Source organism: Pecten maximus, chromosome 16 (assembly GCF_902652985.1).
Source record: "Pecten maximus chromosome 16, xPecMax1.1, whole genome shotgun sequence".
In the NCBI taxonomy this organism is placed as follows: Eukaryota; Metazoa; Mollusca; class Bivalvia; order Pectinida; family Pectinidae; genus Pecten; species Pecten maximus.
The window spans coordinates 30,870,600-30,994,005 of NC_047030.1; the positions used below are offsets into that span (position 1 = coordinate 30,870,600).

At 36.3% G+C, this 123,406-nt stretch overlaps 4 protein-coding genes and 1 long non-coding RNA gene across 5 annotated transcripts; 2 read left to right on the top strand and 3 right to left on the bottom strand.

Moving 5' to 3' along the window:
- Positions 1 to 7,072: 7,072 nt before the first annotated feature.
- On the top strand, positions 7,073 to 10,017 carry LOC117314668. Its single transcript, XR_004529562.1, has 4 exons — positions 7,073 to 7,417; positions 8,051 to 8,222; positions 8,564 to 8,695; positions 9,419 to 10,017. It is a non-coding gene; the product is annotated as an uncharacterized LOC117314668 (long non-coding RNA).
- A 20,165-nt stretch (positions 10,018 to 30,182) lies between these two features.
- On the bottom strand, positions 30,183 to 33,822 carry LOC117314624 (probable GPI-anchored adhesin-like protein PGA18). The gene is made up of 4 exons (XM_033868692.1): positions 33,511 to 33,822; positions 32,162 to 32,372; positions 31,564 to 31,772; positions 30,183 to 30,884 (listed from the first exon to the last, which is right to left on the bottom strand). Exons 1-4 carry the CDS (start codon positions 33,542 to 33,544, stop codon positions 30,304 to 30,306), a joined length of 1,035 nt encoding a protein of 344 aa, XP_033724583.1. The 5' UTR covers positions 33,545 to 33,822; the 3' UTR covers positions 30,183 to 30,303.
- A 10,438-nt stretch (positions 33,823 to 44,260) lies between these two features.
- LOC117345283 lies at positions 44,261 to 52,627 on the bottom strand. The gene is made up of 8 exons (XM_033908335.1): positions 52,530 to 52,627; positions 50,768 to 50,918; positions 50,271 to 50,364; positions 49,780 to 49,907; positions 49,139 to 49,281; positions 48,324 to 48,369; positions 47,436 to 47,581; positions 44,261 to 46,754 (listed from the first exon to the last, which is right to left on the bottom strand). Exons 1-8 carry the CDS (start codon positions 52,538 to 52,540, stop codon positions 46,631 to 46,633), a joined length of 843 nt encoding a protein of 280 aa, XP_033764226.1. The 5' UTR covers positions 52,541 to 52,627; the 3' UTR covers positions 44,261 to 46,630.
- A 10,465-nt stretch (positions 52,628 to 63,092) lies between these two features.
- On the top strand, positions 63,093 to 89,036 carry LOC117345175. Its single transcript, XM_033908179.1, has 17 exons — positions 63,093 to 63,279; positions 66,346 to 68,125; positions 68,770 to 68,985; positions 75,452 to 75,657; positions 76,203 to 76,293; positions 76,757 to 76,847; positions 77,328 to 77,680; positions 78,510 to 78,695; positions 80,582 to 80,675; positions 81,714 to 81,812; positions 81,986 to 82,166; positions 82,508 to 82,587; positions 83,723 to 83,821; positions 85,077 to 85,215; positions 86,339 to 86,531; positions 86,875 to 87,020; positions 87,700 to 89,036. Exons 2-17 carry the CDS (start codon positions 66,364 to 66,366, stop codon positions 87,811 to 87,813), a joined length of 4,050 nt encoding a protein of 1,349 aa, XP_033764070.1. The 5' UTR covers positions 63,093 to 63,279; positions 66,346 to 66,363; the 3' UTR covers positions 87,814 to 89,036.
- Positions 89,037 to 91,791: 2,755 nt separating this feature from the next.
- Positions 91,792 to 111,719, bottom strand: LOC117345230 (glutathione S-transferase kappa 1-like). The gene is made up of 8 exons (XM_033908255.1): positions 111,628 to 111,719; positions 110,469 to 110,550; positions 109,174 to 109,277; positions 107,863 to 107,991; positions 106,421 to 106,456; positions 106,090 to 106,206; positions 94,583 to 94,676; positions 91,792 to 93,020 (listed from the first exon to the last, which is right to left on the bottom strand). The coding sequence occupies exons 1-8, from the start codon at positions 111,700 to 111,702 to the stop codon at positions 92,971 to 92,973; spliced, it is 687 nt and encodes a 228-aa protein (XP_033764146.1). The 5' UTR covers positions 111,703 to 111,719; the 3' UTR covers positions 91,792 to 92,970.
- Between the last annotated feature and the right edge of the window lie 11,687 nt (positions 111,720 to 123,406).

Genomic DNA, 123,406 nt, shown 5'->3' on the forward strand with positions numbered 1-123,406 from the left:
GGTGACCAGAACTCAATCATTGGACTTGCTTAATTAGAAAGTTAGATTTCTATCAGTAGACATTGTATTTATGGGAATACTTATTCATGTGTAAAAAGTATTAAAACTGATTTATGATAAATTACTGATAAATGCTTATAGTTCTCCATTTTTAACTTCAGGGACATTTAGGTTCCGCTGTCGTTTTACATGTTGTCAGGTATTTTGTGTGGGGAAGGGTGAATATATATACTATCTAACAGGATGTAAACAAATTGAAATTTACCGAGTTAGACATTGTCCTGTTTCAACGGCAACTGTTGGCATATGGTATATCCGTTCAATATGGTAAAGAATGTTGGCAATCCGAAAAAAACTTTTTTACTTAAAGTTCCAATCTTTAATATTTAATTCCATTATCAGTACATCACTAATTCCCCTTGGCAGCCAGACTTATTTCTACAATATCAATTCCTTTTTCACCATATAACACTCTAGACCGAATTCCTTGTTGAACCCAGACAAAAATCGAAATGATTTACCCTAGTTTTTTATGTAAGATTGCCTCACTCGTCTGTGCCGGTGGGGCCACATACTCAGTATATATAAAATTAAGCCTATATTTCACCTTAAAAAGCAACAAAATACTAAGACAGTAAACAGATAAAAGAGGATATATCATGACTGTTTTTTTCTTGTTGAAATTATCACATAAGTTCAATAACGGGGTGTGACAGTGGGTGTCATATCGAAGTATTGAAGAAATTCAATGAATTCTATATGACATTGCCACGATTGCAATTCTCTACGTGTCATATCATATGGTAATTGCGACATAATGAAATATTTATTAGGTATCACACTACAGTAGGACAGCTAGGCCATGGGCGATTTTTTTTGTTAAGCAATTATCTCCTGTATTATGATATATCACGCCTGACGACAACAACACCATTCTGAGTGGGTGTTTTCGGTTGTGATTACAACCGAAAACACCCACTCAGAATGGTGTTGTTATCTAATGATAATACAATTAAAAACTGTTCTATATAACGCAGCAAAATAACCTCTTATTTTACTCTCGCATCCAATTTGATCAGCACAGAAACTGGGAAGGTTCAGACTTTGGCAACCAATGAAAGATCTCAAGCCATTCAAATTCGCAAAATACATTTACCGACAAAGCTTACCTCGTCGGCCAAAAGAAAAATAGAAATAGTAACTTTTAAAGGAATCAGGCCTTTGTAATGGGTTGTGCGGATATTTTAAAAATTAAGTAATTAGAACTTACTTTCATTTATTTGTTTCGTCGAGAGAGAAATCATTCAGGTCTCGTCGTGTAGGGAACGAGATTTCAAACATGGCTGCCTCTACTGGAAGCGCGCGACTTTTCCCGAGGGACACGATTTCAAAGTTGAAGGGGTATAGAATTGATTGGAAATATAGCTTATACACGTGTTGTCTTAAAGAGAGCTTCGCTCTCGCGCCCTTCGGGTGCGATGAGCTGCGCTTTTATGAATGAAGGCAAAGCCTTAGAAGAGCGCAGCTATAATCACCTGATTCAATCACCGTTGATGAAGAAACACAGGAACCTCAGAATAACAGTCTAAGAATATGTACCACTTTTCCAGATTTTTAGATTTTTTGCCATTATTTTAAATCATGAAAGAACGCGTCAGCAAAATATGCTACAAAGTAGGCCAATAATAGGTCATAATCCAATACATATAGACTGTATATCATACATCCCCCATTCTAACCCCCCCCCCCCCCATCCCTCCCCCCCCCCACCCCCAAAAACAAACCCAACAACAACAACAACAAAAAAACAGGTAAACACCTTGTAAAATTAACAATGTATTACATCTATACGTATATCGGCTGAAATTCTTATTGATTGTCCTGATGTGACTATCATTGTCTTCACTTTGCATTGTCGGATTCCAGATGATCGCACATATCATATCCGTGATGACATGGGCACTGCATAATGACATCATTATTCTACTGCCACATTTCACATGCTAATGACAACGTAAAAGTGCAGAAGATGCAAGATTGTTATGATATATATAACAGGAAAGCGAATATAGTGTGTCTCCACATGGGATCGAACCCGCGACCCTTGCATACTGGCCCGCCACTCTACCGACTGAACTAAAGGGGAAATCCCCCAACACCGACTCTAGAAGCAAGGCGGCCGTATTACTATGTACACTATTGGCAATTAAAACCCGCCACACTATTTCTCACTTTTCAAACGTGTTCACCCCGTTAACACATTAACCCAGGTTTTAACCCCAACGAAGCCTCTCATTTTCCAATAGTTTGCACTTGGAGATTTTCAACGGCACCAAATGTAACAGAAAAGCAAGTAGGATGCCTCCACCGTGATCGAACCTGCGTCGCCCGGTTTTACTAACCAGCCGCTTTACAGACTGAGCAAAAGGGCTACAAGGCAACCGTATCAATATTTAAACGATCTGACTGAGAAAACCCCATTTCATGTTTGTCACTATTCGGGAAGGCCGTCCATAATTATAAATGACCCTTGTTGAGAAGTTGTACATTAAACAATACATAACCAAACATGAAATGGAGAACATGTGTGTCGGAGAAACAAAGTCCAAGGAGCAGGGACGTGTATATCATATGCACCAGAAGGTAGAAAATTGAAGTAATCCAGACGAATCTGCCGTGGATACAGACATTTACTATGAAGTGTTTATAAAAGGATACGATAGTAACGTTGCCCTGTGGTCAGGGTCAGCTGAGGGTAGTCAGATCAGACCTGCAGACCAGTCAATTTTAAACAAAGATGAACTGTACATGAGAAGTAGAAATAATCTTAATAGAAAAATCCTGCGGATAAGTAATTAGATCGACTATGGCTGAGAAGATGAATTATTAATATGACCATATCCGTAAACTGTTAAACGAAAGTAAGTCTAGACTAACTAAGTGAAGCAAATACTGCTATGTTTGTAATAACTATTCCCTTAACTTGATACGATAGCTATGAACTAAATCAGTGTTACCTTCCGTTGTATTTGTAGCACATTGGTGTCTCAATAAATGCGAAAATAATCCGGTAATTTTCAATATGATCTTCTGTTTTTATTATCGTCATGTAAAAAATGGATATTTCAATCCTTAACAAATCATCGACAAACATAATTAACGAAAGTAATAACGTTGGTCAGATGTCAACAAAAATATATAGCCTAAATATGACACAATCAAAAGATTTAGATTGTAATAAATTTGGAGGTATCTTCACAGTTCGTATCATACATCGTTTTTTATACACATTTATTTCGAAACTCCGCCTATCCTCTTAACATTACACCAACTAATTGACAAATTATGATAATGAACAACTCTATCTTTCTATAAAATGTCTGTGGACCTACCTGTTTAGGAGAATAAACACAGAGAAATTCACATTTTTGATGATCTGCCTGAATAATAGAACATTTTCCTTATTTCCCTCTTGTTCCTATGCCGTCATAAAAATGGCGGCGTAATTGCAATCTACAACTACGTATATATATACTATACCTGCATGCAGAAAATGGGGTTTAATATTACACGGTCACGCAACATGGCCTTGAGTCAAATGGGTATGTCATTGTTCTTGCTGTGTCCTTACTATAGTTCCAGTTGTGTGTAGACGCAATACAAACCAGACGGGTTGTGAAATATCACATTAGTGGTTTTTTTCTTTATTGTTGAATACAAGCAGAGGCTAACATAGCTATGATATGTTAAATAGCTATGGGCGGATTAACACAGCTGTTACCTGTAGTATAGCTCAGTCTGTAGAATTTCAATCTCACTAAACGAGTGAAGATAGGCCATTGAGTAAAGATTTGTGTGAAAGTAATTAAAATTAATATCCGAGTAAGTAACCGTGTCATCAGTAAGGATTTGTTTCTCGATTTAGAATTTTGGTCTCTAGTAAGGATAAATGTCTCGAGTAAGGATTTGTGTCTCGATTTAGAATTTTGGTCTCTAGTAAGGATAAATGTCTCGAGTAAGGATTTGTGTCTTGAGTAAGGATTCGTGTCTCGAGTAAGGATTCGTGTCTCGAGTAAGGATTTGTGTCTCGAGTAAGGATTTGTGTCTCGAGAAAGGATTCGTGTCTCGAGTAAGGATTGGTGTCTCGAGTAAGGATTTGTGTCTCGAGTAAGGATTGGTGTCTCGAGTAAGGATTGGTGTCTCGAGTAAGGATTTGTGTCTCGAGTAAGGATTTGTGTCTCGAGTAAGGATTGGTGTCTCGAGTAAGGATTCGTGTCTCGAGTAAGGATTCGTGTCTCGAGTAAGGATTTGTGTCTCGAGTAAGGATTGGTGTCTCGAGTAAGGATTGGTGTCTCGAGTAAGGATTTGTGTCTCGAGTAAGGATTGGTGTCTCGAGTAAGGATGTGTGTCTCGAGTAAGGATTTGTGTCTCGGGTAAGGATTGGTGTCTCGAGTAAGGATTGGTGTCTCGGGTAAGGATTCGTGTCTCGAGTAAGGATTTGTGTCTCAAGTAAGGATTGGTGTCTCGGGTAAGGATTGGTGTCTCAAGTAAGGATTTGTGTCTCGGGTAAGGATTGGTGTCTCGAGTAAGGATTGGTGTCTCGAGTAAAGATGTGTGTCTCGAGTAAGGATTTGTATCTAGGGTTAGGATTCGTGTCACGAGAAAGGATTGGTGTCTCGAGTAAGGATTTGTGTCTCGAGTAAGGATTTGTGTCTCGAGTAAGGATTGGTGTCTCGAGTAAGGATTCGTGTCTCGAGTAAAGATGTGTGTCTCGAGTAAGGATTTGTGTCTAGGGTTAGGATTCGTGTCACGAGAAAGGATTGGTGTCTCGAGTAAGGATTTGTGTCTCGAGTAAGGATTTGTGTCTCGAGTAAGGATTGGTGTCTCGGGTTAGGATTTGTGTCTCGAGTAAGGATTTGTGTCTCAAGTAAGTATTTGTGTCTTGAGTAAGGATTGGTGTCTCGAGTAAGGATTGGTGTCTCGAGTAAGGATAAATATCTCAAGTAAGGATTTGTGTCTCGAGTTTGGATTCGTGTCTCAGGTTAGGTTTGTGTCTCGGGTTAGGATTTGTTTCTCAAGTAAGTTTTTTTTTTATATCGAGTAAGGATTTGTGTCTCGAGTTAGGATTTGTGTCTCGAGTTAGGATTTGTGTCTCGATTAAGGATTTGTGTCTTGGGTTAGGATTCGTGTCTCGGGTTAGGATTTGTGTCTCGATTAAGGATTTGTGTCTCGAGTAAGGATTGGTGTCTCAAGTAAGGATTGGTGTCTCGAGTAAAGATTGGTGTCTCGAGTAAGGATTTGTGTCTCAAATAAGGATTGATGTCTCGAGTTTGCATTCGTGTCTCGAGTAAGGGTTTATGCATCGATTAAGGATTTGTGTTTAGAGTTAGGATTTGTGTCTCGGGTTAGAATTCGTTTCTCAAGTAAGGATTCGTGTCTCGAGTAAATATTTGAGTCCTGTGTTAGAATTTTTGTCTCGAGTTAGAATGAGTGTCCGGGGTTAAGATTTGTGTCATGAGTAAGGATTTGTGTCTCGAGTAAGGATTTGTGTCTCGAGTAAGGATTCGTGTCTCGAGTAAGGATTGGTGTCTCGAGTAAGGATTTGTGTCTCGAGTAAGGATGTGTGTCTCGAGTAAGGATTCGTGTCACGAGAAAGGATTTGTGTCTCGAGTAAGGATTTGTGTCTCGAGTAAGGATTGGTGTCTCGAGTAAGGATTGGTGTCTCGAGTAAAGATGTGTGTCTCGAGTAAGGATTTGTATCTAGGGTTAGGATTCGTGTCACGAGAAAGGATTGGTGTCTCGAGTAAGGATTCTCGAGTAAGGATTTGTGTCTCGAGTAAGGATTGGTGTCTCGAGTAAGGATTCGTGTCTCGAGTAAAGATGTGTGTCTCGAGTAAGGATTTGTGTCTAGGGTTAGGATTCGTGTCACGAGAAAGGATTGGTGTCTCGAGTAAGGATTTGTGTCTCGAGTAAGGATTTGTGTCTCGAGTAAGGGTTTATGCATCGATTAAGGATTTGTGTTTAGAGTTAGGATTTGTGTCTCGGGTTAGAATTCGTTTCTCAAGTAAGGATTCGTGTCTCGAGTAAATATTTGAGTCCTGTGTTAGAATTTTTGTCTCGAGTTAGAATGAGTGTCCGGGGTTAAGATTTGTGTCATGAGTAAGGATTTGTGTCTCGAGTTAGGATTTGTGTCTCGAGCTGTGTCATGGGTATAGCGTTTTTTCTCTTGAGTATAAAGATATGTGTTATGAGTAAAAAGTTTTGTGTCCTAAGTATAAAGATTTCAGTCAAAAGTATATAGGTTTCCTATGCGTTGCGTCAATTCGCATGTGGGTTAATGTTGCGTCCCATTCTGTTGCTCATTAGTGTATTTTTGTAAAATACTTGTACATTCCGATGACGTCACATCGTTTACGGATCTCGCGTTGTGTCTGTACTGCCTGATACGAAGGCTTCATTTTGTATTTTTTAGTGTTTTTGTTAGTTTTCTTATATTTCAATTGATCAGGTATGGTTAAACAACCTCAATCAATATGAGGTGTGAGTGTACTTTTAAGAAAAAGCGGCATGGTGCGCATAAGACTTTAACTTTCACTTTGTCAATGCATTCGTGATCGCGGCTTAGATCGGCTGTCATGGCAGCGCGAGGACGGTGGTTAAATCACTACAGTGTTGAATCTACAAACTTGCATGACCGATGTACAAACGAAAACTTGTAACTATACCTTATTCTTTGGAAATCATCTGTAAATAATTAATTGAATTGATAACGATCCATTGCATTCGTCTATCAACGTTTGTTCGTTTCTATATGCCGATTTCGATACTTAAAACACTGAAGAGTTCCAATATTGAAGTATGAACTTTAACACTTGCTCTATAAATCGTCTTAGAGCACCCGACTACCGAAAATCCCTACTAATGAAACAGATTAGAGCGTGAAGGTATTTGTAGGTGAACAACGAAAAGTGCTGTACATTCTTAAAGCGACTATTCGGGGAAGAAATAGGTCAAAGTTGAAAAAACGGCAAATCCATAAAGAAAATACTCTCTTATGAAAAATTCTTATTGAAGTTTTGGCGATATAAAACCCCTAGAATCAAAAAATAATAATTTTCTGGGGAATCCTCTCACTGTCGAATGACGAGATAAAATGCAAATTTCCCGCTTTGGGCGCATGCGCAAGAATCTAGGTTAGTAGAACGTAAACATATATCGGCAGAAACATGGCTTCCGAAGCCAAGAGATGTCGGCCTAGAATTGAAACGAGTTCGGCAACAAAGCGACGTAAACAGAAATGGTCACAGGACAACCCGGTTATATGACTGGGGAAGCAACACACTAGTTGGAAGACATTCAATGAAGAAAATAGTTTCTCTACAAACGAGCATGCAGCACGGATTCTTCTGGATAAGTGGTAAGCCCGGCCCGTAGCCTGCGTAGGGTCAGTTCTATTCTATTGCCGTACATTTTATATCGTTATCAGAATGTAACTCGTAAATGTCCTTAATTTTGTTGACAAACAATGCATAAAGTATGTTGCTTGCGTGTAATGGTTATTAGTTTCAAGCAACATAAATGTAAATGATGTGTAGAATGAAGAGATAGACACATTCCACCTCCGTTTTATGGGGCCCCGTAAGGGGTAATTTATACGGCTTTTTTATTGTTCGCATATCACAGCTATAGGCTATATTTATACCACTATTATTTTAATTATGAAAAATTATAAATTGATGTACGACTGATGATTAATTTCAGACCTATCAAGCTTACTGTTTTCTTTATTAAATACAAAATGGTATATGTGTAAAGTTCAGTGGGACTTTCCTGACAACTATCATATTACATGTAGGCATATAGGCCTATATGTTTCAGATGTACAGTTGACTCATAATATAAAATATTTGCAAATAATATTGGTGTATGGCTTCAAATACAAGTGCTGTTCTGTTCCATTCTTTGTAATGTGGTAACAATTACGATTTGTGGGAAAAGATTATCATTATAACTTAGCATGCAGTACAAAATTATTTTTATATTTTTCAAGTGCACTTCAGTGACACAAAAAGTTCATGCAGGTGAAGACATCCCCACACCAGCTGGAACTTCTATGGGACCGCCATCACATGTGTGCACCCCTACACCAGTAACATCTACGCCTACACATGCCGATAAAGAACCTATAGCTATAGATAGACCTCCGATGTCTCAGATATAGAGTAAGTTCTTGGATCTAACTATGTTGGATTTATAACCCCTCAAAATATACATTGATGTATCTCCGTGTTGAAGTAAACTGTAGCAGGTCACACATAAATGACATTGTAATTCCATAAATGTTTTTACTATTTTGTTTTTTACAACATATTTTACATATTTTAACTGTTAGACCCAGCACCATACTGTTTGGTAGGGTGAGCAGTCAAACATACTAAATTTATATTCTGTAATTATAAACATGCTCTGCTACTGCATGTCATGAATAAATAATACACCATTTCGGGCATATCTATTTGTTTTTAAAAGAATTGTGTAATTTTTCATAATTTTAATATTTCAGAGCTCAGTCATCACACTCGTCTGATTTATCTTGTGTGGAAGCATTACAATCAGACTCCGAGAGTAACATTAATGTCAGTTTGCTTTCCCATTACCAACAGAAGGCTAAAGAGGATGACACCTCATTTATTGAGTAAGTATGTTGTGTTATTTTTTATGGTGTGTTCTTGACTTCTTGTTGCTATAATAATACATTACTTGTATATAGTAAAGAGGTATCGGTACGCCCAATTTCCCTGCAGGACATTATGTTCTGTCACCTGTCATCCTGCACACAGTCTGTAAATGGATGACCTTGCTGTCAATGTCATTCAAGGTCACAAAGGTCTAACATCCTCAATTGTAAACTAAAAGGACATTTTTATCAATAACCAAGAAACATATAATTATAACTGTAATATGCTGCTGTGTAGGAGTACTGGTGCGGCATCCGACGTCTGTCCTGCTGTCTTTCTGTCTGGCCATCCGGTGTCCACGTTTTACTTAAAACAACTTTTACTCAATGACCAAGAGGCACAGGGACTTGATATTAGGCCTGTAGCATGCTGGTGTAAAAGGCTACCAAGTTTGTTCAAAATGAATGACATTCATTCTATGTAATTTGGGTTAAATAGGCTTAATCTTAAAATATAATGGTTTCTCACTAGCAGAAACTCTGAAACCTAGTTGTATGCTGGAAGTTAATTGATATTGATAATCCTAGCCTACTGTGATTTTGATAAAGCGGTAATCTTCATAGTATCTTCAGAAATAACCGAGATAACTTCAAAGTTGCTGTATAGCCAAGTGAGCGATACAGGTTCATTGGGCCTCTTGTTTAAATGAATTACATTGTACATTGTCTTTTACTTTCCAGTATACCTCAGACACATCAACCTGAACACTTGCCAATGGCTGAAGATCCCATAGAAATGGAAGAGGTTGATGTTGATGATGAGCTTACAGAGGATGAAGGAGACATTGTGGAAACAGACACTCAAAAGGATAGTGTTGAAGAAAGGAAATCAATATGCTTCCAAAGTGCCTTGTTGTAACTCACGTCAGTTCAAATACCCACAACTTGTCAAAGAAAAGCATGTGGTGCAAATATCATTGTCCAGTGCAGATATGTTGGATGTGCAGTACAGTTGAAATGAATTGGAGGAGCAGCATTTGGTACTAGTCCTGGATCCTCTGGATCTTGTGGATCCTCTGGTTCACCTGCATTTTCGCAAAGGTCAAAAACTAGGCCTGGCTGACGATACACTAGCTGAAGAACTAAATTTATCAGTGGCTTTAGGTCCATCCTTCTGATTATATCCTAACACATAAAACAATTATTATAGAACAAATCCATGTGGGTGGGTGTACTGTAGTATTCTAATGTATAACAATAACTGTTTTTCCTTATTTTTGGTTTTGGAGTTGATAAATTATAATGCACTTATATAACTTTTCCCCTCAAATTTCATCCCAAATTTTTCTACTAAGGTTTTATTATGGAGGCGTTTACGCCTGCCATATTACAATCACCTACGAGTTGTGACGTCACAATCTCTCACTTTCATTTTCGTTATATTTCCTTTCACAGTTCATTTTGTAGTTTCTTTCGATTCATATATGATGTAGTTGAACTATATATACATTTATGAAAACTATCAAGACTACAAATAAAGTGCTATTACATGAAAAAAGGTATATTCAGTATAAATTTCTCTTCGGCGGAAGCCCGGAATTTCGGTCTCACTAGTTACCGACAAGAGCCGACAAGAAACTAGATTTACCGACAAGAGCCGACAAGAAGTTAGAATTACCGACAAGAAGCCGACAAGAAGTTAGAATTACCGACAAGAAGCCGACAAGAAAGAAAATGAGAAATAAAAAAGCTTTTATTTATCAATACAATGTATGATTTGATTATTTTTTCTATTTTTGAATATTTTGTGGTCTGATATAATGGTTTTGACAGGTAATATTGAGCCGACAAGAACATAGATTTACCGACAAGAGGATGGAATTACCGACAAGAAGCCGATAAGAAAGAAAATAAACACATTTTATTTATTAATACTATCTTTGATTTGCTCATTTATTAGTTAGTTATTATCTCTTTGGATTATTTTGTGGTTTTATGTAATGTTGGCGACAGGGAATATTGAGCCGACAAGAAAAATAGATCTACAGACAAGAGGCTGCAATTACCGACAAGAAAGAAAATAAAATATAAAATACATTTTATTTATCAATACCATGTTTGATTTGTTCATTTATCAGTTATTCATTATCTATTTGGATTGTTTTCTTGTTAATTAAGCCGACAAGAAAAAATGATTTGCCGACAAGAGGTTATAATTAGTCTACCGACAAGAAGCCGACAAGAAAATTAACAATACGATCGATTTATTTCTCGATTTATACTTATTTAATTACACGTACAATGTAGTAATATATGTGACAATGATTGCATTAATAGAAAATGATTGATACAATTGTTTCCGTATCTTAGTTTCTGCATTGAACGGGAACCGACAAGAAGTTAGAATTACCGACAAGAAGCCGACATATATATATAGTATGTATACTAATTAAATAATATGGACTGGACAAATTGAACAATTAACAATTTAATTATATGTATATATTTGAAAGATTAAATGATATGATAATGGAATTACTTCAATGTTTATTTTGTATTGATTATAATAACTACCAAAATATTTCAAATTTCGTACTAAAAAAGAGTAAATCACGATATATATTTTTATTTTATATAAGTTAGTGTAGATTGATTATTAGAAATTGTTGCAATGAATTAATTCAAACCCCAACTACCTGATAATGAAAAATAATAATTGGCGATGTGGGCGGGCCCATATTTAGAAATTATAAGTTGAGCGAAAGTACGAAGACCTTGTTGGCCCATACCTTACAGAAAAGGTCATTCCTACCATAAAGGAATATGTTTACGGTGCACGAAAAAATGACCGAAGAATCCCTTTGCAGTGGAAAAATAATAATTGCGAATCGATCAATCATATCTTGAAACTAAATCAAGATTGGAAGCCTGAGAAACTGCCAGAGCTGATCACAAAAATATTGCGAGAAGCACAGCTACAAGAAAGTTTGATACATGGTGCATTATATGGCCATGGGGACTTCGAGTTAAGTCCATCACTAAGCAGTCTCCAATGTTCTAAATCGCTCTGGCAGATTAAGAATGAAAAAGAGAAAGCTTATCTACTGCAAAGATTCCTAAGTCATGGGATCAGACGTGAAAGACAATAAGAGTCCACTACATCAACGGATGGTGGTCTCACAATCCCACAAACTCAATCTTTGGCACGTAAACCTGGGCAAAGAAAACGCACAAAAAATGCAAAAACTCTATCGCTTAAAAAACAAAAACTTCAGTGAGTCTGGTGGGACCGTTAGTGGTGGAATATTTGACTGTTGAAACCAAAAACATTCACCAACAGAATATGTTTATCTTCGAATGCTTTTGATTGGTGGGACCGTTTGTATATATGTACATATTTGAAAAAAAAAAACAAAAAAAAACAAAAAAAACAAAAAACAAACAAAAAACAAAAACAAAAAATCATTAGGACCTCGAAGTAGAACCACGTCCACGTCGTGAGGTCTGGTAACATGTATTTATAGTTGACAAAATGCATGGCTAGGAGTTCTACAAAACAAATACATGAAAACAAAACAAAACAAAGAAATAAAGAATAATATATACATACTTTGTCTCTTATCGTCATCTTGTCGGTAATTCCAGCCTCTTGTCGGTAGATCTATTTTTTCTTGTCGGCTCAATATTACATTAGACCCCAAAACAATCCAAATACATAATAAATAACTAATAAATGAACAAATCAAACATAGTATTAATAAATGAAATGTGTTTCATCTTTTATTTACTTTCTTGTCGGTAATTCCAGCCTCTTGTCGGTAGATCTATTTTTTCTTGTCGGCTCAATATTACTTGTCGCCAACATTACATTAGACAACAAAACAATCCAAAATAATATACATGTATATAAACAAATCAAACACTCTGATAATAAAAACAAAATAGAAAGTAACTATTTTGTATTTCATTTTCTTTCCTATCGGCTTCTTGTCGGTAATTGCACCCTCTTGTCGGTAAATCTATGTTCTTGTCGGCTCAATATTACCTGTCAAAACCATTATATCAGACCACAAAATATTCAAAAATAGAAAAAATTAACAAATCATACATTGTATTAATAAATAAAAGCTATTTTATCTCTCATTTCCTTTCTTGTCGGCTTCTTGTCGGTAATTCTAACTTCTTGTCGGCTCTTGTCGGTAAATCTAGTTTCTTGTCGGCTCTTGTCGGCTCTTGTCGGTAACTAGTGAGACCCCGGAATTTGAGACCTCTGGTGGTAATTTCTATAACTAGGGGTAATGATTCGCTTATACTATTAGTTCCTAGTATGAGGCACGTCATTGTAGTCCGTCATTCAAAGTAGATGTGCACAGAAATGTATTAACTATGCTTATAATGTTGTGAACATTTCAGGAACTATTTTGAATAAACAATAAGAATAATGTCTTGTAAATATCTACACCTGCATCGATTTTTGCAAATCTATATCGAAAATACTGTTTGAAGGGAGATAACTGCGAGATTCTGACGTTAGGCCTACCTTACAGAGGACACTTGTTTAACTACTAGGAGTAAAGACGGCATAACAACCAAGCGCAAACAAATTCCCGATTTTCATAATACCCTCCAGGTTTTGGCTAATAACATTTCTTTTGTTTACAACTTGGTAGTTTGTTCACGAGATTTTATGAGATTTGGTCCGATATTTAGCGATCACGTGTTCCGTCTGTTTTCGTGAGCGAGCACTATGTCAAAATGGAGGCACGTGGACACGGGCTTCACACGAAGCATCAAAGTGTGATGTTTGTCGCTAGAAATTAATATCTATCAACATGAATTAAAGGCAAGTTGCTTACAAAGTTTAAATCTGTTTGTTGACCCACTGAAATAAGCGTTTGTTTATTTAGGACGAAACTGTTTACGATAAGTTGTTAAGCCTGGCCAGACCACAAAATCACAATATCTACTGCGATTATAGTCCGAATTTTCTGACGATCTTCCTATATACTATATGCAGACTTTAATCAGCGATATCAACACCAGAACCCTTCGGATTACTGCGATAACTGATCGAAGTCCCTGTGTTTCAAATCTATGAATCGGTAGACCTAACGTGATCGGTGATGGCGTGATGGAATTCGATCGTTTATTTTTTTAAACTAAGAAAACTGGCACATATCTGTCGTGGTGGTCATTTGTGCTGTACCTTCCCCGACAGAGACAATATACATAATCTGGGCTTTTGTGATAAGGTTTACTGCAGTAGCTACTCGCACTCGTAATATATATGAAAATGCTAAATTATTATTGAACCAGCTTGTCTTATTTATATATTATTCAGCTCACGATTCAACCTTTTCAAATGTTTTCATGTAGTATAACTTTTTGTTGTTTTCATGTAAAATGATAAATACATGTATATCTATTGGCAATCGATATATCAAATCCATATAATATAAGACTTTCTAAAATATCAATATTCCTCATAACTTTCAAAATAAATCTATATTTGCTTTTGAAATTTAATTAAAAATGTTTGATTTTCATGTCACGAACAAATCACTTAAAATGATCATCAATCTCCTTATTGGTCTCCAGAAAGTGTGAAAATAAATGAAACTTTTTGTCAATAATTCTATTTATTATGAATTCATGTATAACCATTTAGGTTTTTAGCTCACCTGGACCGAAGGTCCGGTGAGCTTATGTCATGGCCCGTCGTCCGTCGTCCGTCAACATTTGCTTCAAATCGTTACTAGTCAAAAAGTTCTTATTGGATTTTGACCAAATTTAGTCAGAAACATCCTTGGCAGAAGGGGATCAGATTTTGCATAAATGGTGACTCTGACCCCCAAGGGGCCCGAGGGGCGGGGCCCAATAGGGGAAATTGAGGCAATTCCTTTAAATCGCTACTAGTCATAAAGTTATGAATGGATTTCAACCCAATTTAATCAGAAACATTCTTGGGGGAAGGGGAACAGATTTTGCATAAATGGTTACTCTGACCCCCAAGGGGCCAAAGGGGCGGGGCCTAATGGGGAAATAGAGGTAATTCCTTCAAATCGCTACTAGTCATAAAGTTATGAATGGATTTGAACCCAATTTGGTCAGAAACATTCTTGGGGGAAGGGGAACAGATTTTGCATAAATGGTGACTCTGACCCCCAAGGGGCCTGAGGGGCGGGGCCCAATAGGGGAAATTGAGGCAATTCCTTAAAATCGCTACTTGTCATAAAGTTATGAATGGATTTGAACCCAATTTGGTCAGAAACATCCTTCAGGCAAGGGGAACAGATTTTGCATAAATGGTTACTCTGACCCCCAAGGGGCCAAAGGGGCGGGGCCTAATGGGGAAATAGAGGTAATTCCTTCAAATCGCTACTAGTCATAAAGTTATGAATGGATTTCAACCCAATTTGGTCAGAAACATTCTTGGGGGAAGGGGAACAGATTTTGCATAAATGGTGACTCTGACCCCCGAGGAGCCAAAGGGGCGGGTCCCAATAGGGGAAGTAATTCCTTTAAATCGCTACTAGTCATAAAGTTATGAATGGATTTGAACCCAATTTGGTCAGAAACATTCTTGGGGGAAGGGGAACAGATTTTGCATAAATGGTGACTCTGACCCCCAAGGGGCCTGAGGGGCTGGGCCCAATAGGGGAAATTGAGGCAATTCCTTAAAATCGCTACTTGTCATAAAGTTATGAATGGATTTGAACCCAATTTAGTCAGAAACATCCTCCAGGGAAGGGGAACAGATTTTGGATAAATGGTTACTCTGACCCCCAAGGGGCCAAAGGGGCAGCGCCCCATATGGGAAATAGAGGTAATTCCTTTAAATCGCTACTAGTCATACATTTATGAATGGATTTGAACCCAATTTAGTAAGAAACATTCTTGGGGGAAGGGGAACAGATTTTGCATAAATGGTGACTCTGACCCCCAAGGGGCCAAAGGGGCGGGGCCTAATGGGGAAATAGAGGTAATTCCTTTAAATCGCTACTAGTCGTAAAGTTATGAATGGATTTTAATCCAATTTGGTCAGAAACATTCTTGGGGGAAGGGGAACAGATTTTGCATAAATGGTGACTCTGACCCCCAAGGGGCCTGAGGGGCGGGGCCCAATAGGGGAAATTGAGGCAATTCCTTAAAATCGCTACTTGTCATAAAGTTATGAATGGATTTGAACCAAATTTGGTCAGAAACATCCTTCAGGGAAGGGGAACAGATTTTGCATAAATGGTTACTCTGACCCCCAAGGGGCCAAAGGGGCGGGGCCTAATTGGGAAATAGAGGTAATTCCTTCAAATCGCTACTAGTCATAAAGTTATGAATGGATTTCAACCCAATTTGGTCAGAAACATTCTTGGGGGAAGGGGAAAGATTTTGCATAAATGGTGACTCTGACCCCCGAGGAGCCAAAGGGGCGGATTCCAATAGGGGAAATAGAAGTAATTCCTTTAAATCGCTACTAGTCATAAAGTTATGAATGGATTTGAACCCAATTTCGTCAGTAACATTCTTGGGGAAAGGGGAACAGATTTTGCATAAATGGTGACTCTGACCCCCAAGGGGCCTGAGGGGCGGGGCCCAATAGGGGAAATTGAGGCAATTCCTTAAAATCGCTACTTGTCATAAAGTTATGAATTGATTTGAACCCAATTTAGTCAGAAACATCCTCAGGGGAACAGATTTTGGATAAATGGTTACTCTGACCCCCAAGGGGCCAAAGGGGCGGCGCCCCATATGGGAAATAGAGGTAATTCCTATAAATCGCTACTAGTCATACATTTATGGATGGATTTGAACCCAATTTAGTAAGAAACATTCTTGGGGGAAGGGGAACAGATTTTGCATAAATGGTGACTCTGACCCCCAAGGGGCCAAAGGGGCGGGGCCTAATGGGGAAATAGAGGTAATTCCTTTAAATCGCTACTAGTCGTAAAGTTATGAATGGATTTTAATCCAATTTGGTCAGAAACATTCTTGGGGGAAGGGGAACAGATTTTGCATAAATGGTGACTCTGACCCCCAAGGGGCCTGAGGGGCGGGGCCCAATAGGGGAAATTGAGGCAATTCCTTAAAATCGCTACTTGTCATAAAGTTATGAATGGATTTGAACCAAATTTGGTCAGAAACATCCTTCAGGGAAGGGGAACAGATTTTGCATAAATGGTTACTCTGACCCCCAAGGGGCCAAAGGGGCGGGGCCTAATTGGGAAATAGAGGTAATTCCTTCAAATCGCTACTAGTCATAAAGTTATGAATGGATTTCAACCCAATTTGGTCAGAAACATTCTAGGGGGAAGGGGAAAGATTTTGCATAAATGGTGACTCTGACCCCCGAGGAGCCAAAGGGGCGGATTCCAATAGGGGAAATAGAAGTAATTCCTTTAAATCGCTACTAGTCATAAAGTTATGAATGGATTTGAACCCAATTTCGTCTGTAACATTCTTGGGGAAAGGGGAACAGATTTTGCATAAATGGTGACTCTGACCCCCAAGGGGCCTGAGGGGCGGGGCCCAATAGGGGAAATTGAGGCAATTCCTTAAAATCGCTACTTGTCATAAAGTTATGAATTGATTTGAACCCAATTTAGTCAGAAACATCCTCAGGGGAACAGATTTTGGATAAATGGTTACTCTGACCCCCAAGGGGCCAAAGGGGCGGCGCCCCATATGGGAAATAGAGGTAATTCCTATAAATCGCTACTAGTCATACATTTATGGATGGATTTGAACCCAATTTAGTAAGAAACATTCTTGGGGGAAGGGGAACAGATTTTGCATAAATGGTGAGTCTACCCCCCCCCCCCCCCCCCCCCCCCCCCCTCCTCAATTTGGCTGTATTGATATAAGCGACTTCTTCTCTGAAACCGAGCAAAGGATATTGCTCCTATTTGCCTGGAAGCAATCACTATGGGGTGGGGATTCAAAATTGTACAAATGGTGGTGCTGACCCCCTAGGGGCCTGAGAGGCGGGGCAAAAATGGGTCAATATAGCTATATTGATATTAACGACTTCTTCTCTGAAACTGAGCAATAGATATCACTCATATTTGCCTGGTAGCAACCCCCTAGGGTAGGGATTCAAAATTGTACAAATGACAGGGCTGACCCCAGGGGACCTGAGAGGCAGGGCCAAAAGGGGTTATTTTGGCAAAATTGATATAAACAACTTTTTCTCTTAAAATAAGCAATGGATATCTTTAATATGTGACTGGTAGCATTCACTTTGGTTAAGGATTCAAAATTGTACAAATGATGGGGCCGACCCCCTGGAGGCTGAGGGGCTGGGCCAAAAGGGGTCAATTTGGCTAAATTGATATGAACAACTTCTCTGAAACAGCTCATATTTGACTACTAGCATCCTATTGGGGTAGGGATTCAAAATTGTATAAAGGAAGGAGCTGACCCCCAGGGGACAGAGGGCAGGGTCAAAAGGGGCCAATTGGTCTAAACAAGATCTTCTCTGAAACTAAGCAATGGATATCACTCACATTTGTGTGGTAGCATCCCTATGGGGTCGCGCCAAAAGTCAATTTCATTTCATGGATTAATGTACCTTTTGGCATTTTTAGTATTAAAATAAAACCAATGTACATGTACCCATATAAAATGCTTATGATATATATTGACATAGCAATACCAGCGACAAATATGCTTAAGCATCATTCTTGTTTCATATCTCATGAAACCAGGTGAGCGATACAGGCCCTCTGGGCCTCTTGTTTCCAATGTTGACCTTTAAAACTATATTTATACAAGCAACAATCTGTGGGATGTCAAATATGGAAGGCTATATAGCTGTTTCAGGATAAATTGCCAAAAATGCTTATAAGTACTGTTTCTTATCACTGATCACATATATTGGGTTTTTGACTATTATGTGTTATTGCTACTTAAGTGTGAATTTTTTCGGCTTAAATGATAATGTATTTCTTTGTACTTGTGTGCAACAGACATCGCAAGAGTTTAATTCTCCTACATATAATATTGACTCCTACAAAAAGAAGTTGAGTGATCATGAGTGGTTGACTACGAGAGGCATTTTATCAAATCTCATATTGACCATACTGATTGCTCATGATCATATTTCATCCGGCCTAGTAAACTCTAGAAAAAACATCTTAATTTATGAAAGTAGCTAACTCCTTTAATGTATGTGTAAAAATTAAGTATATATATATATCGTACAAAACATCAAACTTCTAATATGGTAGATATGAAACATACATTTAGGCTGACTGCCTGATAATATGATACAATTTGTACAGAGTTTACAATCCTTTGACATTCAGCTCATAATATACACCATTATAATTTGATCTGTCGTCATGCGTCGGTCTTCTTCTTAAGACCAAGATATCGCAGAATGGTGTACAAAAGGTTCTTAAGCTATTTTATCAAAATTGTTAATTTCATGGCCCCCTATGTGTCGCATTCCCCCTGGGGAGAGGATACATTTTACTATAGTTTATATAGGAAACTCATCACACATATTTTAGCATAATTTGTTTCATTTTCATTGGAAATTGGTTAGCACGTGGTTAGGGCAAACTTTTCTCAATGATATATTGTCAGAGAATGTCAAGGCCAACGACTTGTTATGGGTTCGAATGTCAAAAATAAAAATCTTATATTGATTATTTTTTTCATTTCATATGAAAGAACATAGTCCACTGAAACAGAATGTGCATATTTTATTGTCATCAGATAAAAATATGGCAGAAAGATATGGCACTTGGAAAAGAATCATAAAGCTATTTTCTCCAGCCAAAATTAAAAGATAATCCAAAATTGCAGAATAAAGGTTTCTGCTCTTTTATCTATAATATACACATGAAGGCTTGATGTTTGGCGCATCGATAACGTATGGCTGGCTACAAATGTTATACTTATATTTGACCTTGACCTTCATTTAAGGTCACGGGGGTCAAATGATGAAGAAAATTCAAAGTTCTTTCAAAATTATTAATTTGGGTCACATTTTAAAGAATCAGCCCTTTTAAAGGTGTGTGCAATGTATCAAGGTCAAATAATCAAAATGACGCAGATATGGCACTTTTAAAAAAAATTCCTACCAAAATGAAAAAATGACCCAAAACTGCACATACACATGAAGGCTGGATATTTGGCAAACAGATACATGTAACATGTGTAACTGGCTACAAATATTGAGTTTATCTCTCTGACCTTGACCTTCATTCACATTTTAAAGAACCGGCTCTTATGAAGGTGTGTGCGAAGTTTCAAGGGCAAATTATTAAAAATGATGCAGACATGCCCTTTAAAGAATGTTTTCTTGCCAAAATCAAAAATTATCCTTAAACTGCAATTCAATTGTTGGCTCAAAAGGGGTCAATTTGGCTCAATTGACATAAATAACTTCTTCTTTGAAACTAAGCAATCGATATAGCTCATACTTGACTGGTAGCATCCTTTTGGGTAGGGATTCAAAATTGTAAAAATGGTGGGGTTGATCCCCGGGGGGCAGGGTCAAAAGGGGTCAATTGGTTTCTCTGAAACTAAGTTATGGATATAACTCGCATTGGTGTGGTAGCAATCCCTATGGGGTTGTACCCAAAGTCAATTTCATTTCATGTATTAATTGCACAATTTGGTATAAAACCTACATTTGTATGGTAGCATGGTTATGGGGTGAGTATTCAAAATTGTACGAATGTTGGGGTTAACCTCCCGGGGGCTGAAGGATGGGACCAAAATAGGTCAATTTCGCTAAATTGACATTTTTACACAATCCTGATGTAAAAATAGGCCCAGGGTTCTTTCCCCACCCCAAGGGACTTATACAATCATATTGAATTGATATCAAATATGAAAGTTTTCTTCAATATTTTGCATGTAAAACGCTGTATATTTATATACAGTACCTATAGCTACTAGGCTATTATCTACATCTTGGTGGTAAATTAAAAAGCAACAAATCACAGTTTATTGTTAATATTGACATTGGATCTATTAAAATAGATGGAATTGATATCTAATTTTGAAATAATTGTCCTTAAAAATGAGGTCTTTGTTAAAAAAAAGTGTAATAACTTTTAAAAGCTGTCAATCTAATTTTGATATTATTCTAAGATCAAAATAGAAAGGAATAAACAATTTTGTTTACAAGATATTGAAAGACATTGTACACTTTCAACAAAAAAGTAGCAGACACTCCCTGTATTTTCAATACATATCGTGTATTGCTATAACTTATCGAAATGCATATCTTATTGTTTCGTCATTTCTAATACCCAGGCCTATAAAATATAAGTTTGTTTTAAACACATAAATGCAAATTTTGAACTACTTAAGTATAAAAGATGGTTTAAAGTATGAATGTTAATGACATGTACCTAAGTAGACGTTGATTTGAAAAAATTTAAAATGTTTTGACTTTTTAAGTAAAGGTTTGATTGAAATAAGAAATGTTTAACTTCTTTTAGAAGTAGGTTTGCAACTTTTCAGATGGTTAAAACCATTATGTACATCGGAACAGTCTAAACCATTACATTCATCAGGACTGTGAAAACCATTATGTCCGGTTGGTTTGACACATTTAAGTGGAAATGTTTAGTCATGTTGATATCAGTTTAATTTGTATTCTTGCTTTATTTCAAATATCTCCTTCTACATCTGACTAACGCCTCCTACAGTACTTTCAGTACTTTGATTTAAGGTATGTATGCGTTTTGTGATAATTGTTTGTGGAAGAAAGTATGGTGTAAATGTGGTGTTCAATTTCAGAGCATGTAGGAGGTAGGTGTTCACTTAATGGTGTATTGCAGGTGTTTACATTTCAGTACTAGTGTGTGTTTGAGAGTGTTCACTTGACAGTATGTGCAGGTGTTCTTTCAACATTGTGTATAGGAAGTGTTCAATTATCAGTTTGCAGGAAGTGTTCACTAATCAGTGTGTGTAGGAAGTGTTCACTATCAGTATGTATAGGAAGTGTTCACTATCAGTGTGTGTAGGAAGTGTTCACTTATCAGTGTGTGTAGGAAGTGTTCAATTATCAGTGTGTGTAGGAATTGTTCACTATCAGTTTGTAGGAAGTGTTCACTTATCAGTGTGTGTAGGAAGTGTTCACTATCAGTGTGTGTAGGAAGTGTTCACTATCAGTGTGTGTAGGAAGTGTTCACTATCAGTTCGTAGGAAGTGTTCAATTATCAGTGTGTATACGAAGTGTTCACTTGTGAGAATGTGTTTGAGGTGCACGTGTGTACTAACACTGTGTGTAGTTGTTATTAACTTATAATAACACTGTGTTCATAGATGGTTCATTCTGATAAATGTGCTAATCAAGTGTCTAGTTGCATTACAAAAAATGGAGTGCATATTTTTTCAATATTCTGTGATCTAAAATTAAATACCCCCATGTGTAATGTAAATACCAACTTAGAGAAACAGGTCTTATAACCATACCATTCACTTGTTGAGGTTGTTCGGCTGAAACTTAGGTGTTCATACACATATGGGAAGTATGTTTGATGTGTGAGAGGGTCTGTGCATTTTTGGTAAAATTTAACATTTTCAGTGAGAAATAGTATAAATTGTCTCCTGAATGCTTTGGTAAATTGTCTACTGTTCTTTTTGTCTGTGTACATGCCAAAGAAATATCAAAATAAAAAAGATATGAAAAGAACTAATACGGTACTTTGTAATTGATTATCAACTAGTCAAAATAATTTGAATGATGAAGTAAATTGTGGATAACATTCATAAAACAGTAAAGTGGCATACAAAAAGTCACACTACTAATATTACAAAAATATGATTATTAGCTTTGTATGATAGGAGCGCAAGGTTCATGTAGATCCCTTCTCCTTTGCTGTTGCAATGTCAATACCCTGGCCCGATCCTCCTGCTGCAGCATAGCAACTGTACCACGTGCACCCCTTGGTCCCCTTCCTCTACCTCTTCCCCTTCCTCGCCCTCTCTCCATCCTTGGACTGGTGTCTGCCCCGAGACCCCTTCCTTGACCCCTTGGCCGTCCACGGGTTCCTCCCCTCCTCCTTGATCCCCTCCCCCTCATCGGGGATGTATGGACTTGTGCATATTCATAATCTATCTGATGAGAAAGCAAAAAATTATTGTAAGAGTAAACTGAAGGAAATATTTTACAATGCAATGCAACAGAAAAGTTCATTGATGAATTTTATATTGCTATGAATATCGAAGACAAAATATCAATATACTTGTACATATATTTGTATACATGTACATACTAATTCATGTATATATGTGTAACAATAGAAAACTAAAGAAACTTGCATGTTCAGCAACCAAAAGTAGGTATTCTCATACACTTCAGTTAACAAGATCACATAAGCCTGGTATGAAAGTACAATGTATGATTAGTCTATAGCTACATTTTGTATATACGTATGCTCTATTTGGTATATTGATTATGTTTGGTGATCAATGACAGCAGCATTCCTTTAAATGGTAATGATGGGGGTAAGACTTTCGTATCAAAAGAATTCTTCAAGTGCAAAATTTAAATAATGTTATACATACAGCAGTACTATGCAAACTATTACAACTTTCCATGGGGGAACTCATTATTCAAAATTAAACATAATTGAAATGTATTCAACATATAGAGACAAATAAAATAACAATATAAAATGGCATATTTTGAGGGGTTTTTTTCATAAAGAATCAATAGATCTTTAAATATACAAATAGATTAGCTTATTAATTGATAATAGTAAATTGAGCTGTCCAAAATTGGAAACTCCGTCCTAAACAGAGAGCTCGAGGGTTGAATTGGCAATTCATTACATGAAGTTCTTCAAACTGATGAGAAAACAAAACACATATCGTCATGGAAGTAAGAATCGTGGAGCTAAGAGGCTTTGTCAATAGCCGTTATGTGCATGTATACATGTATAACATATTTGTAATTGAAACGTTTCCCGAAGCTTCACTTCTGTCGAGAAATACATGTAGGTCTACATGCATATGATATTTGATTGTTTAAATTACTGTAAGCATTCACCTCATCTACTCATATCCTGTTAAATCAATAACACTATGTCTTGATTGCTTTTCTAATATATATATATATATATATGCCTACACAACTATTGATTTAGCGTAAATGAATTGATCGCGATATCACCGGTGACGATGACATAAATTAGATTACCCCACATTGGGCCCCATCTCTGCATCGGATGCCGATTCACACCGATTTCAGTTTTTATTGTTGTTATTGCATGTTTTAAGTCATATGAAAACAATCTTTAGGTATAAATCCCACACATGCATCATATATGACATGTTCATTAAGTATTTACGTACCGTGTTACTGCTTTGACTGCTTGATGAATCGGACATCTCTAAAAATTCACGTGTTTCTGTTGATGTTTTCTCACTGCCTCGTTTTCGAAATACCACATGACTTATAAAAATAGATATATGTTATATTAGGACAGGGCTTTTCCCGAATTAAAGTGGTCAAAACTGGACAATGCAAGCAGAACTTGACCATCGCATTGCTGTGACAGAACTTTTGGAAGACCAGATAATGCATCTAGACTAAGTTTGTTTCCCCGAATAGTCGCTTTAACTAGTCATGTAGTGGTCCTTTCTTTTTTAAATTGAAGAGAGGCATAACCCTAAATAGATGGCATGTTCATTAAAAAACAAAATATCAAACAACTATCAGCCATTACCCCATCCAAATTTTAACTTCGAAAAATTCCAACTGATACTGCTCGTTCATTTGATCACCTTACACATTTTAAAGGTGTGTGCAATGTATCAAGGTCAAATAATCAAAATGACGCAGATATGGCACTTTTAAAAAAAATTCCTACCAAAATGAAAAAATGACCCAAAACTGCACATACACATGAAGGCTGGATATTTGGCAAACAGATACATGTAACATGTGTAACTGGCTACAAATATTGAGTTTATCTCTCTGACCTTGACCTTCATTCACATTTTAAAGAACCGGCTCTTATGAAGGTGTGTGCGAAGTTTCAAGGGCAAATTATTAAAAATGATGCAGACATGCCCTTTAAAGAATGTTTTCTTGCCAAAATCAAAAATTATCCTTAAACTGCAATTCAATTGTTGGCTCAAAAGGGGTCAATTTGGCTCAATTGACATAAATAACTTCTTCTTTGAAACTAAGCAATCGATATAGCTCATACTTGACTGGTAGCATCCTTTTGGGTAGGGATTCAAAATTGTAAAAATGGTGGGGTTGATCCCCGGGGGGCAGGGTCAAAAGGGGTCAATTGGTTTCTCTGAAACTAAGTTATGGATATAACTCGCATTGGTGTGGTAGCAATCCCTATGGGGTTGTACCCAAAGTCAATTTCATTTCATGTATTAATTGCACAATTTGGTATAAAACCTACATTTGTATGGTAGCATGGTTATGGGGTGAGTATTCAAAATTGTACGAATGTTGGGGTTAACCTCCCGGGGGCTGAAGGATGGGACCAAAATAGGTCAATTTCGCTAAATTGACATTTTTACACAATCCTGATGTAAAAATAGGCCCAGGGTTCTTTCCCCACCCCAAGGGACTTATACAATCATATTGAATTGATATCAAATATGAAAGTTTTCTTCAATATTTTGCATGTAAAACGCTGTATATTTATATACAGTACCTATAGCTACTAGGCTATTATCTACATCTTGGTGGTAAATTAAAAAGCAACAAATCACAGTTTATTGTTAATATTGACATTGGATCTATTAAAATAGATGGAATTGATATCTAATTTTGAAATAATTGTCCTTAAAAATGAGGTCTTTGTTAAAAAAAAGTGTAATAACTTTTAAAAGCTGTCAATCTAATTTTGATATTATTCTAAGATCAAAATAGAAAGGAATAAACAATTTTGTTTACAAGATATTGAAAGACATTGTACACTTTCAACAAAAAAGTAGCAGACACTCCCTGTATTTTCAATACATATCGTGTATTGCTATAACTTATCGAAATGCATATCTTATTGTTTCGTCATTTCTAATACCCAGGCCTATAAAATATAAGTTTGTTTTAAACACATAAATGCAAATTTTGAACTACTTAAGTATAAAAGATGGTTTAAAGTATGAATGTTAATGACATGTACCTAAGTAGACGTTGATTTGAAAAAATTTAAAATGTTTTGACTTTTTAAGTAAAGGTTTGATTGAAATAAGAAATGTTTAACTTCTTTTAGAAGTAGGTTTGCAACTTTTCAGATGGTTAAAACCATTATGTACATCGGAACAGTCTAAACCATTACATTCATCAGGACTGTGAAAACCATTATGTCCGGTTGGTTTGACACATTTAAGTGGAAATGTTTAGTCATGTTGATATCAGTTTAATTTGTATTCTTGCTTTATTTCAAATATCTCCTTCTACATCTGACTAACGCCTCCTACAGTACTTTCAGTACTTTGATTTAAGGTATGTATGCGTTTTGTGATAATTGTTTGTGGAAGTAAGTATGGTGTAAATGTGGTGTTCAATTTCAGAGCATGTAGGAGGTAGGTGTTCACTTAATGGTGTATTGCAGGTGTTTACATTTCAGTACTAGTGTGTGTTTGAGAGTGTTCACTTGACAGTATGTGCAGGTGTTCTTTCAACATTGTGTATAGGAAGTGTTCAATTATCAGTTTGCAGGAAGTGTTCACTAATCAGTGTGTGTAGGAAGTGTTCACTATCAGTATGTATAGGAAGTGTTCACTATCAGTGTGTGTAGGAAGTGTTCACTTATCAGTGTGTGTAGGAAGTGTTCAATTATCAGTGTGTGTAGGAATTGTTCACTATCAGTTTGTAGGAAGTGTTCACTTATCAGTGTGTGTAGGAAGTGTTCACTATCAGTGTGTGTAGGAAGTGTTCACTATCAGTGTGTGTAGGAAGTGTTCACTATCAGTTCGTAGGAAGTGTTCAATTATCAGTGTGTATACGAAGTGTTCACTTGTGAGAATGTGTTTGAGGTGCACGTGTGTACTAACACTGTGTGTAGTTGTTATTAACTTATAATAACACTGTGTTCATAGATGGTTCATTCTGATAAATGTGCTAATCAAGTGTCTAGTTGCATTACAAAAAATGGAGTGCATATTTTTTCAATATTCTGTGATCTAAAATTAAATACCCCCATGTGTAATGTAAATACCAACTTAGAGAAACAGGTCTTATAACCATACCATTCACTTGTTGAGGTTGTTCGGCTGAAACTTAGGTGTTCATACACATATGGGAAGTATGTTTGATGTGTGAGAGGGTCTGTGCATTTTTGGTAAAATTTAACATTTTCAGTGAGAAATAGTATAAATTGTCTCCTGAATGCTTTGGTAAATTGTCTACTGTTCTTTTTGTCTGTGTACATGCCAAAGAAATATCAAAATAAAAAAGATATGAAAAGAACTAATACGGTACTTTGTAATTGATTATCAACTAGTCAAAATAATTTGAATGATGAAGTAAATTGTGGATAACATTCATAAAACAGTAAAGTGGCATACAAAAAGTCACACTACTAATATTACAAAAATATGATTATTAGCTTTGTATGATAGGAGCGCAAGGTTCATGTAGATCCCTTCTCCTTTGCTGTTGCAATGTCAATACCCTGGCCCGATCCTCCTGCTGCAGCATAGCAACTGTACCACGTGCACCCCTTGGTCCCCTTCCTCTACCTCTTCCCCTTCCTCGCCCTCTCTCCATCCTTGGACTGGTGTCTGCCCCGAGACCCCTTCCTTGACCCCTTGGCCGTCCACGGGTTCCTCCCCTCCTCCTTGATCCCCTCCCCCTCATCGGGGATGTATGGACTTGTGCATATTCATAATCTATCTGATGAGAAAGCAAAAAATTATTGTAAGAGTAAAACTGAAGGAAATATTTTACAATGCAATGCAACAGAAAAGTTCATTGATGAATTTTATATTGCTATGAATATCGAAGACAAAATATCAATATACTTGTACATATATTTGTATACATGTACATACTAATTCATGTATATATGTGTAACAATAGAAAACTAAAGAAACTTGCATGTTCAGCAACCAAAAGTAGGTATTCTCATACACTTCAGTTAACAAGATCACATAAGCCTGGTATGAAAGTACAATGTATGATTAGTCTATAGCTACATTTTGTATATACGTATGCTCTATTTGGTATATTGATTATGTTTGGTGATCAATGACAGCAGCATTCCTTTAAATGGTAATGATGGGGGTAAGACTTTCGTATCAAAAGAATTCTTCAAGTGCAAAATTTAAATAATGTTATACATACAGCAGTACTATGCAAACTATTACAACTTTCCATGGGGGAACTCATTATTCAAAATTAAACATAATTGAAATGTATTCAACATATAGAGACAAATAAAATAACAATATAAAATGGCATATTTTGAGGGGTTTTTTTCATAAAGAATCAATAGATCTTTAAATATACAAATAGATTAGCTTTATTAATTGATAATAGTAAATTGAGCTGTCCAAAATTGGAAACTCCGTCCTAAACAGAGAGCTCGAGGGTTGAATTGGCAATTCATTACATGAAGTTCTTCAAACTGATGAGAAAACAAAACACATATCGTCATGGAAGTAAGAATCGTGGAGCTAAGAGGCTTTGTCAATAGCCGTTATGTGCATGTATACATGTATAACATATTTGTAATTGAAACGTTTCCCGAAGCTTCACTTCTGTCGAGAAATACATGTAGGTCTACATGCATATGATATTTGATTGTTTAAATTACTGTAAGCATTCACCTCATCTACTCATATCCTGTTAAATCAATAACACTATGTCTTGATTGCTTTTCTAATATATATATATATATATGCCTACACAACTATTGATTTAGCGTAAATGAATTGATCGCGATATCACCGGTGACGATGACATAAATTAGATTACCCCACATTGGGCCCCATCTCTGCATCGGATGCCGATTCACACCGATTTCAGTTTTTATTGTTGTTATTGCATGTTTTAAGTCATATGAAAACAATCTTTAGGTATAAATCCCACACATGCATCATATATGACATGTTCATTAAGTATTTACGTACCGTGTTACTGCTTTGACTGCTTGATGAATCGGACATCTCTAAAAATTCACGTGTTTCTGTTGATGTTTTCTCACTGCCTCGTTTTCGAAATACCACATGACTTATAAAAATAGATATATGTTATATTAGGACAGGGCTTTTCCCGAATTAAAGTGGTCAAAACTGGACAATGCAAGCAGAACTTGACCATCGCATTGCTGTGACAGAACTTTTGGAAGACCAGATAATGCATCTAGACTAAGTTTGTTTCCCCGAATAGTCGCTTTAACTAGTCATGTAGTGGTCCTTTCTTTTTTAAATTGAAGAGAGGCATAACCCTAAATAGATGGCATGTTCATTAAAAAACAAAATATCAAACAACTATCAGCCATTACCCCATCCAAATTTTAACTTCGAAAAATTCCAACTGATACTGCTAGTTCATGGTATACGTATAATGCCCCGGCCCTGTCTTGAACAAGTTATTGAGCACCGTTACATGCAATCTTTCGATTTCAAAACGAAGTTCAACAACTACCGAAATGATGCAGTTGAAGAAAAGGAAAGGACGATCTCATCACTGGCATTAAAACATGCTATCTTATTAGTCCGTGATCTCGCAAACGACGTCCTGTATATGCACATGTAAAATAAAGTATGCCGAGATGACCCCAAAAAGTGCACCTGGTGACAGTCGATTATATAATCGGATGACCTTTCAACCTCGTATGTAAATGAAGAATCTGGACAGGCTGAGGGAGCCGTTTGAAAAATGGTGTTTTGTTGGAGGAATTCGGCGATGTTTTCACGGATTTTTGTGTTTTGGATGTAACAATTCGTATTGAGCGACACGGTAGGTTAAAGATGAATGTTTCTAGATGACGGTAGTATATAGTATGCGCCGTGTCAGTTTGAATAGATGTGTTTTTTTAGTCAATTGAAGTGAGATGGGGTGCCGTTTCGCTCGTGGCGGAGTTGCCAACCTTGTACTTTATAGAGTACACATACCACTGTCATATAAAAACATGAAAATCACATTTTCTATGCAAGCGCCTGTGGACAAATGCCTGGCTGCGCGATCTGTTGACGTTTTTAAACCAAGGAAGCCGACCATAGAAAAACTGCCTGGCCATGGGCGATTTTTTTTTGTGATGCAATTTACTCCGGTATTATGATAAGCATAAAAATGGAATTATAAATGTTCACTATAATTGGTATATTTATTATGAAGAAGTACATACAGGCTTCACATTTGTTAAAAGAAATGTCATGATATATTGCTTTTTTTCTTCATTAGTTACCATGGAATACGCAGGTCGGTAAAACATAGAAAAAATAAATTACCTTATCTTTCAGAGCTGTATTAGAATTGTAAATGTTGTACAGATTACAAATATATATACTTTATTATAGGTTACTGGTAATATGTAGGGTTAACTGGCCATGTTCACATATCTAAAACATGTGCCTTATTTGTCAGAATTGGGCATTTTCACTGCACACTGCTACGCAAAGTGAGATTAATTTCAATTGTATTTTGACAAACAGTTGAAAATGGATATTGCACCACATGTAATTTAGGACGTCGATACAGAAGGAGGATGAGTGGTCGTTTCAAGAAATTCACCTGGATGAATAGATCTTGAATTTCGCGCGACACGTGACTTTGGACGTCTGCACAGCAAACGCCGCATTGACTTCCTCAGCATGTTCCATTGTCTACAAAGGACTGGGACATCGCATGTAACAATAACAGCGATGACTGAAATAAGGGTAAATATAGCCACAGTTCCTATGCTGACAGATAACGGTCGATGATCCGCAATGCTGTGCAACTTCCGCTGAAATTTATTTGTTTGTTTTATATCAATTTTCAAATCTGCTACAATGTCCATAAATGAAGCTCCAATAGAGCTTGTTGTCGTTGTCGTTTGGGCGTAACAACAGGAAAGACAACTCGTGAGACTCGATGGATAGCAGACATTACTGGCTGCTGTTGTTGTTTGTATATTCGTAGATGTTCTCCCGTCAGTACTGGCTGTCTGAGGTGACGTAGTGGGGACATTTGATACGCTTGATTGAACTGTTGTACCAGTATTTGTAACGCCACCAGCACTGGTAACAACTGTACCGGAACAAGTGTATGAGTCAAGTGGATCTGTAAGATTAATTGCGGACATGTAAAGATTAGGATAGACTGGTCACCAGCCACGAAGATTTTCGTTAAGAATTGCTGAGCTAGATACCAATACTAAATTATCTCCCCCTAGGTTGAAACTCAGGAATCACGCATATCCTAGAGACCAAATTAACTCAATTGTATTCATATTTTTATATTCTAGAGACAAGGGCCAGTCTAAGATTTGAGTTAAGCTTGATGGTAATATTACACAAGAGGCGCATTTCAATGTAAACTGAGTGTTAGATACAGTAGAGACAAAAATCAATTGAAATGCACCATACAACTCTTTCTAGTTATCATCAAGATGCTATATGGAAATAGCATACATTGGAGGTGACGGGGTAGAATCAGAAAAGGCAGAAACAAATGTCAAAACATGGATGGAAAGTTTCATAATTGAAATTCAAAATTTTCAATATTCTATTTCTTAGAACAGCACTAACAGTGTCGCTATCAAAACGAGTTAAAACGTGATATGCAGGTTACGGAAAATATGAATACGATATGAGTGAAATATATTTAGAATGGCGTCCATTTTTTTAAACCCGATATATAAATTAAACTACGTCTTTCATTTCTTGAATTTTGATTGCTTTTAATTTCAGTATATAACCTAGTTATCGCGAAATGTACGTGTGCACGTGTACGTACGTACCTATGACGCAGTAACATACTGCTGGCAGGTGGTCGTTGCAATGAGTTGTGTACCATTCGTAACTTGTCCTCTCCATATAGACACAAACATTGCTGGACTGTGGTTCCGTACTAGCCCAATTTGTGTAAGTAAGACTATCCCCCGCCCATGTCTGGAAATTCCCAGTGCGGGTGGCATCTGTCACGCCAATGTAAACATTGTCTGTAACACTGAAATGCAAGTTTGAATGGTTAATCAATACATATTGAGATTATGATTTCTTATTTGTGTAGACAAAGTAGATATGTAATCACATGTAATTTGCGAAATAAAGTATTTTAAGTATATGCAGTAAGATTACAAGATTTAGTACAACGGAGATTTATTCAAAGAACTTTAAATGATAGATATCTCCTGTGGGATATGAATATGTCTGATGGTTCCATCACTCTTACTTTGAAGGCGTTACATCATTTTGGATTTGAGATTTACATTAACAGAAGACGCATACACTTCCGGAACGCCTCATGTTTAATCTTCTTCATGTAAATCTATATCTTCTTAGAGTTTTTGTTTTACTTTCGGTTTTCACTTGTTTTATATGGACATCAATACGTACGTCCAAGACGAGCCTAACGCCGTTTTGATAACCGTCTCGTGAGCTGCCGATGGTATATTTGCCAATGTTCCACCGTTGGTTGCACACATGATTTCCTGGTAGATAGAGGACTGGGCCGTACTTTTAAGCCAATAGCACCACGTGACACCATTGTCCACATAGGAAACGGCAGACGGTGTGACATCAGGGCAGCCGACTATTGAGGATCCAGCTAAAACAATGGAAAGGGTTCATCTGCTAATCAAGAAGAACGACGACGACGACGACTACACAACAACAATAACAACAACAACAACAACAAAAACAACAACAACAACACGATTCATCATAGTGACGTCACAAGACCGACAACATGATTAATCTATTATGACGTAAATCACACACTCTAGCATGAGTAATATACATAATACATCAGATAAAATATCAGATTTTGATATGAATTTAGAAATGCAAATGGCGTAAGTAAAATAATGAATAAAAATTTAGGTCCGGCACGTGTTTTGTAGCACGTGTCAATTTTACAAATAACCACTCGTGGTATTTATGTGTTGAAAATTCAAAACGCATTCACATACATATCCATCCTCTCCTACTTTCGATTTTTCACTTTAATGGCACTTTCAGTCCACATTGATATTGGCATTCATGTATTGCCCAACAAACCTTTTGTGAACACGAACAGTTTTATAGTGGTTGTCAATAAAGGTACCATATTTATGACAAGTTATACAATAAACAATCGATCTCGTGAAAAATTGGCCACCCATGAATTACTGAAATGATCAAAAAAGGAAGGAAAACAAAAGACACTAAATGTCTGTTTTAACACATCGCGGAGTTTTGTTATAAAAATCGATTGCCATCCACTTTAATATCATTTGATATTTATCTATAAATATTCCCGAAATGATAGGTTTCCGGTCCATGTTGAAATGTTGAAGAGAAATCTGTACGAAAAAGAGCGAACCATGAAGATAATCATATACAATGTATGTTCGTTGATGCATAAAGTTTGAAATATAAAAACTAAATAGCAGTTCTAATTTTGCGAATTTACAACATTACCACCATTATCAACAACAATAAACAATTGTCTCAATTTTTTAAAAGTACTATTCATCTGCAGAAGGAAACAATGATAGTCAATCTACTGATTCGATTGCTTAAGTGGTATGGGCGTGAACATATTTTGATGTTGTGTGAAAGTTTTTATCTATACATTTTAGCTAGATAATGTACTGTTTAAGAGCATATAATAATAATGTATAAAACGAAGCTGCAGAAAAGTGAATGTTTGGCAGTAAAGTGTATATTTTCGTAAAGGAGTAACCACGCTTGACAGCACTTACCTTTTTGGAAATACCAGAAAGGGATAAACAGCATGAATATCTAAAACAAAAAGGAAATTATCAGGTTTGGGTTTGAACAGTGAGATAAAAAAAATCATGCTTAAAATACAGGCGTTATATTGTTACAAAAGTGATTCGTTTGTTAATGATATCAATGGTTATCAATTGATTAGCATATGAATTGTACCTTGGTGCCAATATTATGACGCAAATATTTATCAGAGGAACTAGGCCACAGAAAGATTGTTTTGTACTCGAGAAAAGTGCATTACGTTTAACTTTATTTGGTTATCTGTTATGTTTGTGTCACTGATGAATCGTCCGAAATGTTCTCATTATAACTAGGGGACTAGTTTTGGTTTAAACATATTTTATTGCTTCTAATAACAAGCACGAGGATTTGGCACACGTTATGGAAACTTATACAAGCCCGCTTTTCCACAATTCAACCATAGTGACAGTAACAATAGACATATTGTACACCGTATACAGCGAAACTGATTTGGAAATCAGTGGAGTGAAAGAAGAGGCAGACTGGATTGCGAGGAAATGGCAATGATATCATAAAGGAGATTTTATCATTCACAACAATATATATCCTATATAGAATATAAGATATGAAACATCATATGTACCTGCCTGGCACATACCAGCTAAACACTCCAGCTACTTTCTCTGATCAAATTGTTCATATAAATGTTCCTACCTAGTAATCCGGCTCTAATGTTTACTCGTACACCTTCAAGCTATCGTTTAAATGTGCCAGGAAGAAATGTAAAATCAGTTTATTTTTTCTTATCTTTAAACATATTTAGTATAGAAAGACATAAATAAGAATAACGTTTTATCTGTTTATATCGCTTAATTTGTTTTACGACGTTTCAGAAAAGGCAGTGATAGGACTGGGAGGTGACAGAATGTAAGAGGATAGTTTAAAGGATGATCTCGCATCCTCTTCAAGACCATATCAAAATCTATCACTTTTTGGAATAAATATTTGGGCAGTTTCAAACGCTTTCTTCTAATGTTAGATCAACACTTTCATGTAAAAGCGTATCAAGATGTAATGGTCAAGAAAAATAGGGACTTTGAGTACCAAGAACTCAATTTTAATGATTAGAAATGATAGGGTTATAATCTAGATCTAAATGGATTAAACCGTGTTGAGGACGTTAATTGTTCAGGGGTAGCATCCATTGTTCATGGGTTTGAACCCATTGTTCAGGGGTCTGAACCCATTGTTCAGGGGATTGAACACATTTGTTCAGGGGATTGAACCCATTGTTCAGGGTGATTGAACCTATTGTTCAGGGGGATTGAACCTATTGTTCAGGGGAATGAACCCATTTGTTCAGGGGGATTTAACCCATTGTTCAGGGGATTGAATACATTGTTCAGGGGGATTGAACCTATTGTTCAGGGGTTGGAATCCATTGTTCAGGGGGAAGGAACCTATTGTTCATGGGGTTGAACCCAATGTTCAGGGTTTGAACCTATTGTTCAGGGGGTCGAAACCATTGTTCATGGGATTGAAACTATTGTTCAGGGGAATGAACCCATTGTTCAGGGGTCTGAACCTATTGTTCATGGTGTTGAAACCATTGTTCAGTGGATTGAAACCGAGATCCCTCAACCCTTGCAATCATTATGTTAACATATATACACATATGAAATATATATTTGATATGTAAAACATAAACTATACCTGTACACAAATTAAAACATATGCATTTAATATATTGGATATCGCTGAGGAATTAAAAAATAATTTTCAAAAAATAACTGAACAAAAAAATTATACGATTATAACAGCTGTACAAAATGTATAATGGTCATGTTAGATAGTTTATCAAATCAATGTCAGAACATGAATAAATATAAGATACATACGTGCGGTGAAATAGTGGACATAGCTGTTGTAGTGTCTCCAGGTCTTATCCAGAGCTGCTGGACGAGTCATGTAGACTAACACCGGCTAGGATAATGATCCAGCACCAGCGTCTAGTCTACAGCTACCATGGGGGTGTGGTCTGCTACTGTGTATATACGCCATTGTAGTAATGTACACTAGTTTTATGGCATTTAAGTTCAATTTTCTAAACTGTAAAATATAATGGCTTTTCGAAAAAGGTAATTTTAGAATGCATTATCAGTCGAGGAGGATTTTAGATCAAAGAGCATAGATTAGATAAATTTACGGTGTTATTATCTCAAACAATTGATTGGAAATATATTGCACTATGTCAGTGGGCTATTAAAGGTTTACACATATATCCATGTAGTCACGTGCAACTAAATTTTCAAATGACATTGTCTCACAATTTATGAATACATGTTTACACAGCTAATTTGAGTAGAGTCATCCTGAAATTTCTTAAATAACTGAAACACACACATTATCATCAACCGAAATAAAATAATCTTTTCAAAATATTTGTACTTAACTTTTAAAGAAAAAATAAAACTAGTCATTAATGGGAGAAATTTGGCAGATAGATGAAAACTTTTGTAAATATAAGAATAAATAAATAGAAATGAATAAGTGAATTAATAAAACATTTTTATGGAGATAAACAACACCGTATTAATCACACTAAATAGACCAATCAACGAGTGGTTTAGTAGGGCATAGCACTGCTCATTTGCGAAAAATGTAAAATATCAATCGCCTTTATTCTTTTGGAAATAAAATAATTTAAAAAAAAGTTTTTGCTGGGTGTATCGCCACGTCAACAGTTTTTGAGGCGGATATCATTGTAGTAGCTGGTGGTCACCTCAGTAAATTTCATACTGAAAGCCTGTTGCATGGTATACGGAGTAATTGGTGCCTCATGATACCATATGCCTCACACCTACAGCAGTCGCTCTGTTTTCATATCGCGACATTGTCGATAGTCTATGCTTACTTTTAATTATAGGATATATAAATTTAACAAATTCGATTTTTCTGATTTCAAAATTTATCTTTGATGATAGTACATATTTCCATCTGTGATACAGCATTAATTCTTTGCTCATTATATTGTTTTGTTATCATAACGCTTATGTGCAAATATCGTCCGAAATGACAATTGAAGTGACCAATCGATTCCTGTGTCCCTGTTTAAAATCTAGTCATACATGTACAGGCGATACTATATGGTGACCTTCACTTCAATAAAAAAAATTAATAAATTAGCCATATTGTTATTTTAGAAAATTACTATACGTATGTCGCCAATATCTTGTGTTGATTTTTCATCGGTATCGTATTGACAGAGTCAAATGTTTGTCTATGATTTACAAAGGCCGAATCGACTTCGGACGAAAATTAAACGGAGTCCGGCACGGACTTTTATCGATTTGATACATTTACAATACGATTGGTGTTCATTGAAACAGCAGACTCTCACTCTCCGGTCAAATCATATCTTTGTTTTCCTCCATACAGGAAATGTACCAGCAGTCCCCGTTTTATGATTCGTAATATTTGGGTTTTTTATTTCAACTATTCTTTCTAAAATGTTTCTTCTTAAAACGTTTTCCTTCGTGTTTAGGGCAGCTCCCAGTCCAGCACCATTCAATTCAAATAGAGTTAGACACAGTAGAACCAAAATTAATCATACATCTGTTTCGTCCTTCTAGGACTCATCATTGATGCAAAGGGCCAAAAGTGTTAACAACATAGAAGGCGACCAAGAATCTCGAAATGGTTTGAAAGAAATGTCACGGGAAGGTGCAAAAACTCCATAATTCGACGAATTTCATAATTTTCAATATTGGGTTTCATAAGAACTTCACGTGTATGTGTTTACTCGGAACCTTTTCATTACCAGTATCCATACGGAACATTCGTGGGTTTACGTTCACCAGCAGTATCTACCTGCTGAAATCTGAAATTATTGTAAAATGACACACAAATCATAAGCACATTTTTCTACCTGCGTGTCCAAAGAAGGGGGCCGCGGTGGCCGAGTGGTTAAGGTGTCCCGATACTTTATCACTAGCCCTCCACCTCTGGGTTGCGAGTTCGAAACCTACGTGGGGCAGTTGCCAGGTACGGACTGTAGGCCGGTGGTTTTCCCCCGGGTACTCCGGCATTCCTCCACCTTCAAAACCTGGCACGTCCTTAAATGACCCTGGCTGTTAATAGGACGTTAAACAAAAACAAACAAACCAAAAGTGTCCAAAGAGGCGACTTATTTGATAGTCCATGAATACAAGTGCCTGTTGCATTCAACCGCGTGTCGATTTGGTCAAGAATAAAACATAAGCTCCTTGAGAACCGAAGATTTTCATCTAGGCCTAGGGCTCAGGGAATTGGAGAGACCAGAGACGTCTCTGGAGAGACCAAGCAAGTGGATGCCCATATTTCAACACCTATTCTTCCCTTCCCGGCCTTACTTTCTTCCGTGTTTACCCTTTCTGTTTTATTCCCTAAAAATGCAGCATAAACTATACCTCAATTATTCACATTTACAAGCGTACTATGTATTACGCTTAGTCAATGCAATTCATGGTCCTTTTAAGCCACATATTGTGTATTAATGGCTATCCAGGATGCACATTCACGCTCTCCCAACATTAAAATGACCCCTGGACTGGACGATTGACCGGGGAGTCCTTGAGACATCAGTGTATAAACATAACTCGCCGCATTTATATTTATCGCGAGATTTGTCACGGAGCCGAGAACGAGGCATAACAACGTGTACTGCACATAAACTACTAACATGGCCGTTGTTTACATATCGAGCATACATGTACGTCAACTTTGCCTAATAATGCTTTCATTTAAACATATCAACAGAATATTTGCGTAATACCCAGGTTACTGAACAAAATAAACAAACATAGTATACATTTAAATACTTAACTTTAAAATGTAGCATGCAACAAAACATTTTTTTTTTGGCAGAATCTGCGTTTTCGCGGTTCCACGCTTGCGGCGTTCCGCCATTTTGTATGGACTGTAAAACCCGCAGTTGCATTGTGGGACTAATTTTCAGAGAAACTTGGTCCGGCAGCCAGAGTTATCATTTTTGGGAATTCCGTGTATACTTTCATGAATACATATTTTCTTTCAGTTTCTGATTCACGATAATCTGTTAGGTATGTATCAAGTCCGAAAAACTGAAAATATAAACATTGATATTTGTTTCTTCGGGAGTATGTGGCTTTAATGTTTGTTTCCAATGTCGACCACTTGTTATGTTTACTAATCAAATAGACTTTCCCACTGAAATGCTGTAATAGCGAACGTTTAACCTGTAAATGATGATAATGATCAATATAGCATATCTTCGTGAATATACCTTGATGATTTTACACAATATTTGTCTTAAACGATATCGTCAAACAATAATGCAGCCCACTTATATTGTATAAATGTATCATCCTATTCCAATGCCATAATCACTGACAGTTCATAAGTAGATGCTATTATCTGAAAATCGATTTCACTAAAAGCTTGATCTACCTAACTTTTTTCATGTTATTTAACAGGAAGCAGACACATCCAAACCCTGACCCAGTTCCTGTGTGATTTCACGAGTTTAAACATGCTTTCACATAAAAATCAATGTAACATTATCCAACATCGTCTATCCATGTCCTTTTTTTATAAAATGGATCAAGGATTCTTATTTTAACTCACAATCAATAGAACTGTTTTTGTTCAAATTAATTTGTTCATTGTGCTTACTTCGTCCATCACGTGGAAACCAGACATTTTAATGATATTGACATACCTACCTTGGTCATTGAGACGCTTTGAAGCTATTTAGCCTGATTTTTAATGTGTGCAGTATTACGTGTCAGTGCTATTACTAAAAATCCTTAATACTTTTTAAAAATAAGTCGGCTTCAGTTTATATGAAATAAAAGCCTCGTTGATAATACCCGATAGGTTTTGAACGCAGTCATGTACATTAATTATTCGCGCTGTGCCGCTAGGACAAAAGGGGTTGTTACCGTATTAATGCAGCTGATATCACTCCGACTGTCTCTCTAGTATCGTCAAAGTAAACCGCTTCCCACAATCCAGTCACCAGTACTCAAACTTTCTTTCTGCTTTATAAGGAATTCAAACATGTATCTCTTTACCGTATAATATCCAAGTAATTGCCCTTCAAGCGTTAAGTCATCACAACTCTGACTGTATAAAGAACGTTGGGCCTATATTTACCTTATATCATCACAGTAAGCCCTCTCCCCCTTTATAAAGTCAACACAACTCTCCTTGCTATATAAGGAATATTGAGGCGTACATTTACCGTATACTATCACAATAAACCCACTCCGTCTCCATTCACTCATTACAACTGCGATTTCTTTCTGCTATATATAGGAAACATCAGTCGTATCTTTACCGTATTTATCACAATAAACCCACTCCCCTCAATCCAGTCATCAAAACTCTCTCCCTACTATATAAGGAGTATTGGGGCGTACCTTTACCGTATATTATCACAATAGACCCATTCCACCTCAATCCAGTCATCACAACCCCGTCTTTCTCTCTGCTCTATGTAAGAAGAATCAGTCGTATTTTTACCGTATTTATCACAGTAAATCCTTTCCCCCTCAATCCAGTCATCACAAGGAACCTTGGGGCGTATTTTTACCCTAGCCTCAGTCATCACAATGCTATAATAGACCTGGTCGTTATATACCAGTTCTCTGCCATTTGGTACTAGTTGTACCTAGGCTGTCTGGGGATTATGTTTGGTATAGAAGAAAGATTGTGCAAAAGCATGCCACACAATATGAAGTGACACTATTGAAAATGATTCAAGGATTAACTTGAGTAAATTGTTTTATGTTATGGAGATCTAACACAAAAAAACTGATTGTATTCTAAATAAAGAGTGAATATCGCTTGTTTGCTCCATAGGACTCGTCAGTGATGGTAGGGATGCCATACAACAAAGATATTTTGTATTTCTACGACTCTTCAGTGATGTTAGGAACATCACACAGCTGTTTCGCCCTTCTATGACTCATCAGTGATGTTAGGAACATCATACAGCTGTTTCGCCCTTCTATGACTCTTCAGTGACACTATAGGGACATCATACAGCTGATTCGTCCTTCCAGGACTCGTCAGTCAGGTTAGAGACATCATTTAAGCAATGAACAGTGGTTTTAATGTTGTTATAGTCGATATGTGTGGAAGGGTGCATGAACGGCAAATGCTATGGGAACCCGTTAGGTTTTCCATGCTGCAGGACTCGTCAGTGATGTTAGGGACACCATGCAGTTGTTTCGTTGTTTTAGGATTCGTCAAAAAATCTAGGGATTAAAAAATGGCTATAGTTTTACTCTCTTGTTTGGTTTATGTTCGAATCTGTCAAAATGTGTAAAGTTGATCCTGGTTAATCAGGATTCTTTTCTTCGGGTTGAAATCAGTTCGTCGTCCGATAACATGGGACTCTGGTAAACTTTTCACTGATGAAGCAACAATTGGTGTGTGGTATTACAGATATCACAAGCAAACGTCCACGCTCAAAGAAAGAATCAAATGTGTTCCTAAAGCAATTTGGTTTCCTTTTTAAACTGCTGAATGAAAAACAACCGATAAAAGAGCTCAAATAAGAGAAATAACGTTTAGACTTTATATAAAACCCGCCCGACTGGACAGAGGAGAGAGTGTTAAAGGCTGGTGGCTTATATGATGTGGTTGTGTTTATTAATATAAGATGAAGTGAGTTTTATTGGGAACCAAGAACCTTTCTGGACAATTTTTTTTTCTTATTTGCAATCAAAATTATTTTTCGTCCGTTTAAGCCCAAGAAACCCCAAGCTACCGGTTAGTCAATCAATGATTTACTTAACTAACCTACCGGTTGGTCTAACTATGGTTTACTCTACAAACCAACCGGTTAGTCTATCCGTGGTTTACTCCACAAACCAACCGGTTAGTCTGTCCATGGTTTACTCCACAAACCAACCGGTTAGTCTGTCCATGGTTTACTCCACAAACCAACCGGTTAGTCTGTCCATGGTTTACTCCACAAACCAACCGGTTAGTCTGTCCATGGTTTACTCCACAAACCAACCGTTTAGTTTATCCATAGGTTACTCCACAAACCTACCGGTTAGTCTATCTATGGTTTACTCCACAAACCAACCGGTTAGTCTGTCCACGGTTTACTCTACAAACCTACCGGTTAGTCTATCCATGGTTTACTCCACAAACCAACCGGTTAGTCTGTCCATTGTTTATTCTACAAACCTACCAGTTAGTCTGTCCATGGTTTTCTCCACAAACCAACCGGTTAGTCTGTCCATGGTTTACTCCACAAACCAACCGTTAGTCTGTCCATGGTTTACTCTACAAACCAACCGTTAGTCTGTCCATGGTTTACTCCACAAACCAACCGGTTAGTCTCTCCATGGTTTACTCTACAAACCAACTGTTAGTCTGTTCATGGTTTACTCCACAAACCAACCAGTTAGTCTGTCCATGGTTTACTCCACAAACCAACCGGTTAGTCTGTCCATGCTTTACTCCACAAACCAACCGGTAAGTCTATCCACGGTTTACTTCACAAACCTACCGGTTAGTCTGTCCATGGTTTACTCCACAAACCAACCGGTAAGTCTATCCACGGTTTACTTCACAAACCTACCGGTTATTCTGTCCATGGTTTACTCCACAAACCAACCGGTAAGTCTATCCACGGTTTACTCCACAAACCTACCGGTTAGTCTGTCCACGGTTTACTTCACAAACCTACCGGTTAGTCTGTCCATGGTTTACTTCACAAACCAACCGGTTAGTCTGTCCATGGTTTACTCCACAAACCTACCGGTTAGTCTGTCCATGGTTAACTCCACAAACCTACCGGTTAGTCTGTCCACGGTTTACTCTACAAACCTACCGGTTAGTCTATCCATGGTTTACTCCACAAACCAACCGGTTAGTCTGTCCATGGTTTACTCCACAAACCAACCGGTTAGTCTGTCCATGGTTTACTCTACAGACATACCGGTTAGTCTATCCACGGTTTATTCACAAACCTACCGGTTAGTCTGTCCACGGTTTACTCCACAAACCAACCGGTTAGTCTATCCACGGTTTACTCCGCAAACCAACCGGTTAGTCTGTCCACGGTTTACTCCACAAACCTACCAGTTAGTCTGTCCACGGTTTACTCTACAAAGCTACCGGTTAGTCTATCCATGGTTTACTCCACAAACCAACCGGTTAGTCTGTCCATGGTTTACTCCACAAACCAACCGGTTAGTCTGTCCACGGTTTACTCCACAAACCAACCGGTTAGTCTGTCCATGGTTTACTCCACAAACCAACCGGTTAGTCTATCCACGGTTTACTCCACAAACCAACCGGTTAGTCTGTCCATGGTTTACTCTACAAACCAACCGGTTGGTCTGTCCATGGTTTACTCCACAAACCAACCGGTTAGTCTGTCCATGGTTTACTCCACAAACCAACCGGTTAGTCTGTCCATGGTTTACTCCACAAACCAACCGGTAAGTCTATCCACGGTTTACTTCACAAACCAACCGGTAAGTCTGTCCATGGTTTACTCTACAAACCAACCGGTTAGTCTATCCACGGTTTACTCCACAAACCTACCGGTTAGTCTGTCCATGACTTATTCCACAAACCAACCGGTTAGTCTGTCCATGACTTACTCCACAAACCTACCGGTTAGTCTACCAACGATTTACTCCTTCACAACAAGAGGTTCTTGCAGCGTTTAGAAATTTCCGATGCCAAGTGTTTCTTTAAATCTCTCCTAGAGCGGGACACTTGGTTTCCGCTCCTTTGATAGTTAGAGGCCCGTTAATACCTTTTGGCCAGTTGTATTTATAAGAAGAGTACGTCTGTCCAGCATGGAATCTTAACAGGACAATATTCCAACTGAAGACAGATATCAGATACAACGTATGTACTTCATAGTTACAGTTCTCAACCCCATCAATGAACCCATGTTATTGATGGAAAATGGAGAAGGGGCCGCGGTGGTCGAGTGGTTAAGGTGTCCCGACACTTTAACACTATTATAGCCCTCCACCTTTGGGTTGCGAGTTCGAAACCTACGTGGGACAGTTGCCAGATACTGACCGTAGGCCGATGGTTTTTCTCCAGGTACTCCGGCTTTCCTCCACCTCTAAACCTGGCACGTCCTTAAATGACTGTTAATAGGACGTTAAACAAAATAAACCCAAATAAACCAAATTGATGGGGAATTGAGATAGCGATATCTAAAACCATTCTGCATTTCGGTTTTCGTAGGATACAAACACAACACATTATCATTACATTAGATAGATTAAGAAAGCGGCTTATCTAAACAACTGGGTTTGGTGTTGACTGGTATACAGAATGAAGAAAAGTTCGCTAATCTTAACACTTTGGTCAAGTTTGTTATTAGGACAATGCAACGGTATAAATGGTTTACAGACAAACAGAATGTATAAATACAAATAGAGGACAAATAGAAAGTGTAATTATAGATAGAATTTTTCTTGAAATCTGTAATGATTTGGCATAAATGTTTACAGACAAACAGAATGTATAAATACAAATAGAGGACAAATAGAAAGTGTAATTATAGATAGAATTTTTCTTAAAATCTGTAATGATTTGGCATAAATGTTTACAGACAAACAGAATGTATAAATACAAATAGAGGACAAATAGAAAGTATAATTATAGATAGAATGTTTCTGAAAATCTGTAATAATTTCTCCTTGGAATACTATTGTGTAAAATTAAAAATAGAAAATAAACAAAAAGTTTAAGTATGAATATTGCTCAATTTATTGGTCAACAATTGCAATACCTGACACTCCCAGCATGTCATAAAAGTAAAAGTATATAACATTATCAAAATGTTTATCTTCATTAGAAGTCAATTACGATGATCTCATACCCAACAACTCTCTCTATTCTGGAAGAAAACTTACTGTTTCACCCTATTTCTTACATGTATTATCAGTAAAACGTTATAGATATAATTTCAAAATTCCAAGTACATGTAGTCCACAAGCGGAGAATTTTAACATCTGCAGATTCAATAAGAATACATTTATCAAAAGAAGGTATATAAAAGTACTTCTCTTTTAAAGCTAGATAGTTTCATATGCCAACATTTTTTTTTTCATGGAAATTCAAAATAATCGGCAAATATGTGGTCTGTATAGACTTCTTCAATCCTAATAGTAGGAATCGTGTTGCAAGGAAAACAGATTTAACAAATATGATGACAAATATAAACACTTGAGTACATATAGAAACAATGTTAACTCTTAAAATGTATGATATACCAAATGAAAATAAGACAAATGGACGGAATATTCAGGCCAGAAGCCAGATTAATGATAATTATAAAAAACAACAATAGATTAATAAGAAATATACTATCACAATCAATTGCTAAAGTTAAAAACATTAATTTGTGACTATACATGTATATTGTATTATTGTAAAAGAAACAAAACAATTCAAAGTTGTATTTGCTGATGTGAGGATTTGTTTTTAAATCTCCAATAATGATACAGAATGTCTAAGGTGAAAGCTGTTAATGGCTATTTTGGAGTAACTATGGTTGTCAGATCACAAAAGTATGGAAATATTTATACTTAGTACACTGTACATTAGTATATAAATGTACAACAGTTTTTTATTGATATTTGCCAGTTCATGCTGATTTGGCAAACAAAATCTAGTTAAAATTCTACTTTTGCATTCTAAACACTCTTTTAACAAGTTTTTCGTTTATTTATTTTTGTGACTCTAGCATTTAAATATACAGCTGTATTCTAAAATGTAATGATTAATCTATAAAATTTTCTGATATCAAATACATAATCTTATTACTTATGTATTCATGTCCGAAAGTGAAGGATAACAAATTGTACATACCTACTATAATTTCTTGCAGCAATTTGGTACTCATTAAGCCAAATGCTATCAGTATTTTTTTCTCTCTCTGATATATTTAAACATTTAACAGTAATATGTTAATCTGAATTTACACAAACATTTTATAAGTTACCCCTACAACACATAACACATGTCAATAATTAGTGCCGTTGATGATGGTTGTTGATGTTATCCTAACTAACATTGAAATGGCATTTTCATGTCAAATAGGCGTGAAACAAACAAACAGTAAAATTAGCATACGTGATCTACACTAACTATATATTGTACAAGGTATTGAATGATAGGATTGTATGTAATATATACATGTTTAGATATCGGAGTGTAAAATTAGTATACATGATCTACACTAACTGTATAATGTACAAGCTATATTGAAGGATAAAATATATAGATATGTCACTGTAAAATTAGCGTTCATGAATAGACTGACTACCTGGTAGACATGTGTCAGTGTAAATTAGCATTTATGACGTAAATAATTGTTTATTGTAGTGATTAAACACATGTCCAGCATGTATTATATGAGAAAATAAAAAAACAATGGATGGAATCGTAGAAATATACTGATAATTACAATGTGTAGAGAAAACTTGTATACAGATATATAATAATATAGATTATTGATATTAAGTGGTATTATAACAATCATTACATGTATGTCTCGGCCATTCAAATCTTAAACACTGCCATCCTGAAATTAAAAACACTGATCTCCATGCTCAATTTTCTCTCACATATATATTAAAATAGCTGATTACTGGCGACAATTTTTGGTCGGATGTACATGTATGTTCATATCAACATTCAGGGCTTTTTCTAACTGTTTTGGGAACGGGCCATTTTGGGAAGAAAATTGATGAGTTAGGAAAGATTTTTTCAGGAATAAACTGAAAATTTGGGGAATTTGGCTTCAATATGAAATAATTTCAATTGGGAATGGGACCTAGTAATGGCCCCAAAAAGCCCACAGAAAAAGCCCTGACATTTCAAAACAGTTATAAGTAGACAGCATTGTATACAAGGTGATTCCAGGCTCATTGTATTGGATGAGAAAGATAAAGTTATGATTATATTCCGGACAATTTTTAAAGTTTCCTCTTTTATTATTGATAAAAACTTCTTGCTTTCATAAATATTTTGTCATTTACCTTGTATACAGAGCATGACTGTATACATATAACAGTTCAGTTTCGATTATGATATCAAAACACTTTATAGCTAAGCAATCACACAGCGACTTGGTTCCTGATCAGGAATGTCCTCCTCATCTACAAACTCGTCATCATCCTCTAACTTGGGAATTCCATCCAACACTTGAAGGTGAGGCAGCATTTTAAACACCCTATAAACAAACAGATTGTGTAAGATAATGTCTCTGCGATTCATATCTTTCTCATTATTTCATTTATCATACAGAAACAGCCAAACAAACTTCCTAGATCACATGTAACTGCGAATCAATTTCATTGACACACACTGACAACCAGCCAATCAAATTACATTCAACACATATAAATAGCCAATAAAATGTCAAGGATAACATACTTACGACCAATCAAATTTTATGAAACACATTCCAACAGCAACGTTTCATGTATCAAATACTAACAGCCAATCACGTTTTATGGATCACATACTAACAGCCAGTCAGCCAATCACGTTTTATTAATCACATACTAACAGCCAATCACGTGTTATTAATCACATTTCAGGGATCACAAAACCGTAGTTTATCGAAATGCATAACCTGTCTTTGCAGTACAAAATAAACAGAATCAACAGAAATAGAAAAATAAAAAACATGCGACAAAATTAAGGACGTTTTACCATGGCTAAGTTGAAGGCAGCCATTTGCTTATTCGAGATATCAACAACACTAAGGAAATAGTAACTAATGTAAATTACATGTTCTTACTAAGACAAGCTACACATATAGATGTACTTCAAATTATATTTACTGTAACGGGCATCTCACAATGATGGTAAAGGGAAGGAAAGAAACATTTAACAAGAGACCACTTACTTAGGCCTGTAGTTGACGACAAATGTTACTGGATTTCCACGAAGATACAGTTGCTCCAGGGTGGAGAATGACCTCAGGCCACGAAAACTATCCACATCATTGTCTTCCATCGTCAAACAAGTTATTTTTGGAATGGATGGCAATTTCTAAAGCAAAATTCAACAAATAAGACAATAAGTTTTACTGAAAAGATTTAAATATAAACTCAGAATATTTTAGCTTGAGTTTCCTCTGGCCCTGACACTATGTCTGGTTTCAGGGCCAGAGGAAACTCGGACTAAGAATATCTGAGCTACAAATGTTACTGGTAGGTGAAGTTCTCATGAGTTGTCTCCCTTCCCTTGTTATGCGTATTACACAGGCTTTTGCCTCGTCTGTCAATACAACTTAATGACTTTAACACATCCCATGAGTAGACAAAATTTATCTGGTTTCATTTATCATAGAAAATGCTTTTATCAGAAACTTGCCTACAATCCTTTAATTAATTTACCTATCATGCAGATTTTTTTTTTCCTTTTGGATTTAGACTGTATGTGCTTTTCATGATTTGGAACATACTGTCTTGGCACAAATTGTAAATGTATCTTTTTACTCAAATTTGGAAAATAAAATGATATTCATGACCCATAAAATACATGAATAAAAATATCAGATCAAAGTTTATCAAGTTTTCCCTTTTGAGGAGTTACAATCCTTGATACTTAGCATCTATTTTGTGGCGATTGATTTTCACAAATTTTAATCGAAACTGAAATATGCTAAAATTATTGCACACAAAAATAAGTTGGTTTACAGTATGAGAATCCATCTTTAAACAATAGCTTCTTATTATAGGTAGATTTTCCAAAATATGAAGCCTCTTTACATACTGTGTCTTGTGCTTACCTTAAAGGACGAGATAAAATTCTTGTTCAAATTCAGCACTGTGCACCTGAAAATTTTAGAAAAAAAATTTTGAAACAAAATTGAGAATGTTTTTATTCCAATCTATTCAGAACAAATGACTGTGTGAGGAGTTAGACCTATATATGTATGCACAATAAAACGTCAGAATTTTGTATGCAATGCTATTTTTTTTGCTCGTTTTGATTTCATGAATTTGTGAATCTTGTTACAAGTACATCAATTTATATCAAGATATTGAGAATATATAAATGTGAAGTTTGCATTTTACTATTTGACATAAACAAATGCGTAATTACAACTCCAACAATATGAAATACCACTTCCTTATAGGAGACCATATTAAATACCATTAGGCCAAACAAAAAATATGGCTGTTTCCTGTCGTAAATTTGAAAAAAATCAGAGCAGGTATGTAGGTGAAATATTATATTTGATATTTACATCTTAAAACCCGTCATCTATGAAGAATATTTTATTATAGCATTCTAGCTTGTAGTGTTTTTAACAAAAAGATTAATTGATAGATAATAGATGACTGATAGACAATTGATGTTATTTCACCATTGTTGGATACATTTACAAGAGACATACCAGCCCTTTAAGTTGTGCTAAAAATAATGGTAGGCGGAGTTACAATGTAACTAGGATGACAGGAAATGAACAATATTATTTCTTTTGCCTAAGTAGCCCGAGTTTCCTCTGGCCCTAACACCATGTCCGGTGTACAAGACCAGACTTGGTGTCAGGGCCAGAGGAAACTCAGGTTAAATATAAGGAGATGTATTTTTTTATACTTAGGGAAGCTGTAGGATGCGAGGGTTGTGATGTTGTTGTCAACGAGGTACAGTTGTTCAACACTCTTTAGGTTGCCAAGGATACGGTAAAAGTTGTCTTTCTGATACTGGTGATGTAGTTCCTGGTAACAGAGGCTGGCAGACTGGGGATCAAAGGTCAAAGGTCAAAACATGATCAAAGTTCATAACAGCCAGGTAGACTGTCCAACCACCAAAACATCAAACAAAAATACACATTTTTCTCTGTACATTATAGTAATACCCAAAGAGTCAATACATAAATTTTGTCTCAAAGTCATGGGTTAATTGGCTTAATGGTGGACAAAAAATAATATAATTACTGAGCTAAATAAAAGTGTATGTGTGTATTTCATATTTCTTGAAATTTTCAAGTAGGTATAGGTAAGTAAAATGTTTTGCTGATGTTAAATGTATATGGAGTTATGATTCCTTTCAGAGTGCTTGTGTCATAATGTTTAAAAATGTTTCAGATAAAAAAAAATCCAGTATGAAAAGGATAACGGTTACACACATCTTTTTATATATATTAAACCTGAACTGCAATAGATATTGGTGGGCTTATTACCAGACATGTGCTTATTGCTTGAAAAAACACCGTAATATTGAGAATATAAACAGACCGTTGCTGCGTTCCAGTCCTCCAGAGTTGTCCGATGTTGTATTCGCTGTCTACCATGTAGCGAGTGGTGAATGTTCTTATTATCCTCATCTTTTAAAAGATAAAAAGCTTTTTCTTTCTCCGCTGGACCTGGAAAACCACGAAAAATATCTAAATTTTACACTTAAACTTAAAGGTAAAATGTCAAATGGTTTTCAAATTTCTTTTTTTTTAATTCTAGCTTATCATTATTTCTTTCCATTCTTTGTTTATTTAATTTTCTTGCTTAAAATAAATATAAATAAGTTATACTGTTACACTTAAACTTAAAGGTCATAAGTGATCATGAAATATATATATCTTCAAATGGTTTTCAAATTTCTTTTTTTTTATTCTATTTTATCATTATTTCTTTCCATTCTTTGTTTATTTTATTTTCTTGCTTGAAAGTTAAATATAAATTAAGTGATACAGTTATGTTATGTTGTTTATCAATAAAAACCGTATTTTTACCGTCTCTGACACGTGGAGCTTTGAGTTGTGTCCCTTTTAAGCTGACAGATCGCAGATCATGCCAAACTGAATACTGGAATCTGTGAGATGGCAGCTGAAAATAAAAAAATAAAAAAATACAGTATAAAATAGAATGACTTTATCAACAACATCACAACTCTTTCATCCTACAGCTTCCCTAAGGAAAACAAATTATTCTTATTATCTTAGACAAAAGAAGATACATATATTGTTTTCAAAGAATTTCACAGTTACCAATGCATGGTGAACTATATTTTTGCCATAATTTTGTGTTTGCTTGATATGTTTTAGTGGACAGAGCTTACTGCTAACAATATCAATAATAGACAAAAATACTTTTATGTGATTTTAATCAGTAGCACAAAAGTGGAAAACTTAATCTTATTTGTATATCAAGCCCCAAACAATTTTTTTTTTCAATGACAAGTCGATCCGCACATTAGAAGTTTTGTTTCACTGATTTTTTTCATTTTTACCTCTGGGAGTTCACTAATAGGTCCTTGGAATTTCCTTTGTTCTTGTAGGTGTTTGTACGCGGGGACGATGGCGAGGGGAACACCAGCGGATGAAATGCCAGTGTTACTGCCTGTGTCCCCACTTACAGCACTCTCCGTATTGATTGACACACTGACAACAGAAATCATGGATAATAGAGAACTGGAAACACTAAAGCTTTGATTACACAGTAACTGCTGGTGATTTGAAGATAAGGATTTTTCATTAATAGCTTGTATTATTTTTGAATGGCCTTAAACTCTTGAAATGTGCATGTTTTGGTTTTGGTTTATTTTGCTTAATGTCCTATTAACAACCAGGGTCATTTAAAGATTGCCAGTGTAAAAGTTCAAGGAGTAGTAGTGTGCAGCCAGCCGGGATCGAACCCGCGACCTTCGGCTTACTGGTCCGCCTCTCTACCGACTGAGCTAAAGGGAAATTCCCTCTAGCCCAAAGTTAGAAGGCGACCATACAACTATGTACAGTATTTACAATTAAAACCCGTCCTGCTACACCAGGTTTTGGAGGCGGAGGAAATTAAAGCCGGAATACAAGGAATTAGTGTCGGGAACATTAACTTGAACTTGCCACCAAGTTCATGCATTTTTACCACACGTGATTATTATACACAAGTTGAGGTCACGAAAATGCACCTTAAATTTAGGGTTTTTCCAACCTGCAGCCAACCCCCATGCAGGGACATGCATGTCCAATCTTTTATTAAAAAAAATTGTCAGAAATGCATATATATGAAGACAAGGGATTCAACGACTGTCTTAGACATTTCTGGATATTTTTTAAAAATATAAGATTAGACAAGGCCCTGTGCCCTACATTCATGTGTAGCGGAACTGGACCGGGTCGATCATCGGCGACCAGGTAGCTCAATCGGTTGAGCATCTGGCAAGTGTTCGGAGGTCCCGGGTTCGAACCCTGGTCTGGCCGTGCATTTTTCCACTCCTATTACATTTGGTGCCTGTGACCAAACCTTGTTTCAAGTGAGGTGGATACTTGACAAGGGGATACCCGAACCTGGGTTGTGAAGTCTTCGGGGTCGAAGACTTAAAAAAAAGGGAGGGAAGAGTGTAGCGGAACTGGAACGGGTCGATCATCGGCGACCAGGTAGCTCAATCGGTAGAGCATCCGGCTAGTGTTCGGAGGTCCCGGGTTCGAACCCCGGTCTGGCCGTGCATTTTCCCACTCCTGTTACACATGTATGTACATCGGCTATAAAGCTAAGGTCTCTGGCTATTTATTTTTTAGTTCTGACGCCAATGTAACTGATCTTTAGCAACCTATTGGACACTGGCACTGCAGTTCAGAGCAGAAAGAAAGAGACAACAATGTTAAGAGTTTACACGGCGCCTGTAAAAGTTTCTCGTCGTGTTATCCTCTATATTCGACGTAGAATAAAATTTCTTAATATTGTATCTAATGTTGGAGTACCTGCCACAGGTACTTGGGGTAAGAAATTACATTTGTATATATATACTCTATTTTATATAGTAATACGAGGCTATATAGTATATATATACAAATGTAATTTCTTACCCCAAGTACCTGTGGTACCTGCTACAGTAGAGCAATAATCTACCTAGATGGTCTTATGACGATCTATGCACGTTTATTGTTTCAATATCGTTTCCAGTAGATACATAACAGTAAAAACCATTCTAAAATATCGTCTGTGTATGGTTTAGATAGTTTTAAGGTGTATTGAAGAAATTATACGCAAACACTTACCTGTCCGACATTTCTTGCAAGTGCTTGCCAACTGTGTAATCATGTGTACTACGTCACAGAATATGTGCTACTTCTGGTATCACAAATCACCAACTACAAATGATAAACGAACAACAAACTACCACAAACGATACCACAGGGACACGAGAATTTGTTCCAAATGGTTATCTGATTTGCATCCATTATTTCACAAGACAACATATTCACTTTGTGCCAAACACAAGTTTCGTGAAAATGTAAATAAATGACACATAAACGTTTTGTAAAGGGAAATAACTCGTATATTTGGGCAGTACATGCGTCCAAAGCTGAAATACAAACAGTATCGTGAAGAAATATGCACCATCATGCCTCGTTGTCATGTTATACAATATTGTTATGTATTGTTTGACCTTATGTTACACACTTAAGTGTGTCAGAGTGAAATAGGAAAATCTTGAATCTAACCAAAAGGTTAATTCTGGCAGACATTTTTTTCTGCTACAACATAAATGTACACACTCTAAATTTTGGCAATTACAATGTACGTCAATGTTTAACCCTGATTTGACTAGAGTATAGTTGTCCTGCTTATCTGAACTTCTGAGGTTAACTATTACTTATGTATTAATGATGATATAACTTAGATGAAATCTGTCTTTGGGTGTTAACTATAAAACTCATAATTATCATATATATTTCAGTAATAAAACATGTAAAAAATTAAAGTACGAAATAACAGAGAAACATTTAACTACTTTTCATATCTTATCAGAAACCGATATATATGTATAAGTATATATATGAACCGAAACAATCGACCTACTGCCCGGTCAGTATATATAAGGTAAGTATATCAATCATTTTTACAGACCCAGATTCAGGTATTTTATCTCTGATATAGGTACAAAATACGATTTACCAGGGTAAACTTTTTGTTTGTTTTCTTATGTACGAAACAGATAAACAAACCTATGATAGTTATCACTGACAGATATCACTGCAAAGATGCGTCCTTATGATTTTCAACACTCCTATTTAACACGTGCGACTAACACATCATATCTGGGTTATTCTACGTTGAGGGATGATTGATATGTTGTGAGCCTCGTATTGAAGGAGTTACTCAAGGATGTTCTTTGTAAGTCCCACTATTCTCTGACTATATAGGGCCGTGTACACAAGGACTGGTCTCATTTTGTTGGTTTATATCGACGAGGTAGCCCTCTAAAGTAAACAAAGCAAGCGGCTTTTGCAAAATGAACAAAATCGGTGAAGGAGCAGTGATCCAATATTTGCATAAATAGGTTTAACACTTAAGGATATTCATAATGATATGGTAGCAACATTAGGTAAAGATGTCCCTTCATATGCTACAGTTAAAAGCCGGGTGGGTAGCGGAATTTAAGCGCGGCCGACAGAGCCTTGAAGATGGCCCCCGTCCTGGAAGGCCTGTCAATGTTGGAACCCCAGAAATGGTCAATAAAGTTCATGATATTGTTATGACTGACAGACGAGTCACAGGAAGATATATAGCCAGTAGAGTTAGAATTTCACAGGAAAGAGTACATTCCATTCTGACCGAGGATCTTGCAATGAGAAAGCTTTCGGCCCGATGGGTACCAATACTTCTGACTGTTGACCAGAAGCACACCAGGCACACATTATCGCGTGCTAATCTTAACCTTTTTAAAAAAGATCATATCAACTTTCTTCAGAGATTTGCCCCTATTGATGAAACATGGGTCCATTATTTTACCCCACAGGCAAAACAACAATCGAAACAATAGAAGCACCCCGGCTCTCCCCCGCCAAAGAAGGCGAAGACTGTTCCTTCAGCTGAGAAGGTTATGGCCTCGGCTTTCTGGGATGTAGATGGTATTCTGCCGATAGATTTTCTCCAAAAGAGACAAACAATCAATGGCACACACTATGCATCATTTCTGAGGCAGTTACGGGGAAATATTTAACTTAAGCGCCGCGGAAAGATCACTAAAGATGTGTTATTCCATCAGGACAATGCTTCTGTTCACAAGTCTGTCATTGCCATGGCTGTCATTCACGATTGTGGCTTTAGATTGATTGAGCATCGCCTTATTCACCTGATCTCGCTCCATCAGACTTTCATCTGTTTCCAAAACTGAAAACAGCTATTTCAGGCACCCGCTTTCAGTCCGATGATGACGTCATACATGCAGTGGGTGGCTTTCTGAACAGCCAAGAAAAGGAGTTCAATAAAAGTGGCATTGAGGCCGCTGGCAAAAGTGAATAGCTACTGAAAGGGGATTATGAATTGATGAGAAATAATACAATATGTCCGGTAAAATTCAAATCCTTCAATATGAGGCTCACAACATAGCAATCAACCCTCGTAATATAGCTCATAATAAATTGAGAATTAATCAGATATTATAGCTAGAATAAAAAAAAAAAGCTCAAATTCCATGCAGCTCTCTTATAAGTCTGATTCAGTTTATGTATTCCACTCCGAAAACATCATTACACAGACGTGGAAGGCTAAATTTATCAGAATATATATAATTCCTTATTTACTTGGTTGGTTGATTTTGTTTAACGTCCTATTGACAGCCAGGGTCATTTGAGGACGTGCCAGGTTTTGGAGGTGGAGGAAAGCCGGAGTACCCGGATAAAAAAAAACCACCGGTCTACGGTCAGTACCAGGCAACTGCTCCACATTGGTTTCGAACTAAGAACCCAGAGGTGAAGGGCTAGTGAGAACGTGGCGGGACACCTTAACCACTCGGCCACCGCGGCCCCCTTCCTTACTTTCAAATTATGCTCCGCCCTACATTCGGCCGCTTAGTTTAAAGTGACATTTTCGCTATTGGACACACCTTAATAATTCAAATTATTATGAAACACGTGTATATTCTGAGCCACACACCAGGAATATTTAACGCGAATACCTTTAAATGCGACAAGTGTTTCGGAAGGGTAAAAGTCTTCTGGAAATCTAGATCAGATCTAGAAAATATCACGTTCTCAAAATGGGAATTTGGGTAGTGACAGCGAAACCTCGAGACATAATACATTTAATGCCTCTCTCTCTCTCTCTCTCTCTCTCTCTCTCTCTCTCTCTCTCTCTCTCTCTCTCTCTCTCTCTTATACACATCACATTATCTACTACTAAAGTAGGTCACGCTTAGTGATACGAATTACTAGTACACATACATACATACACGCGTATACATTGTAATACACATACGCCCACAGTATGGATTTGATAATAAGTATATATACTCGCAGGGGCTTAGAATAGAATTATAGGTCCCTAGTTAGACAAAGGTTTGATATCATTTATACAATTGATAACATTCCATTGTTTAAATATGTAAACAAAACGCCTATCAGGATAATGGAAAATTGATGGCAAATATGCCTGTAGTATTACTAACATTAATGACTATTGCACTCACAATTTGAATTGTATCAATCAATAGTTCAGAAAAAATGGACATTTTTTTATTTATGTATACAAAGGGCAAAGCTATTGCACGGTAAATCATAGTATTGTGTTTGAATGAAAATCTCCATATAAACTACATGGTATCTAACGACCTACATGTATATGATGTTTGCCCGCAAAACTCATTTTGGAATTTTAATCGATCATAGATATGTTAAAGCATACTTGAAAATATCGATAATATATATGACACATACAATGCTACTTTTTGTTATTACCAATGCGTGGTACAATTTTAAAATTCTCCCTTCAACTTTATTATGAGAAAGACACAGGTGAAAATCATATTTAAATTTTGTTTTTATTTTCGTTTTTGTTTTCGTTTTTTTTTTTAATCGTTCCAAGCAAATATTTAAAAAAGAATGCTAAAACATGGAAAGGGAGATTCATTAATCCAATATTTTAAAATTCTGCATCTTTGATTTCTGTTTAAAGAGAACATGTAAACATACGTTGTATGTTTATTCTGAAGAGGCTCCTTTTATCCTTACGTCATAACCCAAGAGACTTGAATAATACGTTTTTCCAAATGTTTATTCTGGCAGACTTTTTTTCCCGTTACAATATAAATGCACAGACTCTAATAATAATGAAAAATAAAAAATACATTATTTTGCAATTATGTCCAGACTAAACCCCGAATTGACTAGATTGTATATGTCCTGCTTATCACAACTTCTGAGGTTATCTATTACTTATGTATTAATGATGATATACCTTAGTTGAAACCTGTCTTTGGGTGTTAACTATAAAACTCATGATTATTATACAACTGTATATATTTCTGTAATAAAACATGTAAAAAATTAAAGTACGAGATAACAGAGAAACATCTACTTTTCATATCTTATCAGAAACCGATATATAAGTATATATGAACTGAAACAATCGACCTACTGCTCAGTAGTTATTTAAGTTAAGTATCTAAATCCTTTTTTTGTAAACCTAGATCCAAGTATCTAATCTCTTATGTTGTTTTTTACACTTCTATTTTACTCGTCGGTCTAACACATCGTATCTAGAATATTTCACGTTACAGGCTAATGAAACTCATGATAAAATGAAAAATAAGCGGATATCATAGCTAGAATAGATAGAATAAACCATGGATTTCTAAAATTTCCTGATAGACAGTTATAGATGTGTAGATTAACCAATTCGCCATAGACTTGCTCAAGTCCCAGTATTTAGTGACTAAAACTAAACGCGTAATCAAACACTGTCGGTATTACGAAACAAATCGGTTTTAACACAAGAATTTAATATCGTATCAATTTATTTAAATTGTTTCAAGACAAGCTCAATTCCCCTTCCCCTTCGAGTTAAACTAAAACTAAGCTAATAATGCATAAAATTAATGAATAAAAAATTAACAATCGAAGTTTGGGAACTTGTGACAAGCGCCTGTGAACGTTTGCATTCTATGGTATATCAAGCGTTACAGATGAGCGTTGTTTCACCAGATGCATTAAGAATTCATCTGACCCTGAATACAGTAATATTTACGTCCAATATTCATAATCTTATGTTACTGAATCTCCTCATTACGCTTTCAGTGTTAAAATACAGAGTGCAATTGTACTGTTACGTCACAATCCTATATATTGACCTTTGACATATGTTTACATTTATTCATTTTTATCTTTTTGTCCTACACATTTTTAGCACACTCTGGTTATGTAGTACATTCAGGAAGGCGAACATTGTTTTAGGTATTTCATGAATGGTAGATACTTCAGTAGCTCCCTACAGAGAAATGTAAACACGGCGAGGCCTTCTCCAGTTTTTCCCCTTCGTTACCATTAGCCTATCGCTGAGGGGGAAAATTTTTAAAAAGGAGACAAAAAAAAAAAAGTCCGGCCAAGAAGACAAAAAATAAACAAAGATCATAACAAATATCTAAAACGTTAACACAGCATTGAAAACTGCAGCAAACAACGCAATGTTACGTGTTTCAAAACATAATTTTACGGGAAAAGTTATAATTTTTTGACATTATAATTATGATAATGGAAATCTTTTTAAAGGGTCAAGTAAGTAATAACGACGGTGTGGTCTTGCCCATGTTAGCACGGTGATTAAAAATCGACTTTCGTTTGTGATATAACTTGGTGACTTCTTAAAGACATGATCGGTTGATCAATTTAAATGGATTACATTTTCACTAGTATTAGTTTGGAATCCGCACGAACTATGACCGATCAACGGCTGGATACATCGGCCTGATACCTATACTTAATACTGACAACGAGCTAACCAGTAAACACCAACTAACTAACCGTCATATCAGTAAACAACAGCTCATTAAACGTCAAATCAGTAAACAACAACTAATTAACGGCAAATCAGTAAACAACAACTAATTAACGGCAAATCAGTAAACAACAACTAATTAACCGTCATATCAGTAAACAAAAGCTCATTAAACGTCAAATCAGTAAACAACAGCTCATTAAATGTCAAATCAGTAAACAACAACTCATTAACGGCAAATCAGTAAACAACAGCTCATTAAATGTCAAATCAGTAAACAAAAGCTCATTAAACGTCAAATCAGTAAACAACAGCTCATTAAACGTCAAATCAGTAAACAACAACTCATTAAACGTCAAATAAGTAAACAACAGCTCATTAAACGTCAAATCAGTAAACAACAACTAATTAACCGTCAAATCAGTAAACAACAGCTCATTAAACTTCAAATCAGTAAACAACAACTAATTAACCGTCAAATAAGTAAACAACAACTCATTAAACGTCAAATCAGTAAACAACAACTAATTAACCGTCAAATCAGTAAACAACAACTCATTAAATGTCAAATCAGTAAACAACAACTCATTAAATGTCAAATAAGTAAACATCAACTCATTAAACGTCAAATAAGTAAACCTCAACTCATTTAACGTCAAATCAGTAAACAACAACTCATTTAACGTCAAATCAGTAAACATTAACTCATTTAACGTCAAATCAGTAAACAACAACTAATTAACCGTCAAATAAGTAAACAACAACTCATTAAACGTCAAATCAGTAAACAACAACTAATTAACCGTCAAATCAGTGAACAACGACTCATTAAACATCAAATCAGTAAACAACATCTCATTATACGTTAAATCAGTAAACAACAACTCATAATACGTTAAATCAGTAAACAACATCTCATTAAACGTCAAATCAGTAAACAACAACTCATTAACGGTAAATCAGTAAACAACAATTCATTAACCGTCAAATCAGTAAACAACAATTCATTAACCGTCAAATCAGTAAACAACAATTCATTAACCGTCAAATCTGTAAACAACAACTCATTAACGGTAAATCAGTAAACAACAACTCATTAAACGTCAAATAAGTAAACATCAACTCATTAAACGTCAAATCAGTAAACATCAACTCATTTAACGTCAAATCAGTAAACAACAACTCATTTAACGTCAAATCAGTAAACAACTCATTAAACGTCAAATCAGTAAAGAACAACACATTAATCGTCAAATCAGTAAACAACAACTAATTAAACGTCAAATCAGTGAAAATACAACTCATTAAACGTCAAATCAGTAAACAACAACTCATTAAACGTCAAATTAGTAAACATCAACTCATTAAACGTCAAATCAGTAAACAACAACTCATTAAACGTCAAATCAGTGAAAATACAACTCATTAAACGGCAAATCAGTAAACAACAACTCATTTAACGGCAAATCAGTAAACAACAACTCATTAAACGGCAAATCAGTGAATAACGACTCATTAACGGTAAATCAGTAAACAACAGCTCATTAAACGTCAAATCAGTAAACAACAGCTCATTAAACGTCAAATCAGTGAACAACTCATTAACGGTAAATCAGTAAAAAACAACTCATTAAACTGCAAATCAGTGAACAACAACTCATTAAAACCTAACTATTTCATCCAATACGACCAATTGCATTATTCTTAAATTGCGTGAAATTCATGTTGATATTCTCCATGAACTCATTTAGTCTTGTCATCCAGGGTAACGACAATCCTCTGAGACTGAATGTCTCCCAGCCGAGTTTGCCACCCAGCAATCCCAGAAGGATTGCTTAAAAAACTGAATCTAAACTGTTAACATTATTTCAGTAAAATATACGAAAAACAAACACAAACTACCATTATACAGGAGTCAAGACATTAGAGAACTCTAGAGTGATACTAGGGAAAAGTAGCTAATTTGTTGAGAAGCCTGACGCACATATCAAGGCATTAGTAATGGATAGAATGCTTATAGACCCGTATGATGAACAGTGGTGCATGATATAGAATATTTAAAATCCAGCCGATAAGGTTGCTTCTTATGAATGTTTGCAACAGTTAAAAGATACATACAATTGACAATTCATCAGCTGTTTGGAAATTTACCTACTTTAATGTTAAAAAGGTTTAAAACTTCAATAATTTCAGCAAAAGTTGTAAGTGAAAGTATATCTCTCAAGGTTGTCTGTGTAGCCGAATAAGACACACGACCAAATATAGCCTAGATGTCATGGATAAGCATACTCATCAAAATGGCGCCCTGTTCTACATGCAATTGACAATACCGTCCCGCTTAATTATTATCTATCCGAGTAATGTATTGCAATAAGGATATATGATAATTTCGTTACAGGATCACACATGGTCAAATCGAGGTGGCCAGAAAGCCCACACTGGTGAATTAGGGAGTGGCAGTGGATTAAGTCTAGGACGATATAGTACGCGAGAAGACAAACATTAAGCCGATAACGACCGAAACACCGACTCACGTTCCCACCCAAGATTTGTCAGCATGACAGGATTTTTTATTTTTCATTTTTTTTCTCAAAATCATTTCATCTAAAATGTAATTCATTCACATTCTCATTTATAGATTGACAATAACATGAATGTCCAGACTTAATTTTTTGAAATGTTTTTCTTTTTTTATCAAAATGTTTTAGCAAAGCTCAAATTTGAAATACAAGGCACGTATTTTAGTTTTTTCTTTCAAAATATTTTAGGCACAAATTAATCTTATTCACATTCTTAATCAAAGATTGGTATTTTGAGAGCCTTATATGTTTTATTGCTGTTTTCTCGGGTTTTTTTTTTCTTCTTCATTTTATTAAAAAAAATAAATTTCGAAATAGAGCAAGAGGATGTGTATTTCACTTTGGAAGTTTACAAAGCTAGCCATTCTTTATACAGTTATCTGCTATCTTCTAAGGAAGTGTTGCCGACTCGTCATGTTTAATCAGGGACGGTTGCTATGTTTTCGATTCTAATTTACAAAACACGAACAGCGTCGCTAATGTAAATGATTTAAACCTTACGACAAAAATATGAGGTAGCTGACTCATGTCAAACGCATTGAAGTATTCTATTAGTGCTACATAACTGTTGGATAATTTTATCAATATGTATGGGGTTAAGGTATGTCATTTTGGTAGCCACTGAAGTTGTTTTTCATTCATATTTTAAGTTATCCTTAAATCTGATGTTATTGTTGTATTTCTGATGGAGTTGGCACCATATTTCATAACAAATAGGATTTTTTTTTTTTTTTGGCGTCTCCTTAGTCGAATTCCTTTATTATTGTCTTTTACCTTTTATTCTACTTCCTTGGCCCTTCCATATATATCTTTTGAAATCATTGCTACTGATGGTACTTTTCAGGTCATTTTGGATTTTTGTTTTATTTCCTTCAACCAAGATAGTTCACTGTTTGTTTGTGTTTTTTGTTTGTTTGTTTGTTTGTTTGTGTTTTTTTCCCCATTAATCTGTACTGTTGTTTATGTTATTGAAATGTCCTATCTTAATTAATAAATGAAATATACAGCAGAATTTTTCACTGTTTTCATTGATGAAAGGGGTTTTAACTAATCTTTGAGACCTGAATGTGTTATCTTTACAACAATATCACCATTATGTACTGACTAATGCTTTGTTGACTGGGTGGAATTATTTAGGTTTTATCATCATATCTAGGCCATTAAGAATTTAGAACTCGGCCAAATTAAGGACCGAGTTATGGTGCTATGTCACATTGGCAGTGATGCACAAGTTTTATTTCAGGCGCATCACTTCCAATGTTCAGCGTCAAGAAGGCAACGCCATGTACGTCTTTAATGACGGGAACATCACGACCAGGAGACAGGACCACACGCCTTTCCGCGCACGGGAAAAACACTCAACTGAAAGTACCAAAAGGGTTATTGCCTTGTGAGACTTATAGGAAGAAAGCGAGAGGAATAAGGAGCTAATAACGAAGGAAAGACATAAAGATACGAACTTTAGTTGTATATTACGTATCATGTGATTGGTATATTCTTACTATCAGTCCTACAGGAATCTAACAATGATTTATTGGAATGAGTTATATCGGATTTTGTTCCTGTATTCATAAAAGCAATGATAATGCCTTATTGAAATGCTGGTTACATTTAGCTTTTTTTCATGAAATTTTGAGACGACAATTCAAAGTAATTCTTAATGCTCGACAATTTCGCTAACAAACATGACTATGAACAAGATGGATAATTCTTCTGATTAGTGTTAACTTAAAACTTTGTAAACATTGTTTTTTTTTCATTTACAATTGCTATTTACGGTGGCGCCATGTTCAATTATTGAACCTCTAATTCGTACACAACCACATTAGATTTTTTGCTTAGGATTAATTTGAAAATAAAACTGAGAAAAGCCATTTATATCTAGGCAACCGATTAGTTATCGGAGGCGGTTGATTGACAGGGGATACACATTGCTTTATTTATATCGAATGTATTTATGTTGACACGTGACCTCAATTCGCTTGTTGTGTCTAGTTAGCTTATCAAAAATAAAAATGAATATTTTTCTTGATTTATCATATCTCAATTAGAAAAATAAGAAAAATATGATATATATTCATAGAATGGATTATATACATATTGATATATTTAGTATATAATCACCAAGTAACGGTAAAGGCTATATAAACCCCGATGGTATCTACTGGTTGCGAATGTTATCTGTTTTGTTTGCTTCTGTGACGTTGAACGATATGACTGTAGGCAGGGCCTAGCACGCCATATAACCACTGTATGACACAGTTAACAAAACTTAAACCCTGGACATCCATCTTTGGACATCTATCGAGAGGCCAACACTTGGCTTCTTACACCTGTGATTCGCACCTGTACAATACTCTATATATGTACATATAGTAATCTGTTACCTGTTCTTAACAACGCTACCGACTATTTAACCACGTGGCGGTGAATTGTGTGTGACGTAACAAAGGTAAGTTAATATTCCTTATGTTTCGTGTAATTTCAAAATAACCGAATGGTTTAGATCTTTGAAATCAAATTTCTCTAATCAGATTTTTTTCATAGTTTAATGTGGTTGTTGTTTTGTGTATTTAATATGTTCTAGGACATTTTAAGCTTTAAAATGTTTGAAGCGAAATTCTCCTCACCGCTCTATCTATTGTGTAATATACTATGTCGAAATCGCAGCCTTCATCACTTGATGGAATGTGCGTCCATAAAGTATTAGATTTTAAGATGGAAATAAATGTGTTACTTTTATCGTTTAAATTACACTAAAGTCAATAAACATTGTCAGAATGTAACATTCGTGATCATTTTCTCAGTTGGGTCCGCACAATATCAATACGATATCAACAGTATGTCCTGTTCCAACACGCGCGCACAACGTAGTTGTATAATAAATGTCACATCTATCTTTATTGTTAATTATCCTTCAGTTGGGTCTACACTTATTATTTAAACTTTTCAGTCATACCTCCCATTTTCAGAAAATGTTTATTTTCTAAATTTGTATTTGTATCTTTATTTTGAAGTATACTTTTTTGTAAGTGTAATATTAGTCAAATAACATTCAACTAAGTAGTTTTGATTATTTGATTAAGTTATATAACTAATAAAATTACATTTACCAAACTGTAACATGATGATGATAATATGATGAAATGTAACAATAGCATTCCAGCGGTTAGTAAACAAAGCTTGATCATAACAATACATTACTGTTGTTGATTAGGGACATCATTCAATTTTTTAAGGGAACGTGAAAAAATGGATCGTTGTGATCTTCACCAAATCCTTATTTAAACTTTTTGACAAATCATAATTATCAAGATATATAATCATATTAGACCCTGATCGTGAGATATGAAATACAAACCTGATCTAAAGATGATCAATTGCTGAACCTTCAGACATATACAGACATATATTCAGATATATAGAAATTGATTTAAAGATTTACAATATTCCTTATATATCTTGATATTGAGTTTATTTTGTTGTTGTTGTTAAAATAAGCCAATTAACATAATCAGAAAAATGCATTGATTTTTTTTGTATGATTATATAGTAAAATTAAATTTTGTGAACTTACTTTGTTATTGCCAACAACTGTATTATTATTTCTTTCCTGCTGTACGATTTTTAAGGTAAAAGGGGATTGGCATGTCGTATCAGGCTAGTTATATGATAAAGATCAGTTTAATGTGAGCAACTGTTTATTTAGTGTAGGTGCTTGGCAAGAAGGGGCCGTGTTGAACATGTGATGTTTTATCAGATATATTTCTAACTATTGTACTACCGAGTTCTGACATTTGTTAATTACTGTTAAATGAATTCACCACCTCCAGCCCACCGAGGGATTGTGATGGATGTATAATCAATTCTGCATATTGGCGGACGTTAAACAAAGTGCGAAAATAACACTTGGCAAAGATTTAAATGATTGTACACACATACATGTTTGTTGCAAAAGAATTTTAAAAAGGAATAGTACTACATGTAGTTAAGACTGAGTTAACAGCAAAATATTAGTCTCACGAAATTAAGCATTTGTACAGTATATACTGGTACAATAGCTATATGTCCTATAGTTAAGGGATGCCGTTGATATATTTAACATATAAAATACACGTTTCTGGATTACTTGACTAATAATATCAATATAATATGAAAGGCAGAAACTGATATTACAAAGGAAAATTAGATATTAGTTTTGTGGCGTATCCAGGCTTCAAACTGTCTACGCACGCGCTTTAATCACTATTGTTGAAGCAGCATGCTACTTTACATACATCAGGATAGTATATGGTGTCTGAAGGCTTTAAATATGAAACCTAGACTGGATTACCTGCCGTAGTTTTTCTACTCTCCGCTAGGCTTCGCTTCGAAAATACATAGTATTCATGAGCGACGCCTAGCGGAGAGAAATGGTACTAAGGCAGGTAATCCAGTCTAATATGAAACCCTGCTGTAATTGTGACGTTTCTGATATGTAGCATTTATGGAAATCCTTACATAGCTACTCAGGTATCCATCGTCAATAGACGATTTGTAACTATGACTATGTCGACGGTACCAAATACATGTCAAACATGCATATGATAAGCGAATATCATTTAAGCTTCATCATATAACGAAACAAGGGAAAGTTTGCCAGAAGAAAAACCTTTGTGATTACACGTTTTTTTTTTTATTTCACAGCTTTAAATAGATTCATTAATAATTCTAAGTTAGCGTTCGTGGTAAGCTAGATACTTTTGGCGAAGTTCTGCATTTATGCAAGCATTGAACTGCTTTCCGTTGGAAGTTATAGGCTCGTGAATTCCAACTTCCAACTGAAAGCAGTTCAATGCTTATACAAAAATGTATTCAAATTTGAAAATGATTATAAAGACTATTTCTAGGAATTTTGCTCCTACGTTGAATGAGCAAATTATTAGTGCCAAAGACGTAACAGCTTTTTCAGCAGTCATCTTTCGTAATCGCCGACGTGACAATTATGACGACACACTATCAATGACGTCACAATAAAGTTCTGAAGCTATGGACTTGTTACATTCAAATTAGCTTGGTTAAAGTTATATAGTGGGGTTACAGTGTAAATGTAAATATTAAGTTTACAACGCATAACTAATTCAATACGCACGTGGCTTTATCGTACGTCACACGTGTAATGAGTAAATCTATTGTGTGACTTAAAACAAATTAAGACGAAAACTACTTATCGAAGGGTTTTTGGAAGGAATCTCATTTTACTCCGTAATTGACATACCATGGCTTATGCTGATTAAGCCATGGTACAGAGATACAGAGACAAGTAAGAGAGTGTTTGAATTTTTTTTTTTTTTTTTTGCTTTTATTTTCTTGAGAATTTGATCTCAAACTCGTAATGGGGAACATTGAATCTTTCTCACGAAATATCCGAGGCTGCGAGAATGTTTGAAAAAAAGAACGTGTTGGAACAGTCATAAATGATGCCTAAACAGTCTGATCAGATGTAATATTTTATTAACAATATATTTTTTCATTGTAGGTTTATATTTATGGAATAATGAAGATCGCCACGGCAGTAACTTTGGTCCTTGGAGCATTGCTCCTAGTGACTGGAAGTCAGGGGTCTGGACTTGATGGGATTTCAGTTGACTTTATTAAGAACATGACTGATAAGCAGGTCGTTGCTCTTCTGGGTGACATACTTTTGCAAAATCCGACCATGCTTCACAAACTTGAGCCGATTCCATTTGCTATTGGCCCAGTGATGGACGAGATCTCAAAGTTAAGAGTAGAGATATCCAGTTCGGTGTTACCATGGTTACTTGATGGTTTGCCTGCTTGGCTGAACAATCCAGATTTCTTAACAGGCGTAAAAGCCCTTGTGAAGAATGTAAAGAATGTAAACATTACGGATTTGGTAGCCACACAGAACTACACGATATTGATGTATGGCGTGGTAGCTCGAACAGATTATATCAGTGTCATTGAGGATTTCCTGATGGCAGAAGGGGCTAACATCACAAGAGCTATTGGCCTCGAACCTCACATAGCTGCAAAGGTTTTACCATGGATCGTCCAAAACGCTGGTATGTTTCTAAGACATGACGGTCCTGCCATAGTGAACATTCTCGTCCAGGAACTAAATATGATGAATTTGACAGGACTGGAAAAAGTCAATGGATCCAGAGCAATATTAGCCATGTTACAAAGGATCAACTACATTGATTTGTTGGGTAAACTCTACCAACTACCGTCAGTGAAAGGACTCGTTCATACTGGTTTCCAGCTTATAGGTCTTGATCCAACTCTTGGTGATCAGTTGATACCTGAACTGTACCATGGGTTTGAAGAAATAGTTAAGTTAACACTTCAACAAATAAACCAGCTCAACTTTACAGCTCTTGCCGGGTTGTACCAAGTGAACATCACAGATGTAGATTTACTGGAGAGAATTAACTATCTCGACATTCTAAAATCGACATTCCTTTCCAAAATTGGACCCGTTGTGCTAACATATGTTCGAGAAAACTCAGTAGGCGTAATGAAACTGTTTATTGAAGAACTGAACCTCGTATCCAAGAAAAATGTATTGTTCTTCATATTCAACAAGCCAACTTTAGCTAATCTATTGCAAAAATTCGATTGGGGAGAATTTTTGACAAAGTTTTTAGAAAGGTTCGGGAAACCCGTGTTCGACCTCGTAGGTTTAAATCCTGTGATTGGGAAGGTTCTGGCACCAGTCATTGCGAAGGATGTTCCGAATCTCCTAAAATTTACCATACAGGACCTGAACAAGATTAACGTAAGTCTGGTTGAGAATCCGCCGAACGGGACAAGCCCGCTAGTTGTCATCGTGAAGGAGCTCGACATAGCTAATATTCTACACGAGTTTGTAAAACTTAAAGGTCTGCAATGGGATGATATAATGGGATTAAATACCGCAACAGCTCTTATGCTGTTAGACTGGACCTCGCAGAGGGTTATTAACTTTCTTAAGAACGAGACTTATGGATTGCTTAGCAGATTTGTGGAGGAAGTCAAGCTAGTAAACACTTCTGGACTTGATCCATCAAACGCTGATGAATATGCTGGTGGAATCATGAGCCGGCTTGCGTGGAGTAATCTTCTTTCTGGCATAATTGTAGACCAGAAAGATTTGGTGTTCTCACTACTTAATCTTCAGTCTTTACAAAATATGGACACTGAGCTCGTTACCCGTATAATGCAACCTGTTCTTGGAGTTCTCCCTAATGTCCTCAACGTGGTTTCCGACTCCTTAGCTGATGCTAATTTCACCAGTATACCAGCCAACGCAAGTCGTACGTATCAACCAGCAGAGTGTGATTAAATGATGATGTTATCTCAAACTCAATAGTCAGATGTTTGAATGCAGAATACACAACACGTTTGAATAATACATTTATGTACATTATTTCTGACAGATACTCCAGGCATTGTTTTGAAGATAATTGTTCCCAGAGTAACAAATTATTGTACTTCAGATACATAAACGTGTATAACTGCTTTAATATGAATTTGTAATGAATAAGTATATGCAAAAGAATGAAAGAGAGCTGCATCACACAGACTTGTCAGTGATGCTAGGGGCCAAAATTGATTAAATCAAGAAAGAAAGTTAAAGTCGAAAATGGCTTATTGATGTCCTTAGATGTGGTAAATTCCTGAAATTCCCCTTGAAAAAAAAAAGAGAAAAATATTTCACACTTGAAAATTACAAGTAAGTAGTTCCTATTGGTGTCTTCTGCTGGAAAAGGTAAGACCCTTTTGTCATACCAAATCTCTGGACGTGGGACCTGCAGGTATCGTATAACGTTATAATAATATAACATTGTGGTTTCTCTTATTATTGCTACTATATAGTATATTTTTCCTATTAAATGGTGCGACAGTCAGGCACATTCTGTTATACTAGTAACCAAAAATATTTCTATATTATTTACAGTTATGGACATCATTCGCCAGGTCAACGTTCAAACGTTATGGCAGGACGTCATCAAAATGATTCTTCCTCCAGCAGGCGCGTCAAGCCCAAATCCAAAGTATAATCTGCGGAGTGCCGCCTTGAAGAACAAACAAGTGAAAGAAATTCCATCTATGTGTGGCCCTGACTCTCGCGACTTTCTGATGAAGGCAATCAGCGAATCTTGGGCCATGCAAAGTAAGTTTTTACAATCAAACAACAAAACCAATTTGATAAATAGATTATCAGAAAATGCTCAAACCACTCTGTTATTGCACCAAAAAACATCAGACAGATTCATCTTTAAATTCTCGACAGAATACATATCCAAAGCTATTAGGTGACACATCGTTAAATTCTGGACACAAAGATGTAATCAAAGGTATCAGGCGTTACTGTTTTAAAATTATGGGCACTAAATTGTAATCAAAGCTTTAAGTTGATAAACAGTTAAATTCTGGACACAGCGATGTAATTGATAGTGGTCAATATTGTTCATTGTTCTCTTCTTCAAACAGAATTATTTATTGCAGCAAACATTGGATTTCTGGTATTGCATTTCAAAACATGAAATAAAATTGACATTTTCCAGTATAACGAATGACTAGGTAGTCTATGTATAGCCGCGCAAGGTCCATATTTTCTGTGTTGGTAGTTTATACATATATAATAACAAAATGTTCTTATAATTTCCGTTGAACTGATGGACAATGGTAGCGCATAAGTATCCACATAATTGTCACATTTTAAGTCGACTGATGATCATAATCTTCATGTTTTCAAATAATGAATGAATTTGATTTTAACCAGTATCAACATAAAGCGCATTTAGCGAATAGGCCTCGCAGTTTACATATAATATCGAATTGTATAATCATATTATACTTATGACCTCAGTAATATCATAAAGCAGAGATATGGTCATTTATCAACAGTCATTTATTGATAACCTAGCTAGATATGTTAATTTAGTGACAAGAACATTTATCAATTTTGTTTACCCACAAATGTAGCCGTTGTGACATGACTGCTGAAAGATATCAACTGTTCTGATTGCCTTTGTACATGCTTAAGGGCATTTTCAATTAATATATACGAGATATGAAAATAAAGCAAAGTTATCCCCTCGCTAGACGAAGAAAAAGAACATGTTGTCAGCTACTTATATAAGTATATCCCCCCATGCCTGTATGTAGTCTCCAATTCTGATATTGTTCTGTGTCCAGAAGAGAAGAATCATAAATAATAAAGCTTTCTATCAATATTTACCTACAGCAGTGCTATTCCCCCCCCCCCCCCCCCCCCCCCATGGGAAAAACTATTTCATTTCAGTTAGATATTCTTAGCCTAGCTCGAGTAAAATATGCCAAAATATATCGCATTTGGTGAAATATATTTGTTATTACTGTAGACACTATTAGATATTTTACATTTCATTTTTATTTCCAAAAAGCTTCACAAACTATTATTGAAATCAAAATAATGTTGATTTATGTACCTTTGTCTTATCTTGAGCTTTCTTATTGGTTAATCTGAAATAATAATTTACATTTCATTGGTGCTAATCAAAAATTTCGAAAAACAATGTGTTTCCTTCCTCATTTAACATTCTTACGTAATTAGTGAATGTTAATAATATACATATATTATTAAGACGTTATTTACGTATGGCTAACAGTGTAAGATCTGAATTGTTGTTGATTAACAGGTATAGACATCTTTTTCATAAAGGAGCTTGCCGATGAATTTAACGCTTACATTGACGGAACATACTAGGATGGTGTTGGACGTACATATTTATTCCTATAGAAAATAAAATGCTCTGGTCGCTTTTTGTTATAAAACAATCGATAAGCTACCTGTAAGAGTACTTTTTTGGGTCGTTGAGGGATTGTATATCAGGATAGAATTGATTTCATAACTACTAGCTTGATACGATAAAGTATCAATAATGTTAGGACTCAACAAAGCAATATATTATTTTTACAGCGATTACGGGGGGAATTATCTCGAAATATATTACATAAATCTTGCAGTTCCGATAACCTGTATGATCATATACATTTTTATGAGAATTGAATGCCCGACGTCTGGGTCGAAAGCAGGTGCATTATCCAAAGTACGGCTCGAAGACTATTTAGTGTTTTTAACCGAATTTAATTTCAAACATGGAAAACTTTATTCATTTAACATTTACAGTCAAGGGACTAACAGAGAAACTTCGAAACATCGGGACTTCGAATTATGCATGGTTGACAGTAGATCGATGTTTTCTTGATAATGACCATATATGTTAACGTTACATGTCCTCGGTGTCTTCGTGTCGATCGTCACCTGTCGGGCTCACATCGAAAAGTTTATACCTCAAACACATTTAAAACAAAGACAACTTTCATACACACTTGCATTGAAGCTTGAATACACTATAACTATTAGTTGTGTAAAACAGATAACAGCATATGTATTTAAACTCAAGATAAGGGAATACATGTATTTCTATGCAGTCTTTGATTAACTATATTTTAAAAAAAAATGAAAAAAAAAAAAATTGTTACCACTTATGCTTGAGGAATACTTTTCCATATTGTAAGGCTCACATTGTTTCTTTTAACACTTTCCAACAGAAGTTGTTTACCTTTTACACATTTTGTATAGATATATTGTTTAATAACGTTATGAATGCCATATTGTTTACCTGTCTTTCCAAACAGAATTTTTTTTGACAGATTTAAATATATTGTAGTTTTCTCAATTATCCATTTTTTAAATAATATCCACAGCTTCTCATCATGTTTACAGTCATGAAATATATACAAAAGTGTTTCAACTTCTTGTTTACAAAAGGATCACCAAGTATATTAAGTTTTGCAAGGTAACTATTTGTTACTAATACAATTATTCTATGTATAAGTCTGTACTGGAGCCATTTCAAAGAGACATCATTTGTCGTTTTAGAAACTGTTATTTACGGTTTTTAAGTTCAACACTAGTTTCTAAGATATTGAGCCATTTTTCAATGCATTTTGTATTAAATTTGATTCTAGAGATGAAAAGGTCATACATATCCCTACCAACATGGAAAACGTTAGTTTATACGGCACAGTTGTGTTAAAAACCAAAAACTTATTTACAGTATAATTTTCTTAGATATTATAATTTTATTATTAAATATTGTCATTTTGTTTAAGAACAAGTCAATGCAAAATACATTAAAACGTTTGATTTGAAATCATCGTAAGTTTTGTTGGGTTTTAAGATAATATAGGAGGTCCAAAATATTTAGCAACAAAAAATAACTAAAAATGTTATTCTGAATATACAGTATACATGTATATAAAAATCGGGTGTGTGTTTTAGCGTATGCAGTACATTTGAATGTGTATCGTTTTGGGTTCACAAACACAGCAGCGATGGAGTTTTCAACATGGTGATTTTTTTCATTTCATAGTTCACGTGCAGGTTACTGCTTATACGGAACATTTAAATTGGAGGTAGACTTTGGACGTCTGATAACTGTGAAGACAAACAAGTCTTAGACATACTTACTGTTTATACAGATAATAATTCACAACCGATGTAACCTTGAAATAAGAATCGTTTTTGGGGTTCACAAACAAAGCGGCGATAAGGTTTGTAACATGTTTAATAGTTTACGCGCACGTTATACGTACATGACATATAACATGACATGACTATGTGCAATGTCTAGCATTCCTGAAAAATGTAGAAAAAATTTGTATTTCAAGTAGATAATAGATAAGTATAATATTTCATATGTTGTATTGTAGTTAATATATGTATAGTGAGATAACATTGTTTATAACTACGTTAGTATATACACTCTTGTATTTTCACGTTATATCATGTAAGCCATGTACATTGTTTGTCATATTGACCTCTTGTTACACACTTTGTGTGTCTTGAGTGGATACAATCTTGAAATCTTGGTAATTTGCAATAGGTGCATTTTTCCAATCACGTGACTTACGGTTTGAAGATTATCCTTCAACTTCATACGAACTACTTATAAGGAACACTTCAATCGGAAGTAGCCTTGGGACGTCTGAAGATGGACGACAATCAGATCTTAGACATACTTACTGTAAATATAGATAATATTTCACACCCCGATATAACCTTGAAATAAGAATCGTTTTGGGGTTCACACACACAGCAGAGATAAGGTTTGTAACATGTTGATATGTTCATCTACGTGCACGTTATCCGTGCATGACGTATACATTAATCACTACCTGCAATGCCTACCATCGGTTATTTGAAATACGTAAATTTTCCAGTCACGTGACTTAAGGTGCTACGATTATCCTTGAACTTTTAACGAACTTATTATCAACCCTTGAATCGGTAGCCTTGGGAGATCTGAGGAATTACTGTATATAGAGATAATAACAACTGACATAACCTTGAAATTTGAATTCTCAGAATATGATCATGAACGTTCACTTGGTTTTGAAATACTCTTGAATATCAATGTCAAAAGAAAGCATTACATATAGTATAATAACAGAATAAAGAACTTATTGTAAATCATTATCTTTTATTGATAACTGTATGTTTTATTTATACACTTTATTTACCTCTATATTTTGTATAGTACTTGGGTAGCGAGCTATAATACTCCAATTACTGTTAGGATCCTTGTTTGATGAAATATCGTTTATGTTACTAATTCGGTTGCGGCAAAAAGTTATTTTTACTCGACATTGTTCATGACTAAGTAGCTTTGTCTATGTGACCGAATCTTCGAGTCAAAATCGCGAAAATCGAAACCCGCAAAACGATATAAAAGATTTAGAAACTAAAGTGAATCACATGCAACCAATAAAACGTGTGTAAACATATCTGGGTCATTGTTCACTCCAGTATCCATTTTGTTTGAACAACGATAGCAGTGGTCCAGTGATCGCGATTACATTATCATAAGCAGGCTATATTTTGTTATTTTTTTAAGTTAGATTGTGGGAAATAGCACAACGTTCACTGGTTCTTGATCTCACCCAGTTTAATCCTCGATTTCGATAACAGCACATTTATAATTCGGTAGATAAGAACATGGTAAACATATTAATCACCATTTTTGGGTACTCAAAATATTATATGAACGAGATATTAAACGCAATGTTCTTAAAATAGGCCAGTTCCTTGATGAATGTAGCTTTTTCATGAAATAGATGATTCTGGTGAACTAGGGGCAATGTGATAATCTGAAATCTTTATACTGTAACCTTGGTCAATGCCATTTTAAACTCAATATTGTTTTGGTTTTGTACTGAGCTGCATGGAAATATCGAGGATTACGTAATACTACAATATATATCAGTTGTACCTGTTGATATGCGTCTCGAGCATCCATATAGTAAACAGTGTTATAAATACGATCAATCAAAGCGTCTGACGGCTAAAGCTAAATTGAATAGCAAGCTTTTAAATGTTACAGTAAACATCCTTATCAGTCCCGAGATCGGTCGGAGTAATGTATTACATCATGTTTAACTAATACTTTCGAATCACCGGGAAATGGCGCTTAGCCAGGATATTTATCGATAAATTATATTAAATTTCAAGAGAAATACGACTGCCTTGTTTTTTGAACTTTTCCAAGGGTTGGAGCCGAACATATCTATACACACAAAAACATTAAAGGGACTTGCTGAAATCTTGACTAGTATTCTGGTTTTTGAGGATACCAGAATTGCTGCAACAAAACCCTTCATTGTAATATCTATGTTGAAGCATAACATCACGAATATGCTATATAGGCTTTGCCTAATTGCGTCGCCTGTACATAGTGCACCGTATTACAATCCGTTCACATATCGGTAAATAAAACAGTAATCCTAATATATCCAACATGCTATAATATCAGAAAACATATTAACGAATCCAAGAAAATATTATATGTCTCCTGATAGTTTGTAATGCTAATTTAATATTTTATTTCCAATAATTCAAATCAATTAATACCAAGTTCTCGTTTGTCTTGTCATCTCAACATTGAGAATAAATAAGATTTCTGATTTAGCTGTATTGATTTAAAAAATCGAGACAATTTTCTGTGTATTCTAGAACAATTAAACTGATTTCTAACCAAGGACTATTGGTAAACAAGCCATATGATTATACACTGAGAATGCATCAAAACATTGAACAAAAGACACTCAAGGTATTAGTGCACTTTTCTACAAAATATTGTGGAAAAGACACACAAGATATCAGAATCTTTAACTTCAGTTTTATCTTTAAAATCATTGTATAAACGACAAAACAATATATTAGTACCTTTCTAAACAAACAAAACTTACATACAGCACAGGATTATATCATCCTTCACTTCAAAATAATGTTACTACAAATGATTGAACAAAAGACACACGAGATATTAGCACTGTTCAAAACAAGTTGAGAGGTAGATACATTAAAGCAAAAATAAAATGTACTGCACCATACAGCATTTTTTTTTGTCCTTTTACGACTCGTCAGTAATGATAAGGACCTAAAGTGTTGATGACAAGAGACGACTAAAAACACAACTCGAAATTGATCAAAAGAAAGGACACAATCGGGATGGGAGGATGCAAACGACCGACCTATAATTCAAAGTAACCTATCAGAGTAGCTAAATCACAGAAACTTATTGTTGCAGTGCTTGATGCCGCGGGTAAACCAACCGCAGGGCTTTTGAAGGGAAGTCTACACATGATGGGAAATTATGACGAATGCCTGGCCATAAAAGCAGACTTTCCTACAGAGACAAATACGACCAGGTCATTTGGAGGTCGTTACTGTCGAGTAGCTTTTGATCTGCCGAAGTCTCTCCTTATATCACTGGTACCAAGTCTGGCTACACAGGTAAAAGAAGAGAGATAACTCTAGTAAACAATATATCAGTAATGCCTGTCAGAGATGAAGGTTCATGGTATTGTCTTACTAAAGTTCAAAGTGAAGGTTTCTCATTGGTTTTACGTTTTAACCTGAAAGAATTTTAGTTCCGATTATGATATTGATGTGTAATTATATGAGTCTAATACTGACTTTGACTTTTTGTCTTAACTGTGAAGCTGGTCTGATTTATTCCGAACGAATAATTGGAAATTTGATTATTTATTCCTTTGTTTGATTTTTTTATAGCTGGAGCTTATCGAAAAAGAAATAAAATAACACGTATGAAAACAAAAGCTTATTCTTTCACATTATATTTGAATGAAAATATCGCCTGTCTTTTCCAGTTCAATTTGTTCACTATACAAAAATAAAAAGTGAATTCTTTGATGTAATACACATTTCGTTTTGTTGACCTAAGTGTACATACATATTTTCTTGTTGTCGTTCATTGTGAGGTTTATGAATATCAGATGAATCAATACTGTAACTATACATATATTTTATCGTAACAGAAACTGTATGGTATGAAAACTACACTAAGCCTTGGTGTTTGCCTCCCAGACAGTTGTATGTCACAAGATGTGATATATTTCTTCGAAAGTGGTATGTAACTTAAAGTAATAGTAATAGCAATTCTTTGTTTTTTCAAGAACGGATGATTTATCAAAACTGCCATACTGAATAAAACTTCAGTTCTTCCTATGCTACTGAGTGCTTGATTTAAACTAACTCTCGTCATTAAATAGTCGATAATTGAAAGACATTCATGTTGACAGCATGTACATTAAGACATCTTCGTCCGTCTGAAAATTTTGCTGTTTTCCCGTAAGATACTATTGTGTTGGTCTTATGTTAGAGGACTGGTGGTTGACGGTGCCATTAATTCGTAGACAATTAAATTTGTTTAGTTAAATTGCATTCGAGATACACTGAAATACAATCCTATAAAAAGTAATTACAGTATCATAAACGGGCAATACTGACGTAGAACATGACAATTGTCATTTTTAACCAATTAAACCAAGAATAAAATTAATGAGCTTTTGATGTTGTATGATATTTTCAGGTCCAGCAGCAGGATTCGACTTATCTCCCTTGAGTGTAACGTGTGACGAATCCCTGGATCTGGCCAGTGACCAAGACGCTATCTTAGTTCTGTAAGTAACTGAAAGAACTGAAATTGCAATATGTCAAATATGTTGTTACATTTATTTAAGACGATGTATGTTTCTATCACGAGATACCCGTTTTATACAACTTGCACAAAATTTGACGTAACTACAATATCAAAATAATTTGATATAAAGGCATCTCACATATTTTCGAAAAGGATGAAAAGAAAAATGAAATGATATTATATATATATTTTTTGAAATCTGTACTGAAAACTGTATTTAAATTTCTTAAAATATCACTTTTTTTAATTTTCATTGGGTTCTACTTTAGAAGTTGAAATACAATTGCAAATAGGTACCGAGAAAATAAAAGTACTTTTATGTCATAAACGGATCATCATTTATGCAAATATAAATATAATATTATATTTTTTATTTTATTTTGGTGTGTGTGTTTGCTCCAAATATATGATAGGAACTTGAAAAATCTAAGCAACCTAAATATGTCAATATCATTCTCAGGGCTGTCGCTGGGGCCATTATATTACTGGTTGTCTTAGCAACAATTACCCACATGTGCAAATGGGGTCGACCAGGGTCACGTGACCAGATGAACGGGATGCACATTTACGAGGAATACCTTAACCAAGGGTATGACGCTTATGATTCACCAGATCCGATTGGCTCAGAAACAGACTCAAAGGCAACAACCACAACAACGACAACCACCACCTCCTTCAGCAATGGATCCACGAAAGGGGACGTGGTGTCTGAGTCAACGAATCTTAAAGCGAGACAAGGATCCTTAAAAACCACAGATCTTAAAGATAACAGATTTGACGATATCAGCGGTCTTAAATTTGAGAAGAAACCAGGTAATCGTTCCATCCTTTTCATTTTGCAAAATGTCAGTAGGTTCATTATGTTACACTTCCGTGACGGAAGATGTCTTCGCTGATGCAGACAACATCATTCTTCCTAAACGCATTGTATTTTTGGTCGTTTGATATCATATTGGTATCCGTGTATATATACTGTTACTCTTAGTCGTTTGATCCATTGATCAATTTCATTTACACGTCTTTTTTATTCAGCAATTTAATTTTAATTTGTTTTTTTCCATAAACGAAAAACGAATTAAAACACAACACACATAGTTAACATTTAACAGATATCAGGTCAATTAAGATTTAAGGAAATGCTGTAGTAGCATGAATTCCCATGTATTTATTTTTATTTTTTCTATTATTTATTTATTCATATGTGAGGTATGATTTCATCAACAATAATAAGATAAATCAAAAACGTTTAAATGGGGATAACGTAAACAAAATATAAACTCACACGGAAAAACCAGAAGTTTCTATGATAGGAATGTCATGCATTCCAGAAGAATAAGAGAAACTCGCCATCAAGGAAGACAACAGTACTATCAGTCAAGGTTTAAGAGGAATAAACTTAACACGTATCTTCAATTTGAAAAGCGAGATAGCTGCTTTCAATATTCAGTACAGAGCTATTACTGTTCCATACACGAAATTTTTGGGTAGAGGAACATTCAGCATTTTAGGGTCACAGCGAGACAGTTTTTCTTTTTTTACTGTAGGTTTTAGTTTTACTTCTCCAACTGAAATATAAACAAAAGTCAATTATCCAAAAAGATATAGCATTTACTATGTTATATATGTCTTGTTTTTTTTTCAGAACTTGGCAAACGTATTGTTTTGAGCTTCTCAGCCGTCCAAAGTATTAGCCAACTAATGTCGCACAGACGGGTAGACAACGCCATTGACTGTATACACGGGATTCGTACCATCAGCATTCTGTGGATCATGCTGGGAAATACATACATCTACAATATTCTGCCCATCACAGACAGTCCTTTGGCTGGTAAGTCTGTATATATATAATACCACACTCTACCCATCACAGACAGTCCTTTGGCTGGTAAGTCTGTTTAAACAATAACACACTCTACCCATCACAGACAGTCATTTGGCTGGTAAGTCTGTATATATACAATACCACACTCTACCCATCACAGACAATCCTTTGGCTGGTAAGTCTGTATATACAATACCACACTCTACCCATCACAGACAGTCCTTTGGCTGGTAAGTCAGTATATACAATACCACACTCTACCCATCACAGACAGTCCTTTGGCTGGTAAGTCTGTATATACAATACCACACTCTACCCATCACAGACAGTCATTTGGCTGGTAAGTCTGTATATACAATACCACACTCTACCCATCACAGACAGTCCTTTGGCTGGTAAGTCTGTATATACAATACCACACTCTACCCATCACAGACAATCCTTTGGCTGGTAAGTCTGTATATACAATACCACACTCTACCCATCACAGACAGTCCTTTGGCTGGTAAGTCTGTATATACAATACCACACTCTACCCATCACAGACAGTCCTTTGGCTGGTAAGTCTGTATATACAATACCACACTCTACCCATCACAGACAGTCCTTTGGCTGGTAAGTCTGTATATACAATACCACACTCTACCCATCACAGACAATCCTTTGGCTGGTAAGTCTGTATATACAATACCACACTCTACCCATCACAGACAGTCCTTTGGCTGGTAAGTCTGTATATACAATACCACACTCTACCCATCACAGACAGTCCTTTGGCTGGTAAGTCTGTATATACAATACCACACTCTACCCATCACAGACAGTCATTTGGCTGGTAAGTCCACATATACAATACCACACTCTACCCATCACAGACAGTCCTTTGGCTGGTAAGTCTGTATATACAATACCACACTCTACCCATCACAGACAGTCCTTTGGCTGGTAAGTCTGTATATACAATACCACACTCTACCCATCACAGACAGTCCTTTGGCTGGTAAGTCTGTATATACAATACCACACTCTACCCATCACAGACAGTCCTTTGGCTGGTAAGTCTGTATATACAATACCACACTCTACCCATCACAGACAGTCCTTTGGCTGGTAAGTCTGTATATACAATACCACACTCTACCCATCACAGACAGTCCTTTGGCTGGTAAGTCTGTTTAAACATAACACACTCTACCCATCACAGACAGTCATTTGGCTGGTAAGTCTGTATATACAATACCACACTCTACCCATCAGAGACAGTCCTTTGGCTGGTAAGTCTGTATATACAATACCACACTCTACCCATCACAGACAGTCCTTTGGCTGGTAAGTCTGTATATACAATACCACACTCTACCCATCACAGACAGTCCTTTGGCTGGTAAGTCCACATATACAATAAAAACAATCTACCCATCTCATTCTTATACAATAAAATGTACCACCCTGCAATGATATTCTGTTGATCCGTCTATCACTTGTCTATCACACTTTTCCCCCCGTTAGATATTTTTTACATTAGAAAGATGTGGATTTTTTTTATCCTGACCCCAAAATACATCAACAAACAACATGTTATAACTTTCATTTAGAGTAAGTGGCAAAGTTCGATGATAATTATGTTGTCAATTTGTATCTCTCTGACATACGGAAAGCCTTCGCTTTCAGTTTTCTATAGATCTCATTCCTATTTAGCAAAACTTATTTGAAATTATTTAGATAAGTCAATTATAATCCACTACTACCTTAAAATACAGTCATATTCGACATACAAGGGAATATCCAACATAAAGTATCTTGCTTGGGTTTTGCTGAGGAAGAACAAATATCCATTTTACACATTTTATAACGATAACACAAATGAACGATTCCAATTACCTGTGTTTCAGTGGACATGCTTGACACTTTGGATATCATGAAAAGGTTTACCTTCCAAGCAGTAATGGGCGCCCATTACGGAATTGATACTTTCCTCATGATAAGGTATGAATAAAAGTTAAATTTATATGCCTACCTGTTGGTGAATTAAAAAATTCAATTTAATAACACCTCGTCTCCCATTTTGTGAACATGACATCAATTGCATTGACATAGATTTACCGGACGGATGTCTTTCATTTAAAAGAAATTAACTTTCCAGAACATTTGGTGTTTTATATCCTTATATTTTCTAAACGATAAAATTTTAACACAAACTGCAAAATAATGCCAATTTTCTAGGTTTGTGGAACGTAATCAATAGAATTGTATCATAGTTATGATTCGGCGAGTGGAGAAAATGTCTTAATTTGTACTTGCACCATAACATTTTAACTAAAACCTATCTCTAACATTTTAGATTCATCAATAGGTTTACTTCTTCTAATCATTACTAATAGTTTGTCACTACAAAATAATGTCAATTTTCTAGGTTTGTGTAACGTAATCAATAGAATTTAATGCAAACAAATAATATTGTCCTCTCTGTTCCTAAATATTTTAATAGAATACGTGTTTGTATTTTCATTAAGCTGTAATAAGAATTTCAGTTAAGTAACATGACTTATCTTAAAGAAAAAATTTGACTTTCACAACAAACCAGCCGATAACGCATGAAACGCTAAACGTTAGAATGTCTATAATGTGACATTCAATCTCATTCGTATTGTAATGTTGTTTTATATAGATCTCTATTTAGATTTTTAGGCGTGTTTATCTATTAATTTATTTATCTATTCATTTATTTATTTATTCATATTTTATTGATTTATTTATTTTAGTCTATTTTTGTGTTCATAATATTGTATGACATGTGATCACGTACATTAACTCCACGAATACTTTTGCTAGATTTTTAGGCGTGTTTATCTATTATTATTATTATGTTGTTGTTTTTTTCATTTATTTATTGATATTTAGACTATTCATGAGTTCATAATATTGTATGACATGTGACCAACGTACAGTGACTCCACGAGTACTTTTGTTAGAGATTAATCTTAATCTTATGTGAAAGAAATCGCTCTTGTATTCTCAATACAGTGGTTGCCTCATCACCTACAGCGTTTTGTCAAGGTTTGCGAAATTCGGAAAGTTCAAGTGGAAAACTCTTCTTGGTATTGTGTTTCAACGATACATCAGGTATGCATTCACCTAAGCAGAGCCAGTAAGATTTAGAATTTGAATTGTAATTTCTGTCTCATGTCGGTAAATATAAAAGGCGTTAAAATGATGAAATGCGAATCTTATGCATAGTAACGTATGTAAAAGTGCATCCCTACTTATAATGTAATTAACATGATGTCATGTTGCAGACTCACGCCAGCATACATCATGGTTTTAGCGATATTTGTATACTGGTATCGCTATCTGGGTACTGGACCTAGCTGGCCTGATCATATAATGGTCGCCGAGAAGTGCCGAACGGACTGGTGGCACCATTTGCTGTATATCAACAACATCGTGGGTGTCCAAGGCAACGACGCCTTCCACCAGGTACGATTGTGAATACATAGACGGCTAGTTACCATGGTGATGTCAAAGAAAATGCTGTATCATTAATTATGATATCTATTTTGAATTTATTTATGATAAGTGCTAATAAAATTACTGTATATATTTCGCGATTTTCTGGTACTTGTTCACCGCCTTGTCAAAGTTTGCATTACAAATGTTAGGTGTGAGACGTGGGGTTTCGATCTTTGTGGGGTATTACATATCATAAATCAATAAAGTTAATTATCCTCTTTAAAATATCTTTATATTTTTAATATCGTTTCAAAATATGTATTAGAGAAATGATTCCCTCTGATGCGTAATTTAATTATGTGTTTCAGTGCATGACATGGTCGTTTTTCCTCGCTCTTTTAATGCAGTTTTACTTAATAACACCTATACTGTTACTCATGGCAACGTTGTAAGTATAATTCGGCAGATGACATTGCTACAACATAATAAATGGATATACAAAATAATATATGAATATTTAACATAATATATGGATATTCAAAATAATATATGGATATACAAAATAATATTTGGATAAGCAAAATAATATATGGATATACAAAATAATATATGGATATGCAACATAATATATGGATATACAAAATAATACATCGATATACAACATAATATATGGATATACAAAATAATATATCGATATACAACATAATATATGGATATACAAAATAATATATGGATATATAACATAATATATGGATATACAAAATAATATATGGATATATACAACATAATATATGGATAAACAACATAATATATGGATATATACAACATAATATATGGATATACAAATAATATATGGATATACAAAATAATATATTGATATACAACATAATATATGGATATATAACATAATATATGGATATACAAAATAATATATGCATATACAGAATATTATATGGATATATACAACATAATATATGCATATACAGAATATTATATGGATATACAACATAATATAAGCATATTCAAAATAATATATGGATATATAACATAATATATGCATATTCAAAATAATATATGGATATTCAAAATATTATTTGGATAAACAAAATAATATATGGATATACAAAATAATATATGGATATATACAACATAATATATTGATATTCAAAATAATATATCGATATACAACATAATATATGGATATACAAAATAATATCACTAAAGTATGCAACTATATACAATTTGAGTAGACTCATCATGTTTCATCATACGTATTTAAGGAAAGAAATCTTTAGATCCTGTGTATAATATGAGCAGGAAATAAATCGAGAATAGTTGTAGAATGTGATAATTAACGTTCGATTAACAAGCAGAGATTATTTTCCCTTTTTTATTGGGGGGGGGGGGGGGGGGGGGGGGGCATATTGTGTTACCCATGTCCGTGTCCGTCAGTGGAGACATTCTATCTGACACACATTCATTTTCTTTTTACCTTTTTAAGCTTTTGTTTTATTTTGGCTTTTTTGATGATTGAACAAGGTATGAATTGTCTGAATTATTACATTTATATATTTTGTTTACAGTTCGTATCGCCTAGCTGGAACGGTATTGTTCCTTTTAATGGCAGCAGGCATTACCTCGGCAGGTGTTAAGGAACATGAGTATGGAGGAGATCTTTTATCGTAAGTTACCGACGAACCATATACTGTAAACGTGGTTATTTTCGCGGGTGGTTACTCTCGCGATTTCAATACGTTAACTATACGCGTGGGGGTAATTTTCTCGATCGACCCACCTTCGTTTGTAGTTCAAGTATACTCAAATTAATATCAAAATAATACACGTGGGGGAATTTTCGCGCTCAAAAGGGATCCGCGTAATTAGCGAAAATTCCCCCCTCGCGTAAATTTCTACGTTTACAGTATTTGGTATGAAGTAATGTTGTACCAAGTATTAATCGCATGTATCAATACAGTTCTAGATGGTTTTGTATGGCTGTTCAAAGTTCCCATTGTATTAATGTATTCTAACTTTTTTCGCGGTGACTTATTTTTCAAGCGATAAAATTTTGAATTCTCGATTTGAAGTCATAAAATGATCTGCTTTACCTGTGATTGAAACTATTTCGCGGCGATTAATTTCCATGAATTTTATCGCACGCAAAAATAAGTTGGTTTAAATTATTTAAATGATCAGTGGTTTTGAAACATATCAGTTTCACCATATTTCTGGTGTTTCGGAAGATAAGATTTTTTGTTAAATAAATAGTGTGTTATGCTATTCTTTAACAAAAAAAAACGTATATCATCTAAATGAATCTAATTTACAACAAAAATATTAGAGAGCAGCTTGATTGATAAAAGGCATTATTTCGGTAGTACACTAACTACTACGAAATTAACTTACTACACACGAATTATATCGATGTTTTTACAAAACTCTTAATTACTAACTATCTAAAACAGCAAGGACTCTATTGGAAATCATCCGAATTTGTTTGTTTTTTTTTTTTTTAATTTCACGAGCTGTCCTTGGCTATACATGTATATCATAAAGTAACATAGTATTTCTTTACCATTGGTTTTACTAAAATTATATTTGTTCCATATTTAATATTTCATAATCATACTTCACGCTTTACACATCAGGTATATGGATATACAAATGTATATCTATATGAATAAAATCAAAGATATATTATCTTTGTTATAGAAGTTCACACTTGTGAACTTCTCATCAGTTAAATAGCAATTGCCTATTACAGCAGTTGATATTGTTCTCATATAACAGTAGGTTAAACATGAGTGTCAGCTGGGTTACAGAATTAGATATTATATCGAACATGCTTCGAATGGGTTTATCCATGGAAGAATGTTGGTAAAATGTTCATAATTGAATGTTTCGATACATTACATGATCTCAAAACTTCTTTTCCAGAATGATAGACGACAATGGGGATTACTGGAACAATGTATTTATCGCCCCCTGGTGTCGAGTTTCCTCTTACTGTATCGGGATGATGCTCGGTCTAGCCCTCTTGAAGTTCAAGGAAAAGAAATTCAAGAAGTTACCGTTGGTATGTGAACATAATTAATGACCCATGGGGAAGAGTTCGTAAGTTGTATGAACTGTGTATTCTTTGTCAGGGTATATTAGACACGACAGGTCATTTTTTTTCCTGACATTTTCCATTTTAGCTGCTCGTTATTTTTAGATCTAGCAAACAGAGTCAGGATATTTGTAAGTCGGCGATAAAAAGATATTTGAAATAATTGCGGTTAACAAAAAGGAAGAACTACTACGATGTATGTAATGTATAATGGTTAATCCTGAAAGTGGGTTTTTTTCTGTAGTTACAATATTGAATTATTTAAACATATTTTTATTGCCATAAATCAAAGTAAATAGGATATGGCACAAGTTATAACAATATAATCAAAGACGTTTTCCAAAAGGTTCAATTTTTGGCCAAAACAAAATGAAGGTCATCAATTGAATATGTTTGTAACATTGTTCTCCGAAGTTTCTAAATCAAAGGAAATACAGAAGAAAATAATTGTATACATTGTTATATATATTGCTGGCTTTTAAAAACATGTGCACATTTCTCAATATAACTCCGGGGATCCGTTTGTGTTAAAGCGCAGATGTTCATTTCCACAGAGAAGTAACTCTAAGTTAATAACTGCATCTAATTTTTGGAGATTAGGAAAAAGTAAACACCTCTGCGTATCATAATGCGGACGATCAAAGAAAAATGGCATTTTTTTCACAAGGGTTATCGCAAGTGTATTCTACATTATTGGTTACATCATGTAATGATTATCATATATTTTGGCATTAACAGTGCACTTTTCATTTAAGAAATGAAGCATATACTAAATACTGTAAACGTTAACATTTTAGTGGTAATATTATTTTAGCGATAATCTTATTTTAGCGGTATTCTTATTTTAACGATATTCCCGCTGGCAGTTCTGCGATAAATTACGATTGTGCTGCTTACTCTTTCCATATATTATCATACAAACTAAAATAACACCAAACATTTTTTTTCTTTCTTTTTCTTTTTTTTTTTTTTTTTTTTTCAAACATAGCGCATCACAGAGTATAAACAGATAAGCACAAAAATTGTAATTTCCGGACTGTGCGAATAACGCGAAAATATTAACATAATAGGATAACGTTTTTTCTTACAGTGGAGCGCTATTATTGGCTGGATGAGCGCCATTGTGGTAGGCGTCTTCGTTGTATACATAAGCTACACCAAGTACCAACCAGAGCTGGAGGAATGGAATAGGAACATGGAGGCGGCTTATGAGGCTCTCGGACGACCGCTGTGGTGTCTTTGTGTCGCATGGGTCATATATGCCTGCTTCACTGGACGAGGTGGTAAGTTAGATGAACCTGTCGAATTGTTGGACCCGAATGCAATTTATGCCTTTCACGCTTATTAGTCTGTCAGCCATGGTAGTTTTACAGTTTTATTAGTGGTTCGAAATTGTTATCTTTGATTTTTCTGCCTTATTCATTCAGTAAGATAATATCACATTGTTTCGAATATAACTTTGTCAAGAATAAAAACTGATCTCAAACTACCGAGACAAAACATATATTTCTAATTCGAGTTGAAAGACGTACACGTTACTGGGAATAAATGGTGAATTACGATATTATGTATCAACACAAGATGGCTACCTTTAATTCAGAAGACTATTTCGTGGTTTTGTTTCAGGCCTCATCAATGTTTTCCTGTCCTGGCGAGGGTTCCTTCCATTGTCCCGTCTTACGTTCGCCGTCTACCTTGTACATCCAATCTGGATGGTTTTCTACATGTATACTGACCGATCTCTCATCTATATCCTTCGCGATTACAGCATGGTGAGATATAAATATATATTCTATTTTAGTAATTCATTTTAAGCTTGAATGTCTATTTTAAGCAGTTATTATTGTCATACAATGATAATTTCATACTTCCTGATTTCTCCTCGGTCGACATATATGTTTTTCATGATAATAAAACAGTGTATCGCCCTTATCAAAAGACAATAATAGTATATCATTTTTCTAATCTGCGTTTAGTTTTTCTATGTGAAATGCAAAACAAATCAGTAATTGTAAACTCAAAAAAAATGTACATGTTTAAAAGGGTTGTTGAAGCTGATTTTGTTATACATGATAATTATATAATCTTGTTGAGATGGACTTAAGTAAATTTGTTGTCCATACAACCAGGCATATCACTATTCACTGACTTAAGAATAATTTCTGGGTTAGTAAACTTTCAAACAAAGGTTCTGTAAAGCACATGGATATCGCACGTTCGTCTAGCTGTAATTCATGTGCGTATTGCGAAATAGGCTTGCTATATATACGTCACAAATCACATTGTGGCGTTTCATATAAGAAGTGAGGAAGGAAGAAAATATTATTTTTAAACAAGAACAATTAGATCATCAATTTCGTTACAGAATATAAACAGATATTTTGAAATCAGAAATAGGCTATTATGTTATGTTATGTGACTATATTGTAAACAATATCTTTTTTCTTACAGACTTACCTTTTCCTCGGACACACTGTAATGTCATTTGGTGTTGCCTTCGTTGTCGCCGTTGTCTTCGAGAAGCCATTTTGTAATCTTGCGAGAGCAATTCTGAAGAAGAAGTAAACCTGTAGACAAAGAATCAAACATTTGTATGAGCAAACGTCGACCTTTTATAGCGTGTGCTTGAGATGAATTGTAGACAATTTAGACAAAGTGCTTATCCATAAAAAGACATTAATTGTATTTTTTTCAACTTACATCATATCAATAAAGTATTCATATATATTGCATGTTATGTTAAACAATCCCAAATGCGTTACGGTACAGAACATATAATTATCTTAATATTGGCATAATAGACTGTGAATATATTCTCAAGGTGTCACAAAACAAATATTTTTTGTGTATGATTTTCGTATTCATTTTGTTTCAAGATTTTGAGGGGAAAAACAACACAACAAAAATAAAAACGCACTTCGAAATTCATTTTCATCTTCGTCATAACTTCGTTAATTGTAAATATTACGCTTCTCATTAATGTATTTATGACACACATATCAGTATTAGATTCTGTACAAATATCTAGTGGCGTAATGAACGTTATCTAATAAAAATCATTTTGTCATTTCAATTCCGTAAAAAAAAGTAATAATTTATTTCACTAGCGTATTGTATCATTTTAAATTGATAGTATATCTTATATTTATATATTTCAAACCTGATATATAACGCTAACAGGTTTATTGTTTCCATATACAATTTGTCAGTTTAGATGGAGATGAGGTCAAGACCACAGCAACAACTCCTTGTAGAATATATATATTTTTTGAATAGTAGAAAGTGTTGTACATGTACAGCCAGGCCGTATATCTACTTATCTGTCATTGTTAAGTGCCATCATTCAGCAGTTAATGTCCCGATATGGCTATAAATATAGCCAGGTTGCAGTGGCATTTACAGGCTGACCAGTGCCATTTCTGTCCAGAAGGCGAGTCACCCTGTAAATATTTTATGTGTTCTGTGTGTCTATCGCTAAATTCCTTGTGAAAAGGAAGTAGGCCTGTGTATTGAAATGTTCTTAATCATGTAATCAGTTAAGATTGAGAGAATTGATATTTTTATATAATATTTATATGTATAATGAAATTTATGTTTCTATAATTGAAATATATCAATAATAGGATGTGTGAAAGTGAAAAAAACAGATTTTTATTCAGTGAGGCTATATTCAGATTCGTTATTAGTTTATGTCACAGCCTGTTGCCTAATTTTGATGTCTGCTTTGTGAACGAATGAAATAAACAAAAACCAACACTTTGCAGGAAATGCATTGATAGACTGTAAAATTTGGCGTTTGTGTCTTATTGTTCGATCACATCCATCGATGAAAATAAGTTTCAAAATACACTAACAATAACACACAAAAAATAGCTAGTTTACTGATTGATTAGTTTTAGATGTTGATGGTCTTTGTTTATTGAGAGAAAGCTTTTATTACAATTTCTAACGACCAAAACCACAATTTCACGTTTTTAGCTAAATCTGCTTGTGTCGGCATCCAAGATTTTTTTTTTTTTTTTTTTTAGGGTACAAAATACTTTTATCGCCCATACAGTCTCCTAACAAATATGTCATCATGCAAGAGGGCTCTCATTCTACATACAATATTGTACAATGAACCATTCATTCATTCGTTCGTTCTTTCATCCATCCATCCATCCATTCATTCTTCATCCATTAATTCATTTATTTTGAAATCGTTCATTCATTCTGTAATTCACGTAATTCATTCATTCAGTAATCCATTCATTCATTATGTAAATTATAGACTAATCCTATACTGCATTCATCACACATTCATTCTAGACCTCATTCATTTATCCGTTCAGTTCTATCTATTTCATACACAAATTTCATATTTAAATATTTTGAATTAATAGGCAGTTAAATAAATAAATGATAATGTACAACACATCAGATCCAGATATGACATTGCGTTGTCGTGGTACTGTACAACACATCAGATCCAGATATGACATTGCGTTGTCGTGGTACTGTACAACACATCAGATCCAGATATGACATTGCGTTGTCGTGGTACTGTACAACACATCAGATCCAGATATGACATTGCGTTGTCATGGTACTGTACAACACATCAGATCCAGATATGACATTGCCTTGCCGTGGTACTGTACAACACATCAGATCCAGATATGACATTGCGTTGTCGTGGTACTGTACAACACATCAGATCCAGATATGACATTGCGTTGTCGTGGTACTGTACACTTCCTAACCGTACATACGTGATGACAACTTCTTCGTGATGGTTTGTAAGACGACATCAAATCCAATGGCGGCGCTGATGAATATAAAACATTTCCGCCGATTCGTTGCGACGAGACAGTTATATTTACTCCAGTAAAACATTTGAACAATTCATGAAGTTGTAAATAACAAACATCACTGTATGTAGTATTGTTTTATGAAAAAATAGTTCTATTGTGCTAAAGCAAGTTTGTTAAAAAAAAAAAAAAACACTCTTAAGTAAAAATTCTTGTCTTGTGTACATCATGTTTTGAGGATGTCACAAAACCACTACTTTTTTTTTACATACATGCATACTACTCTACGCAAAACATTGTTGATCGTTTACAACTTGTTTCCCGTTGAATACCCGAACCATACAGATAGTTTCCATTGATACTCTCGTTGACTGGGACACTGGATATGCTGCCCATGTTTATTAAGTATACGTCAAGATCATTGTCATAGATACATGTTCATTCACCTTTTAAGTTTTGAAATAAGTATTATCACTTGTTCACATTGAATAAGATAATATTAAAATAGGGTTATCGCCGTATAAACCAAAAGGCAGTTTCTAGACTGCATCACGGTCTATTACATCGATGGACCACTACATCCTATCACAACGATGGATTACTGCAGTCTATCATATAGATGGACCACTGCAGCCTATCAGATCGTCGGACCACTTCAGCCTATCACATCGATGGACCAATGCGGTATATCACATCGTCGGCCCACTGCAGTCTATCACATCGATGGACCAATGCGGTATATCACATCGATGGGCCATTGCAGCCTATCACATCGTCGGGCCATCGCAGCATATCACATCGAAGGACCACTGCAGCCTATCACAACGATGAACCATTGCAGCCTATCACATCGATGGACCATTGCAGCCTATCAGATCATCGGACCACTGCAGCATATCACATCGTCGGACTATTGCAGCCTATCACATCGATGGACCATTGCAACCTATCACATCGATGGACCATTTCAGCCTATCACATCGATGGACCAATGCGGTATATCACATCGATGGACCATTTCAGCCTATCACATCGTCGGACTATTGCAGCCTATCACATCGATGGACCAATGCGGTATATCACATCGTCGGACCACTGCAGCCTATCACATCGTCGGGCCATCGCAGCCTATCACATCGTCGGGCCATCGCAGCCTATCACATCGTCGGACCACTGCAGCCTATCACATCGTCGGACTATTGCAGCCTATCACATCGATGGACCATTGCAGCCTATTACATCGATGGACCATTTCAGCCTATCAGAGCGTCGGACCACTGCAGCCTATCAGATCGTCGGACCACTGCAGCCTATCAGATCGATAGTTTGATTTTGTACTGTTTAACATCCTATCAGCAGCTAAGGTTATTTAAGTCGGCCCCCTGTATGCGAGATGCATGGGTGTGGTTAAGTTGCGTGTGCTTTGGAAGGCTGTGATGTATACGTTCGTCTTTGTCTCCCTGTGGTTGCAAGGAACTGACGTCAACTTTACAGTGCAATCTCACTGAAGCATACCACCAAATGAACTACCACAGTTCGTCACATTGATAGACCACTATGATCTTTCACATCTATGGACCATCTTTCACATCTATGGACCATCTATCATAAAGATGGACCATCACATCGATGCACCAATGTATTGTCAAGTACACGTCATTTATTTTGAGGCGAACGCAAAAAGCGATAGTCAGGAAAAAATATGGTTGGTATTAAATGGAAACAAACGGAAACAGCACACTCAACACCATGCTATTCAAAATACAATTTTATTGTTTCATTATTTAGCACAACATTGTTTATCACTGATTATTATAATTAACAACCATATAATATAAAGGTTACAATAATTCATACAACGTACGAAAAATCAAAATTCATAATAAATGCCTTGCATGTAATCATACTCACTTCAGTGCTTATACCTGTGCTGAAATACATAATCAAACCTTATATAATTTGATATAGTTTGTTCCGCAAATGTTGTAAAATAAATAAATAATACAGTTACCTTTATCTCCTAGGGAATTAATGTATTCGTGGATACATAAGGTCTTGGCAATTGTCAAACATTCACAAGCTACAGTCCCTTTAAGTAACCTATATATTGAAGGTGGAACTTGTTATTCAGGTGGGCCATGTTATTCATATTTTAAACGTCAATGAGAAAGCTTTCAAATCCGATTGAACATGGATCCTCCAGGATTTCATTTTTTTTCGATACAAATAGTTTTATCTTGAAAACCGATACATATAGTTTTATCTTGAAAACCTTATGTCCAAGGGAATAAAATATCTTGGTATAAAATATATTGATATATTGGTGCTTTCTAATTGAAGCATAGCTTTTCAAATACACCCTGGTCTATTAATTGTGCTGTCGGGTATTTAATCAAACACTTTATACCATGATACAAATCACATTTGTAACGTATATCTGCGTCAAATTAACAGAATCAGTTACGGGAAGTCACGACATTTGATTAGGTTATTTCCCCGAGTCTGTAAAGTGCCTTTGGGCCATAACCCGTCTCCGGGAATTTACAAATGTAAATTGAATTGACCTGTAATCCTAACAAAATTATCAATTCTGCAGCTAATTAATTTCAATCATATTAAAATTCTACTGGCACATCTGTAAAATTCGAAACTATATGTATCTGCAGTTTGTAGCTTCCGGAAGTGATGGAACTCTGGCGTTTTATCTTCCTTTAATTTGTACATGCATTTTATTTATAGACTGTTATAGTATCCGGATATTACTATTGGTTCTAAAAATCAAAATATCACCTTTCAATTAAATCTTATATCACTAACAAAATAGTAATTCAGTACTGTAAAGTACAAAATCACTTTCCCTGACTGTACATTCATATCAAATAAACAATTGTTTTCAACGCACGGCAACACTACATACGTTACAAAATCCGCACTATAATTTTGCTTTTGCCATTTCTGTAAGAGGTCCCATCCATTCCTCATCTGAAATAAAAGAACAGGTTCAATAGATACTTCTTTGAACTTAATGTAAAGATTATTATTTTTACTGTTTGGAAAATATACAGTAAGTTTAATTTTGACGACCTTAACTTTATTCAAATGAAGGAAAGCCTCTTTAAGGCACGTTGACGAAGCCAGGTGGATTTTAACATATCAATTTTTAACAATTTTCTACAGTGCATATTGATATTGAGTCCCTTCCATCTATCCTAGAGGTTCATTGTTTTCCTAAACCAGTTTAATTTCAATAACTACCTTAAGATCCACAAAGGTTCTTATTTAGCAAAGCTAGAAACAACAACGACATTTTCAACTATGAAAAAAAAGAAGATAAGCAATATTTATATCAAGAATGAAAATCCTGTCTATATGTACTTAAAGGGGGTGTTTCAAAAACTGACCCCCGCCCCTTTGCTGTACAAGCTGTTTGTTTGAGAGGTTTTTCTCTGGTTAATTGTCAAATATATCTGTTACTCAGCAGAAGATACGTCATTGTAGATAGAAGAGCAACATATTTAGTTTATTGCAATTCTTCTGGTCAAGAAATGTTTCAGATTCTATCAATTTACCTAACCACGTTAAAAATGTATTTTTGCATCCCAAGTATCATGTTCGGAAGTCAAATGTAGTCATTATCCCAAGTCTCACGGTTCGAAGTCAAATGTAGTCATTATCCCAAGTCTCACGGTTCAAAGTCAAATGTAGTCATTATCCCAAGTCTCACGGTTCGAAGTCAAATGTAGTCAAATCTCGCGGTCCAAAGTCAAATGTAGTCATTATCCCAAGCCTCACGGTCCAAAGTCAAATGTAGTCATTATCCCAAGCCTCACGGTCAGAAGTCAAATGTAGTCATTATCCCAAGTCTCACAGTCGTAAGTCAAATGTAGTCATTATCCCAAGCCTCACGGTCAGAAGTCAAATGCAGTCGTTATCCGAAGCCTCACGGTCGGAAGTCAAATGTAGTCAAATCTCGCGGTCCAAAGTCAAATGTAGTCATTATCCCAAGTCTCAAGGTCGAAGTCAAATGTAGCCATTATCCAAAGTATCACGGTCGGAAGTCAAATGTAGTCATTATCCCAAGTCTCGCGGTCGGAAGTCAAATGTAGTCATTATCCAAAGTTTCACGGTCGGAAGTCAAATGGAAAATTTAATTTATTGATCCCAGGAATTAGTTTGTCTATACCCATCTACCAGTAGTATATGAACTGTGTTGTTAACATCAATAAACTATTGGACCCCACATCTCTCCCACCAGATAATGAAATTCTCTAATTAAAACATACAGCTACTCTATCTACAATGTATGGAATTACCAACCTCCTTCGCTTCTTAAACATTCCATTTGAATGTTGCTTGAATGGATTACTATTGTACTACCACTAGTTTATACAAACTGTATCAAAAAAAAATTTGAATTATTATTTGTCTTATGAAGTTGGTAGATTGAGTTTTATATTTCCATCTGAAATATAATTAGTCCAGTTATTTGTGTTTAATTGGGAGGTGTGAAGCTCCTGGTAGTATCTGACATCAGGTAAACTTACTTAATATTTTGGCTAAAATTGGAAATCTGTCTGATCCAAAGATCATTTCCGGTTTGTTGTTGACGTGGGCAACAATGATAGGAGATCCAAAAGCCTGTCAGAAAAATAAACCAGATAAATATTGGTATTCATGTATAGTCATATATATCAATATCGGTACATCACAAAAACAAGTGCAATCAATGATTGCGAAAGCTCACCGGCGGCAGCAATCACACTATACATTCATTTTTATGTATGTATAATCATGTCATTTTGAAGTTGTATGTAACATAATATCGCTCCTAAACCTCTAATGGATGTATAAACCAAACTAGAACTGTCGCCAGGATGGCTGACTAATACCCCCGCAATCTGCACGAGTCAATGGTGAATTGGAACTGTAAATTAGAGGCTAACTAAGATAACCCAGTAATATAGTGACCAGTTGCAATAGCAACCATAATTTTGAAAAAAAAATGTGGCATGCACATCTACACATGGTCCTCTCTATTTGTGTGAAGTTTCATTGAAAGCGGCCCTTCGGTTTAGGAGGAGTTGTCCAGACAAACTTAAAGTTATGGTTCTTATCAGAAAACCTGTTTATAGTGACCAGTTGCCATAGCAACCATAATTTTGAAAGAAAAGAAAATGGCATGCACATCTGCACATGGTCCTCTATATTTGTGTGAAGTTACATTGAAATCGGCCCTTCGGTTTAGGAGGAGTTGTCCGGACAACCTTAAAGTTATGGTTCTTATCGGAAAACCTGTTTATAGTGACCAGTTGCCATAGCAACCATAATTTTGAGAAAAACAAGAGGCCCAGGGGCCTTAACGGTCATCTGACTCTAAATTAAAACCCTTATATTATTGTAGTATGTATTCTCTCTAGCAAGTATATAGTGGCACTGTTGGCCATGGTGGCCATCTTGGCTTTCTGACCGACCCAATAAATAACAACACTTGGTCTGGACCATCTCAGGATCATTTCTAGTAAGTTAGAGCTGAATCCCACAGGTGGAATTTGAGAAGAAGTTTGAAATAGGTGTTGTTCAGGAAAACCATGATTGCGCAATCATGTTACAAAATGGCCGCCATTGCTGCCATGTCAAAGTTTTTCGAGGCCAAAAAAATAACAACACTATGTTGGCTCGCCTTCCTCGACATCCTCACCCATTTCCAGCTCAATGGCACCAACGGAACTGGAGAAGAAGTTTTAAATGTGTTTTTCAAGATGGCGGACATGGCGGCCATCTTGGATTTCAGACCAATCCAAAAAATAACAACACTTGGTCGGACTCATATCAGGAACATTTCAGGCAAGTTTCAGCCAAACAGTACTGGTGGAACTTGAGAAGTTTAAAATGTGTTTTTCAAGATGGCGGCTATGGCGGCCATCTTGGATTTCGGACCGACCCGAAAAATAACAACACTTGGTCGGGATCAGATCAGGATCATTTCAGGCAAGTTTCAGCTCAATAGCACTGGTAGAACTTGAGAAGAAGTTTAAAATGTGTTTTTCAAGATGGCGGTTATGGCGGCCATCTTGGATTTTGGACCGACCCGAAAAATAACAACACTTGGTGGGGATCATCTCAGGATCATTTCTGGCAAGTTTCAGCCCAACAGCACTGGTGGAACTTGAGAAGAAGTTAAAAATGTGTTTTTCAAGATGGCGGCTATGGCGGCCATCTTGGATTTCGGACCGACCCGAAAAATAACAACAATTGGTCGGGATCATATCAGGATCATTTCTGGCAAGTTTCAGCCCAACAGCACTGGTGGAACTTTAGAAGAAGTTTAAAATATGTTTTCAAAATGGCGGCTATGGCGGCCATCTTGGATTTCGGACCGACCCGAAAAATAACAACACTTTGTCAGGACCATCTCAGGATCATTTCTGGCAAGTTTCAGCTTAATCCCACTGGTGGAACTTGAGAAGAAGATTGAAATGTGAAAAGTTTACGCACGGCGCACGGCGCACGACGACGGACGAAGCACGATGGCTATAGGTCATCCTGACCCTTCGGGTCAGATGACCTAATAAAGTGGCATGCACATCTACACATGATCATTAATATTTATGTGAAGTTTCATCGGAATTGGCCCATCGGTTTAGGAGGAGTTGTCCGGACAAAATGCGTCTACAGACAGACGGACGGACGGACGGACGGACGGACGGACGGACGGACGGACGGACAACCTGATTCCAGTACACCCCCCCCCCTAACTTCGTTGCGGGGGTATAATAAGAAGAGTGTGGACTTACAAGCTTTCCAAAACTAACCCCCAAAATCTTTAAAGTGAGTTTTGGTGCCAAAAAAGTGAAGTCCACAAAATGGTAAAATGCGAAAATATCACAATTTTTTTCTGCATGATTTTGCCATAGCATCACTCCTAGACCTCTAATACATGTATAAACCAAATTAGAAGGGCATGAGGTGTATACTTTTTGACTTACAAGCTTTCCAAAAACTTACACCAAAAATTTTTAAGTTTTGGGGTGGGACGCCGACGCGGACGCCGGGGTGACAGCATTAGCTCTCGGTTACTCTTAACCGGTGAGCTAAAAAGTATTGGTAACCAACTCATCACAAAAATAGTATTGATAATTAACAAATCACAAAAAATAGTATTGATAATCAATATATCACAAAAATAGTATTGATAATCAATATATCACAAAAATAGTATTGATAATCAATATATCACAAAAATAGTATTGATAATCAATACATCACAAAAAATAGTATTGATAATCAATACATCACAAAAAAAGTATTGATAATTAACAAATCACAAAAATAGTATTGATAATCAATATATCACAAAAATAGTATTGATAATCAATATATCACAAAACAAGAGGCCCAGGGGCCTTAACGGTCATCTGACTTTTAATTAAAACCCTTATATTATTGTAGCATGCATTCTCTGTAGCAAGTATATAGTGGCACTGTTGGCCATGGTGGCCATCTTGGATATCTGACCGACCCAATAAATAATAACACTTGGTCTGGACCATCTAAGGATCATTTCTGGTAAGTTAGAGCTGAATCCCACCGGTGGAATTTGAGAAGAAGTTTGAAATAGGTGTTGTTCAGGAAAACCATGATTGCGCAATCATGTTACAAAATGGCCGCCATTGCTGCCATTTCAAAGTTTTTACAAGGCCGAAAAAATAACAACACTTTGTTGGCACTCCTTCCTTAACATTCTCACCAATTTCGAGCTCAATGGCACCAGTGGAACTGGAGAAGAAGTTTAAAATGTGTTTTTTAAGATGGCGGATATGGTGGCCATCTTGCATTTCAGACCAATCTAAAAAATAACAACACTTGGTCGGGATCATCTCAGGAACATTTCAGGCAAGTTTCAGCCCAACAGCACTGGTGGAACTTGAGAAGAAGTTTAAAATGTGTTTTTGAAGATGGTGGCTATGGTGGCCATCTTGGATTTCGGACCGACCCGAAAAATAACATCACTTGGTCGGGATCATATCAGGATCATTTCAGGAAAGTTTCAGCTCAATAGCACTGGTGGAACTTGAGAAGAAGTTTAAAATGTGTTTTTCAAGATGGCGGCTATGGCGGCCATCTTGGATTTCGGACCGACCCGAAAAATAACAACACTTCGTCGGGATCATCTCAGGATCATTTCAGGCAAGTTTCAGCTCAAAAGCACTGGTGGAACTTGAGAAGTTTAAAATGTGTTTTTCAAGATGGCGGCTATGGTGGCCATCTTGGATTTTGGACCGACCCGAAAAATAACAACACTTGGTCGGGATCATATCAGGATCATTTCAGGCAAGTTTCAGCTCAATAGCACTGGTGGAACTTGAGAAGAAGTTTAAAATGTGTTTTTCAAGATGGCGGCTATGGCGGCCATCTTGGATTTCGGACCAACCCGAAAAATAACAACACTTGGTCAGGATCATCTCAGGATCATTTCAGGCAAGTTTCAGCTCAAAAGCACTGGTGGAACTTGAGAAGAAGTTTAAAATGTGTTTTTCAAGATGGCGGCTATGGCGGCCATCTTGGATTTCGGACCGACCCGAAAAATAACAACACTTGGTCGGGATCATCTCAGGATCATTTCTGGCAAGTTTCAGCCCAACAGCACAGCTGGAACTTGAGAAGAAGTTTAAAATGTGTTTTTCAAGATGGCGGCTATGGCGGCCATCTTGGATTTCGGACCAACCCGAAAAATAACAACACTTGGTCGGGATCATCTCAGGATCATTTCTGGCAAGTTTCAGCCCAACAGCACTGGTGGAACTTGAGAAGAAGTTTAAAATGTGTTTTCAAAATGGCGGCTATGGCGGCCATCTTGGATTTCGGACTGACCCGAAAAATAACAACACTTGGTCAGGACCATCTCAGGATCATTTCAGGCAAGTTTCAGCTTAATCCCACTGGTGGAACTTGAGAAGAAGATTGAAATGTGAAAAGTTTACGCACGGCGCACAACGCACGGCGCACGACGACGGACGAAGCATGATGACTATAGGTCATCCTGACCCTTCGGGTCAGATGACCTAAAAAGTATTGATAATTAACAAATCACAAAAAATAGTATTGATAATTAACATATCACAAACAAGAGGCCCAGGGGCCTTAACGGTCATCTGACTCTAAATTAAAACCCTTATATTATTGTAGTATGCATTCTCTGTAGCAAGTATATAGTGGCACTGTTGGCCATGGTGGCCATCTTGGATATCTGACCGACCCAATAAATAATAACACTTGGTCTGGACCATCTAAGGATCATTTCTGGTAAGTTAGAGCTGAATCCCACCGGTAAAATTTGAGGAGAAGTTTGAAATAGGTGTTGTTCAGGAAAACAATGATTGCGCAATCATGTTACAAAATGGCCGCCATTGCTGCCATGCCAAAGTTTTTACAAGGCCGAAAAAATAACAACACTTTGTTGGCACTCCTTCCTTAACACCCTCACCAATTTCGAGCTCAATGGCACCAGTGGAACTGGAGAAGAAGTTTAAAATGTGTTTTTTAAGATCTTGCATTTCAGACCAATCTAAACAAGGGCCCAATGGGCCCAAATCGCTCACCTGCAATGCAGTGATCTTTTCATATATGGATCCTGCAGTTATCTGAAAGCATGCTACAGGACCAATATAATAATGTCTCTCTGCACTTTGGCTTTTCACTAAAAGTCATTTAAAGATTTAAGCATACTTGATCGACGTGACCTTGAATGCGAGTCAGGGTCATTCATTTCAACAAACTTGGTAGCCCTTTACCCAAGCATGCTACAGACCTAATATCAACTCCCTGGGACTCTTGGTTATTGAGAAGAAGTCGTTTAAAGATTTTAGCCTTTTTGACTCCTGTGACCTTGAATGAAGATCAAGGTCATTCATTTGAACAAATTTGGTAGCCCTTTACCGCAGCATGCTACAGACCCAATATCAACTCCCTGGGACTCTTGGTTATTGAGAAGAAGTCGTTTAAAGATTTTAGCCTGTTTGGTCCCTGTGACATTGAATGAAGGTCAAGGTCATTCATTTGAACAAACTAGGTAGCCCTTCACCCCAGCATGCTACAGACCCAATATCAACTCCCTGGAACTGTTGGTTATTGAGAAGAAGTCGTTTAAAGATTTTAGCCTTTTTGACTCCTGTGACCTTGAATAAAGATCAAGGTCATTCATTTGAACAAACTTGGTAGCCCTTTACCCCAGCATGCTACAGACCCAATATCAACTCCCTGGGCCTGTTGGTTATTGAGAAGAAGTCGTTTAAAGATTTCAGCCTTTTTGACTCCTGTGACCTTGAATGAAGATCAAGGTCATTCATTTGAACAAACTTGGGAGCCCTTCACCCCAGCATGCTACAGGCCAAATATTAGGTCTCTGGGCCTCTTGGTTATTGAGAAGAAGTCATTTAAAGATTTTAGCCTTTTTGACTCCTGTGACCTTGAATGAAGGTCAAGGTCATTCATTTGAACAAACTTGGGAGCCCTTCACCCTAGCATGCTGCAGGCCAAATATTAGGTCTCTGGATCTGTTGGTTATTGAGAAGAAGTCATTTAAAGATTTTAGCCTTTTTGACTCCTGTGACCTTGAATGAAGATCAAGGTCATTCATTTGAACAAACTTGGTAGCCCTTCACCCCAGCATACTATAGACCCAATATCAACTCCCTGGGCCTCTTGGTTATTGAGAAGAAGTCGTTTAAAGATTTTAGCCTTTTTGACTCCTGTGACCTTGAATGAAGGTCAAGGTCATTCATTTGAACAAACTTGGGAGCCCTTCACTCTAGCATGCTGCAGGCCAAATATTAGGTCTCTGGATCTGTTGGTTATTGAGAAGAAGTCGTTTAAAGATTTTAGCCTTTTTGACTCCTGTGACCTTGAATGAAGGTCAAGGTCATTCATTTGAACAAACTTGGTAGCCCTTCACCCCAGCATGCTACAGACCCAATATCAAGTCCCTGGGTCTTTTGGCTATTTAGAAGAAGTCGTTTAATTTTATTTTAGCATATTTGACCCCTGTGACCTTGAATGAAAGTCAAGGTCATTCATTTGAACAAACTTGGTAGCCCTTCACCCCAGCATGCTACAGACCTAATATCAACTCCCTGGGACTCTTGGTTATTGAGAAGAAGTCGTTTAAAGATTTTAGCCTTTTGACCCCTGTGACCTTGAATGAAGGTCAACGTTATTCATTTGAACAAACTTGGTAGCCCTTCACCCCAGCATGCTACAGGCCCAATATTAGGTCTCTGGGCCTTTTGGTTATTGAGAAAAAGTTGCTTGAATGGAAAAGTTGACGCCGGACGGACGGCCGGACGGCCGGACGGACGACGGACGCCGCGCCACGGCATAAGCTCACTTGCCCTTCGGGCAGGTGAGCTAAAAATAACAACACTTGGTTGGGATCATCTCAGGAACATTTCAGGCAAGTTTCAGCCCAACAGCACTAGTACTGGTGGAACTTGAGAAGAAGTTTAAAATGTGTTTTTGAAGATGGTGGTTATGGTGGCCATCTTGGATTTCGGACCGACCCGAAAAATAACATCACTTGGTCGGGATCATATCAGGATCATTTCAGGCAATTTTCAGCTCAATAGCACTTGTGGAACCGGAGAGGAAGTTTAAAATGTGTTTTCAAAATGGCGGCTATGGCGGCCATCTTGGATTTCGGACCGACCCGAAAAATAACAACACTTGGTCACGATCATATCAGGATCATTTCAGGCAAGTTTCAGCTCAATAGCACTGGTGGAACCTGAGAAGAAGTTTAAAATGTGTTTTCAAGATGGCGGCTATGGCGGCCATCTTGGATTTCGGACCGACCCGAAAATAACAACACTTGGTCGGGATCATATCAGGATCATTTCAGGCAAGTTTCAGCTCAATAGCACTGGTGGAACTTGAGAAGAAGTTTAAAATGTGTTTTTCAAGATGGCAGATATGGCGGCCATCTTGGATTTCGGACCGACCCGAAAAATAACAACACTTGGTCGGGATCATCTCAGGATCATTTCTGGCAAGTTTCAGCCCAACAGCACTGGTGGAACTTGAGAAGAAGTTTAAAATGTGTTTTTCAAGATGGCGGCTATGGCGGCCATCATGGATTTCGGACCGACCCGAAAAATAACAACACTTGGTCACGATCATATCAGGATCATTTCAGGCAAGATTCAGCTCAATAGCACTGGTGGAACTTGAGAAGAAGTTTAAAATGTGTTTTTCAAGATGGCGGCTATGGTGGCCATCTTGGATTTCGGACCTACCCAAAAAATAACAACACTTGGTCGGGATCATCTCAGGATCATTTCAGGCAAGTTTTATCTCAATAGCACTGGTGGAACTTGAGAAGAAGTTTAAAATGTGTTTTTCAAGATGGCGGCTATGGCGGCCATCTTGGATTTCGGACCGACCCGAAAAATAACAACACTTGGTCGGGATCATTTCAGGATCATTTCTGGCAAGTTTCAGCCCAACAGCACTGGTGGAACTTAAGAAGAAGTTTAAAATGTGTTTTCAAAATGGCGGCTATGGCGGCCATCTTGGATTTCGGACCAACCCGAAAAATAACAACACTTTGTCAGGACCATCTCAGGATCATTCCTGGCAAGTTTCATCTTAATCCCACTGGTGGAACTTGAGAAGAAGATTGAAATGTGAAAAGTTTACGGACGGCGGACGGCGCACGGCGCACGGCGGACGGCGGACGGCGGACGACGACGGACGAAGCACGATGGCTATAGGTCATCCTGACCCTTCGGGTCAGATGACCTAAAAATAGTATTGACAAGAGGCCCAATGGGCCTGTATCGCTCACCTGGCTCTACAGCACCTTTGAAGTTGATTGAAGTCATTTCTAAAGATACTATGTTGATTACCTCTTTATTCAAATATCATTGTAAGCTAGTTTTATTCATATTAAACATTTTCTAGTCCTTCATTCCAGCATTCTATTGGCCTAATATCAGGTCTTGGAGGCTCTTGGCTATCGCAAAATTATTGTTTACAGATTTGAGCCGATTTCACCCCTGTGACCTTGAATGTAGGTCAAGGTCATTTATTTGAACAAAATTGGTAGTGCTTCACCCCAGCCCAGCATGCTACAGGCCTAATATCAAGTCCCTGGGCCTCTTGGTTATTGAGAAGAAGTCGTATGAAGATTATAGCCTATTTGACCCATGTGACCTTGAATGAAGGTCAAGGTCATTTATTTGAACAAACTTTGTAGCTCTTCATCCCAGCATGCTACAGGCCCAATATCAAGTCCATGGGCCTCTTGGTTATTGAGAAGAAGTCGTTTGAAGATTATAGCCTATTTGACCCCTGTGACCTTGAATGAAGGTCAAGGTCAATTATTTGAACAAACTTTGTAGCCCTTCACCCAAGCATGCTACAGGCCCAATATCAAGTCGCTGGGCCTCTTGGTTATTGAGAAGAAGTCGTTTGAAGATTATAGCCTATTTGACCCATGTGACCTTGAATGAAGGTCAAGGTCATTTATTTGAACAAACTTTGTAGCCCTTCACCCCAGCATGCTACAGGCCCAATATCAAGTCCCTGGGCCTCTTGGTTATTGAGAAGAAGTCGTTTGAAGATTATAGCCTATTTGACCCATGTGACCTTGAATGAAGGTCAAGGCCATTTATTTGAACAAACTTTGTAGCCCTTTACCCCAGCATGCTACAGGCCCAATATCAAGTCCCTGGGCCTCTTGGTTATTGAGAAGAAGTCGTTTGAAGATTATAGCCTATTTGACTCATATGACCTTGAATGAAGGTCAAGGTCATTTATTTGAACAAACTTTGTAGCCCTTCACCCCAGCATGCTACAGGCCAAATATCAAGTCCATGGGCCTCTTGGTTATTGAGAAGAAGTCGTTTGAAGATTATAGCCTATTTGACCCATTTGACCTTGAATGAAGGTCAAGGTCATTTATTTGAACAAACTTTGTAGCCCTTCACCCCAGCATGCTACAGGCCCAATATCAAGTCCCTGGGCCTCTTGGTTATTGAGAAGAAGTCGTTTGAAGATTATAGCCTATTTGACTCATATGACCTTGAATGAAAGTCAAGGTCATTTATTTGAACAAACTTTGTAGCCCTTCACCCCAGCATGCTACAAGCCCAATATCAAGTCCTTGGGCCTCTTGGTTATTGAGAAGAAGTCGTTTGAAGATTATAGCCTATTTGACCCATGTGACCTTGAATGAAGGTCAAGGCCATTTATTTGAACAAACTTTGTAGCCCTTCACCCCAGCATGCTACAGGCCCAATATCAAGTCCCTGGTCCACTTGGTTATTGAGAAGAAGTTGTTTGAATGAAAAAGTTGACGCCGGACGGCCGGACGGCCAGACGGACGGCCGGACGGACGGACGGACGACGGACGCCGCACCACGGCATAAGCTCACTTGCCCTTCGGGCAGGTGAGCTAATAATCAACATATCACAAAAAAAGTATTGATAATTAACAAATCACAAAAAATAGTATTGATAATCAATATATCACAAAAATAGTATTGATAATCAATATATCACAAAAATAGTATTGGTTATCAATATATCACAAAACTAGAACTGTCGCCAGGATGGCCGACTAATACACCCGCAGTCTGCACGAGTCAATGGTGAATTGGAACTCTTAATTAGAGGCTAACTAAGATAACCCAGTAAGATAGTGACCAGTTGCCATTGCAACCCTAAGTTTGAGGAAAAGAAAGTGCGATGCACATCTGCACATGGTCCTCTATATTTGTGTGAAGTTTCATTGAAATCGGCCCTTCAGTTTTTGTCCGGACAAACTTTAAGTTATGATTCCTATCGGAAAACCTGTTTATAGTGACCAGTTGCCATAGCAACCATAATTTTGAGAAAAAGAAAGTGGCATGCACATCTACACATGGTCCTTTATATTTGTGTGAAATTTCATTGAAATCAGCCCTTTGGTTTAGGAGGAGTTATCCGGACAAACTTAAAGTTATGGTTCTTATCGGAAAACCTGTTTATAGTGACCAGTTGCCATAGCAACCATAATTTTGAGAAAAGAAAGTGGAATGAACATCTACACATGATCATTAATATGTGTGTGAAGTTTCATAGGAATCGGCCCATCGGTTTAGGAAGAGTTGTCCGGACAAAATGTGTCTACAGACAGACGGACGGACAACCTGATTACAGTATACCCCCTAACTTTGTTGCGGGGGTATAAATAGTATTGGCAATCAATATATCACAAAAATAGTATTGATAAACAAGTCAAGAAATTGTTTTCTTTTTCATAATAAATCTTCAGTCTTTATTTCAACAAGACAAAAGAAATAACACAATTACCATTCTTTTTCTGTCAAAATATATTCATTAACCCTTTCAACCCCAAGAAACGTTAGTGGACTCTGCCATTCATTCATCATTTGAAATCCAATATGACCAGTAGGGGTGAAAGGGTTAAAAACTTTGTCGAAGATATTATTAACGTGATTTTCAAATTCTACATGGATTCCAAATGTTTATTGTCATTTTATGTAACGTGTCAAATATTTTACCATAATTGGCTTCTTGGTTATTCAAGAAATCATAAAGCTTATTAAAATATTTATTTGGCCCTGTGCTGATTGAAATAAAAACAGCACCATGCTTACATGAGGACTATTGCAATGTCATTTACCTGGGTAAGAACAAATGAATTGAATGACCTTCTGTACAAGGTCACATGACTCAGATGTGCTTTATTTTTCAAATGTATTCTTCTGAATAATTAAAACGCCTATAGCTATGATATTTGATTCATAAGTATATACATGTAGAACACAGACATTTTGATTTAGGACCCATGCCAAATAGTCTTAAATTACCTAGTCTCATAAATTAAATATTTCAACAGAAATGTCTCTTCAGAAGCTGTAGGGCAGTTGAGAGCCGATCTTCTCATTGTGCCTCTTGTTAATATATATGTATGTATGTAATTATTTGTTGTTGTTCATCATCTTCATTATAATCAGTTTCATAAAGGTTTTTTTTTACTTTCGTTACCTACCCCTAAATCCAAAGCCTCAGTTGTGAATTTTTTCAGTCTATCCTTCACCGCCGGATCCTTGGTCTTCTGGAGACAGTCTTCCATAAGATCACTAGGGAATCCAATCTCTTTACATGTCTACAAAAACATTTAAAGAAGTAATTCGACAAAACCACAAAGTGATTTGACTGTGGCACGAAGTACTTCTATTTAATAGATCATAACAGGAAATATTCAGAAAAAGATGCTATTTCATAATCCACAGTAAAAGTCAACACCTAGTATTATCAGTATACACTACAAATTTTAACATCATAGATAAACAATTTAATGTCAGTTCAACATACAGTACCTCTCTTATGCCTTCCTCGTCAGAAATTCCTTTGTCCTGAAAAATTGGAGACAATATCTAATCACCTGTACTTCATTAATTACCTGGTAGATACGTAGATAAAATTCAAGTTTATACTGAAAACAGTTTTACAGTACCCCTGTGAGACCTTTAGCTTTCTAAAAATACATGTGACTTTACCAAGGTACCTTTTTCGCAGCACCTCTGTTTGACTTTTAACTTTCTAAAATACCTATGTAATTTTAGCAGGGTGCCTTTTTTTTAGTCCTTTAGTTTTTCTAAAATATGCATGTGACTTTTTCCAGAAGATTATACAGTCAACTTTATTACAAGAAAATAATTCAGCCACCTTAATTCCCAAAAGATAACAGGTCGAGTAATCTCTTTCCTGGAAGATAATCCAGCCACTTTTATTCCTAGTTGATAATCAAATCTCTGTAAATAACCTCTAGAAATACCAGATTTTGATAATCCTTTGGCTTTGAAAAGCAGTATATAGGTGACCATAAGCAATCAACCAGACAGGGGTTTGGAGCTTGAGTCTGCTATTTTGATCACAGATCCGTGAAACATTGCTTTGACGTAGAATGAAAAATGTACCCAGAGTCCAACCCCTAGCTCACTACAGACTTGTCATGTTACTATGACCCAGAATTAAAAAAACATGCATGCTAGGTATTACTGAAGCAATACATGTCCCCCACAGGCCCCTGCTAAAAATAGTAACAGTGTCCCAACCCAAAAACCCTGAAACTCCAACTTGATTTGTAGCTGCTCTTAATTAAGTTAGATAACAACTCTCACCAATATATCATGAAGCTTGGCTGAGAAAAGGACGGAATGGCAGACGGACAGATAGACAGACAGACAGAACGATAAGGAGGAAACATATAGTCCCCCTGGTTTCACCAGTAGGGGACTAAACCCCTGGGTTCTGACCATAAAGTGTCAAGCCCCTGTCATTGGGGCCAGTTTCATCTGATCTGCCTATTAAATGTATATTATGAACAAGGGGAGATAACTCAAACATACAAATTCTATAAAAGCAAGAATTCATGGCATGTTTGGAATTTGCATTGATAAAATGTGTAATAATAAATTGTTTTAAATGTTTAACAGAACTTAATCAATTTCATTATTTTAAAATTCTTATCCAAGCAAACAAAACTCACCAAGTATACCATGAAATAATATATTTAATCCCTTTTGTGGAAGAAAACTGTGTATTGTTCCATTTGTTTTTTTATTGTTTGCTTGTTTTTTTGTTTTGTTTGTTTGTTTTGTTTTGGGTTTTATTTGGAGGAGGGGGAGGGTATGTGAAGAAAATAATTTGGTCAAGGTTTAATCTTACACAACTAGAGAGACTGTTTCACAGTATCTAAAATCTGACCTTCATATTCAGGCATCACATTGGAGTGAGAGATTCCAAATACTTAACTTACCTTATTCCATGCTCTCATCCAGAACTGTCTGGATAGGTTTTCCACTAGATCTGGTCTCTGCATGTCGACTGCAGTAAGGAAACGCTGGGGCATCAATGTCCCCTTAACAAACATTACCTCCGCAGGATTCTGGTTAAATCAAGGGAATATTTTAACAAACATTACGTCCTTTAGCAGGATTCTGGTCAAATCAATAGAGTATTTCTAAAGTTATACCACTAAAAGCAAAGGCTCACACAGATATACCCCCACACACCTCATCAATTAAATGAATCTATCCAGGGGTTCACGAGATATACCCGCCAACCCACCTCATCAATTAAATAAATCTGTCCAGCGGTTCACGAGATATACCCCCACACACCTCATCAATTAAATAAATCTGTCCAAGGGTTCACGAGATATACCCCCACACACCTCATCAATTAAATAAATCTGTCCAGGGGTTCTGGAGATATACCCCCAACCCACCTCATCAATTAAATAAATCTGTCCAGGGGTTCACGAGATATACCCCCAACCCACCTCATCAATTAAATAAATCTGTCCAGGGGTTCACGAGATATACCCCCAACCGACCTCATCAATTAAATAAATCTGTCCAGGGGTTCACGAGATATACCCCCACCCACCTCATCAATTAAATAAATCTGTCCAGGGGTTCACGAGATATACCCCCAACCCACCTCATCAATTAAATAAATCTGTCCAGGGGTTCACGAGATATACCCCCAACCCACCTCATCGATCAAATAAATCTGTCCAGGGGTTCACGAGATATACCCCCACACACCTCATCAATTAAATAAATCTGTCAAGGGGTTCACGAAATATACCCCCACACACCTCATCAATTAAATAAATCTGTCCAGGGGTTCACGAGATATACCCCCAACTCACCTCATCAATTAAATAAATCTGTCCAGAGGTTCACGAGATATACCCCCAACCCACCTCATCAATCAAATAAATCTGTCCAGGGGTTCACGAGATATACCCCCACATACCTCGTCAATTAAATAAATCTGTCCAGGGGTTCACGAGATATACCCCCACACACCTCATCAATTAAATAAATCTGTCCAGGGGTTCACGAGATATACCCCCAACCCACCTCATTAATTAAATAAATCTGTCCAGGGGTTCATGAGATATACCCCCAACCCACCTCATCAATTAAATAAATCTGTCCAGGGGTTCAGCAGTCATCTTATCACAGATGCAGGACAGACACACACGGACTTAATAAGTTATTAATATAAATAAGACTGCCCTGAGAAATGCTATTTTGGCCTGACAGTTTATACTTACAGCTGGTGGGACTATAGGAATACTATAGTAGCTGCCAAGGCGTGAGAGATCGTGTGACAGCATGTATTTGGCTTTGTTTGGGACTAAACCGGGAGGTTTGTTATCTAGAAATCCAAATTAAAACAATCCTCAAAGAAATGAAATACATCTTTTCAACATTCCATGTATAAATATTTTCACCAAATCATCTTCAGGTTGTATATTTAGAGGCTGTACAAACAAAGCAGATTTGTATAGAACAAAAGACTTTCAAATAGTATGAAATGATTAATAACAATATATATAGAAAACAAATATTTTTGTTGGCATTGTAGCTATCTTCTGAACAAGATTTTTTCTATCATATTTTTTTGATACAAGCCTTAAATCACTATGTATGTACTAGTCACTTGCAGATTTGGATGGAATTGATCCCCTAACTGTAAAAACTGTCACAAAATATTAATCCTGATGTTTAATCAATATAATTGCTGATTAGCAACAAATATGTAATATGAAGGAGTAATGAAAAAATATCCTGCATATGTTAGGGCTCAAACTAGCGACCGCTTACTCTCTGAGCGGACATCCTACCACTTAGAGCTATCAGAGAACTTCCCATTTACCTGAATGAAATGTAATCTATCCACTTTTACACCTTTTACGCTTCTTCATCCTTTACTATGTATTCAAACCCAAAACAACCACAGTCCAAGTTCTTAAGCTCTAAGGAAACCTCTCAATTTCTGTACTATAGTACCAGTTAGGAGTGGTCAGTAGTGCTAAATTTATCCTGCTCCTACTGGGGCTCAAAATCTCTCACACTCGGACAGCAGACATATCCCACCACTAGGCCAAAGGGAAATTTCTGCTTGCCTCATCAGCAGAGCTAGTAAGGTGACCTTATACTTTCCACTCTTACACATAAAGTTGATCTTTTTGTTAGTAGAAATGAATGCTTGTTAAGTTTACGATCATGTGAAAATATGTACATTTACACTGCAGCCACACTATATAAGTTTACCAAGCTCACTTGAAGGTTACGAGTCCATGGCTTCCAAATCTTTAATATGACATATTTATTATAGTGACGTCATAATTGTCAGGTCAGCGATAACGAAAGATGGCTGTTGAAAAGGCTGTTCCATCTTTAACGATATTAATTTGTTTATATAATATATATATATATAAGGCAAATTCCACATGAAGCGCAACCTAGCGTGCTTCATTAAATTTGCCTTTGTCCAGTTGGCATTCATCAGCCCATAACTTCCAACTGAAAGCAGTTCAATGCTTAATAGAATAGTGATACAAACCTGATCCTACCATTATTCCACCAAGAAAGAAAGGTTTTAGCTTCAGGTCAATATTCCACTTTGTTTTGTATCGACACATCACCTGAAATATGAAAAAAAAATGCATGCATCATATTTTCTGCTTTTTTGTCTAGGTCAATTTTTTTCACTTGGCAGTATATGATTTTTTACCAGAAATTCATACACATGATGATGGTGACATCAGTGAATGTACACTGGATCAGTTACTCTCACAAATGTACAGACACAGTACACTTTTACATTTTCACAAGTGAAATATCAAAACTTATTCATTCTATAAAAGTGATATTTCTCACTGGCAAAATATAAACTTTTTCTTTAAAGTTTTACCAGTGAAATATATAATTTATTTATTCTATGATAGTGATATTTTTCACTGGTAAAAATCACTTTTTTCTAATTTGACCAATACAAACACTTAAAAAAATATCAAAATATAAGCCCCACTCAGGAAATATAATTGGTATTTCTGAAGACACTGCTAAATATCCTCTATATTTTATGTGCATGCATGTAGCAAGCATCTGACATGCATGCAATATGTAATTTTTCATTAAGCAATTAGAATTTCTATTATTTTGAAATGCATATATGGTATACAATATACATCAACATCTACATTTTCTTGTACATGTATACGTAGTTTCTTTCTAATGACTTTGCTAGGCAGATTTTCTAGGCAAACTTTTTGTTTATGTAAGCATGGGTCCACAAGGGTTTGATCTTCGGTGGCATAATAACATATACAATAGCCTCCCTTATTTGTTTTTGAAGTTGTCAAAATATGTCTGGTATACATTTTGTAGGTGTAACGCGCAATGTCGTATTCAAGGGTCAAAGGTCAAAAACTAAAGAAGTTTTAAGTGTCAAATGATAGTCCTGTTCACTAAAATGCAACACATGTTTAGCGACGTTCTTCCATAGAAACAAAACATGCACACTACAGTAGGTGTTATATTTATTTCGCCCGTTAGATAGTCACTAATATAAACATGTAAGATTTTCCTACAGTAACACTACCAGTACGCCTAACACCCCTTTGGTTCAATATATCGTAATGTGGGTATGAAGACATGCGCTCAGTTTTCCACTAATAAGTCTAAAGTGCAAAATTATGAAAGAAAATAAGATATTTAACCTCAAAAGCTATCCAGGAATATGGCGATACAACATCGTAAAATAGTTCAACCGTCTTTCGTGTGGACGCAGCCATTTTGTCATAGAAGTGAAAGTAGGGTTTATACAAAACTATTAACCCAATAAAAATACGAAACGAAATGATACAATTTATTATGAAGTGTAAAATAGTCTCAAATGCTTTTCCACTATATACTAATACATGGTGAGTGTCTTAAAATATAACGTTTAGCTGTATTTTGGCGAGGGTAAAGAAAGACAAAAGTGGCGAGCCTTGGCGAGCTTATATTTTAAGACACTGACCATGTATTCTATTTATCATGTAACAGTCATAACAAGAAATATCTTTAAAAAGATAAACGGCATAGTTTTAATGCTGGTGGTTATAATTTAAAACTGCTGGTGAAAGAAATCAACGAACTATTGCGTTTCAGCACGGATAACAAAATTTGATCAGTTTGAATCAATTTTGGTGATAATAAGACTGCATTTGAATCAGGAATATGATTTTATTAATGTGTCATTTGAAAAGATACATCCACTTATTTAGCTTGCATTTAATCTTAATGTTGTTTCGTTTTTAACTGCATATCTGCATTTTGCATTTACCGCTACATTGACCAATCTCATACTTCATCTTGACCAGTAACACCACCTTTCGCGTCATATCCGGGGCCAAAAGAAAATTATATGGTTATGCCGAAAAAGATAAACGGCATAGTTTTAATACTGGTGGTTATAATGTAAAACTGCTGGTGAAATAAATTAACGAACTAATGCGTTTCAGAAATGATAACTAATCAGTTTGAATTCTTTTTGGTGATAATAAGACTGCATTTGAATCATGAATAGTTCATCAATGTGTCGTTTGAAAAAAATACATCAACTTATTCAGCATGCATCAATCTCAATTTTGTGTTGTCTTTAATTGACTGTCTGCATTTTGCATTTACCGCTACATTGACCAATCACATACTTTATCTTGACCAGTAACGCCACCTGTCGCGTCATATCCGGGGCCAAAAGAATAATAAACGGCTATGCCGAAAAAGATAAACGGCATAGTGTTAATGCTGGTGGTTATAATGTAATACTGCTGGTGAAATAAATTAACGAACAAATGCGTTTCAGCACGGATAACAAAATTAGATCAGTTTGAATCATTTTTGGTGATAATAAGACTGCATTTGAATCAGGAATATGATTTTATTAATGTGTCATTTGAAAAGATACATCCACTTATTTAGCTTGCATTCAATCTTAACTTTGTTTCGTTTTAACTGCATATTTGCATTTTGCATTGACCGCTACATTGACCAATCACATACTTTATCTTGACCAGTAACGCCACCTGTCGCGTCATATCCGGGCCCAAAACAAAATTAGACGGTTATGCCGAAAAATAATCATAAAAAATAATCATTTTGAAGTGAAACAGTCTCAAAAATTACAGAAATATGTTCGCCTTTTAAACGTAGTTTTACTTTGAAGTAGGTCAGTCGAACTGCCGCACGTGCTAAGATTCGAAAATACAGCAAAAATATATACGGTGGGTCGACAATGCGGTGGCAGTTGCAGGATAAACGTATATATATAGCTACACGTAAACGTACGCATGCATATTGTAGCAGACCTTTGCAATGTTTCACAGGATTGCTGTGTTCTTTTACAGACAGTTTTACACTCTTCTACGTCATGTTGCAACTGTTTCAGATCTTCATTGTGTTTTAGCACCCTGTTCTTAGCACATTCTTTCTCTTTCAATAGCCCATCAATTTTTGATTTAAGCGTTTCTATTTTCTGATCGTGGTCACTTTTCATGAGATGAATGTCACGCTTCAAGACTGCAAGACTTTCTTGTAACACCCCGAATCCCACCGTCTCGCTAACAGCAGAACGATTTACCCAAAAACATCCAAAAACTACCCAAAAACACCCAAAAACCACCCAAAAACTACCCCAAAACACCCAAAAACTACCCAAAAACATCTCATAACATCAACCGTCACATGCACGAATTAATACAAAGCAGTCTCGGGCCAACTTTGCCTGTAGTGATCGAGGGGGCATTTGGTGTTCTCGTCCCTTTCCGTTTCCTTAAATTAGGTATCCCTCCTTATATGGCAAATAACACATCGCGCAACATTTCAATATCCGCGACGCTATCTCGTGTCATCTGCCGAATCTCATCTACAAGTGTTGTTTTGGGGCGATCTTTTATCTGTATATAATGTGATCTATATACTTGAGTAGAACATGTACGTGACAATGTGATAATATGCACATTACCAGAACAGACTATAATTGGCGTGCCATTGTTCTCAAGTGTTTATAATATAATTCTTTTGATCCCCAAAATGTGGGAGAAAGGAGAACAAACTGTCATATCAAAACATTTGAAATGACGATGAAACATTTATAATACTAAACCAATAGGGCGAACCTGCTGAACCGCTATCATATAACCTTACATGTATATATATTATGCAAATTAAATAGGTCACATATGAGTCGGAATCGAGTACTTACCTCGGAAACATTATTTCAGTATACCGGATACTTAAATTTTGTTTACAGCACACACACACTATACTGTATATCGTGTAGTGGGGTATCATTACAAACTAAATCGCCGGTTATACCAGGAGTCATTCGCATCAACTAACTACAGTCAGTTTTCTATCGGGGTTTAAAGGTGGAATACAGATGTGTGTATATATATCATGGATATGGACGTACATGTAGAAATCACCCATCCGAGGAAAATGTACCAGGAAGGAAATTGATTAATGTCTAGCTTGGACATTTTTAAGGTGTATGATTCTAAATATGACTGTTTTCATTGATTTACTTTATATTTGTTTATATTTCAGGCATAAATCTAAATAATTCTCACGGTTACTTTCGATTTGCATGTATCTAACGTTTGAATTACAGACGCTCCACCCATAACCGTTTCACCATGGCAATTTTAATCATATCACACTAAAAGGTTCACTCCGCCTGAAAGCAAGGTATCCGACATTTCACTCCAAGATTTTATTGGAAGGAGCGCATACAATAATGATCGAAAATAGTACATTGAATGGTCGGTGTTCGAATTTGAATCTCAGATGTATATACAGTTTAAATACTCGTCTCATGTTGATGCTATTTCATGATTATAAATCTTTTTAAAGGAAGCCCGACAATTCTAAAATTTAATCCCCCAGCAGTAGTCCCGATAAAAAAAAAATCGTGTTGTAAGACGAAAGGTAAACATGCAGCTGATTGCGATACACCACAACGCGCATGCGCATGTTTCTCACAAATATCACATGTATATATTTATATACAGCAACAAAAACAAAGGCAAAAAATCATGAATTCCAATAGAAATTAAACAAATGATGGTCGAAAATCTTATTTCCCTATATAAACTATAGTTCAAAATGTTTATTTGACATGTTACTTCCATGTTGTAGAGCTCTGTTTGCTGCATTGTCTCGTACCAAATAAAAACCAGCAAGACAAATGTGTGGCGATAAATTGGCTCTCTTTTTTTAGGAATGGCCGCAATTATTTTATTTTATTTTATTTTAATTCTTTTATGTTGATAATGGTAATTGAAAATATTTTGATTGTTACATGTAATTGTATTTCTTTGAATACTTTGTATGAATAACACCTTATACAGCAAAGGTGAGCGGAAGATAGATTAGTCCGCCAAAATGACAATACATGTATATAATTGATATATATTGTCATCCGCCCATTAAGTCACTATTTGAGAGAACACGGGCATGTGCATATACCTGCCATTTACATTTTTATAGAACGGCCTGTCAACCCCCTCCTATACCAACACGTGTTGTAACCAGGACCGTGAAAGTCAAGAAAACCAAATCACTCTAAAGCTGTAGTCTTTTAGAGTTTACACTACAGAACTGTGCTACAATATTATCACTCATGCAATCCATTATCCAAAACGTGTTTGCTGATCAGTACTTTTCGAGGCCTGGATTTTAATAGAAATAATATTTTTTGCACTTCATCTATCGATTATCTAGTTGATAATGTTGGAAATATTTAAAATTTTATCAAAATTTTGCATGTTTTTATTTCTAATTAACTGTATTTACAACTCCCTCGTGTATGTCAATATGACATGTTTGGTATCAAAATAAGTCAATTTATAAACTGTAAATTGTTATAATTAATTTTCAAATTTACATATTAAGCCCGTGAAAATTATTTACCATTTTGATAGGGTATCCCTTCACTCAACTTGGTGTTATGCAAGAAGGTCCACTACGACTATCTGTAGTAATTTTTATTAATAATTTATGTGGTTACGATTCATTTTCTTACATCAGCTGATTGTAATAAAAAGAAATTAGAAATGGGGCCAAATGACCTCGCCTTCGTAATGGACTCAAACACGCAAGATTTTTCCAATGTATTTTAACTTTATAGAGTGAGGTAGATATTTAGGTTTATAGCGTCTTACACGACCTCCGCTCATGGCATTTACGTTACTATGAATGCTTTCTTCCCAAAATACATGAACACACCATATTTGAAACGAGATATGAACAAAATGTATGTGACAGTTTTGTATGTTAAATAATAATTAATGCAATGCTATATTCTTATCGCAGGATTGGTTGGTGACTAAGGATGACTGAACGGTCACTGTCGAAAGAAGCGCGTCTTACAGACGAGCTCTTGAACGCATCAAGAAACGATGACATCAAAACATTCGATAGATGCGTTAGCCATGGAGCTGATGTCCTCTGTACAAATAAAGGGAAATGGAATATCCTCCATTATATTGGTCTGTATAGCAGTTACCAGCTTCTCTGTCACGTGATACAACACCACACAGAGGTCATTAACCTGGTCAATGACGTCGCAACTGATGGGACGACACCACTTCATATGGCGTGTTCCCCTAGCCCGCCCGATATCCGGATTATCGAAAAGTTTGTTCGGCTCGGAGGGGATCTGCTTCACCGAGATAATAAGGGGCAAGAGTGTAAGGACAAAACACACGACAGAAACACACAAAACTTCCTACAGTGGCGCAAACTGCATCCAAGTGGTAAGTGTCTACTGCCTGTCTAACTGTTAACTGTTTACTGTTTACTGGTTACTGTCTAACTGCCTACTGTCTAGTGTCTGTCCACTGTCTGTTTACTGTCTGTCTACTGTCTGTCTAACTGATACTGTCTATCTACTGTCTGTTTACTGTCTATCTACTGTCTGGTGTCTAACTGATACTGTCTAATGTCTGTCTACTGTCTGTTTACTGTCTGTCTACTGTCTGTTTACTGTCAGTTTACTGTCTGTCTTCTGTCTGTCTACTGTCTGTCTACTGTCTGTTTACTGTCTGTCGACTGTCTGTTTACTGTCTGTCTACTGTCTGTTTACTGTCTGTCGACTGTCTGTTTACTGTCTGTCGACTGTCTGATTACTGTCTGTCGACTGTCTGTCGACTGTCTGTCTACTGTCTGTCTACTGTCTAGTGTCTAACTGATACTGTCTGTCTACTGTCTGTTTACTGTCTGTCTACTGTCTATCTACTGTCTGTGTACTGTCTGTCTACTATCTGTCTACTGTCTGTCTACTGTCTGTTTACTGTCTGTCGACTGTCTGTCTACTGTCTGTTTACTGTCTGTCGACTGTCTGTTTACTGTCTGTCGACTGTCTGTTTACTGTCTGTTTACTGTCTGTCGACTGTCTGTTTACTGTCTGTCGACTGTCTGTCGACTGTCTGTCGACTGTCTGTCTACTGTCTGTCTACTGTCTAGTGTCTAACTGATAATGTCTGTCTACTGTCTGTTTACTGTCTGTCTACTGTCTATCTACTGTCTGTGTACTGTCTGTCTACTATCTGTCTACTGTCTGTCTACTGTCTGTTTACTGTCTGTCGACTGTCTGTCTACTGTCTGTCTACTGTCTGTTTACTGTCTGTCTACTGTCTGTCTACTGTCTGTCTACTGTCTGTCTACTGTCTATCTACTGTCGGTCTACTTCTCTCTACTGTCTATCTACTGTCTGTCTACTGTCTGTCTACTGTCTGTTTACTGTCTTTCTACTGTCTGTCTACTGTCTGTCTACTGTCTGTCTACTGTCTGTTTACTATCTGTTTACTGTCTATCTACTGTCTGTCTATTGTCTGTTTACTGTCTGTATACTGTCTGTCTACTGTCTGTTTACTGTCTGTCTACTGTCTGTGTACTGTCTGTCTACTGTCTGTCTACTGTCTGTCTACTGTCTGTCTACTGTCTGTTTACTGTCTGTCTACTGTAAGTCTACTGTCTTTCTACTGTCTGTTTACTGTCTATCTACTGTCTGTCTACTGTCTACTGTCTGTCTACTGTCTGTTTACTGTCTGTCGACTGTCTGTCTACTTCTCTCTACTGTCTGTCTACTGTCTGTCTACTGTCTGTTTACTGTCTGTCGACTGTCTGTCTACTGTCTGTTTACTGTCTGTTTACTGTCTGTCTACTGTCTGTCTACTGTCTGTCTACTGTCTGTCGACTGTCTGTCGACTGTCTGTCTACTGTCTATCTACTGTCTGTCTACTGTCTGTCTACTGTCTGTCTACTGTCTGTCTACTGTCTGCTTACTGTCTGTTTACTGTCTGTCTACTGTCTGTTTACTGTCTGTCTACTGTCTGTCTACTGTCTGTTTACTGTCTGTCTACTGTAATTCTACTGTCTGTCTACTGTCTGTTTACTGTCTGTTTACTGTCTATCTACTGTCTAGTGTCTAACTGATACTGTCTAATGTCTGTCCACTGTCTGTTTACTGTCTGTCTACTGTCTGTCTAACTGATACTGTCTATCTACTGTCTGTTTACTGTCTATCTACTGTCTAGTGTCTAACTGACACTGTCTAATGTCTGTCTACTGTCTGTTTACTGTCTGTCTACTGTCTGTTTACTGTCAGTTTACTGTCTGTCTTCTGTCTGTCTACTGTCTGTCTACTGTCTAGTGTCTAACTGATACTGTCTGTCTACTGTCTGTTTACTGTCTGTCTACTGTCTGTTTACTGTCTGTCTACTGTCTGTCTACTGTCTGTTTACCGTCTGTATACTGTCTGTCTACTGTCTGTCTATTGTCTGTCTACTGTCTGTCTACTGTCTGTCTACTGTTTGTCTGTCTGTCTGCTGTCTGTCTACTGTCTGTTTACTGTCTGTCTACTGTCTGTTTACTGTCTGTTTACTGTCTGTCTACTGTCTATCTACTGTCTGTCTACTGTCTGTCTACTGTCTATCTACTGTCTGTCTACTGTCTGTTTACCGTCTGTTTACCGTCTGTCTACTGTCTGTCTACAGTCTGTTTACTGTCTGTCTACTGTCTGTTTACTGTCTGTTTACTGTCTGTTTACCGTCTGTTTACCGTCTGTTTACCGTCTGTCTACCGTCTGTCTACTGTCTATCTACTGTCTGTCCACTGTCTGTTTACTGTCTGTTTACTGTCTGTCTACTATCTGTCTACTGTCTGTCTACTGTCTGTTTACTGTCTGTTTACTGTCTGTCGACTGTCTGTCTACTGTCTGTCTACTGTCTGTTTACTGTCTGTTTACTGTCTGTTTACTGCCTGTCGACTGTCTGTTTACTGTATGTCTGTCGACTGTCTGTCGACTGTCTTTCTACTGTCTGTTTACTGTCTGTTTACTGTCTGTCTACTATCTGTCTACTGTCTGTCTACTGTCTGTTTACTGTCTGTCGACTGTCTGTCTACTGTCTGTTTACTGTCTGTTTACTGTCTGTCGACTGTCTGTTTACTGTCTGTCGACTGTCTGTTACTGTCTATTTACTGTCGTTTTCCCCTCTGTCGAGCGTTACTTTGTTTTACGGTTTTTTAAGCTGTTTTTTGCTGTTTTGGGTTTTTTACTGCGGTTTACTGTCTGTCGGACGGGCGTCTAAGTCGTTACTGTCCCATTACGTCTATCTAATGTTGTGTACGGTGTCTATATCTGTTTTATGTTGCTAGTTGTTTTTTTTCGTCGGGCTGTCTGTTACGGGCTGTTTTCTGTCGGTTTTAAAGTTTTCGACTGTCTTTTTTTACTGTCGTCGATTGTTACGTTGGGTTTCTTTTCTTTGACTGTCTTTACTGGTTTTTACTGTCGTCGACTGTCTGTCACTGTCTGTTCTGTTTTTCAAGGTTTTTAGGGGTTTAACCCGAACTCTGGTTCTGGGCTTTTTTACGTCTTTCTAATGTCTACTAATTCTGGGGTTTCTTTTTCTTACATCTGGGCTAAAGTCGTTAACTGTCCCGTCTACGTTGTTTTTCGGGGTTATGTGTTTACTGTCTATCTCGTCTGTTTACGGGTTTGTGGGCTAACGTAAGGGGGCTACTGTTGTTTTTTGGGCTAACCCCTCTTGCTTTTCTTTTCTTACGCTTTTTGCTCTATGTTGTTACGGGGTTTTTTCTGTTTCATGTTTTGGTTTTTGGCTGTTTACTGTCTGTTTTAATTTTTTATTTTTTAAGTCTGGGTTTTTCCTTTCTGTATTTTACTGTCTGTTTACCCTCAGTTACGGGCGATCTTTTCCTTGTTTACCCGTTTTACTTCGTCTAACTGTTGTTTTTAGGTCTAATTACGCTGCTACGTCTGGGACTGTCGCTACTTTTCTGTTTATTGTCTATGTATTCTATGGGTTTTCTAAGTCTGGGGTAAATTTGTCTACTGGCTGTTTCTTGGTTTTTGTCTTTACTGTTTCCTTTTTGTCTGCGAAGTCTGTTACTTCTGTCTACTGTCTGTATATGTCTGTTTTCGGGTTTGACGGGTTTTTTACGGGTTTTTTACGGTTTTGTCGATGTTGTTTAGTCTGTTGACTGTTTGTTCATGTCGTTACGTCTGTCGATGTCGTTTAGTCTTTTTTATGTTGTTTTTATGTTTCACTTTTCTGTGAAAGGGTTTCTTAACTGTCTGTTTACTGTCTGGTTGGGTTTTAATCCGGTTAAAGTCTGGGTTTCCCGTTGTTTATGTCTGTTTTTGTCTTTAGCTGTGAGGTTTCTTTTTTCGGGCTACTATGTTACTGTTGTTATGTCTGTCTAAAAAATTTTGGGGTACTGCCCGGGGACGGGCTTTTTTTAATGTCTTTCGGGCTGTTCTGTCTGTTTTGGACTGTCTTTTCGGACTGTTTGTTACTCTTCATGTCTTTATGTTGTGACTGTCTGTACTTCGTTTTTCCCGTTTTTGTCAGTCTGTTTACGTCGTCACTGCTGTGGGTTTATGGTATGTTTTACCGTCTGTTTTCGTCGGGCCCTGTCATTTATGTCTGTGAATGTCGGGTTCAAACTGTTCTTTTCGATTGTAGTTTACTGTTGGGTTTTCGGGGCTGTCACTGTCGTTTACGTCTTTAATGTCGGGCATGTTTAGTGTCTAAAAGATACTGTCGGGTTTCGTGTTTTTGTTTTACTTCTTCTACCTTGTCTATTAAATGTCGGTGTACTGTCGTTTTTCTTCTTTACGGGCTGTTACTGGCTGTATACGTTTTTTCCCGTTTTCTGGCGCTACGTTCTTACTGTTTTCTACTGTAGTCCCCCGTTTAGTGTCTAACCCGTTTCTGTCTTATACCTTTTTGTTTTAAAAAGTTATTACTTTGTCTTTCTTTTTTAAGGGGGATCACTGGCGTCTAGTTTGTTTAAATGTCGTTTTACTGTCTGTCACGTCTGTTAAGGGCTGTTTCTGTCTTTACGGCTCGGTTACTTCTTCTACTTCCTTACTGTCGGGTTTCCCCCCGTTTTAAGTCTGTCTTGTCTTTTACTGGGGCTTTTACTTCTTCATGTCGGTTTGTTATGTATTTACTGTCGTTTACTGGCTGTACTTTTTTAATTTTTTAATGCTGTTATGTCTCGTGTGTACGTCGTCTACTGTTGTCAATTTTTCTGTCCCCAAGTAATTGGGTTTTGTTGTTTCTGGGCCCATTTTTTACGTCTGTGTAGCTGACTAATTCCGGGTTTTACGGGCTTACTGTTGGTTTTTTCTGTTTTCTTGTCGTCTGTTTAAAGGGCTGGTTTACGTTGGTCAAAAAATTGTTTTAAGGGCTCGACCATTATCCTGTCTTTTAATGTCTTCACGTCGTTTACGGGGTTTTTGGGCCCTTTTACGGGCTTTTTAAGTCTGTCACGTCTGTTTACGGTTTTACTGTCTGGGCTAAATTGTTTGTTCCTGCTTTTTTAACCCCCCCTTTACCCGGCTTCACTGTTGGGGTTTCTGTCCACTATCTGGGCTACTGTCTTCTACTGTTTTCTACTGGGCGTTACGGTCGTTACCCGTCGTTTAAAGTTATCTACTGTTGTCTAAGTTAGTGTTAAAAAGCCCCTGTTGTCCTTTTCTGGTGACTGTCTTCATTCTGTTTTTCTTTCTAAAGTCGGTTCTGTTGTTTCTTTTTACTTTTTCTGTTTTAATGTCTTTTACTGTTTTGGTTTTACTGTCGTTTACTGTTTTTTATGGCTATTACTTCTGTAATTTCTTTTTTTATGGTCACCCGTCGTTACCCCCCGTTTACCCGTCGCTTGTCCGGGCTTACTGCTTTACTTTTGTCTATGTTGGGGCAAAAAATAATTTTGGGCTTGGGCTTTCGGGCGGCTACCCGTCCTTACTGTTTTGTTTAACGGCTATTATCTGTCCGGAAAGTCTACGTCTTTTTTGTTGTTTTTGGTTTACTGTCTGTTACTGTCTGTTAGGACGGGTTGTTACTGTGTTACTGTCTGTTTAGGCCCGTTTTTTTGTCTTCTATGTTGTTTACTGTCTTTTTTAATTTTTCTTTTAACCTTGATTTACGGGCGTTTTATCTGTTTTTGGGTTTACTGTTTTTACTGTTGGTCCTTTTTTTCTCTACTGTCTTTTACGTCTGTTTTTGTTGTCGATTTTTATTTTTACTGTCTGTTTACGGGCTGTCCGGGGACGTCTGTCGGGAAGTCTTTCCAAGGGTTTTTTTACTGTCTGTCAAAGTCTGGGTTTTTCCCGTTTTTGTCTGTCACTGTTGGAGTCTGTTATGTTTGACTGTCTGGTAATGATTTTGTCTGTCTACTGTCTGTTTTAAAGGCCCGTTTTTACTGTTTTGTACTGCCGTTTACTTTTGTCTACTGTTGTTAGGTTTTAAAGGGCTGTTACTGTCGTCCGTCTGTTTTCGGCATTTTCTGTCTGTCATTTTTAAAGGGCTGTTTACTGTTGTTTTCTGTCTCACTTCCCTGAAGTCTTCAAAGTCTAACTGGGTCTAGTCTGGTTTTTGCTACTTTTTAATTCTTCTAATGTGTTTTGTCCCACCCCTCGTCTAATTCTTCTACTGTCTTTACTGTCGGGTTTACCCTGTTAAAATCTGTCTTTCGTTTTGTTTTATGTCTTCGCCTTGTTTACTTATTCGCTGGCTACGTTTGTTTAATGTCTTTACTGTTTTGTTTACTGGGCTGGGGTTAAAATTTTTCTGTCGACTGTCTGGACTGTTGTCTACGGTCGTTTGCTGTCTATGGTCTACACTGTCGGGTCCTATGTCTTTTATGTCTTTTACTGTCGTCTCTGTTGGTTTTCGGGCGTTTTTACTTTGGGTTTTCGGGTTTTTTTACGGGCCCGCGCTCTTTGTTAAAATTTTCTTCTTTATCGTCTTGACCCCCCCAAACCCCGTTCCCGGCCTTTTAAATTTAGTCTTCCCCCCTTTTTTGGGACTTTTATTTACCCCCTCCTTTAAATTCCCTCCCCCCCGTTTCTATTTTTTTTCCCAATGTTGTTTTACCTTTTTTTTTTCCAAAATTTGTTACATTTTTTTGGGTTTTTTGGTTTTT

What these genes read in the sequence shown, in the direction of transcription:
- LOC117314624 (XM_033868692.1), bottom strand. Translation starts at nt 33,544, where the DNA reads ATGCTGTTTATCCCTTTCTGGTATTTCCAAAAAG. An exon ending in TTTCTGGTATTTCCAAAAAG is followed by an intron (nt 32,373 to 33,510) that starts GTAAGTGCTGTC and finishes CCATTGTTTTAG; the next exon opens with CTGGATCCTCAATAGTCGGC. An exon ending in AGTATGTTACTGCGTCATAG is followed by an intron (nt 30,885 to 31,563) that starts GTACGTACGTAC and finishes TTAATCTTACAG; the next exon opens with ATCCACTTGACTCATACACT.
- LOC117345283 (XM_033908335.1), bottom strand. An exon ending in AGCTCCACGTGTCAGAGACG is followed by an intron (nt 49,908 to 50,270) that starts GTAAAAATACGG and finishes GTGGTTTTCCAG; the next exon opens with GTCCAGCGGAGAAAGAAAAA. An exon ending in GTCGTCAACTACAGGCCTAA is followed by an intron (nt 46,755 to 47,435) that starts GTAAGTGGTCTC and finishes GTTTGTTTATAG; the next exon opens with GGTGTTTAAAATGCTGCCTC.
- LOC117345175 (XM_033908179.1), top strand. Translation starts at nt 66,364, where the DNA reads ATGAAGATCGCCACGGCAGTAACTTTGGTCCTTGGAGCATTGCTCCTA. An exon ending in CTGTTACTCATGGCAACGTT is followed by an intron (nt 82,588 to 83,722) that starts GTAAGTATAATT and finishes TTTTGTTTACAG; the next exon opens with TTCGTATCGCCTAGCTGGAA. An exon ending in CTGCTTCACTGGACGAGGTG is followed by an intron (nt 86,532 to 86,874) that starts GTAAGTTAGATG and finishes GTTTTGTTTCAG; the next exon opens with GCCTCATCAATGTTTTCCTG.
- LOC117345230 (XM_033908255.1), bottom strand. Translation starts at nt 111,702, where the DNA reads ATGGCTGCGTCCACACGAAAGACGGTTGAACTATTTTACGATGTTGTA. An exon ending in GGATGAGAGCATGGAATAAG is followed by an intron (nt 106,457 to 107,862) that starts GTAAGTTAAGTA and finishes CCAATTTTTCAG; the next exon opens with GACAAAGGAATTTCTGACGA. An exon ending in ACGAGGAAGGCATAAGAGAG is followed by an intron (nt 106,207 to 106,420) that starts GTACTGTATGTT and finishes ATGTTTTTGTAG; the next exon opens with ACATGTAAAGAGATTGGATT.